Source organism: Uranotaenia lowii, chromosome 3 (genome assembly GCF_029784155.1).
Source record: "Uranotaenia lowii strain MFRU-FL chromosome 3, ASM2978415v1, whole genome shotgun sequence".
Lineage (NCBI taxonomy): Eukaryota > Metazoa > Arthropoda > Insecta > Diptera > Culicidae > Uranotaenia > Uranotaenia lowii.
In genome coordinates this window covers 78391670-78513565 of record NC_073693.1, presented here as the reverse complement: position 1 = coordinate 78513565, position 121896 = coordinate 78391670, and the positions used below count along the sequence as shown (strand labels likewise).

Below are 121896 nucleotides of genomic sequence, written 5' to 3'. Positions count from 1 at the left end.
CTAGAATAAGTTGCAAATCTGTATTTGATTCCATTAAATTCAATATTATTGGATTATAAGAATTGATATCAACTTCACAACTCCTGCGTTTGTAAAATATTGTAACTTTACTTATAGAAGCTCTTAAAGCGTTAATGTAATCATCTTTTGTCAAATCTAAGCTTTCTAAAATTTCTTCAAAACTAAGATTTGATCTTTCTTTACTTGAATATAGAACTTCCATCGTTTCTTTTATTTTCTGTAGATTTCTCTTAACCGCTGCAGTAATTTCGTTCTTGGGCAATGGTTTTAAAATTTTAGTTTCTGATAGAACAAATTTTGGAAAATTAAATCTACATGTGTTTTTATTACTTCGTCCTTTTGAACATGTATCAGTGTGCTTGTGACGCAAATATTTACAAAGTGGATTATCAGCGTCATACTGACATGTGATAAATGTATCTGCAAATTTTTCAAAAGCTTTTATACTATCTTCATCATTTAAATCTAGACAAGGTGCATCTTCAATGAACAGTAACATATGATCGTGGGGAGATCCCCTCATTTGAAATTCGCGCCTTCGGTAAAAGTCTGTTATTTTATACGGTTGGAATGGGCCTGAGCTTTGTTTCATTAGTTTTATTAGCTCAGTAATTTTAAAATCATAGTACAATGCTGAGTAAACAGGATTTTCTTTGATAAGATCGTGTTTTTGTTGTTCCGGAAGGTTAAGAGCTTGCAATAACGAAATTTGTTTCCCTGTAGTCTTCAATACCAAACCTTGTATCAATTCAGGCCATTTATTTTCAACTGCAGACACGGTTAAGAAAAACATAGGTTTTCCGCACTGCCGCAACATCGCAAAGAGATTCTTTTTCTTCGAGCTCCAAAAACTTGGAGAACATCTGATGTGCTTTAAAAAATTCAACCCATCATTATGCTGCCTAAGCTCTGTAATAAACTGGGGATTCAATGCTTCCTCAACTGTAACACCTTTAGCATTAGATTTCTTTTTTAGTGTAAGTGTAGTTGAACTAAGAACTTCTGATTCCAATTTGATTTTGGCCAAATATAAAATTCTGAAAGCCGAAATTTTTACTGTGTGGCAGCGTACTTCCCATTTAATTAAATCAGATCTCGTAATATTTTTGTTAAGTATTTGCCTTTTTTTTCCAGCAAAAATTTTTGGAAAACAAAAACACTCAACATCTGGTTGAATGTGAACTGAAACAGGCCAGTGATTTTGTCCTGGAGCCATAACAATAGTGGCATGTTGTGCCGTTTGTTGATTGAAGTCGAAAAGTAAACATTCATCATCATCATCTACCAAATGTTCATAAAATTCATCATCGACCTCTAAACCGTCAAATTGTAAATTCAGATTCACTTCTTGTTCTAATCCAGAACAGGATTGATTATCCCTAATATTACCTTCGTCGCTTGTAGCAACTTGATTTTCACTGTCATCTAAATTTATGACATTGTTCCGATTGATTTCTTCCGTGAAAATTCTCATTTCATGAGAAGAAACTTGTATGTCATGTTTTTTGTATAAATCAGTATTTTTCAAATAATCAAGAGCTTCTGATACATATGACGCACGGACCAATCCACTAATATATGTGGAAGAGTGACCCATATGTCGTTTGAATTCCACCGGTATAGGTATAACATCAAGATTATTTAGTTGTCTTGGCAAAGACGAAACCATTAGGGGCACACTACTAGGCACATGAATTGCACTCCCTTTCATTCCAAGCTGTGGATTACAAGCACGTTTTGACATGAGAACAACCTTTTGGAAAGCAACATAAGGAGAAACTATTCTTTCTTCAATATCATTAAGTCTTGTAATGCATTCAGGAACCGGCGGTAATTTTAAGCCCCAACTTGTAGCAAGCTTAGGAATTTTACGTTCTTTTACATATTTGATGCAAGTTTTGCACAGATAATTACAAGAATTTTGAAAATAATAATTCAAAGTGCGTGAATCGCAAGTATTTTGAATGTTTTCGTTTTTCATAATTTTATCAATTATCTGTTTAGAAATTTTTTGAACACTCTTAAAGAAAAATGAACCCTCGCAGCTTGCGCATACATAACTGGGCATCTGCTTTCTATTCTCAATGAATTCCCTTATTGATTTCGATTGAATATCATTCGAACGAATTAGAAGGTTGTAGTATCTGTCTCGATGAGCTATGAATTCATCCATTCTTTGCTCCCGTCGTAATAATCTGTTGCGTGCAATTTCATTAACATGATACGTTTCATTGCTTCTCTGTAAACGCATATTCAAGAAATTTGAATGATTCGACGCAGCTTGGACTTTTACGTTTGTTAAACGTTTTTCTGCTAATTTACATGAAAAGTTGTTCTTCTCTCTTGCATAGTATTCCATGTTTTCATTCCTTATCTTACGAATACGAAATCTGTTCATTCTTTTTTCATTTTCGTAATAGCTCATATCTGCTCTTATTTCTCGAATCCTTTTAGCATTTTTTTCTCGATTGATCGAAGATATTTCAATATCTCTTCTTTTCCTCTCAAATAGAAACTGGTTTCTTTGTTGTTTTTGCTCTTTATCTTCCTTAACAATAGGATAAGCATCATCATCAATTGCTTCTGTATGATTCAAGGTTTCTCTCTGTCGACGTTCTTCACTGTAACAATTTTGATTTGTTTGGATATCTTTCAAAATTGTTGCGTTTGGTTTATTAGAAGAACTGACATCTGATTTCATTCTTTGATCATTTATAATGGAAGCGAGTTTTTTAATGTTCTTTTGCTTATCGTATAAACGACGTTTGTCCGCTTTGTATTGCGACGAATATTTTTTGGTGCGAGACATGTTTGAAAGCTGAAATAAAAAATTTGAAAAACTTTCCAATTTAAAATTTGTTCATAAAAATTCAATCATAAATTTAATTAATTAATAAAAAATAAGGTATTCGTAATATATCGATTGTTTCGGAACAAAATTCAGAAATAAAATAAGTTCGAAATTTATACCCTCTTGACTCGAATTGTCAATAGAATTTGTTCATGGCTTGTGATATACATAGCTCAGTTGACAAGTCAGTTGCTTCCTGAGCCGATGTCCGTGTGTCCAAGCCCAAGAGTAAAAATCGATCAGAGTTGTACCGAATAAGTTTTTCAATTACTGTCCGCCAACTGCATCGTTGAAATAAGTCGCGAATGTCATAAAGATGTTAAAACGACTATAATCCAAATAAAACAATTTTTTTTCGATAATACTATTTTAAAATAGAAACCAATTGAGGCGTCAGAATCAGATGAACATCATTTTTATTCGAAAAATTAAATTTTCATAAAGGGTTATAGGTAAAAGAATAAAATTAGGATTTGAAATATACTCCTCAAAATTCATAAGCGTTTTTCTCGTTTCGTGATGAAAGCTCACGCGAGAATGTTGTTTCAAAACAACAATAATAATAGTGTTCATTCATTACGTCCTATGAAACTTCTAGAGAATTCATAAAAAAAAACTGCTGCAACAGTTATCAATAGAACTTTAAGATTTGTATTTTACGTATAGAATATGTTGTCCAGGTTACAAATATTCAAAATGTGAAGGAGTGCGACTATTTTATATCCGTTTTTGTATTTTATCGTTATAAAACTTTTTGTTTACATTTTGTTACATACGACGTAATGAGAGCTCACACGAGATATAATGGTTACATGTTGTAATAAATAATGGTAATAAATAATTTTTAACTAATTTTTTTATAACATCTTATATCTTTTCAGGGTTACAAGTTCGATTTTTACTTTGTTGACGAGAATTGTACTTTAAGAGTCAATGAAATATTTGTCATCCAAAATTATATTTTATGCAGCTTTCAGTACATCTCTGGAGATTTTTGGATGAAAATTTTAGTTTTCCCATACAAATTTCCATTCATAATTAAAATCCGTTGCGCTAATTCAGGACTGAATGGAGCGCTTTCAAAAATTTATTGCTATTTCTGGCAGCGAAAGGTACCAAAACTAGTTATTGGAAGTGTAAACATTTAAGCATTTTAAATTTCCATCAAACATTGCAGCGATTTTAATTGGTCGTCTAATTGGCCCAGTAGCAAATATGCATCATTAGCCCCAACGTATGATACCATTCACATGTGTACTCATAATTAGACAACATGTTGCTTGAGTGATCGCTATACATTGTCAGTTTACCGCCCACAACATTGCCGACTTACGCGAGCATGATATCTGTCCGAAACATTATAAATCCGGACCGCAAAGCTTCTTTACTTGTAATGTAACAAGTGTATTGAAATTTTAAATGAATCTTATTCGAATACACGATTTTGAAATCGAACCCAATCATTTGAATTGGACAAATTGGAATTGGAGTTCTATTGGACAAAAAGGAATAGAAACCTTATCTGTAGTCTGAAATACTCATGACCTTGTAATATATCATTCATAAATTTAGATTCTTATTCTAAATCTGAATCTGGATTAAGATGTCTTAGTTTGAAAATATGAACATTCTGAATCGAGAATCTGAAATTTATGTATATTGTATTAACCTTAAACCTGAAATTGAACCTGAAATTGAATTCCTGAAACCCTGAAATTAAAACCTAAAATTGAATTCATGAATATGAATACCAAATCTAAAATGAGAATTTTTTTAATTCTATTTGATGCAGGATATTGAATCCCAAAATTGAATTGTAAATATGAATCATGAGTTTTATTCTGAATATGAATTCTGTGTTTGGATTCTGAATCCGTATCAATGTACGCAAACATTTGCAGGAAACAAAATCGATACTATTATAAATCTGAGTTTTAAAATAGAATTTTCAATATAAATTTTGATTATAAATTTCGAATTTATATTCCTTGACCTGATACAATGTAATTTTACAAAAAGGTTTCGTCACTGAATAAAGAAACAATTACAATTACAATTACAATTTGAACCGATATTCTGAATGTCGAATCTAAATTCCAAATGAATGTGAAATCTGAATTTAACCTTATGTGAAATCTAGATCTAAATTCAGAATTTCAATTATGAATATAAATCATAAATAAGAATCTAGAGTTTGTCGTCAAGAACCCGCTAGATTACGAGAAAATTGAAATTGAAAATGATACACATCAACTCCACATAGGAGTTAAAATAAAAAGTCGCTGTAAACATCCGTTATTGTCGGAATCGTCTCTTTTTCGCAGTTATTAGATAGATTAAAAGTTATTTTAACATTTTTGAAAAAAAAAAAATGCACAATGTTATTTAAATAATCAGCATTCCCATCTACCCCGTGCCCCTCTTTACCCCGGCGTACCTTAAAAGATGCAGGAAGACGATTGTGATTGATTGAGACTTAATATTTATAAGAGACTAGTTGACCCTGAAAACTTCATTTTACCTTTAAATGGTGTTACAAAGAAAACGCCTTCATTTTCATGTATAAGATGGATGCGTTTTCTTTGTTACACCATCACCTATAAACGAACGGTCGGAATGAAGTGAAATTTGGTATCCGAGGGTTTTTCGGGTCAGAGATGGTTTGTATAATAGTTGAATCTCTCTTTTTCGACTTTCATAAGGACGTTTAAATAAAGGTCAATCCTTTAAACGATTTATTTATTTAAAGGTAAAACGAAGTTTACCGGGTCAGCTAGTTTTTATATATAAGATGTGAAGAAGAGATAATTTTGTAAGGAGACGCCTCAATTTTTATGTATAAGATTCCAATCTACAGGTAGAGCTAACGAGAATATCTACATGGCAATGAATATTATTGCAAATTCTTGATTCTAAGCGATCTTTAATCGATACTCAAGGCTTTCGAACCGCTCAAGGATTTATCGCTATACTCGATAACTCACTGATGTCAAATCACCTTCCAATGCTGTAGCATAAAATATGTTTAAATTATTAACGCCAGTATCGATAGAAAAAATCAGTTCGATATAAAAAAAATCCACGCCGCTGACCAGTTTCTAACACCGTCCTCCTCCACCCCTGATGACAGGGTACAATCGAAGGCACCATCGTTTATGATAAATACATTTTTAGAGGGTGGATATTACATGGCTAAAATATGCGTTTGCACTTACCCCTGTATTGCACTTGTCCCACGGTGTGAATAATCAACAGTGAATATTTTCAACAATAACTTTAAATTTTTCACCAAAATTTCCACTCGAATACAATTTTGAACACTCACCTTTCAACGAAAAAGCGGTTGAAAATGTTTATTCTAGACAAAAAATGCCAAACAAAAACCCACTTCTCACACGCTCATTTTTTAATACCGAAAATTAAGTTTGACCAAAATACAAAACGTTGTTCGATTCTAAGAACTTAAACTTGAGTTATCATTTTCCTCCTTTGTGTTTTTGGACTGAAACCACATAGCGAGTTCATTTTCCGTTCGCTCTGGATAACCTATGGAGTGAAGACAGCGAGAATATAGTATCAAAGATTTTAACATAGAGTCCAAAGATGGGTTAAATACATTTTCAAAATCAATTAGGAACATGAATTTATAATTAATGATTACTATATAAAAAAAAGGTCCCCAACCATATGTTTCAAAAATTCAATGATTGCTCTGGGTAACCTATTGAGTGAAGACGGCGAGAATAGAGTATCAACGATTCCAATATAGAGTCCAAAGATGGGTTAAATATATTTTCAAAATCAATTAGGAATATGAATTTATAATTAAAGATTACTATATAAAAAAAAGGTCCCCAACCATATGTTTCAAATAATTCAACGATTACTCTTGGTAACCAATGGATTGCAGACAGCGAGAATATCAATGATTCTAACATAGAGTCCAATGATGGGTAAAATATATTTTCAAAATCAAAATTAAAGATTACAATATAAAAAAAAGGTCCCCAACCATTCTTTCAAATAACTCAACGTTTACTCTGGGAACAGTCCAATGACCAGTAAAATATATTTTCAAAATCAATTAGGAACATGAATTTATAATTAAAAATTACAATATAAAAAAAGGTCCCCAACCATATGTTTCAAATAGTTCAACGATTGCTCTTGGTAACCTATAGAGTGAAGACAGCAAGAATAGAGTATCAATGATTCTTACATAGAGTCCAATAATGGGTAAAATATATTTTCAAAATCAAAATTAAAGATTCCAATATAAAAAAAAGGTCCCAACCATATGTTTCAAATAATTCAACGATTGCTCTTGGTAACCAATAGATTGCAGACAGCGAGAATATCAATGATTCTAACATAGAGTCCAATGATGGGTAAAATATATTTTCAAAATCAAAGTTAAAGATTACAATATAAAAAAAAGGTCCCCAACCATTCTTTCAAATAACTCAACGTTTACTCTGGGAACAGTCCAATGACCAGTAAAATATATTTTCAAAATCAATTAGGAACATGAATTTATAATTAAAAATTACAATTTAAAAAAAGTTCCCCAACCATATGTTTCAAATAGTTCAACGATTGCTCTTGGTAACCTATAGAGTGAAGACAGCAAGAATAGAGTATCAATGATTCTTACATAGAGTCCAATAATGGGTAAAATATATTTTCAAAATCAAAATTAAAGATTCCAATATAAAAAAACATTTTTCATCATTCCTGGTCCTAATGAGCAATCATACCAAATTTCAGCTCTCTAGCTCTTAAGACGGCTGAGTCTATAGAGGACAAACAAACAAACAAACCCACAGAAATTGCTTTTTATATATAAAGATATATATAGATAGACAATGCCGTTATTAGTTGTATTAGTAGTAACTGTAGAGTAAGGTCAAACATTTTCAAAAATGAGAAATTATGTTTTGCTTTGAAAATCTATTATTCAGAAAGCTACGCATTGAAAAAAATCATCTTCAGTGATTTTATGATAATGAAACAGATTCATGCAATATTGGATGATTGTGCTCAGACAACATTCAATGAGTTAGTATTTAAGAAAAAAGAAAAAACTACCATTTTTCTGAAAGCACGAACAACGTTTAGAAAAAAAAAACAATGAAAATTTACATAATCTGATCTAAGAATTTTCGACGCATCTTTACATTACTAAATATATTCACTATCAAAGAAAAAGATTCATTAGAATGAACGCCTGAACTATTATCTACATTACATTTTTGTTTCACTTGTAGACTAGCAGATATCATTTTAGATTTAGAAGCAGCTATCTCCTACAACCTCTTGGTTTAGAAATTTAAAAAAGAAAGAAAGGTGAAAAAAGGACTTATTCAGCATACTTAATAGTTTGAGCCGTTTCCAACAAACTCATCTAGGAATTCTTAATTTAAATTTTTTAAGACCTATATTACAATGTTGAATGAGGCAAGAGTCATAAATTTTTGATATCGAGTGGTTTCATATTCGGTGTGCCCGAATGGGGCAGGTGGGCAAGTTGGGTGAGCCAGATGAGAGTTTCTGCTGAAGATAGCATGCAATTTGCGTGTGCGGTTGATACGTGTCTTCCGTTGACAAATATGAAACGACATTTCTGGATTCTTGTTCGGCAGAGGTTTGATAGTCCCAATGAGTTTCATTTGCCTCAGCTTCCTGTGAGTTAGTGTTATTTTTCCAGTTTGGTATACCTATGAAAAAAGGGAAAAGGATTCAGTGGCAAAGGCCAAGCGATTTGTTATAGATGGTTCCGACCGAGTCAAACAAGGCCAGGGAATGAATGACCAGAATTTTTTGAAGCTGACACGTTAAATGCCAGAGGTTCTTACCATGTAGAGAAGCACGGATCGCGCGCATCGATGGCGCTGTGGGCCTGTTGCATCTGAGAGCCGAACCACTGAATTTTGTACCGCCTCAGGTTGCTTCTGGTTTAGCGAGCTTTTCCGAAACAATCGCTCATTATGAGGAGTAAGTGACTGGGCTCCGCCTCTAGAATCGGTTAAGTTGGTCTGGGAATCACAACTGTCCCTTCGATCGCGAGGGCTAAAGATGAAATTGAATCCCGTCACGTTCCGGGGAATGGAGGAGTTTCCTTGAAAAAAGGAGATTCCACTGGAGGCACGGAGGCCTGGGTTGATGGTCGTTTTGTCAATGGATTGATCGGTGTCCTTGATCTTGGTGATATCAGCTGCAGCAGGAAGTTTCTTTGAAAATATATATTCCAACTTTGCGAACATTGTATCTGAACCAGCCCAGCACAATGTCGATAAACAAAACTTAACGCGGGATCCAGCGATTTTCTGTCTTCCTTCTCTGGCTAAAGCCTAGTCCACACTAGGAGACGGCTCGTCTCGAGACGGTCTCAGCGTCTCCCATTTGCTTCGGGAGACACTGAGACCGTCTCAGCTTTCCAACAACAACAACAGACAACAAAGTTCGTCTCATAAAAAAATCGCAGTTCATGTTGCCTAGTGTGGACAAGGCTTAAACACGACAGTGACAGCATACCTTGTTTACATTGGAACACGTTTGAGGAGAAATAATCAAATCTTTGATATTGGTTAACCCAATGATGGTGACACGGTGAGGAGACACTACGCATATAGCTATTAATATTTAACATCCAGTAGAATGAGAAATTTAGTATTAATACATTTAATTTCAAGCGTGACTGGTTTATTAGTTTTCCTTTATCGGCGGTAAAAATAGATTATAGCGAGGATTTATTTGAATGACTCAATCTGCAGGATAGTTGTTGCAGGCTAAGCACGCCTTCGAATAAACAAACTTTAATGTTTTTTCAATAAAAGAAAATATTTTTCAAGTTTGACAAAAGCGAAAAACAGAGGGACGGAAAATAACGGATTTATCACCGTGTTACTGATCGTGCGAAGTTATAAAACGCGCCGCTGATTATACGTACTTTATATTTATAGTATTTTAATATAGTTTCAAGATTATGATACGAATAAGTTTTGCGGAATACAAATGTCAGAACAGTGGTAATTTTTTTTCCTTTGGGATTATTGAAAACTTACAAATTTACTAAATAGCTCTATTATTACTTAGAATTCCAGTGGAGCGCGTTTTATTTGCCAGTTTTATGCAAAATTGATCGGTAAAATTGGTCGATTATTATAATTGATTCCACAGTCATTTTTGGTCTTCACACAATAAAAAGATAAAATAAGTTTGAAGTTGAGTCAGAATATTCTATTTAAAAAAAATTCAATTTAACAACGGTTTCAAGGAAATAATTTATGCTCGCAAAAAATTGTTTACTGCAAATTAAATCATTATCTTAAACAAGCCTTCGTTGAAACCCTTTTCAGTCCAGATGGTTGTATAACATACTTTTAATCTTCTCTTCCGAATCTCCTGTAGGTGGGCCTTTTAACACTTATAAGTGTTATAGATGTTTTAATGAAGTTTATATAACTTAACGTTGTTTTATAACAAAGTTGAAAAGTACCCTTCTAGATTATTAAAAATCTAGAAATGTTACTTGGGGAAGATTACCATCTGTTAAAAGGGTTTAACTATTTTATAACAGATTTATTATATTTTCTCATAGTTTAACTACAAATTCTTTTAAATCTTAGAGGTTTTCATAATAATCAGAACAATTTAGGACATATGTCATGCACCAATTTTTAAAAATCAGAACAACTCTAAAGTTTTTAAAAAATAAGAACGGTCTCTCGAAAATCAGGACAAATCCTGATTAATCAGGACACCTGGAACCTCTGAGCACAAGAGAAACAACAACAACAACTGGACAATTGTAATGCACGTCAGAGGTGTCAGGTGTCCTGAATTTTTAGGACTTGTCCTGACTTTCGAGAGGTTGTCCTGATTTTTCTAAAACTTCCGAATTGTCCTGATTTTTGAAAAAAATTTTCAAAATGTACTGAAGTGTTAAAATGTTTTCTCTTCAATAAGCTTCGAAAACGATTTTTTTCACTCCTCGATAAAATGCGTGCTTCTTCAAAATGGCAACGTGCGTGCTCTTCACTTTGAAAATGGCAACGAGTGAAAAAATATCTCAATGTCAACTATTTCAACCTTTTTATATTTTTTACATGAGAACTACCATCATGATTGCAGTTTTTCCAAAAATTTATTCAAAAGCAACAATATTAAATTATTAATTAAGTAACCATATAAAATGGTTAATGAAAATGAGCGTGTGAAGAAATTGATATGGTGTGCTTCGTTCTCCCACACGCGCCCCTTCGTCGTTTTGTCCTTCAAAGCGCAACCTGAAGTATCAATCACTTTCGTACCATGCAGTGTGGGCACGACGTACTCATCAACTACTTCATTTAATTCGGGGTCGTACCCCTTGGTGAAAACCAATTATATGTTTAATAATTCGGAACTTCGGTTCCGAAATTTTTGAAATGGTTCGGTTTCAAACTGAACCATTAAAATGAACAAACTTAACCCTGAGTCGGGAAATTTTGAACTATTGTCTTCCTCCCACTCGGTGTCTGTCACGATGACATCAAACCTGAGTGGGAGTGAAGCCTGTCTGTTCTCCCTTTCACACATCGACAGATCCATTCTTTTATGGATGCGCGTATCTGTGACGTCACATATAATTTGACGTCATAGACACGATAATCTTGATTCTAGTGATTGCTGGTTGTGGCTAGCCAGCCAAATTGACACGTTTTTTGGAGTGATGATTAGATGATAATTACTATGAAAATTTATTTTTCAAACTATTTTGTTTTTTTTTTCTTTCTTTTATACATTGAAGAGGGAAAAAAATCAAATTTTTTAAGACAAAAATCATTTTTATTGTACTTCCCAGTTTCGCAAAAACGTAGTGACAAAGTTTATAAAAAAATCACACCAATACATACAAATACACTGACATCGACAGAACTCGTCGAGCTGATTCGATAGGTACCTATAAAGGTATATCTAAGACCCAAAATTAAGGATCTCCCAAATCGACCGATAACTATACCTTTCTGTAAGAAAGGCAAAAATCGTGAAAATGATGTTTTTTTTACCCGTTAGACCCTGACCCCCCCCCCCCCTAATTATGTTGCCCATTGTACGTGTAACACTGGTGGCCACGCATCTTTTTGTTACTGCACAGAAGAGCCATTTTCTGCTGTTCACTTCCGGCTATGATTTGCTGTTGCTGTATCGTATTCAGCTGTTGTTGGATTTGCGAACCGGGAGGTTGTTGCGGCTGATGACAACCGGTGGCCAAAGTCGAAAACTGCTGTGGTGAAGGTGTCATTATCAAATTCGATTGGTCACTGCTTAAAACTGGACTATGCATTATAGGTAAAACATCGAATATAGGAGTGGTAGGACTCATGGCGGCTAGATACTTAAACTGTTGCTTCCGGAAAGGGGTCCCCAATTCCGCCCCTGCACCACTGCCTGGAGTTTGTTCTACATTTGTTATACTAGATAAATTCTGACTCTGTTGGAGCTGAGGTTGCTGTTGTGAAGCATTCGGTGTATTGATTATATTCTGTATGAGACATTGAGAAATCTTATCTAGTGGAGTAGATAAATGACTACTGCTGAATAACTGTTGATGCTGCTGCTGTTGAAGCTAAATTCCGACGTCCGGGTTAATAATGAAACTGCAACCACCTCCTACTACTCCTCCCCCACCTCCGCCACATCCATTTCCGAACCAAACCACCGATGAGTTTAAGGCCGTTGGCTGACAAGTGGCAAATTTATCGGTGCTCGAAAGCTGAAACACTTCCGTCGGATCCGGTTTCGCTCCACGCTGGCATAGCTCGGCAACGATTGCCACATGAATGGGTTTAACTTCAACGCCCTCCGGCTGGCATCGTTGGCCAGTGCCGCACGTTCAGTCTTTTGGCAGATCCTCGACGACAACTCCAGCGCAAAGCATCCGATATCGCCGAACTCTTTGGTCACTTCGTGCTCAGCTTCTGAGCCAGAAGGAACAGACTTTCCTCGGATTCCGCTGTAGGGGAGAAAGATGTTTGACTTTACTGAAAAATTCACGAAACCAAAACATATTTAAAATACGCACTGTCACTGAACCGATATTATTCAGTCACACAATAATCTCCGTGATACCTGCGTGCTTGATGCACTTTGATCCCTTCTTGTTTTGTAAACAATGTCATAGCATGGCTGAATGGGCTTTTTGACATTTTACACCACCCTAATCTAAAAGCCCTGATGTATAGCGAGCCCAATGGTTTGAGAGCGTGTTTTTACGCACACTTCAAACGAGCAAAAACGTAGCAACCCATGGGCCTAACTGAGCTTTCCTTATGCGAGAACAGTTCTATCGACGTTGCCATTATTTCAGATTCGCTGCGAATAGTTGCTACTTGTCGATTTTTTCGCATTTCACATTTCATCTATTCCGCGTTCTAACTTTTTGGCCAAGTGTCAATTTTTTTGAACCGTATTTTTCTTGTTGTATTTTTTTCTTTTTGCCAATGATTGTTTGTTATATGATTTTAATCGCCGTAATTTGTATGATTATAATTTTAATGGCATGTGCGGCGGAATGAAAACTGTTCTCGCATAAGGAAACCTTCTCGCACATCTTGAGTTACGTTATCGATCGTCACGTGCCAAAACATACTACTGAAAAGAATATACGGACTCCTTGGTTCACGACTGAACTACGACGACTAAAGACGGCAAAGAGATGTGCCCTTAGAAATTTTAACAAATCAAGATCCTCCTATACTAAGGACATTTATCGTAGACTAAATTCTGTTTACAAAAAAGTCAGCAAACGTTGTCACCAAAACTATCTAGCTCGAGTTCAGCGTGATCTCAAGTCCAGACCTAAATCGTTCTGGAAACATGTTAATAGTCAGCGGAACGAACCTGGTCTGCCAAACCAAATGTTTCTGGATGACAATACGGCGAACTCTGATCGTGGAATCTGTGATCTCTTTGCCGATAAATTCTCGTCTATCTATAATACAGCATCGACATCCCCTGAACATCTGGATAGTGCAGTCAGGAATATTGCGCCACTGGGCTTCTCTATAAACAACATTGTGGTTGAGGACGCAGTCATCTCCAAAGCAGCAGCTAAGCTCAAAAATTCTTTCTCCACGGGTCCGGACGGAATACCTGCTACTTTTATCAAACGTTTCATGCCTGTTTTGCTGACTCCTGTTAGGCTTATTTTCCAAGCTTCGCTTGACAGAGCCATCTTCCCATCACTATGGAAGGAGGCTTACATGTTTCCAGTGTATAAAACCCGATTTAATACACTTAACAGTGGATTGGAGCCTTTCTAACAGAGTTTAAATTATATTTGGAAATATATAAAATAATATAGAATATACATGATAGATTCCTTCCCTCTGAATCATATAAGAATGATTTCAGATATTCAAACACGAAAAATTCCAATCTCAATATAAAAAAATGATGACTGGTACGTTTTTTTGGGGAAAAGCGAACTGGTATGTAAGGAGCTCATTTTATGTATGGAAAGAATGGTATTTAAACAGTAGAATTTCCAAGATTTATAACACGCTGAAATGGTGCCGTGGTAGCAACCAGAACTTTCACGCTGCTGGTCACAGTTCGAATCTTACTGTTTTTTTATGCTTTTTTTTTACTGAATAAGTAAAACCAACTACAATATTGATGGATAGCCGTGACGCGTGCCCTAGCATGATACCTTTTTTAGAGCTCAACCATGCATAGAGGAAAAATTCCCACAAAAGGAGGGGAAAGTAATATGACTATTAAATGATTAATCTCATTCTGGAAACTAAATCTGAAATCTTATTCTGATTCTAAAGTTTGAATTTTGAGTTACAACACTTAGTCTAATATTTGAATATATTCAAATTCCAGGTTGATCTTTAATCCGAATTCTTAATCAGAATTCTAAATCTGAATTCTCAATCTGAATTCTGAATTTGAACTCTGAATTTGAATTCTAAATCTGTATTCTGAATCTGAATTCTGAATCTGAATTCTGAATCTGAATTCTGAATCTGAATTCTGAATCTGAATTCTGAATCTGAATTCTGAATCTGAATTCTGAATCTGAATTCTGAATCTGAATTCTGAATCTGAATTCTGAATCTGAATTCTGAATCTGAATTCTGAATCTGAATTCTGAATCTGAATTCTGAATCTGAATTCTGAATCTGAATTCTGAATCTGAATTCTGAATCTGAATTCTGAATCTGAATTCTGAATCTGAATTCTGAATCTGAATTCTGAATCTGAATTCTGAATCTGAATTCTGAATCTGAATTCTGAATCTGAATTCTGAATCTGAATTCTGAATCTGAATTCTGAATCTGAATTCTGAATCTGAATTCTGAATCTGAATTCTGAATCTGAATTCTGAATCTGAATTCTGAATCTGAATTCTGAATCTGAATTCTGAATCTGAATTCTGAATCTGAATTCTGAATCTGAATTCTGAATCTGAATTCTGAATCTGAATTCTGAATCTGAATTCTGAATCTGAATTCTGAATCTGAATTCTGAATCTGAATTCTGAATCTGAATTCTGAATCTGAATTCTGAATCTGAATTCTGAATCTGAATTCTGAATCTGAATTCTGAATCTGAATTCTGAATCTGAATTCTGAATCTGAATTCTGAATCTGAATTCTGAATCTGAATTCTGAATCTGAATTCTGAATCTGAATTCTGAATCTGAATTCTGAATCTGAATTCTGAATCTGAATTCTGAATCTGAATTCTGAATCTGAATTCTGAATCTGAATTCTGAATCTGAATTCTGAATCTGAATTCTGAATCTGAATTCTGAATCTGAATTCTGAATCTGAATTCTGAATCTGAATTCTGAATCTGAATTCTGAATCTGAATTCTGAATCTGAATTCTGAATCTGAATTCTGAATCTGAATTCTGAATCTGAATTCTGAATCTGAATTCTGAATCTGAATTCTGAATCTGAATTCTGAATCTGAATTCTGAATCTGAATTCTGAATCTGAATTCTGAATCTGAATTCTGAATCTGAATTCTGAATCTGAATTCTGAATCTGAATTCTGAATCTGAATTCTGAATCTGAATTCTGAATCTGAATTCTGAATCTGAATTCTGAATCTGAATTCTGAATCTGAATTCTGAATCTGAATTCTGAATCTGAATTCTGAATCTGAATTCTGAATCTGAATTCTGAATCTGAATTCTGAATCTGAATTCTGAATCTGAATTCTGAATCTGAATTCTGAATCTGAATTCTGAATCTGAATTCTGAATCTGAATTCTGAATCTGAATTCTGAATCTAAATTCTGAATCTGAATTCTGAATCTGAATTCTGAATCTAAATTCTGAATCTGAATTCTGAATCTGAATTCTGAATCTGAATTCTGAATCTGAATTCTGAATCGGAATTCTGAATCTGAATTCTGAATCTGAATTCTGAATCTGAATTCTGAATCTGAATTCTGAATCTGAATTCTGAATCTGAATTCTGAATCTGAATTCTGAATTTTGAATCTGAATTCTGAATCTGAATTCTGAATCTGAATTCTGAATCTGAATTCTGAATCTGAATTCTGAATCTGAATTCTGAATCTGAATTCTGAATCTGAATTCTGAATCTGAATTCTGAATCTGAATTCTGAATCTGAATTCTGAATCTGAATTCTGAATCTGAATTCTGAATCTGAATTCTGAATCTGAATTCTGAATCTGAATTCTGAATCTGAATTCTGAATCTGAATTCTGAATCTGAATTCTGAATCTGAATTCTGAATCTGAATTCTGAATCTGAATTCTGAATCTGAATTCTGAATCTGAATTCTGAATCTGAATTCTGAATCTGAATTCTGAATCTGAATTCTGAATCTGAATTCTGAATCTGAATTCTGAATCTGAATTCTGAATCTGAATTCTGAATCTGAATTCTGAATCTGAATTCTGAACCTGAATTCTGAATCTGAATTCTGAATCTGAATTCTGAATCTGAATTCTGAATCTGAATTCTGAATCTGAATTCTTAATCTGAATTCTGAATATGAATTCTGAATCTAAATTCTGAATCTGAATATGAGTTCTGAATCTGAATTTTGAATTCTGAATCCTGAATTCTGATTCCTAAACCTGTATCCTGAATTTGAAAACTGAATCTGAATTCTGCATCTGAAATTGAATCTAAATTATGTATGAGTATGTAGAAATGAAAAAAAAAACATAAATTCATTCTTCAACGCGGGTAAAAAAAACGAGGGTCATAAGATCTTCATATAAATTCCCCCCCAACGCAGTTTTCTGTACGGCTCTGCATTTTGTTGACACCCGGCATGGCTATAGACACTATAATTTCATATATGAAATTATAGTGTCTAATAGGCATGGCGGACTCTGAAGGAAACGCCCATCCGCCATTTGCTGCATTGAAAAGCAAGAAGTGTAAGATATAAACACTGTTGCCGTATTTGCCCCAGCAGACTGAGAAACTGCCCAGACCACGGTGCGTATTAGTAATGCCTTTTACCTATTTGAGTTTGAGCCGCTCTTTATCAAGCGTGCCGATGGTTTATTGGATAGCGCTTGCAACTTTGGATCTGAAGGGTTTCGGTTCAATTCTCGAGTCAGTAAATTTTAATTTTTTATTTTGATTATCTCTAATTTATAAATGATTGCTGGTGCTGCTGCTTCGAGGCGCCACTAGCAACTTTTTTTTATGCCATAATAAGTATGATATGTATTTGGTAAAGAAAACGGTTTCAACTATTTTGTTTTTTTCCCGTTTTTGAAAGGGTTGTGTAGGAAAAAAAATGCATTCTTTTGAGACTAAAATCATTTTAATTGCGCAGCCCAGTTTCGCAAAAACGTTCTTGACATTTTTAAAATGGCACATACAAATCCACGGACATCAACAGAACTCGTCGAGCTGAGTCGATAGGTACCTATAAAGGTATGCCTAAGACCCATAATTAATGATCTCCCCAATCGACCGATAACCAAACCTTTCTGTTAGAAAGGCAAAAAAGGTAACAGGAGAGATGTCAACAACTACCGAGGAATCTCGGCATAATGCGCAGTAGCCAAACTATTCGAATTGGTGGTCTTGGATCAGATTTTCTTGTCCTGTAAGAATATTTTTTCCGACGATCAACACGGATTCTTTCCCAAGCGCTCAACGACAACTAACCTTCTGACGTTTACTTCTTACGTGCATGAAAGTTTTGCAGCGAAGTCTCAAACCGACGCTATTTACACCGATTTGTCTGCGGCATTCGACAAAGTCTACCACGATATTGCCATTGGAAAGCTCGAACGCCTAGGTTTCTGTGGAACTCTTCTTGACTGGTTCCGGAGCTACCTATCAGGACGTAAATTAACAGTTCGCACGGAGGACTCTTTCTCTACACCAGGGATGAGCAACACGCGGCCCGCGGGCCGCATGTGGCCCGCGAGACTCTTTTGTGCGGCCCGCGAAGCTTTTTTCAAATTTTTATGCCTTAACTTTTTTCTACAATGGATTGTTAGGAAAATTTAAATGATATCATCAAAAATGCATTGTCTTGTCTGCATTTGCCACACAATAATTCCTTTTTCAACTTTTTCTCGGCATTTTAAGCATTTATTGTGTTTCGTTCAAGACATAAATGCAATATTTTTATAGGCAAAACGTAATATTGGAGATTGTTTGGGCAGACCATTTCGGATGGTAAAAAAGACTTATTAAAGTTTTTTGCGCCCTGTTTCTCCATATTATTTTTCATATTATTTCACAAATTATGATAAAATGGCAACACTATACGATCAAATATGGTAAAATATCGAAAGGTGTTGAAGAGCTTTCAAAGTTATTTGAATTTAAGGTGATCAATATGTACGAGATTGGTCATTTTTTAGAATTCAGGATTCATTTTTCTAAACTTTTTAACTCTTACCACTTTGAAAAGTAAAATCCATTAAAGTGAAGCGGAAGAGCAGCCAAAAATCATGATTAAAGGAAATTCGATGCCCGTTAGTGAAGTCATTATTTTAGTTTCAAGCAAAAATAAAGTTATTTGATAAAAAATATGCTCAGTAGATATTTTTTTAAAGTTATTCTATCCAATTTGGCAAAAAGGCGTGTTATGTTAGCATTCAAATACTGGCAATATTTTCATACAAAACCTTGTGAAAATTTGTTTATTTCTGAATATTGACGAAAATTACGGAAGTTTAATAATAAAGCCTGAATGAGCGATTTTAGACTTTTTATCCACTTTAATCTGCCGGCATCAAAGTTACCAACAAAAATTATTAGTTTTTGATAAAAAAAATAAATATCTGAAATCCGATCCGAGAGGTCTTTGACACTTATCATTCGCATTCCATAATACCAAAGTCATAATATAGCTTTAAAAATCATATCCCAATGGTATTTAATAAATATTAAAAATTATAAAAAATCTCGATTAAAATTCTGGAATCAAGAATGTATTTTGGAAGATAATTGCCTAAAAACATGTGAAATTGTGCATTTTTCTGTGATTCCGACAACCTCGCTCAACCTCCAAATGCAATGATTCAATACAGAACTTCAATTTAAAGAACGAAGTTTTTACCGTTTGTAGGAGAAAAATTTAAGCTTTGAGAATAAGTTTTAATTTTGGGAAAAAATCAGGGAAAGTCAATTAGCGATTCAGCGTCCATCGCTATGAAGACGGTGATTTCTTTGAATATAAATTTTTCGCACTCTTAGCCATCAATGTGGCAAGCTCCAGATGATTTTTAAATAGAAGTGATTTCGAATAGTACCATCGATTTTAACAAGAAAGTTGTTAGAACGAATGTTCGCCGAAAAAAACTATAAAAAATTGAGAGAATTCAAACATGGCAAAGATTTATTGATGTACCTTTTCAAAATCGGGTACTTAAAAAGACGTGTTCAATTTCTTTTTTTTTAAAACGTGAATTCGTTTTATCTTTCCTTTTCCACATTTGTTTTGTCAAAAATTTACTTTTTATGTACAAATGGTTTTATTAAGGCATTTTACATATAAATTTTCCATGTGCTGGGAGCATTTTTCCTAACATTGGGTTAGTAAGAGGGGGGTCTATAAAATGACGTGAAGCTCTGTTAATTATTGAAAAAAAAGTGCGGCCCGCCGACAAGATTTCAAATTTAAATTGGCCCGTTGGTTCCAAAGGTTGCTCACCCCTGCTCTACACAATTCTCTGCTTCTTCTGGTGTGCCTCAGGGAAGCCATTTAGGGCCGATTATCTTCTTAATCTACTTCAACGATGCGCTCTCACTCTTCGACGGCCCAAAGCTATGCTATGCTGATGACCTAAAACTATTTTACAACATCAACGGCCAGAACGATATTGATTTCCTACAAAATCAATTTAACCTCTTCGCACACTGGTGTGATATAAACTGCCTGCCTTCGAATCGCAGTAAATGTGCAGTTATCAGCTTTTCAAGAAAGCGGCAGCCTTTTTCCGCTGAGTACTTCCTCGGAGATGAGCCAATCGCACGCGTAGAACACATCAATACATCAATGATTTGGGTGTAATTCTAGACCGGAAGCTGGAATTCAGGACACACACAAACTACGTTGTCGACAAAGCCTCGAGAAGTCTTGGATTCTTATTTCGAGTGTCCAAGGACTTCAAGGATGTGTATTGCCTGAAAAGTTTGTATTGCAGTATTGTTCGCTCTATCCTTGAATATGCATCAGCTGTTTGGTGTCCCTACTACCAGAATGGGGCCGAACGGATCGAGGCTATACAGCGGCGCTTCCTGCGATTCGCCCTTAGACACCTGCCTTGGCAAGACCCGTTTCACTTGCCAAGCTATGAACATCGATGCCGTCTCATAGACATTGACACTCTTCAAGCCCGCAGAAACGCAACACGAGCTTCCTTCGTCGCAGATCTCTTAACATCGCGAATTGACTGCCCCACGCTCCTAGAAGCCATTCCTCTAAGTGTGCGACCCCGTGGACTGAGAAATCAAGATCTTCGATTGTATGTTCCCATTCGTTCGAACAATTATGGAGCTAATAGCGCTATCATCGGTGTAATGAAAACATTCAACCGTTTTTCTGAGCACTTCGATTTCGACGTTTCGAGAGATGTTTTCCGTACTAGAGTTTTAAGTGTATTGAGAACCCTGTAATTAGACTTAGTACTTTTTTATATTAATTTTAAGTCATTATTTGGGCCAATATGTGTTCCGTTGATTTGTAATAAATAATAATAAATATTCAAAAAAGCAAATGTTCTGTAGACACTTTAGAGATAAGATGAAAGACAGATGCGTTAGAAAAAAAGTTCCTTTTAAGCCCTTTCGGACCAACGTGCGGTGGAATGCGTCAAAAAACGACGAGTTACTAATTTTTCTCAAACAGATATGATGAAAATAAAAATAGGAGATCAAGTATTTCTATTCTCCTTTATATATAAAAAGCAATATCTGTATGTTTGTTTGTCCTCTGTAGGCTCAGTCGTCTCAGCAAGAGAGCTGAAATTTGGCATGATTGCTTATTAGTACCAGGAATGAAAACTGTTCTCAGATTTTCGGATGACCCCTTCTGAAGAAGGTCATCCATGAAACTCAAATAATGTTTAAGCGATTTTGACGTTAGTATTCATCGAACTGCACATGAATGTTTTGAAAAAAAAAACGAGAAGGTGTCAAACTCAGGTTCAGGAGTCCGCGATAGGGGTCATTTATATTTACTGTTATCTTATTTTGTGATATTGTCTTGATAATGCATTGGATTGAAGTGGAAATTGCACATGAGAGTTTTACAGCACAGATAATTGATTTCAGGTGTCAAGTTTTGACAAAGGACGGCAAAAAGGGTCGTCCATAGTAATTTTACAATGTTTTTTTTTTTCAAGAACTACATTATTTGGCATGACATCGAGTCTAAAACTCAAACACGAGAGTTTAACAGGACGAGAATATGGCTTCTGATTGAAAACTTTCTATCAGACGACAGAAAAAGGGGTCGTAAATATCAACTTGAAAATGTTTTTGAAAAAGTTGCTTTATTATGCATGGGATCCAGACGAGAATTCAAACAAGGCCTGATAATTGATTCCTGGATTAAAATTTTGAACCAGACGACAGAAACAGGGGTCGTTCATGTACATTTTTAGATCTTTGGGAACTATTTTTGTTGTTATAGGGGAGATAAGGACATAACGGCCACCTTAAGAAAAACGCTTTTTTAACCATAGGAAACAGCTATAAAATGTGAATTAAATCATTGATTTGTGTTCGAACAGTACAAAAGCCTATTTTTTAGTTGGCTAAAACTTGAAAAACTAAGTAAAAATGTTTAAAAATGCATTTTAAAATTTTTTGGCAAAAGCTGAAAACCAGTCACTGCAGGGGCATAATGAGAACCCCCTCCCTGGGGCAGTATAAGCACCATTAATTGGGGCACGATGAGCGTTTTCTGCCGGGGAATCTAGCAGCGAATTCAACTCGATGAAGTCAGGTGAGTCGTAGATTCATCAAACAAAGCAATAACAAAATAATCTAGGTCTGTTAGTAGAATACAAACGATTCACACACGTTCATACATGTTTCTTTTGCATTGTTTGACGGATGATGCTAATATCCGTATAATGTAACAATAAAAAAAATCGATCATGAATTGTAAATGAAAAAAAAATCACCTCGAACCGAAATCGAACTCAAGTCTTTTGAAAACCTCTCCGACACCTTAACAGTAGGCCACATCGTCAGATGTAAACAAGTCAAGCTGTAGCTCTGTAATTCAGTTGAGTACATCGAATTGAAATCGCTGCTAGATTATACGGCAGAAAACGCTCATATTGCCCCGATTAATAGTGCTCTGTTCGCTTCCAGCCAACAAACTTAAGTAAAATAATGTTTAAAAATAGATAAAAGTGAAAAATCTAAAATTTTTGATGGTGAAAATTGAGAAACAATGTGTACATCATGTTGCAGTGCGCACATTATAGATTAAGATTATTTAAATCATATGAGCTTATTTCATGATGCTAAAAAATTATAATATTTTCGTCACATAAAAGTCTAGCTGTTTTTTTTTTAAATATCTCTGTTAAGATGATAAGGAGATTAATTTTTTTGTGATAAATTAATGCTATAGAATGCACGAAAAAAATCCTCATGAAATTGATTTAAGAAAATACGTACGTTTGTAGAAAAGAAGAGTTCCCCGGGTGCTCGTTATGCCCTTATCTCCCTTACATCGGAATAATACGAAAATTTTGTACACGGATAATTTTTTAAAGCGGTAAATCTTTTTATTTTTTAATTTTGAATTTCAGTTTGGTAGACAAGTGAAGTGAAGGTTGCTTTCAAATATTTTTTAATATTCGAAGCAATATTGTCGTGAGAATGCGTCCCAATTACCATTAAAACACAAACTTCTCAGCTTAAAAAAAACCGAAACGAAGTTCGTTCGCGATCAAATAGAAATTAATATAAAACCTTTATTCGAGAAGCTGACCAGACTTATCATGACGACGATTGATGAAACGCAGTGCTGTTTTGCAGATTTCGGGAAAATATGAACTAGATCAAATCTCAGCCTGCCCCCCCCCCCCTTCTTCTTAGTCTATTAAAATTTTGATACATAGCTATTTTTTTTTTACTTAACTTTGAACATTTTTTTAAGCAATTAAATTATTTTGATTTTTGCGTCAATCTATTTCCTCTCGATAGAAGGTCAGGTGCTCCCAATATATACCTGATTGGAACTTCTGCTGCGGAGATATGACAATCAAAATCACTTTCAATGCTACGTATCGCGTTTTTCTCGACCTGCCATCTGTAGAACGTAGCTCAATATTTCTTCATATCAATAGAAGTAGAGAGCTAATCCAAATAGCAATCAAAATTATTACCATTCATTGTTCTTTTCCTCCTGTCTGGCGAACGTGACTGGCAAAGTAGAAACAAATCAACAGTTCATTCATCCATTTTTCAACCCCCTAGCCGGATTTGGTAGAAAAATTTTGCCCGTGAAATATGCAAATTCTGATGCCAGTCGGCGTCACCGTCGTCGTTGGCGGAGCGTCGCCGCGCTCAGTTGTCAACAAATATATAAATCGGCCAATGGCGGCGCGGTGCCAATCCAAATACCTACTCATGATGTGTGATGCCCGGGATGCGAGGGACTTTCCTAGCTATAGGTAACATCACTAAGTAGAAACCCGTATCATCATCGGAACGTCGAGCGAGACAAATAAATTGCACATTGTCAGTAGAACCATTTCTCCGTACATGGTAATCTGTTGCGGGGTTTTTGTTTTATTTTATTTTTTTTTCCTGTGGTCCATTTCTGAAGTCACTTCATTGGATTGTGTGCAGCTCATCACTGACTACGAGCGACCTGGCAAAGTCGAAAATGAATCTGCTGCTTCACCTTCTTTTTACGCCTCCGCCACTTGGACTCGGAATCATCAGAGGCAGGCTCACAGATTGTTCCGAGTTTGTGCACAAACCGATGAGTGCAAAACGTATTTGCCAAGAATTATCTCCGGCCATCGACTGACTAGAATGGCACAGACCTACATTGATATTATTGGCCGGAACGAACGCTGTACGCATCATCGCAGAACGAGAACGCCTGAAGAAAGGACAAAAATGCACTCGAGATGCAAATGTCACCGATCGATCTGTCTATTGTGGAAAATCACCAACTACGATGACTACACCGTCGTATTCCGTCGCGTCAAATGACAAATAAACCGAATTTGCCTTGAACCATGCAGGAAGAGAATGATTGAGTGATCTTTGACAGATTTACATATTTACCAACAAAACTACTGAGTACCGACCAAGTGTTATTTCCCTGGCAAGGTGCTTCTCATCAAATGATTGACAGTTAGAATTCGTAGTTGGATGTCAATTCATTACATTGTATACGGTGCAAACAATTTAGTCTACCAAATTCTTTAAAATGAAGTTTAAGCTAATTCTGAAGTTTAAGCTTAAACTCGGAATTCAAGTCAGGTCAGTCAAGTTAAGTATTTTTTCACTGGCAAGGTATTCAGTTTCGTTTTCATTTGATGGCATTTTTGCTTCATTTGAGATCGCATTCTTCCAATGCATAATCACTCACCATCTTCCTCGAACGACTGAAAAATTGCCGTTCTTGACACGACTTGACACTGACCGTTGCAAAGGCTAGTATCATCGACCAACATCAGGCCATTTGCGCGCTTTTGGTTTAAGGACATTTTGGACAACTACTGGACAACCGAAGCATACTTTCCTGGAACATCTCAGATTGTTAAACATGCAGAATGCAGCAGTTGCTCAACTACTGCCCTGAATGGACTGCCCTAGAGTTGTTGTTTCCATCACAGATGAACGGATGTACAAGCTCGAATAAAAAAATCCAGGAACCTGTGTAAAGTTTAAAGCCAAAAAAACACAATATGCAATATCAGGAAAGAGTTACGTGTCTTCAACACCAATTTTCTCGAAACACGTCAAATTGTTATAAGACTCCTTCAAAAATTGACTAGATTTTCTCTCCGATGTCTATGGCGACATCTACTGGCTCAACCAAAAACCATAAAATTGATTCAAAACGGTCGTTGAGACTTTACACAAGTTTGAAGGCTCACCTTATACATCTGATAATCTGTGTTTCAATTTCATATTACATGCGTTGGCATTGTTGGTCACTTCCCAACTGCCAGTAGTGGCCAAAGTTGGGAGGCAGGTTTTATTGCTTCCATAATTAACACCTTTCCGGATGATTTGGAATGGACATGAATGTACAATGTGCCGTGCGTAGATGTACAGACGGAGACATGTTCCATACATTTGCACAGATTCCTCATGTCGAACGCTTGGAGCGGTTTTGTTCGCAAGCAATTAAAAGTTAAATGTTATTGCACTCCGATGGTAATCATGCGCGAAGGGGTTTTGCCAATGTCATATAAACAATATTAATGAAAACTAAAGACTATGAAACAAATTTATTATGATTTTTGTATTTTGGATCGTGAACATTTCATGTCGAGTAGGTAAGATGCAGAGACAAACCTAATCCAATCTGGACACAGACTACCTATGTGAAGTTTATTAGTTCCCAAATTTTGAAAGGGATAATCCACCTACCTTCGGCCATAGACCCACTTCCTTAATCATGATTTTTAAAAAGTCATTATTCATTTCGATCATTATATTTAAAAAAAACTTGTTATGAAAAATTGCACAATGGAGCTTTTTTGACTAGCAATCGATTTCAGGTATAAAACTTTGTGTTAAAAGCCGACAAAAGGGTTGTCTATATTAACTGTTCACTATTTTAGCGATATTTACGTTATTTTACGTTGGTTTGAGATAAAAATTAGACGAAATAAGACACGCAATCGATTTCAGAAATCAAATTTTGAATAAGTAGCTGGCAAAAAGGATCGTTTATATACTGTTTATTTTTTTAGCTGAATTAATGCTATTTTTAATCGCATTGGCATGAATGATTTGCAATGGGTATTTTTCAGTGACTGGTAATCGGCTTCTGCTAACACATTTTGTGTAAAGTGGCGGCAAAAGGGTCATCCATTTTATCAACTCGTTGTTTTGTAATATTGGATTGGGATGAAATATTGCAAAAAATTAAGAGTTGAGGAGCTGAAAAAGGCAATGTTTTGCTTTATTGTCGGAATTGATTGGCGTGGAAATTTGAGGAGAAGGTCAAGCAATCCTGATAAACGTGATAATGATAATACGGAATTGATATTACTCGAATTGGTTTGAAATTCTAATAAGATTTGCTTTGGAGTCTACTACAACTTCTCGGACAAAATTGCTTTGGGCTACTCCAAAATCATCATCAGCAAATTGCCATGAATGTTGAGAATTCTTTCTAAGATACTAATTACAATCTTTTCATATTTACAACATTGTGGTGAACCTACAGTTTCTCACCATTTTCACTTCACATTTCTTCTACAATCGGACTTAATTAAAAAGCACTCAACCACAAGCTAGTTCGCTAAAAGTCGCCAAAAGAATGATCCTTTCGTCGTTTTTTCAATGAGAACCGAACCGACGCATTCACAAACACAAACACGCTCGCGATTCACGAATACACTTCATTGACGAATTATTTTCGTTTAATCATCGCTGTTTAACGAACTTTAACACCCCACTGCTAAAAGGTATACAGTGCTGTCAGCATAAACGATTGATTTCCTTTTGAACAAATACTATATTTATTTATTTATTTTTATTTCATTTCATTAATATGAAACAGACAAGTTCGATTGTTTCTATCATTCCATTTCATATTTATTCTATAACTCCATCTACCACAAACATAACATGATATCTTTAAAGAAACATTATGTAGCTTAAATTTTACATGCGTTAAAAATGGGCACTCCTTTTTATTTAACAATGAAATGGCAGCTCTTTATTGGATTTACTACTGACGGGATCATCTGATAGTATTTTAAGGTCTAAATTCCTCAAGACAAGATGACCCTGGTGGATATCGGTTTCGTATGTTCTTAAATTACGACAGGGTGGCGCGCTTTTCGACACTCTAAATGACATGAACTGGAATTCTTTTCTCAGTATGGTTCTGGAATGCTTGTAGGAATATTAAATTCGTTTTTGTATTCACTGCTATCACTGCTTGAAACTCATTTTCCGCTGAAGTTAAGGAAAACCCGTAAACGTACATATTTCAATAGTTAAATTGAAAAAAAAAAAAAACATTAGCAACAGGGATCTAGCTCATAAATTCTGGAAACAATCTAAATTTACTGATGATTAAACGCTTTTGAAAAGAGTTCGTTATAAAGTAAACACCTTGATGTCTAAAGCTAAAACAAGGCATGATAGAACAAAATTGAATATGAGTTTACCTGTAAAAAATTCTGAGACGATTTGAAATGCTTTGGTCCAAGCAATTTCGAAGAAATCCTCCTGTACCACTGAATTTCCTGCTGCAGATGTTAATCGCTACTTTTGCTCTAATTTCACGAGTCAATAATGAAAAAGCCGTCATTCTCCAAAGTTATGAATTTGAAATTGTTAATGCAGTGGCTTCAATTCAATCTTATGCAACTGGAATCGATAACATTCCAATCAAACCTAGTTTGCAATGATTTTTTTTATCATCTTTTCAATACCATAGACAGAACATCTAAGTTTCCTTACCATCAGTCTTAAAATGCTCTGGTGTTTAGATGTTTGCAGACGATGAATAAATTAAATTCTGAGAAATGGATGCAAATGAATGCTGTTAGCGACAAAATTAATAATGCTTTAAAATTTAAAACAAGGAATAGTCTATTATAAATCTATTACCTATGAACCAGGCAAAAACTAAAGCATTAACAGATTGAACAGATCAAGTAGAAGCAAGCGTGGTCCTAGAGCTCGCGCTTGGATTGATCAAACAGTTTTTCAAAAATCGACATTAAAAATAAACATTGATATCCAGCCTAAAAACTTTCATTTTTAAGAGTGATGTGGGAGGAAGGTGCCTTTTCCTACAATTTGTTCCCAATTATTTAAATTTGAGGTACCTATCTTGAAAAATTTCAAAATTTCTTCGTTTGAACTCGATAATCTATTTTAACTCGATAAAACGTCAATTTGCAAATCTATATTTGTTCAAGTGAGAAAATGTTGATAAAAGGTTGATTTTCGTATTTTGTATACCAGAAAGTTAAAAAAATTGACTGATTAGCTCATTAAGGAATCTTTTATTATTAATATCATACTATATATAAAAAATATACATTTTGATGAATATATAGAAGACATTTCTAAGAAACTTTAAGATTCCTGAGCTTCTTCATGTAAGTGCAAGGATATCACAAAGAAATTATATTGATTCTATTTTTGAAACTATACGTTCGATAAACACATATTTAACATAAGTTTTGTTTATATAATTGCTATGAACATAAAACTGATTTTTAAAATTGCAATTAATTTTTTATTTTTATCATTTTGAAATGTTTTCCAGAAGTTTGATTTGAAAATATCCTTTTTTTTATCGATTCTCAAATTCATTTCCCATTTTAAATTGTTGTTCATAAATTTTATTTCTAAATCTTAACTAAAATCTGGAAAAAATTTGAAAATAATTAGATTTTAAAACTTTTTTCAATCTGAAACGAATGAAATTAAATTTTAATCATTTGTTCAAAACTGTAACGGAGGGCAAAATTTTCCGAATATTTTGAAAAGAGTTTTGAGAAATAATAAAAAAAAACTATGAAATTACGGATCAATTCAATTTTTTTTCAATGACAGTGGTGCAAAAAATTGAATAGCTGATTTCGATCGGTTTGAGAATGTTGAAAAATTTGAGTATTTTTTTGAAAAAACTATAAAGTGTTACACAGCTATTGAAAATAAAGGTTTCATTAACTGATTTATTTTCTCAATGGCTGTGAGTAATTTTGACCTCTGAGAAAAAGAAACATAAGTTTACTTTTTAATTTATTAAACATTTCTACAGAAATAGAGGTATTGGACCAAATTTCAAAGAAATTTTCTATCATAAAGAATCTTAGATATTTTTAATAACAAAACGTTCTGCAGCTTTCTACATAAATGTTAAATAAATTAAAATATTTAATATCAAACATTTAAAACGCCTTTTGTGACGTCAGTAAAAGTTATATATATCATTTTCAATTGAATTTTCAAAAAATTGTCGAATAACATCTTTTCAAAACTGAAACTGACAGATTGTCCTCTTTTATCCGGACTTGCTCAGAAATTTATTTCAAAATTTTAGAACGGACTAACCCTGCACTCAACTCCAAACGAGTAACTATAGGTTTTTATTTTTGTGACCAGACATTAAAATTTTTCAACGAGTTTTGTCAAAATAATAATGGGAGCCTAAAATAAAATTTAAAATCGGCTGATGTATATTGATTCAATTTTTATGTTTCTGTTGATTTTTTTTCTTATTATTTAATCTTTTTAATTTAATGATTAATGGCATTTCGGTGAAGTATACATTCTACTAGGAAGAATTTCAAATGAAAGTAATGAAAACTATAGACGGATAGATTAGATTAAGAAGCATGAAAGGTGTTGAAAATGAACCAATAGCGTGATTTGAGAAAACTCCTTGCCGCACAAGACCATTTGTCCCGCAAAAACATAAGAATACTGGAAATGGAGAGATTTTTCGAAAAACTATCCTTTTGGTCACGTCAAATATCCTTGGTGCATGTGTGTTTCGATTTTAAATAGCTTTTGATAATTATATCTTAAACTTACTACCATTTTGGTTTTTCTTTCTGAAAAAAATCTATGATTGGTAGTATAGAAGTGATATAAAACACGTCTTAAGGTGGGGTTTGGAAAAACGATGAAAAATTAACAAATATGTAAAACGGATGCAACCGAATACTTTAAATTGGGTTATAGTAAGGCAATTTTTGAAAAAAAAAAAACTGTTTTCTAAACGATAAAGTTATTCGTAGGACTAAAGCAACAACACTAAACTTCTGTGTATTTTTCAGCGAAAAACAAATGGGAAATAGAGGTTGAACATTACATTATAGTAACAATTTTAGAAGAAAGATAACAAAAGCTACACTGTCAGTAGAAGTTTTACTTCGTTTGTTTGTTTGTCTGGGATTTTAACACTATCGTGTTATTCCTATTATTTTTCCTGTTAAGGGAAATGTGGCATGTTTCATATTTTTCAAACCAGTACTGGACTCCTATAAACGTAAAACAATGTTGCCAAAATTTATTGGTCTACTTTAAAATTGATTTTAAAATCTATTTCGTCGCTGCTTAGGAATTCATGCTTTTGGGTTACATTGATCAGTCTCCATTTTGACGGTTTTAACGAGTTTTCTTGATCATGAAGGATACAAAACACTTTCATAATTGTTTACAAAGTCTAATTTATCAATTTTACCTTGCGCTTTAAAGTTTTCTTTAACAAACATTTATAATCGAAAAAAACAATGTTGCTGCATGCATCTAGAGGCAAAAATTAAAATAATTGCTAAACAGTTTTAGTTTCAATATACATATGAAATTTTACCTTCACTCATTCCCCCAGGCTCGCCCACAATTTCCATTTTAATTTTTTCTTTAAAGTTAATCATTTGATAGGATTTATATCTATTTTTTACAATAAGGGCTTACAATTCAATTTTACCACGTAAGTCATTTGATATTTTCTTGAATATTTATAATGTTCTCTCGGTTGAATAAAATTTTTGATTTTGACATTTTTTTTAAATTTTGTTTCAGGCCCAGGATGGCGTTTTCCGCGCAAGTCTTGAAAATTATCCTTCTGGAAACAACGGAGCAGCAGTATCAACTGAGTACATCGCATTGGTTTAATTAAAAAAAAATGCCACTGATGTGATGTATGATTAAATAAAAAACATGTGTCTTATTAAAAATAAAAAAAATGGAAAAACAATGCATTTAACTGCTCAAATTAATTTTTATTAACATTTGAATCTACAATATCTGACGTTCATAGGAAGCAGTATTACGGTAAAAACAGCCATACGAATGATGGATTAAAAATTCCTGTTGGATTCTAGAGGCTCGATCGCTAAATCAGCCATTTATCCATTTTTGGAAACGTAAAATCAGATTGTGGCTTGATTTTTTTTTTCGGGTCAGAACCATACAATCATATTTATGTTCCTGTAGACGCGTAATATAGCTGATAGATCTATATATTTTTCTCCATGTAGGGTGAAAATCGCATGTTCTTGTAAAATTAAAAATAACTGGTGTACCAAATAATTTCATTGAAATGATCGTGAACAAGGTATCGTATTCTGTGTAAGAAGCCGCTGAAAAAGGTCGTCCGTGTATAGTGTTCACTATTTTCGCCATATTTACGTCGGATTAAGATTTGAATTCTTGAATTTGAAGTCTGACAATTTTTTTTTATTTGTAAGTAAATTTTTACAGATAATGTACTATAACTCATGTACGTAATATAAGCATTATTTTGTTTAGAGATGATTCCAATTCATTTTCGAGAAAGCAATGAATGTACTCACTTTTCTTCATCATATGATTCTTCAAAAGATTCGAATGTTATCAAATGCATAAAATTTTTATCTTCACAAATTCCAAAAGTTTTATGTTTTCCTTCAATTTCTTTCTCGTTCAAATTTGGTTCCCTTGAGTAAAACCGTTCCACAGTTCGCTTGAACGGTGGACTTTGGTGTTTGCATAACTTTGTTGTCATGTTAAGATAAGACAGACAAGAAAAACCAACTGATAACGTTAGACCGCTAGACAGTAAATTTGGTGAGGAAGTATGTTGAGTTGCTGATAAGCAAACGGCTGGCGCTTACACACTACATTTGGCATCAAGCGAAATTCGGTAGCGTTCTGTTCCATTCCAAATTGGCCAGTGTCTACGAGTTGCTACCAGCTTAATATTTTGGGACTTTGTCATTTCGGTGCCGAGTGGTTTTTAACAAGAACTGCGCCGAATCATTCAAGATTTGTGGGACATTATAATTTCATTTATGTGTTTTCCGATTTAATTTCTTGCGCACCATTGCACCATTATCTCAATGGACCAATTAGCGTTAGTATGTTTTTGATATTGCAATTTTTAGAAGCATGGTAATTGGCGCCTAGAATGATACCTTTCTTGCGTTTCTTGTAGAGAGGTAGTGAAGTATAATGAAAGATTTAAAATTAAGCGGAACATCTCGCCCTGCACTCTGTTTATGTGCGAAGTAACTGACTCATTCGACAATCATGTGTTTATGATTTAATGATCACTCATAAAAAGTGACAATTAAACAGAGCAAAAAAGAGCTCATGATAAGACCAAATGTTCAAAATAAGCAATGCTACAAATCATTCTAGAAAAAATCTTGGAGTTCAATGAGTATCCTTGTATCTCAAACTGCAAAAAAAAGAATCATAAGCCAAAAAAACTGCCACAGACGGCAAAGGATCTCTACAAAGCAAATTGCAATTATTATGCACAACACCACATGGTGCGTATCAAAAGTACCGTATCTGACCCAGTGACAAGAATGAGCCGGCTAACGTTCTGTTCTGTAGTTATATTTTACATGTTGCAGACAACGACGTCCGGTTTCATCGATCGATCGACGATGACCACGTTTTGTAGCCCAAGAAATACGAACCGTCTCAAATTGCTCGTTGACGATTAGAATATTCACTCATCGTAGTTAGGTTCCTATACATGTAGTTTGGGTTTCTACTAGAACCTACGTGTATGAAGTGTATAGGGTTCAAATTCACCATAGGCAGTCAGCAAACAACAATTGCGGCGGCAGTTGTCTCCTATCGGCGGACCTATTTTTCCTATTCTATCGGTTTTTGCATTGCATTGATTGGTTTTATTCCTACTAACTAGAGAGTGACTGTCTGCGCACAGTGGGTTCAGTTTATGCGCACTTGAATGACATTCCGGGAAGTTAATGAGCCGATCAGAGAACTGTGCGTGATTCGATCTTTGTTTTGCATTGTTCAATTTGTAGGCACTGGGAACTGGGAAAAACTTACTGTGAGCTATGATGAACAGCATAATATGTAAATACCTATCAACATAAGATCATGCTTGGGTATACACACATCTTGAGCTTGTTATGTTGGTTTATTTATTCATTGAAAAAATCAATCTTGGACTTAAGATTGATTGTCCTAGAGAGCATTTTTTTCTGTCATCAAACATTGAAAATTTTAAAATCTGAAAAATTAGCTCGATAAATTTTCAATTTGAAAATTAAAAATTTCAGCTGCAAAAAATTCAACAGGTTTCGCGTTTTATCTTAAGATTTATGATTTTTGAGTGAGATTGAACGCGAATCCCACTAAAGTTTTAAGCAGTTCAAATTTTTATTTTCAAATAGAAAATTTATCAACAATTTTTCAAATCGAAAATGTTTCAATAATTTTTCAGATTTTCAGATAAGACAGTTTTATTTCACTTTTCTTGTCGATTGTAAGATAATTCTAAATAGAAACTTACTGATTTCTTCTAAAACGGTAGTAGTATTTTGCTTTTTCTATTTTGACATGGTTTATGAGTGTCAGATGACTTTTTGTCATGCATGTTGGGTGGTAGATTTTTAGGTGACGTAAAAGAGGATTAAGGAATAAATTTTAATATATATACGATGTTTATATATACAAAGTTGACTTCAAAAGGATCGTTTTTAGGGTAAGAGTTTTTTTTTTAAATTTTTTAAAGTTTTCATTTGAGTACAGAAAATTAAAGCTTTGTCCAATTTTAGTTTGATTGAATAATAACGGTGAAATTATCTATTCGTTTTAAAGAAATTGCATAAAAATCTGTTTCCCGCTAAATACAAAGACTTTTTTAATTGTTTTCAACCGATCACATCTATCAATATCTGTGGACTTGTTCTTTCACTACTTTTTTTCTAGCAGTTTGGAAGTACTATATTGGATTTTTTTTTAATATTTGAACCATTTAAAAAAAATACTTTGGATGATAGAACATTTGTTGTTTATGGACGTTTTAGATTTACAGGTGTTCGAAACTTGTGCCAGGATTTTTTTTTGTTTTAAATATCTGTTTAACTTTAAAAAAATACATTGGGTGTTGAAATTAAGTGATCGTTTTGAATTCTTGTTGTTTCTGAGTAATAAATTATGATTAATTGAGAAATAAACAAAAAAATTGAAAAATGAAAAGCTGGTGAAAATTTGATTTAAAAAATGAGTGTTCGGCACAAAAGCACGTATCCGCGAATTGCTTATAAGTCCGTTAACTTTTTATTAGCGGTTTAATTTGGCCGCTAAATTAAGATTGAGCTAGCGAATTAAAAAGTTTCGCTTTTTGTAGGTTCCGTTAATTGAAGACCGCTAGCTTCTACACAAAGGTACATTCAAACCGATAAATTATTACTGATAGAAGTACTGTTTGTCATTTATCAAGTTGAGAAGACATTGGGTATCATTCTGGCTACAATATTCGCTTTTGGCGAAAATTGTCACTTCGAATGGTCTCAGTGGAGGAGTGTGCACTGGAGTCAGACGAGAGGAGTATCCATAGAAGAAAAATCTCCCAATGCTTTTTAAACGATTCTAATTTTATTTTACATACTTTAATCAGCCTTCTGTTTTTAGAGGGTTTGACACGTTCACTTTTCATTATACAGTTACACAAAGTGTATAAAGATCCACGATTCACGTTTGGCAATCTTCTATACTGAATACTTTTTTTTATCAGAACTTAAAACATCTATATACTAATTAAGTACACTCTCCCCTTTCTTTGTTACTTTTTTTTTTCCCTATGAGACTGGTATGAAAAGCGAAGGGTACTGCACGCATCATGTCATATCAACTTAACGGATGATACGAACTTGTTATTTAAAAGAAATGAAGGAATTTCAAAGGATTGTAAGAAGAATCACAAAGAAACTTGGGTATCTATACCAGAGCGAATGGTGATATCATTGCGACTGGTTCGACGAGGAGTGTAGGAGGGTGATGCAAAGAGGCACCCGTCGAAATGTGGAAAATCAACGACAGTGGAAGAGGCAGCGAGTCCGAATTTTCCAGGAGAAAAAGCGCCGCCTGGAGGAGAAGGAGCTCGAGGAGCTGGAGCAGCTGCATTATTCCCAAGAAACACGAAAGTTCTATCAGAAACTCAACGCATCCCGCAAAGGCTTCGTGCTGCAATCCGAAATGTGCCGGGATAAGGACGGAGGCATCCTGACGGACAATCGTGAGGTGATCAAAAGGTGGAAGCAGCACTTCGATGAACACCTGAACGGCGCACATGCAGGAGATCAAGACGGTGCGTGGGGGAAGGTACATCGCCGGCGTAGCCAACGACGTAGAGGAGCCACTCCCAATGATGAGTGAAGTTATGGAAGCCATTCGCCAGCTGAATAGAAACAAGTCGGCTGGGAAGGATGGCATCGCAGCTGAACTCATCAAAATGGGCCTGGACAAGTTGGCCGATTGCCTACACCGGTTGATAGTCCGGATCTGGGACATAGAACAGCTACCGGAGGAGTGGAAGGAGGGGGTAATATGCCCCATCTACAAGAAGGGCGACAAATTGGACTGTGAGAACTACCGAGCGATCACTGTCCTCAATGCCGCCTACAAAGTGCTGTCCCGAATCCTACTCCGCCGCCTAACGCCACAAGCAAACAGATTCGTTGGAAGTCATGGAGGGACGGTCAACGAGTGACCAGATATTCACATTACGGCAAATCTTCCAAAAATGCCGGGAACACCAAATCCCTACGCACCATCTATTCATCGACTTCAAAGCCGCATACGACACGATCGACCGTAACGAGCTATGGAAAATCATGGACGAGAACGGCTTTTCCGGGAAGCTGATCAGACTAATCAAGGCTACGATGGATGGAACGCAGTGCTGTGTGCGGATCTCGGGTGAATTGTCGAGTTCATTCGAATCGCGCAGGAGGCTTCGACAAGGTGATGGTCTATCCTGCATGATGTTCAACGTGGCGCTAGAAGGTGTTATTCGACGAGCGGTGGGCGAAATGCGGGGCACGATTTTCAACAGATCCAGTCAACTTATCTGCTTTGCCGATGACATTGATATAGTCGGCAGATAATCTGCGGCGGTAGAGGAGATCTACCGCAAACTGAAACGCGAAGCAGGAAGGATTGGGTTGATGATTAATACGTCCAAGACGAAGTACATGCTGGCCTGCGGATCAGAGACCGACCGAACCCGCTTGTCCAGTATAACAAGGTCACGATCGACGGCGACGAGCTGGAGATAGTCGAAGACTTTGTCTATCTCGGCTCACTGGTGACCGCAGACAATGACACCAGCCGTGAGATCCGGAGGCGAATTATCAGCGGAAGTCGTGCCTACTATGAACTCCACAAGCAACTGCGGTCGAGAAGACTTAGCCCTCGTACGAAGTGTAACCTGTATATGACGCTCATTAGACCGGTTGTTCTCTACGGACACGAGACATGGATATTGCTCCAGGAGGACCTGCGTACACTCGGAGTATTCGAGCGACGAGTGTTAAGAACCATCTTTGGCGGCGTACAGGAGAACGGAGTGTGGAGGCGAAGGATGAACCACGAGCTCGCGCGACTCTACGGCGAACCCAGTGTCCAGAAGGTGGTGAAGGCTGGCCGAATACGCTGGGCGGGACATGTTGCGAGAATTCCGGAAGACTGTCCTGAAAAACAGGTGTTCGCTACGAATCCGGTAGGAACAAGACGAGCGGGGGCGCAACGAGCGAGGTTGTTAGACCAAGTGGAGCGTGATCTGGCGAACGTGGGGTGCCCGAGGAATTGGAGAACGGTTGCCATGGACCGAATGAATTTTAGGAAGTATGTTCGCCAAGTAATGTCGTGAGACGGAATACTATGTAAATAAAATAAAATAAATAGATAAAATGATATCATTGGATCGATCCCATAATTTCAAGTTATCCTTGAAATCAGGTGGGTCAAAAAACTATGCTCTATCCATTTCAATTTGTATACCTATTTGTTTATTTAGAAAATTTCTTGCTAATCAATACTTTCTGTCAAGTATAATTTCCTATATACATAAAATAACCCTTCCGTTACCTATCTGAAACAGCATATTTATATGTAGGGTCGTACGAGTTTTCTGCACCTAAAAAGTCCTCAATATCAACACTTGAAATGAGTTGTGGAGAATAAGGATACTTGATCCCTGGGGCTACTTGACTCCTCGGCTATATCTCGAAACTGGAATGTTTACATGAATCAAGGTCTAAAAAAATTGCCAAATAGAACAAAACATCAAACCTGTTATCTTAAAAAAATTTAAAATTTTTGTTTGGTTTATTGCAATTGGTTTGAAAAATCCAACAAAATGTGACTAGAAGATGTTCTTTCATCACTTTAAAATATGTAGAGTATAATATGAATACATTTTTTTTCAAAGCAATGGTAAACTCTCAATTGTTTTAAGAAAAAGTTTTCAAAAAGGTTTTTTATGGGTCCACTTGATCCCTCTAGTCCAAAAAGATATGTTTATCAACTGATTGGAAGCTGATCATTGCTAAACATGAAATTATTAATAATTATCCAGTGGCTAATATTTATTCAATAATTTCTTGATAAAAAAGGACTCAAAAAAGTGTTTTTATCTAAAAATGTGAAAATTGCGCCAATAAGTATAAAATGAATATAGAATAGAAGACAAAATTTAGAATTAGTTTTGTCTAACATTTATGAAATGTGAAATGAAATCTAATATGGCCAAAAAAATACAATTGAACTTTTATATTTAGATTCAGCATGATTTTTCCACAGCTTAGAGCACCCTGATTCATGTTTCGTTTAATAAAGGGTCAAGTTTCCTTTAACTTTCAAAATATCAAATTTTTCTAGTCCTACAAAAACGCTTCTCAAGCTCATCTACGGGTTCCTGTATCGATCTTACTTTTTCAGCATATAAACTTGAATATACAGGCTGTCAGAAAATGTAAAAGGCGGTGATCTGCAAAATTTCACCAACGAAAAATGGATCAAGTATCCCATTTCTCCTCTATTGAATCCAAATACTCATTTTGGCTTCTTGTGTTGGGATTGATTATAAGTTGTATCGGGTGTTTCGTCAAATTAAGTATGTGTGTAGTCACCAGATCACTGCAAGCTTTGTATGGAAATTTAAAATTCCTAAATTTGTACACCTCACATAGTTTTTTGGTTGTTTTTTTGCAGCCAAAAATACCAATTCAAATTTTGTAAGCATTTCATGCAGTCCTGAATGAGCGCAACGCGTTTTGTATTTTGTACGGAAATGTGTAAGGGAATACAAAATTTTTCATTTAAAAATCGCCAGAGATGTACTGAAAGGTTAAAAAAACTTGCTATGAAGTTCAGTTCAGTTCATGAGAAACAAAGTACAAACCTTACTTGTTCCCCAGAAAAGATATTCTATGTTATACATTTTTTTATATAACTGCAAAAAACTACTTTGGTAAGCCAGATAATAAAGTGATTTTTGTAACCTAATTTTTTAATAATTACCCTAATTTTTTAATAATAGCTTTTGCTCCATTTAGCAAAGTCTGCCATTTTAAAACACTTTTCAATGGATTTAGATTTTTAATTTTGAAATGGTTATAACTCTTTTCAAGAAATGCATAGCTTGATACACTGATGCTTGATGACCCAAAAAAAAACATATGGGGGCAAAAAGTCGTTTTTGCAGCGGTTTAGTAGTCACCCTATGTTATGTTATACTAGGGCCTAAATTGATTGTTCTTGATACAGTCAAGTGAAATGTTTAAGCATACATATGAAAGATGATAAAATAATCTAAATCGTAAGAGTCGCAACGGAACGTTTGAAAAAAAAAACTTGTAGTCGTACTGCATCTGTGAGCTTTGTCATTAAACGTTTCTACGCAATTCCGAGACCCAACAGAAAAAGGATTTGAGGTCCCAATGGTTGTTTTATTATTGGTTAGGACCAACAAGCGAGTTTTACGCGTTATCTCCGTACTTCGACCAGGGATCTATTCAATATTTTAGGCAAAACTATTTTCCCATTTTATGCAAGTTTGATGATATTTCTGGAAATTCTGGATCAAAAATACAATATGCAAAAAACTGTTTACAGTTTTTGTTCCATCTGCAAAGTGGACCTATTTTCATCAATAATACCAATTTGGAATTTGCTCAACATCTACTTTGTTGTTATCAAGTTTGTATACGTTTGGTGGCATCGTGAAATTTGATATAAATATAAAATTGTTCGATTAAGGGGTTGGTTTCAGAAACCAAGTTTACAAGAAAAATTTCTTCTGAAGTTCTTTACAGCTGGATTTTCACTCTTTGGTCAGTTAGAAGTGCCAACTAAAGTGTAGGGTGATCTTCTGCACCATTTCGCTTATTTTCATTTGTTTCACTATTCAAAGGATACTAAGAAGGAATATGAAGCCAAAAAAGTAACTTTTGTTTTTAGGAACATGTTTTCTTCCAACGCATTGGGCCTAAAACCCATAGGAAAATACTGTGTAATTTTGAAGCAAGCTTTCAGTGAGCATCTCAAGCAGGTTAATCATGAAGAAGAAATGACGAAAAAAAAATTTTATATAAAAGAAGCTGGGTCTAATGTAGGATTATTCGTGTGAGGTATTGAACTGGAATGAAGTTAATATATTAAAAAATCACAGATGGTTTAATGTTTATTGTCCGAAAGTTTGAAAAGAAACGGTCCACTGGAAATTTTTTTACAGTGTTTTTAATAATGCAATTTGATTTAACCCTTAGGTCATTTGAATTCAGAAAAATCTAAATTACCTATTAAAATAACTTTTGAAATTCATCTTAGTTATTTTCGGATTTGAGGGTTTAAGAACTAATCAGATTTTGAATAAATTGGAACAAATTTAAGGTATTTGTACCATAAACTTTTTTATGCCCTCCTTCGGGATTTTCGAAAATTGGCTGGTGACAAAAGAAGAATATGATAGTTGTTCCGATCTAAATGTATTTGATTTTCTGGGATATGGTCCTTTGTGCAAAATTTTTTCTGATTCATGATTCATTTTGACGAAATTTTTCCATTCTTATAATTTTCTTTTTTGAAACTAGGCCAGAACAAATATAAATTTCTTCTTTTGTAAACACCCCGCCTTCGAAATTTACAATAACCCAGTCATTAAACCAATAAATAAAGTTGGAAGTATTTTAAGGAAATTTCGAAAAATTTATCAGATATCCGAAAGATAACAAAATCAAAAAAACAAACTGTGAATGATGGGAGTTTTTTCACCTTTTGTACTCTTGATTTTAATGAATTTTTTCTTTAGGAATTCACTCGATTTATAGGCTTTGTGTATTGCTATAGTATGCAATTTTCTTGCATACAAACTTCTGTGCAATTTATTCCGATTAGTTAGGTTTCTGCATTCCTTTTTTTAATCCCCTCCCTCGTGATTTTCCAACTCCAACTGACAAAAGAAGGATTTAAAATTTGTTCCGGTCTTATTCGTCAACATAATTCATGTACTCAGCATATTTTTTGAGACAAGGAAAAACACTTTACTCCCCGCAGTTCAGAACTTTGAAGGATTTTTTATATGAGCTGCTACAACCAAAAGGAATTGTTGAGATTCTCATGGTTGGAAAAATTTGTTTTAATGTTTTAAACCATATCAGAGTTTAATCGAATCTATGAAAGATAGCCTACATAGAAAAAGTTTTCATAGTTTAGTTGGCAAATATTTGTCAAATAGTTTCGTTATTTGTTCTATGGGAGTACCCAAATTGAAAATTTGAGTTAAAAAGAACCAAATTGAAAATAAATTTTCGTATTCCAAAGCTCGATGTTATGTTTAATTCCATTCCATTCAGCCTAAATATCAGTAATCATCTTATTATCAGTCATACTCGTCGGACACGGATACGTGATATTCTGTTTTAAAATGCCATTGGTCTCATGGACATCAACTGAGAAGGAAAGCAGATTACCAACCTAATTGACAATCCTGGCTTAAGACGGGGTTTACTCAAATACGGATAAAAAACGAATCAAATTTTTAAACTTTGAAAAAACTTTTGTAAAATATTTGAAAAGATGAATGTTTATCAATCCACAATAAAAAAATGTGTTTCACAAATAGATGTCTAATGCTATACGTGAAGGAAGCTTCAGAACTATAAATATCTTGAAAATGCCCTAATTAAAAAAAAAATCAACCAAAACAATAGTATTTATCTCGAATGTTAATGGTTTTAATTCATTATAGATACAAAGCTTCAACAATAACATACAATCTGGGTTGATTTTTGGAAAAAATTGTTGTTCATAATCCATCGAACAAAATTACATTTTGTACATACAAACGATTTTTTGTTGCACATAAATTCTTTCTGATTTCAAAAATAACTTTTTGAATATGTCTTAGTAAAAAAATGGGTTTTGAAGGGTTCAAATTCAGAAGTCACGTAAAACTCTCCTAAATATTAACTCTCTTCTCTATATGTTCAATTGAAACAATGCCTTTATAATATAATTGCTGGACATGGCTGGAAGAAAGCAATTTTGTGATTATGGATTTTTTTATATGATTTTGGTACTCTACATTACTCTCCTCTTCTTTAAATCCAATGATTTTAAATTTTTCTCTTAAAACTTGAATTGTTTTTGAAACTTTAATTGATGAATTGAGTTTTTTTTTCAATTTTGCTAATGTTTATTGCAACAGAAATTTCAAGGTAAATTCTATTTGGAAAGTATTATTGACAGATGGAGAGTAGAAAATATAATGATTTGTTCGATGCGGAAACAATTCCCTTTGCTTGGGTAAGATTGATGCTCTGCCTCGAATTTTCTGGGGATTTTACAGACTCCTGTAGAATTTCAAAAATTCAAACACTACACAGTACAGTGAAATAATTTTCTAACATTTTCCTAATACTTTTTTTCTTGTCTTTAACTTTTTTGAAAGTTTAATCTTTTTCGATAGTCTTATTTTTCCAAAGATAATATTTTTGAAAATATAAATAAAATATGATCGTTGAGATTTTTTTTTAATATTTTATTATGATTCGTCGTATTTTTCTTAAAGGATATTAGCAAAGTATGTTACAAAACCCTGAAATTAATAAAATAATTCCGATAAATAAAATAAAACTATTAAGTTTTTAAACCAACTAAACGGGATCCGGTGAAAAGTAGAAGATCAAAACATGATTTATATTGGGTGTTCACGAAACCCGCCTAAGTTGTCAGGCCGGTATTCCTCAACCTAAACGCAAAAACAGCTCAACATCTACTTTCCGACTAAAAGTCATTGCGTCTAGCTTTTAGCTTGTTTCCATACTTTTTCTTGACGCAAACTCATGCACAGTAACTTTTTAACGCCTCTACAAACCAGCTAAAGCATAATCTGATCGACTTATGAATCATCGCCACTTTTGGTCTGCATCTTCTGCAGCTAGGAAATACTACAAGATGCTGATTCAATGACCTTGATCATGGAAGCTTGAGGTGTCCGTTGTGAATCACTCCTTCACGCCCACTGTTGCCACCTTTTAATGTGGGTAAACCATGCACAATATTCGTCTGAAGCTATAAATTTCGGCATACGGTTCGGCTGAGACTGGCATAGTTTTGAATGAAAACCGTTGCAACCATTTGTCATCGTTTAGGTGGGTTTGAATTTCATTGTGACTTAACTATTGAATTTGGTTTCTAAACGACCTCTCGTTTGTCCATTTGGTTTTTTTTAAAGACTGTTACTTTGAGATCTTTTAAAAATACAGTACCTCATTTCAGCAAAAGATAGAAGTTTTGACGTCAAATGTTTTCACTTTAATCTTTCTGATAAGATAAAAGTGCATCAACATCATCACTCATTTCTTACAAATACCCTCTCTACGCAATCAGGCCAAATCCTTAACAAACCGAACGGGATGTAACAGATTGCACTGAACCACGTTGTTTTCTTTATTTTTTTGTTTTCGGGTTCATCAATATAAGGAACCTTCCTTCCCGGAACGAACAAATGCAAGCCACTTGTGAATATATGCTTCTAATTTATGCTGCACTTCAGGGAATTGTGTTCTGTGTGTTTTTTTTTTGTTATTGTTGCCCGATGCCAAGAAAGCTGTCATTCATTGACCTACAGCAGCAGCAGCAGCATTATCACATGTGCGTGAAGTGAGAATGTTATCTTAGCAGTTCCGGGATTGGAGGTTTGACTTTTCGAGTGACTGTGTAGGGAAATCGTTTATGTTAATGAATTGATTTTGAAAGAGCATAATAATCAGTTGTTGTAAACTATTTAGTGTATGTTGGAATGAATGATTCATGAAGGAATGAGTTTTTGCATAAGTGACCAATTATTTCAATTATTCATAAACATTGTAGAAAATATGACCAAACCGAACCCAAAAACCAAATACAGTAGACAAAATAGCTAAAAAAATGATTTGACCAGTTTTATATTGAGTAACAGCAACATACATATCTTTTGTCGCTATATTTTTTTTTTATCGATAAGGATTTCTGATTTTTCCTGTTGCGGAAAACTTCACTTTAACCCTCTTCATTTTTGTTACTTCAACAAATGAGCTACACTGCACAACCGGAATATTTTCAATTTGAAAAATAAGCTCGAAAAGGTAAGGAGCCTCTATAGTAAACGAAAATGTTACTAAAACTTTAACGGAACCTTGTCCCTACTTCGATACTATTCTAGAAACTTTACCTACTCCAGCCGGTATTTCAAAACAAAATTTGATAAGTATCCTCGTCCCTAAGTCTGAATCTAAGTGTGTTTCGAGTCTCGGGTTTCAGTACTGCTGCTGAATTAGGATCCTAAAACCTGAAGTTGCATCCAGAACCTGTTAATGATTCATGAAACTGGGTCATCATTCTGAAACAAGGAATCCACCAAATCCTTTTACCCAATGATTGAAAATCCTGATTTTGGATCTTCATTCAGGATTACAATTTTTGTCCTAGTCGCTGCTCTTAGACCCTGATCGCGAATCCTGATCCTGATCGTGAGTCCTAAAACTAGATCCTTATTTTGAACTTTGCTTGTGGATAATGACCCTGATACTGGGTTCTGATTCTGAACACTAATCTCAGATCCTGCATTTAGATGCAGATTTAGATTCTGATCATGAATCCTGATCCCAGATTCTGATTCTGAATCTGTTCACTGGACTTTGTTTTCGATTCTAATTTAAAGTGGCATGCTCTGCGGAATGAAAACCAGAGAGCATTTTTATTTTTATAAATAGAAACTAGCTGACTCGGTATACTTTGCTACACCTCTCGAAAATTTGTAAATAAAATTTTCTAAAAATTAATAATATTTTTATTGTTTTGTGAGCATTATTTTAATTCAATTAACAACATATATCAAAAGCATCCAATATAGAATTGAAGATGCAGCTGAAGTCTCTAAAAGCAATACAAAGAAGACTTAAACTAATTATCTTAATTTGATATTTTAATTTGATTCCAAGATTTGATATTTAAAATCTATGTTTATGTGCTTCAGAAGTTCTTTAATTTATTAATTAAATGATAAAAAAATTCCCCACCATCTCCCCCTTCCAATGTGATAAGGGCTCATGGACTTATACCATAGAAACATTTTGAGTACCTCTCTGAAAAATGTCACATGCCACTTTTGGCTCCATTTGTTTGATAAGAGTATTCTTTGTTTCTGATTCCATCCTGAAAAAAAGAAGTGTCTCAAATTATTTATACACAAACAATCTTTCTTATAAAAAATGGCCCCATTGCTGGATATGTTCTCGATTTATGCAAAAACAGCTAGTAAAGGAGCCCTCCTCTCCTTCCCATGATCCATTGCTGAAAGTCGGGTTCTCTAATAATGATACCCATTTTTATCGTACCCAAAAACCCTCTCATATAAAATTCAATCATATTGGTTGAAAGTTTTAAGATTTACAACTAAAATTTATATAGAACTCCTTCCATTCCTACCCTCTATACACTGCAAGGCCTACGGATCTATAACAATCGTAGAAACATATTTCGTACACAAATACCTTTCCATGCCATTCTTGATTCCATTTACTAGTTTGTCAACATTAATTGAGAACTTATGCTGACAAAATTGTATTGGGTCATCCGCCCTTCTTCTTATGTTGCTTCTCACTTGAAGAAGGGTGGTGTCTCAAATAATCATAGAACGATATCAAAATAATTTCCCATGTTAAATCTTATCCATTTGTTAGAGAAATTCTCGGATCATGAAGAAATATTGGTATGGAAGCCCTCCTCCCCCTTCCAATAACGTCAGTCCTATGCTCCAACTGCAAGAAAAGAATGTTTCAAATAATTATAGAAATATTTCTCGTGAAATACCATCCCATGCCAAATTTGGTTCCGTTTGTTCGATAAGTTCTCGAGTTATGTATAAAAATATTATCTAAGCTCGACCCCCCTTTCCTTCCTCCCCGCTGGAAGAGAAGAGGTGTCTCAAATTACTATAGAAACATATCTCGTAATCTAATACCCCTACATGCCAAAGTTCCTACATGCCAAGGTTCCATTTGCATGATTAGTTCTCGAGCTATGCTCAAATTTGTAAGAGACCCAGCTAACATAAAATCGTAATAGAAATAATACAAATCGAATATTAAGACATTTTCAATAACCATCGTAAACATTTTGGTATTGAGTGATTTTCTATCATTCATATATGACAAGCTTTGCCCGAAAAAAAGTTGAATCGGATAGCAGTTAAATCAAGTCGGAAATAAGCCTCAAAAAAAATTTTTTTTTGTTTTTTGTTTCAATTATAGTCGTTTTAACATTTTTCTGTCATTCGCGACTTATATCAACGATGACTAGTCATTGAAAAATTTATCCGGTACCAATGTGTTCGATATTTACTCTTGGGCTCGAACTCACGGACATCCTCTCAGAAAGCAACTGACTTCCCAACTGAGCTATATCACAAGCCTTCTCCAAAATGTTGAGAATATGCTAATTCGACATTTACGATTTGGCGGTCCATCAATTGACACTCTATCCGTTCTCCCTTTCTTCCTTTGACCGGTTCGTAAAAGGAAAATCTCACCTATAAAGCTATAGCATGGATTATAACAACCAATGAGTTAGCATCGTGTTAAGATATCGGACAGCCAACTCGAAGGACTGGAGTTCAAATCTCGGTTGAGGAAACTTTTTTTTTTCGTTTTACTCAAAATAATAAAAATCGTTTATGTTGCTTTTTGTGGGGAAATCGGATCGTTGGATTCTGGTCATTGTATACATATATCCACTTTTGTAGCTTTATGCTATTTTGGTAAGTTTAAAACAATCTTTTTATCTGGTATACTTGTTTGAATAATTCTGTTGTTCCTGCTGTTCCACCATAGAAAAATTTCTCGTTTCGAAATACTCTCCCTTGCTAAATTTGTTTAGATTTGCTTGATCAGTTCTTGAATTATGAACACTTGTTACTTTTATATGAGAGACCACCTCCCCCCTTCCATGGAAAGGGATTTGTGCCAAACAATTATAGAAACTTTCCCCGGCCTGAGAACAAACAGACAGACAGAGAGAAATTTATTTTTATATTTATAGATATGAAAGAAAGGTGGATATACAGGCATTAGTGCGCCAATAGGAGAGAGCTTGATAGGTGTTAAAATATAAGGCTACAGGGCATGTTGATGAAAAGCTCCCATGATCCACACAGAACTCCCATGTAAAGCGTGCCCAGTGGCGAAGAGGATAGCCTTCCAATATTCTAAACCAACGGTCATGAGATCGAATCCCGGTCACGGTATACATAGTGCCTGTCTGTGGTATGGTGGTTTTAGTATTTCTAAGATGCTAGCCATCATATTTTTGGAAGATATAGGTAAGCTTAGAATTAAGTAAAAGGAATGTTTTAGAAGAAACACCAAGTTTCAGATTCTGTAAAGGCGAACCCGAAATTTTTGCGACACCGTCAATGTCATGCAAATTTTCTTATAATGATTAGAATCAAACCAAAATTTCAGGGTAGTTTTATACATACATTTACTTCAAAAATCAAAAGAAAAGTCATCGATGGAGCCTTGAGTGCAAAATTGAACGCATTTTCGCTCGATGTCCTCCATCAAAGTCTTTACAGTGTCATCCGGTACCAGTTTTTCAGTTTTTTTTTCCCATTTTCTTAACATGTTCTTCTATTCTTTGAATGTCTTCTTGCTCTTCCAAAGTTCCCGCTATACTATTGCCCAGTACTGCTCCTCCGGGCACGGTTTCGGACGGTTTGACAGGTTCATCTTATCTGGCCAAAATAGCGGAACTTCGTTGTGCTGCTGCAAGAACGGAAAAATGTGCTTTAGAGGCACTCAGATTTATAGATCTCGCCATTTACTTTGCCCTTTGTCACGAAAGGCTCACTCCTCAGTTCGCAAGAGCAGATGGCCTGCCAAACGAGATATTTGGAAGTGAACTTCGACATTTTCTTCTTCTTAAATTTGTCGTCCAAATCGAACTTGCTCTTGCCAGTGAAAAACTCCAACCCCGGAACTTGCTTAAAATAGCCTTTTATATACGTTTCGTCGTCCATCACACAGCAGCCATATTTTGTTAGCATCTTCTTGTAGAGTTTCCGTGCCAGAGTTTTAGCCTTCGATTGTTACCACTCATCGCGATTTAAGAAGTTCTCTACCTTGTGTGTATGTAGTCCAGCTCTCTTTTATGCATTCTGGACGTAGCTCTGCAACATGCCGATTTTTTTTATCCAAATTACGGCTTGAGACATTGGGATTTGCTTCAATCATCCGCTTCACCTTTCCCTCCGTCTTTTTGTTCTCCGGTCCCGGATTTCTTCCAAATCCTTTGCCGTAGTTCAACGTCAACTGCTCCTGGAACCGCTTCAACACTCTGGAGATGGTTGAATGGTGAATGTTCAATATCTTTCCCAACTGCCGGTGCGACCGGTCAGAAAATTCTAGGTTTTTGGAAAGAATTTGTTTTCTCGACTTGCGTTGGTTCACCTCCATTTTCGTTGAATTGAAAAACACAACTTCGAGTTTGACAGCATGTAAACAATACACATCAATGAGAAAGTGTGCAGAATTTGGTAGATTTTTACCCAATGGTAAAAAAGTTATGCTCAGTTTAATGAGTCGCAATAATTTCGTGTTCGCCCTTTATGTGGTTGGGTTCGTTCTTTTTCTAAAATCCTTGCTGATCCGGAGCTCTGAATACAAAACCTTAAGTTCTGATGATGGTCTTGACACTTCAGTTCCGATTTAAAATTCCCAATCCTGTATATTAGTCCCGGACTCTGATGCTGATTATTATCTCAGATACTCATTTTAAGCCTTCGTTCTAGATATTTGATTCTGGATCTAGGACTCAGATCCTGATCTTGATCCTTGGTCCCGGATACTATAACTGCAGTGCACAGGAGAATACCTTGATCCTGAATCTGGAATCATGATCCTGGATTCCGTTTCCAGATCTTGATTTGAGATTCAGATCCTGGTTTCTGATGGGTCAATTTGTTGGGTCAATATTACACTAGACTGAGTCGATTTGAGGTCATTTTCGAATTTCTCAAACCCTGGGATCTTAAAAGCTTCGTTTTGGTTCAAAACTCATCCATGTTTTTTTGCAGAATTTTTGAGTAACTTTTACATGAGTAAATTTGAACTTTTAGGTTTGTATGGGAAAATTGAATATTTTGTACTGAAAAATCGACATCATTTTTGTTTCTTCTGTGGAACCGAGCCTGCTAATGGTTTGTGTGCCAATTTATAAATTCTTGAAAGGATATTTTCCGCTGAACAACTTTGTTGAATATCATAACTTCGTATCTTTTTATACAAAAAAGTTATTAACTGTTTTACAAGTGCATGTCTTTTGGTATGGATAAACAATAAATTCAATTGACACCACTTCTGGGTACCTTGCGAGATCCTGTGTGAACAATTATAATGCAATACTTCGCGGGGCACAAGCAGTGGTGTCAATTTAATTAATTGTTTATCCATGCCAAAAGACATGAACTTGTAAAACAGTCAATAACTTTTTTGTATAAAAAGATACGAAGTTATGGAATTCGACAAAGTTGTTCAGCGGAAAATTTCCTTTCAAGAATTTATAAATTGGCACACAAACCATTAACAAGCTCGGTTCGACAGAAGAAACAAAAATGATGTCGATTTTTCAGTACAAAATATTCAATTTTCCCATGCAAACCTAAAAGTTCAAATTTACTCATGTAAACGTTACTCAAAAATTCTGCAAATAATCATGGATGAGTTTTGGACCAAAACGAAGCTTTTAAGATCCCAGGGTTTGAGAAATTCGAAAATGACCTCAAATCGACTTAGTCTAATATTACACATTATTAAGAGCTTGTCAAAATTTCAACCGTTTTGTGTGGGACTTGGAATCCGCATAAATAATCAAATAATTAAGCGGAATTCATATTCATCGTAATTTTCGGAAAGGGATCTGCAGAATCGAGCCGAAGAGGCTTGGAAATATTCAATTTTGGCGGTCGCTTATCTAGAGTAACTAAAATATTGTCAAATGATGAAAAGTTTGAACCCTTTCCGGACGCCCGAAAGAAAAGAAAAGGAAAATTAGTGACATTATGTTTATTTAAAGTAAAAGCTTAAAAAAGTGAATCACGTTTGAAAAGTTTGTGAAAATTTGTCTTTCATCCAATTTTTCTCCCTTGCATGCAATATTCCTTTCCACAAGTAACTGCTCACATATCCACCGATGAGGCAAGCGTTGGAAATAATGTGTAAATTTGACCCGACCTCAAAAGAAAAGCCTGTGTGTGTACCCTAAAAAGGATACAAGGTATGTATTCTGTGCGTCACGTGACGTTCATCCTCATTTTTTTTTTCAAACACAAAATAAAGTTGTTTTCGTTCTATTGTGTTGGGAGCCTACTTGGTTGAATGATTCAACTGAATCAAAGCAATCGAAAGATTCCTTTTAATTCAACCACGGTAAATAAAAAGTTCATATACCGGTATTTCGATAGCAACATACGATCTTCTTCGGTGAGCATTTTGATTGATGAATGTGTATCGTTTCCCTTCCTTATATTATCCGAGTTAGGTAAGCTACTGATAGGGCAAAAACCTCCGAAGGAAGTTGTGCCGTTGTTAAGAAAAAATGGGATTAGCGTTAGTTCCCAGTTCGAACTCCGTTTTGAACCATCGCAAGGAGGAAAAATGAAACTCAACTTCCGTTCATAGAACCGAACTGTGTTTTAACCACTTTCAAAATAGCACTTCAGTAGCTCGACTTTGAATTTGACTGAGCGATCGCCAAATTAAGTTCTGACAGGCATTCTCAAAACAAATTTCGACAACCCATCTCCAATTTGAAGTTGTGTATGCCATTATTCGTAGCTACCTAAAATGCAGTTTGGCAAAAATAGCCCAAATAATAAATTATAGATTGAATCGAACTTTGTCAAACTTAATTTTTGGTCATACGAACTTTGTCAAACTTAGTTTTTGGTCTAACTTAATTTTTGGTCTAACTTAATTTTTGGTCTAACTTAATTTTGAGTACCAAAAAAGGAGCGTGTTCCTTTATTTAACCTCAACTTGCGCTTTAGGAAATAAAACACAAGTTTGTATGAACTTCAATGGCTGATCACATTTCTTCCGATCTAATATTTCAAATCTGGAATGATTACCCAAATCGATGAAATTTTGTAATTTACGTCATGTGCCTCACAGAAAAAGTATCAGAAACCGGGAAATTACGAGTTTAGCGATTTATCTTACTGACTATTTATGTATAGAACTTTTCAAACAGTTCGGATAAATTCAGCAGTTCTGCTTAGATTACTAGTTGATTGGTTAATATAAACAGAGGTTAGGTATAAAGTTACCGAACGTTCGGAAATTTAAAAAAAAAACTTCGAATTTGTCACTTTATACAGATTGGAAACACATGCGTTGCCTTATTTAAGACGTATTCCTACATTAAACATTGGAAAGGCAGTGTTTAAAAATTCAAGCTTTCAAATATTTTACAGCAGCAAAAAATGACGTATCTTTAAATTGGGTCTTGAATTTATTAGATTATGTTCTGATGTAAATATTTACATTGAGGAAAATACACAAAATTATTCTATTCGAGATGGTTAACTATTTGGGTTTGAATATTTGTACATTTTTTTAATATGCGTTAAAAAAATCGTAGATTTACGTTTGGTTCCGCAAATTATTTCAAAATTCTGATTTTTAAGTTGAGTCCAATGGTATGTCCTTCATAAACAATGAACACCAATGCCGTAAATTCCATCTGACACATTCCAATCATATCGAGTCAGGCACATTCCTACGGGTTTGTTTTCCTTGATTAGCACCAAATTAAAGCCCATAGAAAATGCTAAGCTTTGATTATCGTATTGTTATAACGGTAGCCCTATAAGCCCTACCACCTGTTGCGTCGTTCCAGACGTTGCTGTTGATATCCAGTTGCTTCCAAAAGCAGTTAAAACATTAATCTGTGAAATTTCTTCGTCTCTGATCCATGCCGCAGTGCATCAAAGAGTGACCCATAGAGCGGCTTCTGATGTGTCCGAAAATTAGTCAATCCGATTGGATTATGGTTTTTTTTTTATGTTGTGTTTCGAAGATCTTTGGGTTTCGGGTTTCATTGCATAGGTCCAGCATTGCGATCCGGGATAAAAGGGAACGTTGTGAAACACGCAGTCAAAAGCGTCGCGCCACTTGAGGAGCCACTTTTATACGGTTCAAGTGGGAAAAATCACCAGGCGGCGACATTCTGTTGACGCCTAATCTGGGGGATGCAGTAGAAGTAGATTCTAAAAGCAAAGATTCCGCAGTCAATCGGGAAGGAATCTCATTAATGCAGCAACGCCGTTCGGTTATTAGTGGGCCGATAATTGTGAGAAAATCACTGATGGATTCCATCGAGTCTCGGTTTATTCTGGCGTGGAAGCTTCGGAATTCCCAACCATCAGTGATTAACTCACTGTATCTCGCGAAGCGCCAGTCACGTTTGCAATTGCTACTAGAGGCTTTAGACTTGACCGGGCACCCAATTGCCTAGCACATTTATCGTGGTAATCATGCTTGAAGCCAGCTGAGCACATATCGGTCAGTCCAAAAAGCTCATTTAGACGCACGATTAAACGTTAAATTACGTATAGTTGAGAATCTGGTTCAAATCGAGTGACAAGTGGACGTTTATTTGCGTTGCGTCAAGATGTTGTTCAAAAGGGCTTGCCAGAACTGTGCCGCCAAAGTTGATGTCACAACAATGCGACCGATTGTGTGCTTCTTTTTGCCAACTAAAGCGTGTTTGTTTTGCAAATATTTAAACATTCTCACCGGTACGATAAGATAAACCTAAATCGAATATTGGTTAATTTTAAAAACCTTTAAGAGAATCATGTTTCAATTTTTCAAATGTTTTTTGAAAACATTTGAGATCATCTATTTTAAAAAGTTGAATTATGTTTAAAACATTATGGTACTTCAAGAATGAGATGGAAAGTTAAAACAATCTTTAAAAAATCAAACATCATCCAGCAGAAGGAAATGTGTTGAGGATAATTAATTAAGATTTACGATCTCCAATCTGTCGAAACGTGCCCCTCTAGTGTCCATATAAGAAGCATAAAACGTGACAATTTAATGGCAGCTCAACGCTTCAAACATTATAAAAAAGTCCCTCCTCCAAATAATGATGCGCCGTATTTGGAAATATCAAACTATAAATGAGACTTTGTCTGCATTTGTTTGGCCCGAGAAGGTTGAAGTTTTCTCTCGCCCCGACTGAAATCAAAACAGAACGACGAAAATAAAAACTATAGCTATGTATCAAAAGTGAAAGATGACAGTTATTTTGAATTGCGTTTAATGGCACTGCCACCGGAAAGTGCGAATTTCAGCGTTGACAGCGAATGAAATTAAAATTTTCTTCCATCTCATTCAGATGTCTTTGGAAAGAGCCCTTTTTTTAAAAATAAACGTGACAATTTTCGACCTGTTGCTCAATTCATGATCATCGATTTTCAGATTTCTAAATTCCAGAAAATAAAAGACGGAATCAAATTAATAATGACAAAAATGCAAAAAACGAACGCCTTTCAATAAGATTCAATTTCATTTCAATAAGTTTTTTTCCGATTCTGTAAGTTCTCCGATTTTTTTTTTTAATTTTTCCTGCAACCATGATGGTTGATGCATATGTTTGCGTTATTGAGATTTTTATTCTCTAATTATAGACACTTTACCACGTTTGTGGCCTTCGTGTCTTGTAACTTTATATTATTGAGATATCATCTGGTGAAATTAATATCAAAAATACCTATATTTTCATCATGTTATGAGAATCTTTTCTACTGCCAGGTAAGAGTTTAGGTAAATAGGGAATCAAATAGTATCTTAGGGTAAATGCGCCTCAGCAAATCTGATGTTCCATCATTAATGAATTGATGGATAAAAGGCCTGAAACATAATTTCAAATACTGAACATTGTGAATCTATCAACATGGCGTTATTTTGTGCCCTTCGAATTAAACCAACATGGCGTTAGTCAATTCAATGCTATATCTTTTTTAAGGTCCGACAAATGGCCAATTTGTTTTAAAATGGTTTGAAAAAAGCCATATATTCTCGCAAGCCAACCAATTACACGCTAAGGATGAGTTCCTTATTTCTGAGTTGTTAATCATTAGAACCGTAAATGAGGACAGACTTTTTAAATGTAAAGGGATTGGTGTTGAATGACCCGTGGATGAAACAATAAATTGAATGCGAATTTCGTTGTCTGACGCCATCTTGAAATGGCCGTTTCCATGAAACCTCCACAACTCGGGTATTGAATGAAAGGACTAAACGAGCAGAAGTAAAACAATAAACAATAAACAAGAATGCGGAAAACAAATAAATTGGAATAAATTGCACGAAAGCTTGTATGCAACCAAATTGCTCATATATTATTGCATAAAACTTATAAATCATGTTTTTTATCGATAAATTCAATAAAATCTAGAATACAAAATGTGAATTAACTTCCATCTTCCAAAATTTGGTTCTTGGTCTTGTAATCTTTCGGATATTATTTGAATTTTTATTTGAAATTTGCCTAAAATACTTCAAACTTTATTTATTCCCCTCTTAGGGATTTTGGAAATTTTCAAGGGGTGGGGGGGGGGTGTGACAAAAGAAGAAATTGATATTTGTTCCAGCCTTATTGTTGAAAATACGTAAGAAGATTAATTGCAAGATGAAATTAGGAAATTTATTTAGTTGAAAGAAGATGAACATGACAATGGAGGCTTCCGTTAACTTCTAAATGCTAATTTTCTCTATAAATTTTTCTATTTGATTATTTTTAATGTCTTTAATATTGTTTGTTTTTGGCAACTTCTGACTTTAGCACATGTGCCAAAATCGAACGGTTTTTAGAAACAACCTTATAGTTCTCGCTATAACATGACCAATAATGTTTAGACATACACCATGTATATATTTTCACGTTCTTTAACGGTGAATAAATACTAAAATGACAAAAAGATGAAAATTACATAACAATAAAAAAAACCAACAAAAGACTAAAAACGACAAAAAAATAACTAAAAAATTATGAAGCATGACAAAAACAGCAAATTAGACGAAAAACAAATATTATAAATGAAACAAGAAAGGTAACTACTAAATGCACGAAAATATGATAAAAAATAAAAAAATGGTTTAAAATAGTCGGAAGCTGACTTTCGATTACTTTGATGATATTATTATTATTACGTTATTTTTAGTCAGTTTCCAACAATTTTTAAGCATTAAAAAAAAATTTATCATGTACTAGCTAATTTTACCCGGCCTTGCTCGGGTTCACATAAAGTATAAATCGAAGTGAGGCGTTTGACTTCTCGAAATTTTGAAAGCTTTTTGTTCATCATCATAAGGAATTGGACTATGTTTGGCCATGTAAGCTTTGTAATTTTTGTTAGTCTTCTTAAAGTTTTAATAGGGATTATTAGCAAAGTTAATCGTTTTCATATAAGGCCGGAACAAATTTCAAATCCTTCTTTTGTCACTCGGAGTTGGAACATCGCGAGGGGAGGGGGGAGGACAGTAAAAAATAATGCGAAAAACAAATAAATTTTAATAAATTGCACGGAAGCTTGTATGCAACAAAATTGCACACTATATCGTTGCAGATATCCTATAAATCATGTAATTTTTTATCAAATAATTCAATCAAATGAAGAAAACAATAGGTTAAATAACTCCCATCTTCTTAAATTTGTTTTTTGGTCTTGTAATCATTCAGATTTAGTAATTTTTAACTGAAATTTACATAAATAACCAATTTAGCTTTTTCCCCCTTCGGGTTTTTTGGAAATTTCCAAGGGGTAGGGGGGTGGTTGACAAAAGAAGAAATTGATATTTGTTCCAGCCTTATTGAATAACTAATAGTTTTTAGGTTTGCTAATAAAAATTTGAAATAATTTCCCTTGAATGCTTATCCATTCTATCCCGAAAAACAATTTAATCTAAGGTTGCCAGGTTGCCCGAATTTACCCGGATTTGCTAGAACATTTGAATCAAATTTGAAGTATGTCCGGTCTGGCCCATTTTCTCGGATTTTGTTGCAAAAAGACCGGATTTTGCCTGGATTTATTCACATCAAGGTAACATAATCTGAGATTTTTTCATTATTATAATTTTTCATTTTTACATTCAAAAAGAAAATTTAAATGGCATGTTTTAGAAATAATCATGACTCTTGTTTGGAAGTTTGATATACAATTTAAAATCTGCTGATGTGGTTTGTTGAAAAAAAAAATATTGCAAGTATATTTTTCGTTATTTTTACTGAATAATTCTGCGGTTTTGACCAAATTTGCCCGGATATTGCCAGGATATCGGTTTGAACATTTTGAAATCAAATGTTGGATTTTGCCAGGCTTTTCGATAAACTTTGCTAGATTTGTCCGGTCCCGATACGGCAATTCTGGCAACCTTATTTTACACCCACCATTTTTAAGAAGCTTGAATTGAATTACCATTTTTTTATCAAATGATAACATTTGATAACTAGATAACTAGATAACCATGAGTTATCTAGTGAAAATCCCATGTATTAAGCTTGTAAACAAATGTTAACGACCTCTTTTCAAGACCTCTCTGTAGAATAGAATACCCATTTAAGTTTTATTTTGTACTTCCGCTGAAACCTTAAAAAAATTCCTCTGCATGTTTTTAATGTACTTTTTAAGTTTTCTTATAATTGAATGGTAGAATTGAACACATCGATGATCATAATAACTTAAAATTTAAAAATTTACAAATGAGATTAAATTGTACAAAACTAAAAAACTTCAGATTAAATAACTAAAAGTCTCGTGCGTTTGATTTGGTTTAAGTTTTTTGCATAAAATTAACGTTTAATTGTCTAATTCCTATAGTAAATTAAATTCCTACATGACAATCAAAGTGTTGAGATTGCAGCCTTGAACTTACTAACGTTTTATTAATTGTTCCGAAAATATGAAAATATAATAGTGCTGGGAATAATATAAAATATAGTTTTGGAAAAAATATATTATTTATGTAATTGAAAAAATTCTAGAAAACCTAGAGAAATAAATCAAGTAGACGAAAACAACGCAAAGCTGTAAATAATCATTCAATGCTGACGAGCTTATAATAATTTCAAGCTTTTGAAACTAGCGCTTATAAACGTTTGCATAGGATTGCAAAAAACACGATTACAGCTAGTTTATATGCAACGTGAAATTCGATTAATGAAAAAAAAAGAAAAAGGAAACAAGTTTAACAAAACACTGTTTCAGTGTGTCCGACATTCCCCAGCAAACATTTTTGTAGGTATATTTCTCTACAACTTTGTTATACGTCTCATATACATTATGAAATGGTCGTTTGAAACTCGAAAAAAACAGCATTTACCTACCTAAGTTAAGGTTGCCAGAATTTTTTCCACTCCCATCCGGGCCTAGCAATTCCGGGCATTTTTTCAAAAAAACCTGGCAAAATCCGGGCATGGATTTAAATTTTTCAAATCCAAAAACCGGGCAAAAACCGGGCACAATTTAAGTGTTATTATATATAAAAGCAAAGAAAAAATGAAAAAAAAATGAAATTAATATTTTATTAATGTAATTCCAGACTTCCAAAAAGTTTTTGGAACACTTAAATATTTAAAAGTTTATAAAAGTAAATCAGCGAAATTATTTGAAACAACCGTTGAAAATTTCCATACCGTTAATCGATTTTGCTGAAACTTACTCAAAAACTTTGATTTTTTTTGGATTCTTTGTTAAAATTGTGAAAAAATCCGGGCAATATCCGGACTTTTTTCACGATATCCGGGCAACCGGGCCGGACCGGACTTTCTTGAAATTTTGCATCAAATATCCGGGCAAACCCGGATAAATCCGGGCAATCTGGCAAGCTTAACCTAAGTGGAGGCAATATACATACATATTTTCAACTTCTGGCTTAAGCGTCTCATATACATTATGAAATGGTCGTATGAAACTCGAAAAAACAGCATTTACCTACCTAAGTGGAGGCAATATATGTATCTGGGGAATCTAGGAATATTTCAAAATTCTGTGTTTCACGACTAAGATTCTGTGATATAAATTTGCTCAATATTCTGTGAAATAACAGATTTTTCTGTGATCTCGGCAACCTTGCTCTAAACAACTCATTCAGCTAAGCTTAGTTGACTACTCATATCCACCTTAAATCATTGAACTTGAAGAGCTCAGATATGACCATTCATTTAAAGCTTCAGATTACATATTTGATTAGACTGTGTTCAACTTACGCACTTCAAATTCCATGATAGCTGGCGTAGCTAGTTCTACCTCGCCAATGATTGATACTCCGTGGTTGTTCGAGGCCATCAGTTTTGTACAAGGGCCAAAAAAATGGTGCTTGGAACTAGTAGTTCATTCACATTGCACAAAACTCATGCTCTCCCTTTGAAAATGATCAATAACGGCGCTGACCACGTCCAAGTAGTCAATGCGGAACAAAGGAAGGATTGTTAGTAGGATACTTCATAGGATCAATCAAAAACCTTTTGTCCCTTTATATTCCACAGGTTAAAATTGAAAAATTTAAAGACGTAGGTAAGTCAACTATAGAAAGTGTCTGTACGTGTGCGAATCAATATTTAAATATTCAAGGAAAGGGTTGTGTTAGTAGGGGATAGGTTATAGATCAGCGTTTCTCTAAACAACTCATTCAAAGAATTAAGTCTTTAATAAATTCTAGTTTCTATTTTCTAGTCTCTATCTCACTGTGTAGAACTAGAGGAATTTTTGATAAAAAATAATTTGATATTTTGTTTATTAGTTCGTTTTCAATTGGAATTTCAACATCAAGAACAACCTCTATAAATGAAAGTTGCTTCTTAAAGTTCGAATAGTATTGACAATGAAGATTGATTCTTGTTCTGAGGTAATGACTGTTTAAGCTTCATTGGTTCTCGAATTATGCCAAAGAATGCCTCCTCCTTCCCATCGTCCATCTCAAAGAAGGAATCAAAAAACATTTCTTGTACCCAAAAAAAAGTAAATTTTTATGTGCCTGGTTTGGTACGCTGTGACACCTATTAAAGGAAATTTTGTTTCCATTTGAACTTCATTTTACATCTTTTATGTCCCTAAAGCTGATATAATTAGAAAAATACAAAGGTGCTGCATACATCCAGGGGTAAAAACTGCGTGTGAGATATGATTTGATTGATTTTACACAGTTTTTCTTACATGACTTCGATTTACACGGTTTTTGGCCATATGTACTGTTATTTTCTACGGTTCTCTACAATTAACACGTTATTTGAGAGAAATTATTTCCAGTCGTACATGAAAACGGCGGATTCGATGCCGTGAAAAAAAACTTTTGTGTAATTTGTTTAAAAATTAGTTTTTTTGGTAATTTGTGGTGGTGTATAATATAACGCAATTTAACTAAGATTCCGTCGCAAAAGTAAATTTCTTTAATTCTATAATCTTTAATTATTTGGAGGCAACTTAAACAATATTTTCTTCAAACATTGGTTGAACGTGCCCCAAAAACACTTAACTGAATCAGAATCTTACTTTAGAGTAAAGTGGGGCAAGATTGCGCACTTAGTTGTGTACTTATTGTATCTCTTCAAAAAAAAAGTGTCGATCATAGTAATTAAACCAAATTAAAAAAATGCTCTTCACCTTGATTGTGTGACGCAAAAAGTTATGATTATGTTTGTAAACATTGATAAAATATCATATTTTTCAAAAATTACCAAAGCGTACTCTAACCCCACCAGTGGGGCAAGAGTACGCATAAAATAAGCTCATTGTATTCCATTCTGGTCCGGTGAAAGTGAGGTCTTGAATCATTATAATCGTTTATTAAACAAAACAAAACCTTTGTTTCTAAACAATAGTTAAAATAAAACAGTGAATTCATATTCCATGGGTTAAAAACTTAAAATTATAAGGATTCTCTTATAAAATCATATCGAAGAAAAAAAAACCAACAGAGGTAAAAGAGCTTTAGGCTGGCTTTGCTGAGGAGTAAAATGAATCGTCCATGGCTTTCAGCACTGAATTCCTGGTCGAGAAAAATGATTGTTATTCACAATTCAATACAAAAATATGTTCTGTTGATTACCTTTTTAAGGCGTTTACGCAAGGTTGATTTCGAAATCCCGAGGCTTTCAGCAATCCGGCGCTTCGTTTCTCCGTCCTTCAACCGCTACCTGGCGTTTTCCAGCATCTCCGGAGAGCAAATCTTCCGGATGGTTTTCCTTTTGTACGTTCTGATTATTTAAAACTTGATTATTCTTTGGGTTAGCTTTCAAAATGCTATCAAAAAGACAAAGGAAACCAACGCGTACTCTTGCCCAAGCTAGTAGTTCCACTTAAGATCAAAGATGGATTCACTCAAGATCATATTTTTCTTTTAAAACTATGCAATTCATTGATATTTTGATAGAAAACTTGTTGCAAAAACCCGAATCATGCTTTTTTATGAGTTTTTCTACCATTTTATGCATCACTTTATAACGATCAAGGGTTACATAAATTGACGTTCAAAGTCAGCATAGATGGGTGATAATTGCAGCAGAAATGCGAATATATTTAAAGCTTCCAAAAACATTATTATTATTTCATTTTAGAAATTTTTGCAAAAATGACAAAGCTTGTATTAAAAGATCATAAAAAAGTATTTTTTCAACATTCCGATAAGATTCAGAAAGAATCATTGCCTAGATCTTAAGTGAAGTAAATGATTCCGCTCATGATCAGATTTCGACTAGTTCCGTTCAAGATCATTTACCCTAATATTCGGTTAAGAAAATAAAAATGGAAGCCGCCATCTTGGATACATAATGGCGTCAAGCAACAATTTTTTTTTCAACTAGTTTAGCCTTTTCACTCAAAACTCATCTTGTTGAGATATTCGCATCTCCAGTGATTTGAAGTTTTTCAAAGATTTTTATATATTTTTTTTTTATTTAACTCAAAAACAATACACATAACATATAAAAAATGTGTAAAAAATGGGATTCCAATTCAAATATGTGCAATCTAAGCAGAGCGTGTCCTGTTTTGATATCTTGATCGAAAACTGTCATTAAGTCTATTGGTGATTTCAGAATCAAGCCCTGAGTGCTATTTCAAATCATGCAAAAGAAAACTATTAGCAAACTTCAAAGCTTGTGTTTTATTGTAGTTTCAACAAAGCATTCATCACTCTTTCAAAGCAACTTAAACAGTATATTTTGTTGAAGATTCATTAGAGTTTTCAAAACTACCTGAAAACAAATAGTCGAAACAAGAATATAAGCATTTTTCATGACTGCAATAAAACCGTCATTAAACGAGGTGCACAAAAAATGCCATAATAAAACCATAATAAAATTTCCAAATGCTATTTGGCATAATCTGTGTCATTTGTGTAGCCATATTTTTCCTAAAATATCTATCTAAATATATAAATCTTTACATCAACGTAACACTTCCAGTTAATTGACGTTCTCAAGAAAAACAAGGCAGTTAGTTGTGTTGTGTGATTAGAGGTGTCGTTATTTTATACTGATAAATCTTGTATAATCAGTGAAACCCTGATACGGTCAGTATAGGTACTTGTAAAAACTAATGTTTCAAGTGAATTTTCAGCAAACTCGCCCTCTTTTGCGCCGCCCGGATCAATTTGAGCTATTGTGTATAGTTTTAGTTGCACTTGAGTCGTCGGCTTGCTTAATTTTAGTTGCGGACCGACTAACCTGTCAACTTGCCAGAGCTGATTACAAGGCACCCGAGAGCAATTTGTTCGCTGGTCAGTTAGTATTTGTCGAGCGATCATTAGAACCGCGCTCAAATCCAGCCAAACAAACCCATGTAGCTACATATATGCTAACAAGCAGCAAAAAACGGGGGTAATTGATCCCTCTCTCGGTTCAGCGGAAATTGGCGATTAATTCATTGCACCGTACGATTTGCGTAAATTCTGTAGGTCCGGGTCCGGGTTGAAGCAATCGGATCTTGTCGCACGATTTCTGGGTTGGGACGGGACAGAGGGTGTTTAGTCGATGGCCAGGCGACTTGTATTGAATAGTGTGATAATAACGTGCCTCCTTGCACTGTAATGACAATCGAGAAGTTTAATTTGCGGTTACTTCAATGGCCAATTGCTCAATGTGTTTTTAAAAGCCCAAATTATGCTTAGGAACAACTTTGTATCGAACCCTTCAGTAGACAAACGTCATTTATTGTAATTAACAAATTTTCAACTCAAATTTAGGCTAGTTATAAAAAATATTTGTAATCAATCGATCATTCGATAAAAAACCTCCCTCATTGGTTCAAAAATGCTTGTTCATGCATATCAGAAAAGGAAACCGAAAGCAAAAAAAAAAAAACACAACAAGAACTATTCTGTCCGAGGGACCGATATTAATATTCCTTTCGCTTTGCCCCGACGAGTGTGATAAAGGCGGAATAAATTGAATGTTTTACATAAAAACCGAAAGAAGAAAAAAACGCATTCGGTTGCAGTTCAACAAGTCACGTGATCTGGTTTCTTGATGACGACAAAACAAAACAAAAACTCAACAAAACGAAAGGAAGGAAGAAAAAATGTTGAAGCAAACACTTCACCATCGAGCTGACAGAATGACTGCTGGTGGGCCCTTACTCCTACTTATTTGGCTTCTGCGCTTGCTGACGGATGTTGACTTTTGTTTTATTATTATGGCAAACGCATATGGACCGAACATTATGTGGAACAATTGTGTGTTGTTTTTTTTTAAATTTCGGGTCCACTTTGTATGGTGGTCATAGTTAGAAGAACAATTTTAGAGCTAGACCTGGTTCTGGTTTGCTAAGTAGGGTAGGCTCTCTCCTGAAAGTGTAAACACTTGTCCAAACTTCTGGAGCGCTTGTTTATGATTTCATCAACAGCTTTGCATCAGAATAAAGAGCTTGTGAAGCAATGTCCAGCTTGTTTTGGTTAAAGTTTGCTAATTTTAATTGGAGTTTATTATTATAAATAAAACTATTAAGGTGCCACGTCATTTTAATTAAGACATGTATTAACTTTTAGATTGACCATCAGAGTTGGTCAATTTATTAATACAGTATGAGACCCGTATAAAAATTCTAGTAGGTATGACTTTAAGTTTCAGTTGGTTTTACGATAATGTTTTTTATAATTCGAGTGACGAGTACGAGTAAAAATTCTCTGTGCAGATAATTGAAGGTGATGGTTTCTCTGATTAGTATTTCGGGTGTTTGCGAAGGGTAATAAAAGGGCACTTTTCTTTAGCAGTCCAATCTGTATTAGTGATTATGGTTTGTTTTGAAAGATATCGGATATCACTTACGTATGATAGAATTAGATCAAGCTAGGATTGGTTCTTGGGCAATGTCATGTGACTTACAAGTTCAGAGCTTAATCCCTAAGCTAAACAAGTTAGTTATTGATAGGATAAAATTTAAAAAAAACTTATTTTTATTTTTATTTACATAGTATTCCGTCTCTAGACATAACTTGACGAACATAATTCCTAAAATTCACTCGGTCTATGGCAACCGTTCTCCAATTTCTCAGACACCCCACGTTCGCCAGATCACGCTCCACTTGGTCTAACCACCGCGTTCGTTGCGCCCCCGCTCGTCTGGTTCCTACCGGATTCGTAGCGAACACTTGTTTTGCAGGGCAGTCGTTCGGCATTCTCGCAACATGTCCCGCCCAGCGTATCCGGTCAGCCTTCACTACCTTCTGGATACTGGGTTCGCCGTAGAGGCGCGCGAGCTCATGGTTCACCCTTCGCCTCCACACTCCGTCCTCCTGTACGCCGCCAAAAATGGTTCTTAATACTCGTCGCTCGAATACTCCGAGTGTACGCAGGTCCTCCTCGAGCAATATCCATGTCTCGTGCCCGTAGAGAACAACCGGTCTAATGAGCGTCATATACAGGTTACACTTCGTGCGAGGGCTAAGTCTTCTCGACCGCAGTTGCTTGTGGAGTCCATAGTAGGCACGACTTCCACTGATAATTCGCCGCCGGATCTCACGGCTGGTGTCATTGTCTGCCGTAACCAATGAGCCGAGATAGACAAAGTCTTCGACTATCTCCAGCTCGTCGCCGTCGATCTTGACCTTGTTATAACTGGACAAGCGGGTTCGGTCGGCCTCGGATCCGCAGGCCAGCATGTACTTTGTCTTGGATGTATTAATCATCAGCCCAATCCTTCCTGCTTAGCTTTTCAGTTTGCGGTAGATCTCCTCCACCGCCGCAGATAATCTGCCGACTATATCAACGTCATCGGCAAAGCAGATAAGTTGACTGGGTCTGTTGAAAATCGTGCCTCTCATTTCGCCCACCGCTCGTCAAATAACACCTTCTAGCGCCACGTTGAACATCATGCAGGATAGACCATCATCTTGTCGAAGCCCCCTGCGCGATTCGAATAAACTCGACAATTCACCCGAAATCCGCACACAGCACTGCGTTCCATCCATCGTCGCCTTGATCAGTCTGATCAGCTTCCCGGCGTCCATGACTTTCCATAGCTCGTTACGGTCGATTGTGTCGTTGCCTATTGCTAGTTTCAATCCGAATACCACTTATCGAACTTGATGAAATCGTTTGAATTGTGAATACTTGGATTTTTTATTCTACGAAGTCCGAACCACACTACGGTGTTCTAACTTCTATCGAATGACAGTATATTTCCCCTTTTCATTTCACGATTTCTAATAGCGAAGATTTATTTCCTTGCTATAATGAAGAGATCCAAATTTTTTAAAAATTAAAGATTGAACGCAGATTTCAGTGGTGGAATAGAGCTATCTCTATTCACATTTCGACTATCACGTCCTACCTTAGCTTCATAATATATAAGCGATTTCTTATTCGTCACCATTCTTTACTCGCTTTCCCTTACCGGGAAAGTGTTAATTTTTCACTGTGTATAGGGTGTCCCATTATGTCTAAGCAAGATTTTGATACGACCCTACTTATTCCAGATGACGTTTCAACAGCTAATTTTTGCCAGGTGCTGTTGTGTACAGGTGAACTTAGAAATCTTTGTATCGTGAGCACTACTTTTCATAATGTTCTTAAAAAGGAAAAGCATTTCTCCGGTAAAGCGCTGAAATATCGTGCACAAATGGTATAATGTCCCCAACATTTCACTGAATTACCTTGAGAAAATGAAAGAAGTTAGCATTGGAGCGGTTGATTGGAAATTCGTTTCGGAAGTATGAATAGGAAAGCAGCTCCATGGAAAAAAAAATCTGGGCTGACACCGGATCTGGTGGACAAAACTTTGTACCGGAAAGTCATGCGTGCTTACGCCAGTAGGAAGACTTCCTGTACGGTATGTGGCCAAAAAAGTGGGATGCCTCGCCGCACCGTCCATCGTGCCAATGCAGAAGAAGCCGAAGCCGATTCAAAATCAAGCTGCTCCCATCAAACCAATAGCTCGTAAGTTCTATGATCAACTGCTTTGTGGAAAATTGATGTGCGTTACCATCGACGCCGAAACCTATTTTTAGTTTGGTTACAAAACACCTACGGGTGACCAGTGATTTACTGTTCGGGATGGCCAAAGTGTTGACGAGACGGAGACATCAATTTTTAACCGGTAAAAACGCAATGGTTTGGCAAATCATTTGTGAGTGTTGCATGCTCTCCGAACCGTTTGTGATTACCGACAAAATGAATACAGCTGTTTACGTCCGAGAGTACCCGAAGCGTCGCCTGCTCTCAGTGATCCTAAAGCATGATTACCCTGTACTGTTTTGGCCTGACTTTCCGTCAGTTTCCTACTCAAGGGACACTTTGTACCAATCCAACAAAGTCCAGATTGTAAGGGAGAGTGGGTTAACGTGGGTCACTTTGAATATCTCGGATGTGTGTTGAGATAACAATCTCAATCCGACAGTCGCTTTGCGTAAGCATATTTTTCCATATGTTGTTTACTTGTGCTGATGGTCATAGTTTTGATTTGCTCTTTCACATGAAAAAGGAATTCTCCAGTCACTCAAACGCAACAAATTTGCAACTCATAGCTTGTGGGGAATCATGGGCCACATAACGTGGGGTATCTTGAGTCACCTATGTTTTGGTGTTTTTATACACATTCATGTAAATATTTTTTATGTCAAATTAAGAGTTATGACAAATATTTTGCCAATTTTATTGAATGCGATAAAGGCGAAGAAAAATCCTTTACAAGGAATTTTGCAAAACACGTTCACGAGCCAGGTTTCGAACATACACAACATTTTTTTTATTTCCTCAACTGAAATTGCTTTAAAATTGCTTAGCGAATTATAAAATAAGAGTTTTGAGTAAGTTCATAAGCTTTGCATGTTTTTTTTTTTTTTCATTTTGAATTTTGTGGCGCACGGTTCCCTACAGTTTTTTTTTAAATCCAACAAATTATTACTTTTTTTGAAACAGTCAGAACTCGAAAATTGTATAATGGTACGTTGGAAATGTACGAAACCATCACATTTGTCTTTTTCATTTTATATTTATGAATAAAAAAAGTTATGGAGCATAGAAAAAAGTAGCCCACGATTCCCTACTCTTCCCTACATATTGAGATGAGTCCGCTAAGTTGCACTCAAGCAAGACCGATTGATTTTTTTGCCTCATACACGCAGAAAAATATATTTTGAAAATAATAAAATTTCGTCCAAAAATAATAAAAATTTTGGTTGAGAAAAGGCACAAATATATTTTTGATACCACTGACAAATCAACATCAATTTGATTTAAACTTATCGTTTGATTGAAACTAAAATACACATTTTTTAAAGACAAATCGAATTTCTGCCAAAACAAAAAAAAATTGGTTGAGAATTACAAAATGTTTATCGTTGCAAAAATGAATCCATGAAACGTTCAAAATAATAGTACTTTGTGCTGAAATTATGTTTTAAGTTTCAATTTAAAAGATATATATTTGATCTAGGATCTATTGATATAATATAGAATATCAGTGTTTTTGAACAAGTTATAGATAAAACAATTACACACTATTTCATGTAAGTAGCTTTCTGATTGAACAACAACAACCAAAGCTCTTGAAAATTTTGACGTGAATTCTCTAAGTTTCATTAAATCAGGGTTTTGGACTGAATTCACGTAACGGAATTTCAAGTTATTCTTCTATCTTCATAGATTTCAAATTTTGTATACATTTTTAAAAAACATAAAAAAATTTTATGCACTTTCCTTATTTTGACTTGTACCAACATTAAAAAAAATATGGAGGAATATACGTTATTATTACCACTGATTTTCACAATCAATATTTGAATATTGAACCAAAAAAAATCAAAAATTTGGTTCACGTTTTTTTCAAAATAACTTACCAAATTGTTTGCCATTTGAAGCATCAATAAAGCATTCAGAGCATAGGTATTTCCCTTATAATTTACTACAAAAAAACAAATTTTGTGACGAGAATTCATTCGTTTGGGATGTTGTTACTAATTTTTTTTATTTACAATTTGTTTATTTGTAACTAGGTTGGAGTTCAACCGATTTCTTCTAAACTTAATAATTCGCAAAATTCCAAAGTTTCCCTTTTTTTGTTACGTGAATTCATTCGTTTGTTTTTAATCAATAATAATAATAATAATAATAATAATAATAATAATAATTAAAACAACTGTTTATATTCAAACTCTTTTTCTACACTTTGTTGGCTGCAAACAGTATTATACCGTCAATCGGGGCATCATGCAACAACAGGGTTAGATGCAACATAGATATAACACCACTGAATCAATTTATAATTTAATGTGTTGTAATAAAGATATCTTTTAATGATTTCAAAATGATGATGACATAGATAATATTACCTATGATGGCTAGATAATATTACCTAAAAACGTTGTACTGGATTCTTCATGGTATACCAACACTTTGAGGTAAACATATTTTTCGAACAATCATCCATTTTTTAAAACAAATATTTTTATAATTCAGTTTGGTGTCTGGGGTAAAAGACAACAAAATGCATATACAAAAATACCTTGTAGATCTCGTTTCCATGTGCTGGAATATGATTGTTTTGCATTACGCGTTTGTAAACATTGAATTTTCATTCATCCAAACATTTATTTTTATGATTTCAGCTTGTAGAATTTTTCGTAGTTTTATTTAACCCCTAAATGTATGCAGCATATTTATTTTCAGAAAAAAAAATGTGAAAACTAGTTTTTACAGACCAAAAAATTACTGCAATTGGTGTTTTCATGCGTAATGGTCTTTGAAGCATCGCAAATATATTAAAAACTATTAATTTTCATACGTGTTCATAAGATTTTTCATTGAAAACAAAGTTTGTTGCAAATTAATTTTTGTAGCTTTTTTAGAATAACATGGTATTGATTTGCATCGTAATGTGCCATATACGAAGCATAAAGTGATTTGATAGAGGATACTTACGTGATACAAATCTACGAATTTATCTGAAGTCATTTACGATTTCGATACCGAAGTAATTTGAGTACGAATAATATGCGTCTTAATAAATCTTATGCGATTGTTATAAGATTTCATTTCGCACCGATCGCATTAAAAACAACTTCAATCAGAGACGCAAGAGCCAAAGGCTGAAAGTCTCTCTAATAAAGACAAAAAAAAAACGATTTAATCCAATGTATAGCAATCAAATTGCGTTACATTTGGTTTAAACATCTTCTACGATATATGATGTCGAATGTTAAGTGTACACATTTACGTTTCCGATTTGAGTTGCACTCATAAGCGAATTTTATGATGATATCTTTTAGGATTCGATGCATTTTATTTTATTTGAATGTTCGAGGTGTTTCTTCTCCATAGAGGGTGTTCAAGGATCAAAAGTCAAGGTCAAACTTTATTGCGTGTTAATCGAAATTGGCGAGCCTTCCGTTTGACGTCTTCCATTAGAATAAAAATCCTAGCCTACCATTAGATTTTGTTCAGTCACTTTATCCACTTTCTTCGCCGCAGAACACCAGTTTGCTTTGAACTGCTTCTCGCCTCTAACAGATTTTTTATGGGTCTTCTCAAGGTTCTGTTTTACTATCGCCGAATATTTTTCGCTTGGGCGAAGTTCTGGTATGTTGAGAAGGATCTTATCCTTGGGCACAACCTAAAACTTGTTAGTGGGAAACCACTGTGTGGCTTTTTTCCATAATGGCAGAATGCCAAATCTAGCCAAAACAGCACAGACAAGTCATGTTTCTCCAGGAAATACAGCAAACGCTTTTGAGGACACCCTTTTACGATAATTTCCTGGTTGATGGTCCCGGTTGCAACGAAAATGTCTGTCACCTTTCCAAAAATGTCGAAAACAGCTTCCGAGATCTTGTTTTTGCCTTAAGTTTTTGCTTATCGTTGCGATTTGGAGTCACTACCTTCTTATAAGTCGTTAGTCCGGGTAGTTTATCAGCTTCATGCACGGTTGTAGACGATATTCCCAACTTATTTGCGACATCTTGAACGAAGAGGTTGGGCTGGCGCTTGAAAGCGCTAGCCACTTGTCTGTTTGACACTACGGCTCCCGGTTTTCGATTTCTCCCTGATCTAGGCTTCCTAGTTGTCGACAAACGTTCTCCGAACACTTTTATTACTTTGGCGACGGTGGATTTGGCTTAATTCTACGATTTTGCTATTTCTGCATGCGTTGTAACGGACCACCCTAAATCCGATAGGAGAAATAAGAAGAAAAGACAGGAAAGAAGAAAAGGAGACGAAGAGGAGAGGCAGTCAAATTTGAACCGGGTAAGTGAACGGAAGCACTCGATCATCAAAACAGAAGTTCTTGAAATATTCGGGATATTCGGCGGAGTTTAGTTTTTTTTTCTGAGTTGGAGTTTTGTTGACGGGAAGTACCGTATTTTAGTCGCCGGAATAGGATGAAGGGTCACAGCGTGTAGTTTGGATTTGCACGAAGCAGGTACAAAATGTTGATTCGTAGCTCCTCTTGCTTGGATGCCATTTTGATAACTAAAGATCTAAAGTCAAAATACAATTAGAAATATCATTCTACACACACACAAACCTACAAAATTAGGGCTGTTCAGATTTTTTCTATGAAGGATTTGAGAAAATACGGTAAAATTAGGTTGACCACTTTTTGATCCAAACATCTTATACTATTTCGGGCAAGCTTGCGACTCCGTTCTCTTGATTGCCGCATCCAGCAATCTTCACCATAACTTCGAGATGACCGTCCAACGAAGGTGGCTACTATAAATGCGTGCAACAAATAAACCAACAAACGAATCACAACGCTGATAACTGAAAGCTATTTTTTTAAAATACCGTCAACTGGGGTAGCATTCAACACCTTTCATCTTCAATGGTTTCTAAAAAACTCACGTCTACAGATAATCTTACTCTTTATGCATCAAAAGTTTTGAGGTTAGTGGGAAATCAAACTGACATAGTCAGAAAAAATATTGGCTTCTTCATTAATTTTTTATTTTTTAAAAACATGCGATTTTCATTTTACTTTATTTAGAAAAACGGATAACTAACAACAAACTGTGATTTTAATGAAAAATCTAACGAAAACGTTTGTATGTAAATTTACAGTGTTTGATAAATTTTATATGCCATAAAAGCCATTACGCATAAAAACACCAATTGCAGGAATTTCTGGTTCTGTTGAAACTTGTTTTTACATTTTTTCTGATCATAAGGATATTGCATACATTTAGGGGTAAAACCATTCTACAAAAAAATCTACTAGCTGAAATCATAAAAATAAATCTATGGATGAATAAAAATTCAATGTTGACAAATGTCAAGGCTGACTTCAGGCAAATCCCATTCGGTTCTGGACTTCAGGTCAAAAATTTTCTTGGCAACGGCTCGGTTGGATGTTTCAGCCAAACTGAAATTTGTTTTTGTCGACAAATTTGCACGATAATTTATGATTTGGCAGTGCATTTGCAGCTGTTGCAAAAAAAACGAAATTCTTCGTTACAAACAAGACAATGACGTGGAATTTAACCAAAAAAGTGTCTTCGAAACGAATTTTGCCGTTCATTCGATCCCACGACCATCCTGTAATATTTTGTCCAGATTTTGCAAGCTGTCATTACAGCAAAGTCGTTCAAGAATGGTATGCAAAGAAAAGAGTCCAGTTTGTTCCGAAAATTCTTAACTCACACAACTGCCCCCAGTTCCGCCTTATTGAGAAATAATAGGCAATCATGACGAGGAGACTCACTCAAGGCAAACGGAAAGGTTGTCAAAGACATCAATCAGATGAAGACCTGGACGAAGCCTAATCACGAATCATAATATCCGTTTTTTTTAAGTATGAAGAAAACGCAACATTTGTAAAAAAAAAAGATCTTGAATTCAATAATAAATAAGTGAAATAAAGGCAACTGTTTTTGTTCCCATTCTATCTGAAGCAAGCTTTACAGACAGTTCCTTTGAACAAAAACGCATGAACCTAGGAAAAGTTATTCGAAATGCATATAATTTGGCCAAAGAAAAAAATTATGGTGTTTGTGTTGGGATCGTTTACTTTTGTGGGTTGAATTCATGCTTGAATTGCTTATTATTGACTTCAAAACATATCACTTTAATTTCCTGTTCCCTCTGTGAAAATGGAATATCAGTGTTTTCAAACAAGTTGTAGACAAAACAATAACCAATTAATTACTATTTCATTCAAGTAGCTCTCTGTTTAAACAACAACTAAATTTCTTTCTAAACATACCGACACTTTGATTATGCCTATATAACAGCGGGGGTCAAATGACCCCTAACGCTTTTCCGCAAAATCTCTCTTGTTTCTCAACCGATTTAAAAAAAAAAATTATAAACAAATTTGGAATGCTTGTAAATAATGTGACTCAAATATGATTATAGGCAATATTTAGTGACAATCATTTATTTTCAAGTTATTCAAAGTAGAATTTTTTTTTTTTAAACCATGCTTGGGGAAAACGACTGTAAGTCCGTTATTAGGTATTTCAAAAAAATCATTTACAGTCTGAGAAATTTGAAGCTATACATATGTTTCACATATTAAAATGTTTTTTTAAAAATTCCATAAGATCGTGTCCACAAAAAACGTAAAAAAAGACTTGTAAAAACCGTACTTTTTAATGAATCAAACGTCAAACTGTTACAGTCACAGTAGAAATTATTTGAAAAGTTAATTGGAAACACAAAATTTTTGATGACTTTTCAAAGGTAGCTGTTTTTCGAATTTTATTTATCAATTTGTATTTCCTCAGACAATTCTTCTAAGCTACAAAATTCGACTTTGCATTGGATTATCAGTATGCTAAAGCAAGGTTATTGCGATAAAACTAAAAAACCTTTTTTTCGTCTTTTCTAAATATAAAGAAGTCGAAATGTCACAAATGATGTCAACTTTCCAATTAATTTTTCAAAAATTTTCTATTGAGACTGTTAGATTTGGCGGTTTATTCATTAAATAGTACGGTTTTACTCCACTTTTTTTTTAATTTTGTGGCCAGGATCTTGAAAAAATTACAAAAATATTTCTCAAGCTGCCATTAATTTGTACTTTTATTTTCGTACTTTGATCCTTAATCACAGGAGAAAGACTGTTGGTAAGTTTGTTTCATCAAAATGTTCAATTGAATACTTCACTTAAGTTTATACCTTTTTTTATTTCAATTTCAATTCAGTGATCATAACTCTTGTCAATTGAAAGAGGAGCTTTCAAAATTTAATATTATGCAACAAACATGATTATTGATTTTCCTTTATTCGCGCTAGCTTGGGAAAAATAAGGCATTGACAAGCGATGGAACGCTCCCCCTTCAAGCGATTCCAGACCGAAAAGTTCCCTTTACGCAGCAGATCCGATTACGCTTGAGCGATAATTAAAAATTCACGCACACTGTCAGCGAGCATAGTTTTCTCGATACGCACCGTCAAGCCGAAACTTTTGAAGTTCGAAATTTACTGCCAACATTAAATTCGTACGGTTTCAATCCGTTATGATAGTGTGGCTGCTGGCTGCTACCAGGAACAACGATTCGGTCCTCTCAACGCCGGAGCATATTTTTCGGCAGTCAGAGGTAAGATTTATGCTACAAGCATAGGGTGCCCTCGGATGGGAATTATGTTTTCCATCCAAGTGGCAGCAAAACAAAAAAAAACTAGAAACTTCTTTTTATGTGGCGCGGAAAGAAAACCGATCCATCGATCTTGTTTGTTTTTGCCTTCCGCGGAAAAGCAAACAACATCCAGAACAAGCTCAGTCAATTTGAGAGTAGAGGAACTAGGTGTAGGGATATGGACCATGATGCAAGATGATAGTTAGAGCTTGCTGCTGGGAGGGGTAGACAAATTCCGAACATCTTTCAGCTGGAGGCGCTTCTTGACGTAGTCGTACTGTGTTTTATTGCTCACTTTCCAGTTTGTATTTTTATGCCTCGGAAACTAATCCCACCAGATAAGATTAAAAAAAGCCGAGAGGAGAGCTTCTTGGCACAGGTTGAAGGTGATCTTTACGCATCAGATTCCGAGCAAGACGGCAGCGGCGGCGTCATCGGCTTACAGTCATGATGGTGGCCAGAAGCTGACAGTGGCATCGTCTTTTTGGATTTTGCTTTTTCCACCATTCCAGATTTGGCGCTTGTCGCATACGATGCACTCCAAGATTTTGAAATTTATTCAAATCCGATTGCAGCTACGCGTTTTTACCCGTAAAATAGGAAATGTCGAAACATGTTTTTCTTCGAAACCAAACATAAATAAAGGGGATTTTTTTTTATTATCTGACGGGTTTGCGCCGGGGGTCTTCAGATTTTCCCCAAAATTGAAAATTTGGTTCATTTTTGCGACTTAAAAACACATGTATTTTTTCAGATTTCCAACACTTTTATTTTTTGAGTTAGCTTCGGTTAGATTTTTTTGTAAATAAAAAATAACCATTTTTCAAAGCTACATAACTCTGTTGTTTCTCAACGGAAATTATAAAATAGCACATCAAAATGCTTTGAAATTTTATCAGCTTTCCAAATAGAATAGTTGAAAAAAATTAAATAATGACCTTCAACATGAAAAGTTGTAAATAAACTTTAAATGGCGTCTAAAAGTACCGTCTGCACCACCGAATATTTTGCAAAAAATACCATTGTGTAGCTCTATTTATGATGCAACTTTCATCTGAAGACACCAAAGTGGGCCATTAATACCTTGAAGAGTTATGAAAGAAATAATGACAATAAATCTCTTTTTTTGCATCGAAAACAAACAATGGTCGAACAACTGCACTCACATATGGAGATAGCAAGCACTTCTAACAACATGGAAACAAAAGAACTTATCAAAGCTGGTAAAAAACACAATTTTTTCGTCCTTTTCAGACTGCCTCTACTTGCATAACAGTCCCATATGAATTTTCGTCATTTTAGGTCAACCTAAGGCTTCAACATAAAAGACTAAAAAAGAGGTTTTGTTCTAGAAATTTCGGAAAAAATATCAATTCGTGGCTGTCCTATATGAAATATGCCTGAATAACAGTCCCATATGTGAAATACTACGGATTTGGTTACTTTTCAATGTTTCTTTCGGCGAAATAGTCTTTGGTTTATTGCTTTGAATCATTTAAACATTTTTTTAACTCACTTGATGTCGAATGATGCACACTAGTTTTCGAAGGCAGGTCTGACTTTCTTAGAAATGACTTCCTGAGCGAAAAACTATCGGATGCAATCAAAAATCGTAAAAAGATTCAACTTACAATGTGGAATTCATGATACTTTTTTGCAAAAGTATGTTTCTTTTTCTGACAATTGCATTTAGAAGTTCAAAAATGATCAAATTTAAGTCTTAGAAAGTAGCTTGGTGAGAAAAATATATTTTGTATGGAACTGTTACGCTAGTAGATTCGAAAAACGTTTCAAATATGGTCGATTAACAGTCCCATAATGAATAAAAATGGTGCTGTCGACCTTACCAATAACCTAATTTGAAAATTTCAGGCCTAACGATTTATTATGACAAGCTAGAAACGATTTTCGTTTATGCTGAAAGTGGTGGTCACAATTTAAAAATATATTCCAAAACAGAAAAAGCTGATTGTCTCGCTTGCTTATTTTTGTATATGGGACTGTTATGAAAGAAGGGGCGGTAGATTGTTGCAGCTTAACTGACTTCATGTTATATCCAAAAATTTAATAACGTATTCGTTTATACTCAGTTTTGCACCAGGTCACAACAAGTTATGCACATTTTACTGTCATTTTTAGAAGTTTATGCGCTAAGTTTTGCATCCGTAATTCCCCAGATTCGATTTAAAATGGACGGTGGAACACTGAAGATTCATGTGTGAGCGATCGAGGTAGCAAAACACTTACGACGAATTATGTTCGTTCTAGTATGGTAAACCTCAAAACTGGGCGAATGTAGAAAACGAATACGATAAAAGTATCATATTTTCTTCATTTTACAGCCTGGGCTGGCCATACCGAGCTCTTTGATTATTTATACAACATTTGTGCCACTTTCTCATACTTTTTTGATCAATGGGAAAGGATTTTGGTGTCCAGTGCTTAGCTCCCGATATAAAAACTATGTAAAGCACGTCTATATTTCATTTTTTTTAATCACATTTTTGTGATCCCAAACACAGGGACTGAACCTTCTACTATTGGCATTGATTATGCTTCACAATGATCTTTGATCGAAACATTAATAAGTTATATAGTATATGACCAGGTTGTAAAAGCAACATCCCCATTATTAGTTATATCACTTAAACAATACGATACTCAGAATTTTAATTAAAATTTAAAGTCAGTTTTGCTGCAAACACTCTACAAAGCACTAAAAAGTAGTGTTTTTTACCTGCCCTGGTAAGTTCTTTTGTTTCCATGTTGTTAGAAGTGCGCGCTACCTTCATATGTGAGTGCAGTAGTTCGATCATTGTTTGTTTTCGATGCAAAAAAAGAGATTTATTGTCATTATTTCTTTCACAACTCTTCAAGGTGTTAATGGCCCATTTTGGTGTATTCAGATGAAAGTTGCATCATGAATCGAGCTATACAATGGTATTTTTTGCAAAATATTCGGTGGTGCAGACGGTACTTTTAGACGCCATTTTAAGTTTATTTACAACTTTTCATGTTGAAGGTCATTATTTAATTTTTTTTTCAACTATTCTATTTGGAAAGCTGATAAAATTTCAAAGCATTTTGATGTGCTATTTTATAATTTCCGTTGAGAAACAACAGAGTTATGTAACTTTGAAAAATGGTTATTTTTTATTTACAAAAAAATCTAACCGAAGCAAACTTAAAAAATAAAAATGTTAGAAATCTGAAAAAATACATGTGTTTTTAAGTCGCAAAAATGAACCAAATTTTCAATTTTGGGGAAAATCTGAAGACCCCCGGCGCAAATTGTCAGATAATAAAAAAAATCCCCTAAACTTTTACTGTATGTTTTCAGTTTATATGTTGAATCTTTCAATTGGACTGCATACAAACAAACATGATTAATGTTCTTTTCGGCTTACAGTCTTGTTTTTAGCAAAAATGATGTATTGATTTACGTTTTCAACGTTTCGATCCTTACTGGATCTTCTCCAGGGACCTAAAAAAGTGTATATGAAATTCGCCGAAAAGATACCGTTTTCTTGTGAGAGTTGATTCGGTAAGTCGTGTATAAATCCATTTGTTAGTCCCTGAAGAAGATCCAATAAGGATCGAAACGTTGGAAACGTAAATTAATATGTCGTTTTTGCTAAAAACAAGACTTCAAGCCGGAAAAACTCCCCGAAAAAGTATATTTCCAGTCAAATTTTCACCATAAACCTATTACAGGTTTAAAAAAAAAATATTTGTTTTGCCCAGCCCATAAATCAAAGTAAATAATTCAGAACTCAATCTCTTACGAGTTGTTTTGATTTCTTATTTCAAAATATACACGTAGCACTGCCTAGCTTCCTCGTAGCCTATGTTGATGAGATGCATCAGTGGTAGTCTCCGGTAGTCCAAGAACAGGTGGGATGAATCCATGGAATTGGGTTACTGATGCGATGCTCCCTTTCATTCCCGATGCGACGAAACACTTCGATGGCGGCAACTTTTACGGCTTTGGAGATTTTTCATCGCCCTTGCCCGGTGAGATCTAGCCGGCTCTCCCCCCGACTGAGATGAATAATCTGGGGAAATATTTCTTCTCTAGGCTCATATTTTATCGCATTTTCGGCTGTTTTGAGAAACTTCGAAGCAGTTAATGCGCTTCTTGCATACTCAAATAGGTTGTTAAATGAAATGGATATATGGGGGTATTTTTACAAGGTGCTAATAATGTTTAATGTGATCAATTGATTTACGAGTTGTCTTGCTATTTTTTTTAGCTGCATTGTTTACATTGGCTTCTTCTTCACTGGTTTTCAATGGACTTTTGATACATTTAGGCACTTCTCTTACTCTGACGTGGACTTTAAAAAATTAACCCACATTGGAACTCATGAAAATATTTTGTGACGGTTGCCATTCAAAAATAATTTTATTTTCCTCCGGTCGTTACCGGAAGTTGCTTTTTTTTCTGTTCCAAATTTCATTTTTTCCGATTTTCTTAAAATGTGTTATGACGATTTTATAGTTCGCTTTGGGCCATAAAGACCCGAACGGCGTAGGGAGGTTATTTCCCCCGAGTTCTGACTGTTTAAAAAATACATTTTTTTTTTATTTTGAAAAATTGTGGGGAATTAAAGGCCATCAAATCCAAGTTGACTAGATAACGAGCAAAATTCATTATTCATTTTGTACTTTTAAAGCCATTCCAGATGAGGAAATAAAAAAAAATGTATGATCGAATAGTTCGAAAAACCTGGCTTTGCAAGCGTTTCGGCAAAATTCCTTATATACACAGCACATTTTATTTTGCTGGAAACCAGCAAAATTTTGCTGGATTTTGTCCCGCTGGCTGTTCAGCAAAATTTCCAGTTATTTTGTTTGTTGGAAAATCCAGCAAATTAAATTACTGGTAATCCAGCTATATCAAAAGCTGGATATCAGCATTATTTTTTTCCGAATTTGTTAGATTCTTAATTAGATTTTAAATTTAAACCCCCATGGTAGTCCTATTTATAAAAAGAAATTTGTTTATTAATTATTTTTGAGCGATTTATTCAAATTTTTGTAACAAAATTAAATATCTGCTAGTAGGTTGGCCACTTTTCGCCTAGAATGCGGACTTTCCACCTAAAATATATTAAAAAAATATATTAGTTTCTTTAACAAAATACTTTATGTTTTTCTTCAAAAAACAACAATGGTTTACATGCTCCATCGCTGGAATATGGAGTCAAACGAGTCAAAAACTTTTCGCGCGCAACGAAAAACAATGAGCAAAAATAAAAACAATTTCGATTTTGACAGTTTGATTGCTGGTTTTTCAGCAATGAAGATCAAGTGCTGGAAAAATCAGCAGGACGGAGAATGTTTGCTGGTTTCAGCAAGAAATTGGATTGCTGGACTTTTACAGCATTTTTTTTTTTGCTGGAAAACGGGGCAATAGCTTATGTTTTGGACAATGGACAAAAATGGACATAATATTTTCCATAACTCGTCATTAAACATAAGAAAACTTTACAAATAGGAAAAATGTATTTATTTATTTATTTATTTATTTATTGTCTTCGAGAACAAATGTTTTGCACAGACTAATTATAATGATAGTTGCCTTAATCTATTTTTGTACACCTGTTTTGAGATTCCAAAATCCAAGATGCTAGCACATTGATTGAAGTAGCGGTTGCACGTATCCAAAGGGTTGTAGAAACCATAAGTAGTCCGATGACCGGGAATCCAGAGGAACTGCTGATGCCGGAGTGACCGTGTAGGGGCGGACAAATTAACATTTTGTAGGAGTTCGCTATTGTCGATGTTCCCGCTCAATATGTCGAATGTGAACAAACACTGTAAAAATTTTCTTCTCCGGGCAAGCGTATCCAAATGTATAAGGTTGCAGCGAAGTTCGTATGGAGTAGTGATATCAGGATTCCATCTAAGTTTCCGAAGAGCGAAGCGGATAAAGGCTCGTTGAACACCTTCAATGGATTGACTTAGTGTCGATTGGTACGGGGCCCAAACAGGAGCTGCGTACTCCAGAATGCTTCTGACAATCGAGCAATACAGCGTTTTGTGGGTGTACACATCGTTGAAATGAGTTGTATTTCGACGAAGGAAACCAAGCATTGCATAAGCCTTTGCAGTTATGGTAGTAATGTGCGTGCACTGACCGAAATCTGGCTATAAGCTTTATCAGATTTTTTAGTGATTTTGTACTAAAGGAAAATCCAATACTTTTTACGAATGTATACACAACTTGAAATGTATAGATTTTTGTTCTGATTATCTTTAGCGGAAATTCCAATGGATGTAATAGTTTGTCAATTTGATTTAATTTACAGTTCAATGCAGTGAAATAAATGTTTTTGTTTTTTTTCGGATTTCGTTTAAATGATACATCGTGATTTAAGTTTAGATTGTTTTTATTGATAAATTATGTACATATACCTGTAGGTCTGGCTGACGTATGTATGGTTCAAACTTCTGAAGTGGTCGATGTTCCGTTTTCCTGCTGCTAATCCACCGTTGCGATTAAAATTGCCACTTGATGCCACACTAGCATCGTTCCAGAAGTCAATCACACTTGCCGGGAAATAGATTTGGGGATTCAGGGGCCTTCCGAGTGCAGAAATCTATTACCTTAAATAAAAATAAAAGAAATATTTCTACTGAATAAATTTGTTGAATATGATTTATAAAGACAAATTTTCAATATTCTTACCTGAGGGTCTACTAGAATCTTGTTCAAATAATTTGAATATCCAGGTCAGGTGAAGTTCTCTCCGGAAGAACATCTCCTCGTTCATTAGAATAGGGCGCTTCTTTTACACCATCGAATTATTTGTTTTCCTGTGGGGAAAGCGATACGAAGGATTAATTTTGATAATTGAAAAAATAATGAGACATTTAGCTTACTTACCTGTTTTACAATCCAATATTCGCCATTTTCCGTGTTTTTCCTATCCATCATTATAATGATTGTAAACATAGAACAATTTTAACGAACATCGGTTTTTTTATCATTTCACAGCCTGAACCGAAAATTATTTGTTCTGAATTCAAACCACACCTACTAAAAACTATATCGAATCATATTTATGAAATTTATTAGATTTTCAGATACAATTAATATAGTGTAGTATTACAGAACGAATGTATAAAATTTATTGGATTTTTGATTAGTCTATACTATGTACATCGTAGACAAAAATTAATTGTACAATTTATAGGATTTTAGCATTACATTTATTGGATTTTCTAGTACTTTATATCCACCTTCCTTAAAATAAAAGCTATTAAAACGATTTAGTGAATTTTATTGCCTGAATTGGTTCAGTGTGTGGAATCTCAACCGACTATCAAATGTAACTCCCAGGTCCTTGATTGTTTCAATCCTTTCGAGGGAATGGTTGCTCATAGAGTATTCATAACGAATTAAGTTGCGTGATCTTGAAAAACTCACTATTTTACATTTTTCAACATTCACCAGCATACCGTTTGTCATGCACCATCTCGTAACAGCGTTCAGATCATTCTGTAGTAAAATATAGTCTAGCGGTGACGTAATTGACCGAAAAAGTTTCAAATCATCTGCGTAGAATAGTTTGTATGAAGTCATTCGATCGCACAAATCGTTCACGAAAAGAATAAATAGTAACGGTCCAAGATGACTGCCTTGTGGTACACCAGACGGTATTTCGAAATTCGAAGAGCAGTAGGAGTTCACTCTGACATAAGCTGTGCGGGAGTTCAAGTACGACGAAAACCAAGTTGTAATCCATTCAGGTAGTCCCAAGCGTCGGAGTTTCTCTATAAGTAACCTATGAGACACTCGATCAAAGGCTTTAGAGAAATCAATGTATACAACATCTACCTGCTGACGTTTCTCGAGTTTTGGCATCAAAAAATTAGTAAATGTTATCAGGTTCGAGGTAGTTGATCTTTTTTTTCATGAAACCGTGCTGGGCGTCACTAATTAATTGTTTCACGGACGGGTAAACAGCATCGTATACTAAGGTCTCGAACACTTTCGCCAAACAGTTAAGAATAGAAATAGGACGATAATTTTCGACACTATGAGTGCTTCCGTTCTTATAAACCGGCGTAATCGACGCCGTTTTCCACACTTGTGGAAACATTCCAGAGGACAGAGACAAGTTAAAAATTTTTGTAAGAGGAATCGCTATGGCGACTGCGCAGTTTTTTACAAACAACGGAGGCAGATTGTCAGGTCCAGGTCCTTTTGAAGCGTTCACTGCGATCAATGCATCATAGACTTCAGTGACAGATAGTCTAAGACTAGGAATATTTACGTTATATGACGGTGAAAATGCAGAGGGTTCATCCGAGGGTAATTCGTTTTCATTTTGGAAGACTGATTGGAAAAAGTCGGCGAACAGATTAGCACAATCCTCAAATGATTCCGCAGTTCTGCCAGAGTAAGCAACATCAGCTGGGATCCTACTCGAATTTTTTCGGCCTCGAACAAACGACCAAAAAGCGGCGGGATTGGATTTCAATTCGTTTTGAGTGCGACTTATATACTCACAAAAATGGAATTCCTGGGCACGCTCGTATTCCTTTTCCACGTCCAAAAGGATGGATTTGTGCACGCTAGATTTCGTATGGAAGAAACGTTTACGTGCTTTCCGTAGGCGGTTACGTAGAAGTCTAAGATTCGCATTCCACCAGGGCTTCCTGTTCGTTGAGTTCGATTTTAACGTTCTTCTGGCAACCATAACGTCCAAGGTAGCATATATACTGTCGTAGAAAAGGGAAATAGAATCGTCGATATTCGAACAAGTTTGCAGTGTCGTCCAGTCTATTGTTTCTAGAGCAGTGGTTAAAGCATCGAAATCACAATGACGGAAGTCATATTGTTGTGGTTCAACATATTCCGATGAGCTGAATGCATAGCCATTGTCAAATTTTAAAATAAACGGTGTGTGGTGCGAGTCAATTTTTAAAAGAGCTGATGGTGGATTAAAGACGTCGAACGAGCATATGTCACTGACGAAAGCGAGATCAAGTAGTTTGCCATTAGCGTTACAGTTGTCGTTCAATTGCATTAATCCAGAACCGATAATTTGTTCAGCTAGAACGCATTCGGATTCAGTTGATGCGTTGTTCGGGATGAGAGCGTCTACATCTTCATCAAAGGTCCATATGAGGTTCGGTAGATTGTAGTCACCCAATATCAGAATGGAATCCTCACTTGAAGCTTTATCGAGTATTTGTTGAATGGCTTTGGCGTGTAGATCGTAGAGGACAGAATCATTTATTTAATGTTCTGAATGTGTATTAGAACGCCAAAATATAGGTGGCCCAAGATACTCCACAAAATGTGGCTCACGATTATGCTTACCAGAATAAAATTTCAGGAAGTAGAACCTTTTGCTCAGAATACAATGAAAAGTAGGACGTTTTTCAATCTGCAGTAGGACGAAAAGTAGGACGCTTTATTTTGTGATTTGTATTTAAAAAAAAAGATTTTACATATTTTTTTAATAAGAATAGATGATGTCACAGCAAATTAAGATCAAAAACGTTTTTTCACATTTTTATGTAATTTTGTTTTTTAAATTCAATATTTCATCGGTATTATTTATTTTTATAAAAAATGGAAGTTAATTTTGTTCAGGAGCATACTTCTCTGAAGTGCCGATATTTTCTAGCAACTCTTCCTTTTTTAACAAATCGAAATGGATCTTTGAACACAAACGTAATTTTGAAATGCTTATATGAAGTAACAGAAATTCAGTTCATCGCTTGAGTTAGTGTTAACAGTTTATCACCGCTGGTTTATGATTTTTAATTTAATGATTAATGGCATTTCGGTGAATTATACATTCTGATAGGAAGAATTTCAAATGAAAGTAATGAAAATTATAGACGGATAGATTAGATTAGGAAGCATGAAAGGTGTTGAAAATGAGCCAAGAGCGTGATTTGAGAAAACTTCTTGCCGCACAAGACCATTTGTCCCACATCGTATTACTGTCTAGAAGAAGCAAAGTCGATAGGCTGACTTTGCATTGATCTATACAATGATACATGGATGGATCGAAGCACGTGTTTTTCGTACCCCGATCGTACCCCGATCGGGGTACGAAAAACACGTGCTTCGATCCATCCATGTATCATTGTATAGATCAATGCAAAGTCAGCCTATCGACTTTGCTTCTTCTAGACAGTAATACGATGTGGGACAAATGGTCTTGTGCGGCAAGAAGTTTTCTCAAATCACGCTCTTGGCTCATTTTCAACACCTTTCATGCTTCCTAATCTAATCTATCCGTCTATAATTTTCATTACTTTCATTTGAAATTCTTCCTATCAGAATGTATAATTCACCGAAATGCCATTAATCATTAAATTAAAAATCATCGCTTGAGTTAGGAAAATGATGTTCATTTTTTAATCCAACATGGAAAATGAAACTTTGTTCAGTAATAAGAAAAAACTTTGCAAAATGAAGCACTGCCTTCAAACATGGCTGTATTTGATGAAAATGTTGGAATGTGAAAGCGGATGTATGAAAATTTTACTTGATTTGTTGCCTTCTTATTTGGACTAAACATGAAATCTGCTGTTGGGTTAAGCTGAAAATGCATTTCGCCATATTTTTTTTGCATAAGTAATACAAAGGACACCTGAGTTTTCACTGTTAGACCAATTCAAGTTTTTTTAGGAGAATCTTGCTGTGAAAACAAAAATACCATTGAGCCTTGAAACTGAAAACCTATTTTTTAATTAGGGGAGATGGGGGCATACTGGCCACCTTAAGGAAAACGCTTATTTAATTATAGAGAACAGCTGTAATATGTGAATTACATCATTGTTTCGTGTTCAGACACTCAAATAGTCTATTGCCTAATTGGATGAAACTTGAAAAAGTAGATAAAAACGTTTAAAAATGCATTTTAAACATTTTTGCCGAAAGCTGAAAACCAGTCACTGTAGAGGCATAATGAGAAACCTCCCGAGGCAGTATGAGCACCATCAATGAAGGCATAATGAGCGATTTCTGTCGGGCAATCTAGCAACGAATTCGAATCGATGAAGTCAACTGAATAATAGAGCTACAGCTTGACTGACGATTTGGCCTATTGGTTAGATGTCGGAGAGGTAATCAGTAGGCTCGAGTTCGATTCCTGGTCGAGGTGATTTTTTTTTATTTATCATTCATGATCATGATTGCACTAAACGGTGAGGCGTAGATTCATCAAACAAAGCAATAACAAAATAATCTAGGTCTGTTTGTAGAATTCAAAGGATTAACACATGCTCATACATTATGTTTCTGGTGTTTTGTTTGACGGATGATGTTTTGATGCTATTAGCCGTATAATGTAACAATAAAAAAAATCAATCATGAATGGTTGTGCAAAAAATATCCCCTAGAACAGGAATCAAACTCGAGTCTACTGATTACCTCTCCGACACCTTACCAATAGGCCAAATCGACAGACAAAACAAGCTAAGCTGTAGCTCTATTATTCAGTTGACTTCATCGTGTTGAATTCGCTGCTAGATTCCTCGGCAGAAAATGCTCATTATGCCTTCATTGATAGTGCTCTGTTCGCCTCTAGTGAACAAATTAAAGTAAAAAAGCGTTTAAAAATTGATTAAAGTGAAAAATAAATTTTTTTTATGATGTTGAAAATTGAGAAACAATGTGTAGATCATGTTGCAGTGCGTACATTTCAGATCAAGATGATTTAAATGTCATAAAAGCTTATTTGGTGGTGCTCAAAAATTAAAATATTCTCGTCTCTTGAGAACCTGGCTGGTTATTATTAAATATTTCTGTAAAAGTGAAAAGCATATTTTTTTTTGGTGAAAAATTAATACTATGGGTAGTACGAAACATTTCTATATGCAAATTTGTTTCAGAAAATACGTACTTATGTAGAAAAACGGAGTGCTCATTATGCCCTGGGTGCTCGTTATGCCCTCATCTCCCCTACCTGTAAGTAAACTAGCCCACCTGATTGACTCGTTCTTCCAAAAATAAAGCTACATCAACACTATACATTCACTCCATAACAGTTCATACGAAGCCATGGGGTCCGGGTATGGTGTACGCGTTGCATTGAAGATTTGTCGAACCTAATAATCTAAGAATACATGTGATCACATACTTAGGCTGAAACTGCGGTGAATCCGTGTACCCATGGTGGATATCCAACATACATACATGTAAAATGGAGGCGATTTATTTGCGTAAATTCATTCAAAAATTAAATTTTAATGTGATAATCATAAAAAATTCACGATCATAAGTGTAAACTTCTATAAAACCAATAATTTCAGGTAAATTTTTTCTGGTTAATATTTTAAAATATAATTTTTGAATAAATTTATGAAAAAAACAATAAATCTTAAGCTTCCAAATTGACGCAGATCTGCAATATGATGTTAGATGAGAAAGATATAAATGAGATAAATTTGCATGTTTTTTTAAAAAAAGAATCCAAAACTTTTGGTCGATACATCATACTAAGGGGTAATCCCAAACTTCGGATAACTTGAGTGTCTATTCTTCTTCTTCTTCTTCTTCTTCTTCTTCTTCTTCTTCTTCTTCTTCTTCGGACATCAACATGGCCAAAACTTGTATGCATCCTGGAAAATGAAAAACTTGCGTTCCTCATTTTTCTTTTCAACATAGTATCTGATACATAGAACATGCATTGCAGATACTACTACGGCCAGGCCAACCATGTGATGATAAATGCAAAAGATACAGGAACAAGGGAGGAATGAAGCGTGGAGTTCCCTGCCAAACGCTTCATATGATTGTATACGGCTTTGGTTATAAATTTTCAATAGAATATGAATAAACAAACAGAATAAAAATAATACAGAACGGGCTCACCAAATCAAAGGGACACTATAATTACAGATGATTCAGGACACAAAAATAGCTTCAACTACGGCAAAAAATTCTGGAAACTCGGCTTGACTGGATCAGGAGGTGTTGGGAAAACTGCTAACTTTGCTTCTTCGCAGGAACCGAGGCTAACTAGTAGGTCTTCATTTGGGTGGGCCTCTATTCCAGAGTCCGGACGGTTCCATTTCTTGGACTTTAGCCACCAAATAGATTCCGATTCTGAATATTTTACATATATCACAAATTGCAGCAAATTTTCCTGTCAAAAAATAAACTCGTCCGCTTTCTTCGCCCACAGCCTTCTTCTCTTTGGATAACTTGAGTGTCTATTTTATCAATTAAAAGTACATTCTTAAATATTTGCACATAGTTTTTTTAATGTGTTTTGAGAAGTAAAGAATAAGGATTCTAATGCAACTGAAATTTAGAAATTTGGTCCACCCTATCCCGAGATGATCGATGATTTTTGAAAATGTTCTAACTTTAGGTTAAGTTTAAGGTACAAAACTGAAACAATATTTCTGGGCAAAATACCTCCGAAATAGCTGTTGCTCATTATCTTTCAAATAAGATCAGGAGATTAACAATATGCCCTAAGACGGCTGACATAAGAACAATCAAAATTTGCATGATTTTAAGCGGGTGATCCCAAACTTTTGGCCGGCAGTGTATAAATGTGTGTTCAGAGTGATTCAAGGCCAAGGATGATTTGTGTAATTCTTTGAGGAGGAGGGCTCTCATAGAAAAAAACACGCATATAATATGACAAAACTCGACAAAAATGACATAAGAAGTTGATTAATAATACAGAGTGACCCATCTCAATTTTGAAGCGGGAAGTTTCATGCAAAATTGATAAAAAAACGGCACATCTCATGCAATTCATATTTGATTAGCTGACCCAGTGTGCCTTGCTACAGCTTTTTAAATAAATGAAACATGAAAAAAATATTTTAATTTCGATTTTTTTGTAGGCATTATTTTTAATCAATTTTTGTTTTCTTTAACCAGAACTAAAGCTGAAGTTTTTAATTGCAATACAAAGAAAAAATCATCTTAATCAGTAAAACTTGATTTTTTAAATTTTACCGTGTTTTTAAAACTATCATGAGTTTTTTGTTATAAGGCCTAAATATATGTTTATTTGATATGAATTTTTCACCCTTTCCGTCTTCCAAAACAAGAAGAGCTCACAAACTACCATAAAACATTGTAAGTACCTATCTTAATTTCGTCATATACCTCATTTGGCACCATTGGTTTGATAAGTTTTCGAGTGAATCAAAATAAAATCCAAATTACCCGATTTAAAAAAATGAGAAAGTTTTGAAAAATTATCCTCAAATTTGGTATTGCAAAATGATTTAAAAAACGACAAAACTTCAAAAAATATTGAACATTTTATTAATAATTTGATTTGGCAAGATGATTGAATGTAATATTGAATATATTTTTTACAGTTTTTGAACGAAGGAGTTCAAGTAAAAGTTGTTTAAAAATACAACACATGGCGAACATTGAAATATACGGAACCCACTACGTATATTTATTATTACACAAAAATACAAATGTAGCGTTAACTCGAATAGCTCTATAAAACTGATAGTTGAACTTTTAATTTTTTTTTTTTGGTTATTATGTCAATTGCTCAAAATAGGTCTAAAACGCTAGAGATACCAAATGTAATCTTTTTTGAGTATTTGCACTATTTCTCGTAAGAATAATCGATATTCTTAGAAAAAACATTGAAGTTGAAAATGTTTTTTGTTGTACAATAATCGGTTTAAGATAGCCATTGATTTAATCTTATTTTAATCCTTTGAACTCTTTTCAGAAATAACATAATTGTACTCTTTGTTAGTGTTTTGTTCCTCCTCCTTAGTAAGCAAAACTGTGTTATCGAATTATTTAATTAAATTTCATTAAAAATTGAAAAAAAGAATTGATAAAAAATAGTTTAGAAAACATGCACCATTGACCTTTCTACTTGGTTGCTTTTCGACAACGCAAATGGTATGTACATTCTCAAACAAGTCATCCATCAGTGTTCAACAGCAAGTGTAGGCTATTTTTATCTTCTTAAATGAAGAATAAAATACCTAAGAAAATGAGCCACGAAAAAACTTTGATTCAAACCTTCTCCCTCCCACATCTCTTTCTCACAGAAATCGTTTAAAACCATTTTTCAAAGTGTACGATTTCAGCCGGTTGAGACAAAAAACATGATAGGAAAAACGGAAATCGAAATTGAGAGTTAAATATCTCTCTCGTTCAATGCTAAACAAAAATATCTGGCCCTAACCTTCTTTTTGATATAAGTTCTGTTTGCGACCCGTTTGAAAAAAAAACTTCTCTCTGTTTACTTGAGCGGTTTAAACTGCTCCCTTCAGTCGTAAGAAATTAACTGTAAAATGGAAATGCAAATTATTTGGTTTTTTAACAATAATGAATGATCACCGAAATGGAATGGGTGGGCCGTGGTGGAAAAGTGGATGTACCGCCAGTTAATTAATGGTGTGTTTATTTTGTCTGCCAAGGGTTTAACAGTCACTGTTTTTCGTTTCGGTTCATGAGAAGCATTTTGAGAGCTTTGTCGTGTGCTCGTAGCGAAGAGCGTCAAATTTGAAGGAAGGTTTCAGGGTGTGTTTAGATGACAACGATGTGGTTGAAGAATTAGTGAAACAAGTGAAAGTTTAGGTTTTGATTCTTCTCGTTATTAGTAAACTGGGTCAAAATTTATAAGGTTCTTTTTTTTAAAGCCTGATTTGTTAAAACCTGGAAACTTAAAACAGCTTTTATGGGAGGGTTTTTTTTAACAAACACACACGCACGTAGGATCTCAGTGAAATGTAATTTTTTTTTGTTTTTAAAGAAATCCTATTCTCTTTAGATTTAAATTATCATTGGCTTCGAGACTTGAACGCTATCCCAAAAGCCACGATCGATGGGATTTTCAATTTCAGTAATTTGATAAAACACGCATACGAAGCCGAAAGTTCGAAAGAAATCATTTTTAAAGTTTTGATATTTAAAAAAAATTAAAATATGAATGAACTGATACAAATCTGACAGAAGACAATAAATTATTTATTGTCTTCTTTCAGAATTTTTTAGTTTCAGAAAAAAACCTTAAAAACAACAACAGAATTCCACATATTTATGATATACCTACAAAACATGTAGTGTCTTGTATATTTCATCTATATGTGTATGTCTTTTCTTTCAATCTATCTTTGAACCAAACCCCATCCAATGAATTGCAAACTAGAATGTCTCGGTCATGGCTAAAGCAAAAGTAGAGACTGATCTATCAAGATGAAGTTCAACCACCTATATTTGCCTGTGAGGTTGCAAACACGCTATCGCAAAATTTGACCATCGCACGCAGTTTACCGCTTAATTAAGGGAACATCGGAACGCAAGACATGCGAAATGACTCTATTAAATTTTAACACCAAGTTATATTTTTAAGGTTGGAGGAGAGGCGACTAGCAAATAACATCAAGCTTCAGTATAATTCAATAAATTGAAAACTTGGAGTTTTGATGAAACAAGGAACCTGACTTGATTTTTCTTCGCAGTAATTTATTATGAGGTTTTGTCAGTGACACTTTACCATCTTCGTGGCATTCGTGTCATTCTTCTCAGTTATGTTTATTACAAATATCTGCGGTACTTTTCTGATTGTCGAATTGAATCATTTGCATAAAAGGTTCAACATATTAAAATGGATCGTGAAAGTCAGGAAGTGTAACACCATCTATGGAAGAAGGTGGTGCAATTCTTAATGGCTGCAATTTCATAAAACGGAGAGTTGACGAGTAGCGCCAACCGAAGTTTTAGGCGACTGTTTATGCGAATGCGAATGCGAATGCGAACATATTCAAATGGATCGTGAATTCGGTATGATTATATTAAAATCTCCCCTACTAGTAGTAAAGGAGCTAGGGAAGGAGATTGCCAAGGATGTTGCCGAGGAAGCAGGGAGAAGCCCGACCGCAGAAATGTCGTCTAAGAACATCAGTTTTTCCCAGCAAGAGGTAGTTCAGTAGTTTTCAGTGATAGAAAAAGTGCTTCAAGGGGCATCAAAATTGTGCCCTTTGGAGGCAGCTGGCATGGTCGACAAGATGCAGGAGTTTGTGCGAAATATTAACAACTTGCAAACGCACATCAAGACCTAGGTTCCGAAATTGATGGTGCTTCTGCATCGTGCCGTCAAGGAAACAAGGAGATCAAGCTGAGAAGAACCGTAAAATGAGATCGCGATCCGAAAAAGGAGGGGTACGGACAACGAAGATGCCGACGGAGAAAGTCCGCTAGAGGCTGGCGAGTGGTTAGTAATAGAAAGGAGAACAGAAAAAGAAAGGTCGTCATGAAACCAGAACCACGTCCAGAACTTAACCCTCACCGGGTGATGTCTAGGGGTGAATCGTGGAAGCAAAAGAAGGCACAAAGTATTCGGACTTTTTCCGGAAGCTACGTGCTGAGCCGAAGTTATCTGCTCTTGCCGAGAGCGTCACCAAAGAGAGACGCATCCTAAAAGGTGAATTGCTCTTCGAGTAAATAAAAAATAGACCCTATGCTAAAGAGCGCAGACTTCAGAGAGCTTGTTGAAAGCACCCTAGGCGAGAAAGCTTCTGGTCGCATCTACTGAATGCAAGGCATGGATCGAAAAAGCAATCTCCAGCATACCTGGCATGATCGACGAATCAGTAGCTATAAGACTAAGAAAGGCGTACGGTGGAATACAGATTGCAACTATTCGTCTCTCAGTAACAGTGGCTAACACTCTACTGACGGTAGGGAATGTAAGAGTTGGGTAGTCAGTGGGGCACTTTAGAACCACGCCTAGAATACCTAAACAAATGCAACGCTGCTTTAACAGCTGAGACTTTGGTCACCAATACCGAAGCTGCAACGGACCCGACCGGTCACTGTAGCCTAAGATGTAGTTATTTAAAAAAGACACTTCGCTAGAGATTGCAAAAATCAACCGAAATGCATGCTGTGTAGGCAGGATGCGGCAACGCCCACGAAACAAGTGACTTGGACTCCCTGGCATACAAAAAGGTAATGGTGAGCCAGTGAATCCTGTAAACCTGAACCGTAGCGAGATGTAGGTGAAAAGTAAAGAAATGTAGTGCTATTGTGGGAACCATATAGTATTCCGTCTGGAAATGGTGGCGTAGTTGCTGTCTAAGTCACGGGGCGTTTTCCCATTCAGGGATAGTGACAGATTCTCGGAACGGATTCGTGATTACAAAAATTGACGGCATCTTCTTCTGCAGCTCCAATGCTCCACCAAGGTGGACGATCGGGGAGTTCAACACAATGCTGGATGAACTCGCTCACGAATTGACAGGAAAGGCCCCTGTAGTGATAGGAGGAGATTTTAATGCTTGGGCGGTTAGCTGTAGTAGCAGGTGCAATGACCCTAGAGGCCAAAGCTCACTAGAGACATTGGCGAGACTGGAGGTTGAGCTGTGTGATACTGGAGCTACCAGCACCTATCGCAAGCATGGCATCAGGGATTGATGTCACATTCATGAGCCCATCTCTTAAAAATAATATGAACCAGAGAGTGTGTTAAGACTACACCCACAGCGATCACCTAGCGATACGCTATAGCGTAGGAGGCCGGAATCCTGTGGTTTTGAGGCAATCGCCGGTCCAAGAGCGAAGATAGAAAACAGAAGTTTTTGATCAGGAAGTCTGCGTCAAAGCTCTGAACATGCAGAGAGCATCGCAAGTGCAAAACGCTGAACAGCTTACGAAATTGGTAGTAGTGGCGTGCAACATGACTATGTTCAGAAGAAGTAAACCTAAGTGATGATGACGACCGGCTTACTAGTTGACCTCAGAAATTGCTGCTATACGTGCTATCTGCCTTAAAGCTATTTAAACGGCGAGCTCAACTGGCGAGAAACGATGTCGACAGAGAATCGACAGGTGCCGTTTATCAAGCAGCCAGGGTACCACTCAAGCGAGCTATCTGGACGAGCAAATAGAACTGCTACAGAGCACTGTGCCAAAGCGTAGACGACAGCCCATGGGATCAAGCCTATAAAGTTGCACTAGTGAGATTCGGTGACCCAAGGTCACCAAGCGAAAAGTGTCGAGAAAAATAAAAGGAGATCGTTGCGCATCTTTTACCGCAGCATGGCCCGAAGCGGTGGTCACTAGCTTCAACACGGATGTCTACGACATCGAGCCAGTAACGAATGAGGAACTTGTTGCCATCGCTAAGAAACTTTTGATACGTAAGCCCCGGACTGAATCCCGAATTCAGTGGTGAAGGTGAAGGTACAGACAATACCAGATACTTTAGAATGTTTCCAGTTATCTTTCCCCAACCTAAGAAAAACTGCGAAGCTGGTGTTACTACCGAAACCAGGAAAAATCTTAGGGCATCCGGCATCGTACAGACTTATTTGTCTGTTGGATATCCTTTTTGAACTACCAGAGAACGAGGATAATCTTCAGCAGACTAATTGTCGGACTGTCAAACAGACAGTTCGGTTTTCGGGAAGGGAGATCCACAGTGGACGCCATCTGAATGGTGACAGAGTAGGTACTCGAAATCGCATATCAGAAGAAGAGGGCAGGTGTTCGTCATTGCACCAGTGTGACGATCGACGATAAAAATGCCTTAAACAACGCTAGCTGGAAGCTATTACCAAAGCGCTTAACAGGATGCGTGTTCCCATTACCCTCTGCAGGATAAAAGGAAACTTTTGTGAAAACGGGGTCTTGACCTACGAAACCACTGGGTTACGATCTGCTGCCCTAGCAGGAAGTGTTTCACAGGGTTCCATACTTGGAGATGTGCTCTGGAATGCCATGTTTAATGAGGTTTGACGCTGAAAATACCTGCAACCGCGCTTATAGTCGGATTTGCAGACGATCAAGAGTACCATCGAGGAGGTTAAAGACTTTGCAACGGTGCAACCCAAGCTACATAAAACTGAAGAACCACCATAAAACTAAAGAACTACTTGTGACAAACAAAAGAGTTGTGCCGCACATGAAGATAACTCTTGGAGAACACACGACATCTTCGAAACAGCAGCTGAAATACCTCGGAGTGATGGTCGACAATCGCTTAAGTATTGGTGCGCATGTCAATTACTGTGAAGATTGTACATCGGAAGTATCGACTCATTGGCCTAGATTATGCTGAACTGCCATGGTCCAAAGAGTAGCAAGAGACGGCTCTTTGTGAGGCACTATCTTTTCTAGAAGTGGAGCGCAACAGATCCAAATTACGGAGTACACATCGACTGACAGCCATGCGAGTTTGCAGTGCATACAGGACCATCTCAACAGATGCAGCTTCTGTCATCGCGGGCATTATTCCATTCGACATCACTCTGGAGGAGGATAAAAAGTGTTACATAATAAGAGGAGTGCGGAATGCTAAACGAGCAACGTCAATGCTCAAGTGGTAGGAGCAATGGGGTTCCATCGAGCAACTCAAGAGTGACGCGTAGGCTAATCCTGTGATTTTCAGACGAGGTAAATCGGAAGTATGAAGAGGTCAACTTTTACATGATGCAGTTCCTTTCGGGTCATGAATGCATTGGAATTACCTTCTTCGGTTTAAGCTTATCAGCTCGCCATATTGCCCGGAATGCATAAATACGGAGGAATCGGTAGAACATGCAATATTTTTCTGACCCAGGTTCATGTCGAATTGTAGCAACTTTAAACCGTGATCGCTGAGAATGTTGGGAATGAACTATACATGACGAACTATAAACGACAAAATCTCACAGATGAAGTTTGATCTAAAATGGATCATTGAATAAGGGAAAGGAAGGCCTTGGGCATCGTATGACACCACCAATCAAAAGCAACACGATCCTTGGGCTTGGTATAACCCAAATCTTAACTCATACGTGTAGTGAGGCTTAAAAAGTATCACGCACTTATCTCCGGTCTTCCCTGCCGCAAGAGAAAGTGCAGAATTAATCCGGGGGTGGTCGGGTCGTGATTATAGCTTGGTAAAATCCCATTCGCCAATGCCTTGATGAAAAAGGAAGAAAAAAGAGAAGGTGGAAAAAGAAAGAGGAGGAAAAAGGAAAAAGACGAAAAATTAGAAAAAAACATAAAGTAAAAAGGGTGAGACTTCGAACGACATGCTGTTTGCCTGCAAGAATCAAGTTCGCTAGTAAATGAACAAGATAAACTAATTGTTGCGGGGACTACAATTTATCGAATTTGAGATTGCAATTTGATGCAGATGTATGCGCTTACTTACCCGTGAATGCTTCTGGTGAGCTAGAGCTTATTCTGGTCAAATCTGTGCTGTCGGTAGGATTACAACAAATTATTCATATCTCGAATAACAACATGAGAACGCTCGATCTGGCCCGATCGAGGCCTCTACTCGATGTCGACTTTCATCCTCCTCCTGCTTTTGTGATGTAAATGTTAGAAGATGAATTGCCACCACCAATGCTGAACGAATTGGTTTTCGATTTCAAACGATGCAATTTCGACTCTCTGAATGAGTCTTTAGCTGCTATCGATTGGCCAAGTATTTAATATGGTTCAATCTATCACGTGGTAGAAGCTTTTCATAGAATGAAGTATTCCGAGATATTGTTCCTGTTAAAAAACGGTGTTCATGTATTGGAATAAGTCAACCTTGGCTAAACCCTGAACTTCGTAACCTTCGAAATCGTCTGAGGAATGCGAGAAAAAGGTTCCGCAACGGCCATGATATGACCGAGTTTCTTGATGTACCCACGCAACTTAGAGAGCGCCTACAACACATTACACGTGACAAGTTTCTGTGACTACATCAATCGTATTAAGGATAACTCTCTTTCCTTATCTTTTTGGTCAAAAAAAGGGTACTCAGAGTATACCTCAAGTGACAACATACAACGATACAACTGCCGAAACGCCAAATACTGCAAATGCACCACCTTAATGCGAATCATACCTAAGTAGCTTGCCGAATTGTGACTTCAACCTTCATCTGCTGAATTTCTCCTGGAATGACGTCTTCCGGAAGCTGTCTACATTAGCTGAATCAAAAGGACCTGAAGCAGATGGTATTCCTCCAATTCTGGTTCGATTATTTTTAACGAATCGTTAACGGAATCTACTTTTCCCATCGCATGTTAAATCGCATCGATCACTCCAATACCCAAAACCGGCGACTTACATCGAGTGGAAAACTACCGAGGGATTTTGATTCTAAGCTGTTTTCCTAAGGTTTTCGAGAGCCTCATTTATGACGTGATTTATCAATCAGTGCATCACTGTATTTCGGAAGACCAACATGGATTCATGAAACGTAAATCTACAACCACCAACCTCATGACGTACGTTTAGATGTTGGTTACTAGGCTGGACAAACGTCAACAAGTTGATGCAGTTTATGTAAACTTGAGCAAGGTTTTTTATAGAGTACCGCAAAAATTTGGCATCAAATAAAATGCGCTGGATAGGACTATCTGATTAGCTTTGCAAACTGATCAACTCTTATCTCATAGACCGAACTACTTACGTACGACTGAACAACGTGAACTCAACACTTTTTGGAATTACTTCCGGAGTTCCACAAGGAAGTCATCTGGGACCTTTGAACTTAGTTCTTTTATCAACGATCTATGCGCTAATATTGAATCGAAGAAGCTGTTGTACGCCGACGATCTCAACTTTTTTCGTACCATAGTTTCACCAGTTGACTGCTGTGCTCTTCAAGAAGACATCGATTCAATTCTAACGTGGTGTCATCAGAATATTTCGACTACAACAGCAAAGGGTTTTGCGGTTATCTAATGAATGAACTGCCTCCATAGTATGGCAACCTCAACTTTTGTTTTATTCCATAAAATTGTAATAAACATAGATTTAAAAAAAAACTAAAACTTTGTAAGATCAACTAGGACGCAAGAATTCCTCAGACTTACTACTAGACGAACCCGATAAATAGTTAGTAACTTTTTTTCTAAGGCTGTGATCAAAAGTAGAATAAGATAGTATCTTTTTGTTATGTGTTAAAATCTCCAAATATCTGCAAAGATTAAAATAAAAAAATAAAATCGTAAATTTGAGATGTGTGAGTGCATGAGCACAGCCTACTGCTTAGTGTAGTATCATAGGGTGAAACCAACTCACGACAGCAAACAGCCGGCTGTTAAGGTTTGAAGTCAAATTTCTTCCATCTTGTAAAAAAAATTACAAATATTTGGGAACAAAATGCTTCTTCCCAATTATTGGAACATTGGTTTACTACCTGTCTTTAAAAGTAGTTGAATTACATCTTTGGTTCCTCCCAACTAAACAGAACTTTCTGACATTCAAATCCCAGGCACGTGTTTCCGTCCATTTTCTACCAACAACAATCCACCCATTATCGTTTTCTGCAGTTACTTGTCTGTCAAGTTGGTAGACGAAGAAATTTAAAATAGCCATCCCAAAGAGCAACTTATAAAAAATGTCCAAACAACCCAGGAAAGGAAAGAAAGACCAACTAACCGGCAGCTATTTCTTGAAATGTCTTTCATGAGCAGTGCACCTTTTTATTTTTTTTTCAACAAAAATAACTCATCATTCAGACGATTATCATCATCATCAACAGTAGAGGCAACAACAACAACAACACCAACTGCATCTATATGTTTGTATCATTTATGGACAATCGGTCCAACTAACAAACAGGGCATAATTAAATACTCACCTTTCTCTGACAGCGGCAGAGCGTTTTCTCTCCTGTAGGGCTTTTCGGATGTTTGCAGTGAATTGGATTAGTGGCGTAATTTCAACTGTTCAGTTTTTGGCATCTTTCGCCGTGACTGCTTTTTTAGTGTTAGCTCATGACTCGCGTGATGTCATTAACCTGAGGGTTACACAAGGTGCATGTTTTCCAACTATTTTTTTAAATTTTTTCATTCAATCTAATTAAAAAATTTTTGTTTCGAATATTTTAATAAAACTATACATGTAGAAAATAGATGTCTAAAATATCTCTTCAAAATTTTAAAATCTAATTACTGTTCTGAATTCGTTCTACCCGAAAAAAAAACTACTTCTACTGTATCAAGTTATGGTTCAAAACCGCACCATATTCAACCAAGTACATTCGCTGATTTGTTGCTTTTTTCGTACCCCTCAGCGGGAGAAATCCCCAGTCAGTGATATCCAAAACTTTGGTTTGTGGTTTGGCAATTCATTCTTCCTGGTTGAGAAGAAATATACAAGTAAATAGACATGAGATACGCCAAAAAAAGAACTATCAACCACAAAAGACAGGTAACATTAGAGGTTTCGGTGGAATCATTCGATGACGCCAGACCCGTTGTCGTTTGCGCTGTTCTTTGGATCCGTTCCGACTTTTTTTCTTCCTTTTTCGATGACCTATGGTCAAATTCAAATGTGGCACCATACATTATTTGACAATCGAACCTTTTTACCGAATGATTAAACCGAACGCTAAGCGATATGGACAGGAAGGGAATAATGTTTTGACTGAAATTTGTGCTAAACCACATGAAACATAATTGCCGCTGGATTAGGAAACAGTTGTTACTTGTTTTGTAAATTGATAGAGAGCTGATGATAAATTAATACATTAGGTATGACATTAGGTTGTAGAAATTAACACTTTCAATTTAAAAAAAAATGTTTTGACCAATTGGTCACATACATTTTTTCCAGTTTTTTTTTTTGGAAAAGATACAGATATAGAATTAGAGCAGGTTAAATATTATTCAATATTTTTGTTACGAATAAAGTCGTTCGCGAATTTAATTGTATTTTAGGCTTCTTAAGAACGTTTAATTATTATTATATCATAATAATTTATTAGAGACCTTTAAAGCACCCGGGTCATTCGGGTCTGTAATAACTTTTAATGATTATGCAAAACTTGATCGAAAAAATTGTGATGGAGGCTGAATCAAAGCAATCGAAAGACTCCTTTTAAATCAACCACGGTACCGTGGTTGAATTAAAAGGAATCTTTCGATTGCTTCGATTCAGTTTGAATCATTCAACCAAGTAGGCTCACAACACAACAGAGCAAATTTACCAATTTTTACACCTCCTATAACTTTTCTTGGTTGTTTTTAAACATTTCATGTCAGCACACTACAAACCTTATTTGCACTCCAAAAAACATGTTCGATGTACAAATTTCTTTTTGCATACATAACTAGTTAGGTATGAATCCGTTGCACCTATTTAGGAATCAACCAGATCACCTCAAATTTTACGCTCCCATCACTACCAAAAAAGAGTTTTTTTTTAACAAATATCACTCGTTATGTAAATGTTATTAAGAACAAAACTCGTAATTGGTAAGTTTTGATAAATTAGAAAAACCGTGGTTGAATTAAAGGGAATCATTCGATTGCTTTGATTGAGTAAATAGAATTTTTCAACCAAGTGGACTTACATCAGGACCGTAGTAGGAAGAACACCTCATGGAGGGGATGGGGTTTGATGACAAATTTTTTCTATACCAATTTAGCTTGAAAAAATGCATAGATACATTACGAATAGTTTCAAAAAAGGGATACTGAGAGAATCTCATAATTTAGGTATAAGTTCTTTCATATTAAAAGTTATTCATTTAAAATCATTACTTTAAAAAAAAAATTATTACTTTAAAAAAAAGCTTAAAAATTATCATTAATCATTTATTTAATTAAAATCCTTTGAAAAAATATTGAAAATTAAAACTAAGATTTTTCTTAGAACGCAATTTTGAAATTCAGTTCAGATCTTATTTTATCATAGTGGTTTTCACCTGTTTTGTGTTTTGTTTTGGACAATTTTCAATTTTAAATCCAATCTTGAATTCTGCATTTTAAAACCTGAATAAAAATTTTTAATTTATAATTTAAAATCGAATTCAGAATCTAAATTCTTAACAAACTTCCCAATAATTATTTACAGAACAGACAGAATCCTTAACCAGAAATCTCTTGCTTGAATTTAGAATCTTTGATTTTCTATATGAATTTTTCCATCAATTATTTATTCGTAACTCTGATTTTTTAATTCTGAATCACCATCATGGAAATTTTTAAGTTTCAAATTTGCATTAGAATCCCAATCCAAATCCAAATCTTAAAAACGGTTCGTGATTTTAAATATTTTCTTTTAACACGTTCGTCGCCAAGTGTGGCTGACGCAAAATTGGTACGTCCAAATTTGAAAATTCGAATAACCAAATTAGGGATAAATGTCTTAATTAAAATTATCCCGTATTATAAACATATTCATCTTTGTTCTCTAGCCAAAATTTGAAGCCAAAACTATATTTCCTGTCGATGTTTTGGCTTTTAAAAGTTGGACATTTAGCGACGAACGTGTTAATATTCCGGAATGGTGAGTTTCGATCAAGAAAAATGAATCTAATCTCAGTTTTAAATGCATCTAATTTCAGTTTTAAATGCAATTTGAATCAACATTTTGTCACAATGATGAACCGAACTGAAAATGAAGAAAAATAAACTGGATACATATTCCACAATCTGGTCACAGGCAATAAATTTAGATTTTCTTTAATGAAAATTGGAACCAGAACATCGTAAATAATCCAAACTCATTATATATTTTTCCGCACTTTACCGGACAGAGCAAATCCAGTTTTTTTTTAAATAAAAACTAAGCAAAATCGGGGCATGCGATTTCAAAGTTAACAACCAAAAATCTGTACACTCCTGGCACATAAATACTTTATAAGTAAAATGCCTGAATCAAACCATTTGATAATAATAAGAAACACCCAAAATGTTGGCCATTTCCAGGCAAATTAAGCAATTCTTAAATTAAAATCAAGAAGAAAAAACTCGAAAAGTTTTTTTTCATCGGAACACATCAGCCAGTTTATTTGGATAAAATTAAAAAAAAAAAAAAGTCTTGGAAGTACAATGCATAATTTTTATCATGGAATTTAATACTTACTTCGATTTTGCAAATAAATTGAACACAATAGGCAAAATTCGGACAATCAGGTAACTTAAATGATTCTTATAGAAAATTCGGGATTCGAGACTAAGGCCTGTACCCAGAATACACGCACCAACTTCTAGCCTGTGGGGAAATTCAAAATGAAAGGGGGCACTCATAAACACAATGTTTTACATCACTCGAGAACTTTTTCAGCAAATGGAACCAAATTTCGCTCGATAGGGTACGATAGGGTACGATAGGGTACGAGGAATGTTTCTGAGGATATTTGGTACTACTGCCTCCTTCCAGTAGGGTTATAGGAAGTAGAGAGAGGGACTCCGTTACAATTTTTCGTTTAACTCGAGAACTAATTGAGCAAACGGAACCAAATGTTGCATGGGAGGGCATTTGGATACGATAAACAGATAAAGATACTTTTTTGAGACTTTTTTCTAATTCAATTTGGGATATAGTTAGGGAAGAAGAGAGCTCCATAAAATTGTTTTGTATAAACCAAGAACTTATCAAACAAATGGAACCAAATATGACATTGGAACTCATTTGGGTTCGAGAAATGGTTCTTTGAGTATTATATGAAATCTTTTTCCAGTGATTACATAGGAAATAAGGAGGGGTTCCAATACAATTTTCTTTGTATAGAAGTAATCAAGCAAAAAAAAAATCAAATTTGAAATGGAAAGATATTTGAAAACGAGATATGATTCCATGGAATGTTAGAGACCCTTCTGCCTTGCAGTGTGGAGAGGAGAAGGACGGAGGGGGTTGCATTTAAATATTGATGTAGGGGAAGAGGGGGCATAATGCCCACGTTAAGAAGAAAGCCTTGCTTTATAGTATATTTATTAAGATTAATTTTAATTTCCGGTTGTGTTTGGAAGCTTGGTTTATTTACTGTCTAAATCCAATAGTTAGAATAACTAAAAGGTCAAAAAAGGCCACAAATTTAATTAAGTTTGAAGAGTAGGTTGAAAATGGGAATTCAGATTCAGTAGGGGCATAATGCGCATATGTGTATACCTAAGCTTGCCAGATTGCCCGGTTTTATCCGGGTTTGCCCGGATATTCGATGCAAAATTTCGATAAAGTCCGGTCCGGCCCGGTTGCCCGGATATCGTGAAAAAAGTCCGGATATGGCCCGGATTTTTTCACAAGGGAACCAAAAAAATCAAAGTTTTTGAGTAAGTTTCAGCAAAATCGATTAACGGTATGGAAATTTTCAACGGTTGTTTCAAACAATTTCGCTGATTTACATTTATAAACCTTTAAATATTTAAATGTTCCAAAAAGTTTTTGGAAGTCTGCAATTGCAATAATAAAATATTTATTTTATTTTATTTTTTGCATTTTTTCTTTGCTTTTATGTATAAATACACCTAAATTTTGCCCGGTTTTTGTCCGGTTTTTGGATTTGAAAAATTGAAATCCATGCCCGGATTTTGCCAGGTTTTTTTGAAAAAATGCCCGGAATTGCTAGGCCCGGATGGGAGTGGAAAAAATTCTGGCAACCTTATGTATACCCAATCGCGCCGTTTAACGTTTAATAATTGTTTATTGATTCAAGTGCCTCCGAAAGTGTTTGCCAGGTAAAATCACTTATATTCTACTTCACAGATGGAAAAATGTATTGCTACGCACAGTGATGCCAGATATACTCAAATTCTTGTGAATAGTTAATTAAATCTATATTAAATTCAGGAATTTTAAATATATTCGTTTCTATTCAAGTTATGTTTTTCAATACAACATATAAATATCTTTAATATTGTTGAGATGAAACTGCATAAACATTTAAACAAATATGAAATATGCTTAAAGATAAACGGACATGGCGCGTTTTGCCCCACCTAGACATGTTTATTAAAAATCGTTTAAAACAACTGGAAAAATAATTGAATAAGGAAATTTTTCGTTTTGTGATGATTTTCAAGACCAATGTTCATCATTGTAACAGATGTCAGGTTTTTTTTGCTTACTGATGCCGTAATTCCTTGCGAATGTTAAGGCACAAATTGCAAGGAATATGGCTTGAAAAATATTTTTGACCCATTCCAGCGTGACGTCACAACGTTTGCAAAACAATTTTTTGGTATACTGTATGTAAGTTTTACAGGTCATATCGCACATTGTTAAAAATTGTACATTATAAGGTCAAAATTTAATTCTCTACAATTTGAAACCTAAAGTATTTGTATAAAATAAATAGTTAACCAAATATAAGCAAAAGGAATCGTGACGTCACAACGCACCTCTTTTCCCACTTTCAGTTTTTTTCACAACGCCACAATTTTCTGCTCTTCTATTTGATCAAATTTTATGAAAATTTCAGGAAAGTATCAATTCATTACAACCAACAAAACGCTGTTTTTGATTTTTTTTTCAAATTTTGATTTCAATTTATTTTAGAGCGATTCAGTTTCGTGACGTCACAACGCACCATTTTTTTAAGCAGGGTTTTGCAAAGCGTTTTGACGTCACGAAATTGTATGGTTAGCTACATGAAATAAATCAAAGTATAATCTTAAAATGAATGCTTAATTTACTTAAAATGCTTAAAAACTTAATAAATAATGTGATTCGGTGATGAAATCGATCCATTTATTCCCAAAAATTAAAAGGAATTAAATCTCAAAGGCCCATATAAGCAGATAAGGTTCGCAATACTGCTCACATCAATTTTATTCGAAGTTTTTTTGTACGATCATGTGAATAATATATAGGACAAAATAAAAACTAGGAAATATTTATTCGCAAAAGCGTTGAAATGTGTTTCTCAAACTTTTTAATCTTTAATTGCAAAGGAAAGGAAAAATAAATGATAATTTCAATCATTTCAATCAATCTTTTCGAAGATAGTTAATCGACACTAGAGTGCCTAAATCTGCCATCTAATGAAAATCTTATGAGTTGCAAGCTTAAATAGATCCTAGGCATAACACAAAGTCCAGTGCCAAATTTGGGGATTGGCCCACGGAAATAGAGGGCACAATGAGCCTGAAATTTGTATGGAATTATGAGAAATTGGGTTTGGAAGGACATTAAATCCAAGTTATGCATCAATTTCTGAAGTCCCTATCGGCTGATTTGTTTTAATTATAGTCATTCACAAAAGTTTCATTATGACAATTAGTTTATCTCAAGATCCTATTTCGACAATGATTTAGTTAAAAAGGTTTTTGAGTTTCAAAAATTAGCTTCTGATGGGTCAAATACAAAAAATACCTGAATGATCGTTAATCGACGCTAATTTTGAACGTTATAGCTGTTTTATGATAACTCAAATCGCAACGCGTTCCTCAGATAAAATATTGTCAAAATAAAAGCTCTTAAATACTCAAATTAAAAGAAAAATTGGTTGATAAAGACCTAAATTATAGACGAAAAATTTTTTTTATCATGCCGAACAAAATCTACATAATTCCATACAAACTTCAGGTACGTTGCGCAACCCCTTCCCTTAGAATAATCTGATCCAAATTTGGCATGAGACCTTGTGCTAGTACATATTTGAACTTATTTAATTTTGTAATTCAGTTCAAAGTCTCTTTTGTGAGATTTTATGTGAACACGGGGTTCGATTTGAATTTTCTAGTGATATTCTTTAAGGCGGAAATTTCAATAAGGGCAGGTTTCTATTAAAATAATTTAATTACTTTTATTAATTAATTTTCTATGAAAATCTTATGAATTTTTTAATTAAAAAAATTAATCCATTAAGTTTACTATGTTCAAAGATTTTTAGAATCTCATTACATTTATTTCATGGAACTTATTTTGTTTCAACAAATAGAAAGAAATAGAAGCTACTAGCGGTGTTTTTCATTTTAACATAGATATATGAAGAACTTGATCTATTGCAAGATTTTTATTCGAATCACAGATAACTACCTGCTTTATGATTCACAAATATTCTTTTACAAAATCGATGAGGATTTCATTTGTTTGATAGTTTGTTTATTCTTGAATCAAGCTGTTTTATATGTTTTATTAGAAATTTTCAAAAACAACTAAGTTGATGAAAAAAAAATTAGTTTCTTTGAAAACTTGATTACAGAATTCGATTATTGAAGCACATTGTTGTGTTGAATTTCTATTGAAGAAATACTATCATAGTGTTGAAGTAAAAAGTCTTGAACGTTTTCGAAAAAAAGTAAATAAATTTTCGTGACGTCACAACGCATTCTTTACCAGGGTGCAACTCACAACCTGCTAAACCGATTTTCAATCAAAAAATTGCATTAAATTCTACTCAAAAAGTTTGAAGAGACCTCCAATTTTCGACGATATGTGAAATTTCAGAAAATCATAAATTTAAAAACAGTAGAATTTTCGTGACGTCACAACGCTCTTAAAAATAGATACCTTTATCAACGATTCTAGAGCGTAAACTTGTAGTAACTGTTATTTATCTTATATCATGCTTAAAAGATGGCTTTTCTTCCATCATTTTGCAGTATTTTTTTTTTTTTTGACATAGCTAGATTTTTGACAAGTTATGTTATAAATAAAGAATATTTGCAAAAATCCATTTAATTTCATGCTAAAATTTTTAAATTTCAACGTTAACATACTCAATTCTAAAAAAATGTAGCTGAAAATCTTTCAATGGAAAATGACACTCAAGAAATAACCTTTCTAACGCTATGTAATTTATTTTTGGATAATGAATTTTTGCAGTAATTTATCGCATATTTGATGCTAAAGTTTTGTACAAGAGGTTTCTACTGTTAACTAGAAGGGAATAACGTACAGAATTCTGAAAATAAGTGTATATTTAGCTAGATACCGCAGTGGTGCGTTTTGCCCACACTGGGCATTATACCCCCAGTTCCCCTAGTGCTTAAAACTGATCAACTAATATAACAAAATTCGATATGAGAGAGTTTTTGATTACGGAAAAATGGGATGCCTACCTCCTTCCAGCATTTGCGGAAGGGAAGGGGAAAAGTCCGCTTCCATATAAGGTTTTTTGGCAGGAATAAACAAAATTTAAATAATTTCTTAAAATTTCATTTATTTTTGGAAGGTGTTGCAAAGTACACCGGGTCAGATAGTAACCAAATAAAAATTAAAAAAAAAATGGCGTGACAAAATATAAAACCACTTAAAATTGCGCTTTGATAAACTTTCACAATCAATCATTTTTATGGTTTATTTATGGCCAAAAACTGATAACTCTTTGCATACTGTCCATTTGGTTCAGGAGGTGTTTGAGAGAAAAGGGTGACCATGTAGACCCCAACGTAGTAAAATTCTACTTTTTTGTTCACAAAAGTTAATTTCGTTCATCTTGTTATCAATAACCGACCACAAAGTGTCGAAAAGATTCAAGACTAGACTTTGGTATACTTCTACCGTTGGTTTGGATCATTTCAATCGAAAAATATAGATTTTTTTCTTTATTGAATGCTTAGGGTCAATATTTCGATGGACCCTTTGTTGCCCTTCAGTATTCATTTTAGCATCGATTCTTAAAACTTATGATAATAATGTTGATATAACCGTCAGCAACCGTTATACCAAAGACTTAAAATAAAATTCCTACCCCCGCCCATAATAAAGACCCCTATTCATTGTAGTGTATCATATCCAAAAAAGGATACCAGTCCCGGAGGTATGGAGGGGGCCCTTCCACCTCACCAAAAGTCACTTTCTCTTATAAAACAGCTCGATCCTGCACTTATTCTTTAAGTTTAATCTGTTTGAGAAGAGAAAGTGACTTTTAATTCGCCGATAGGGCCCCTAAAATAGGTATTAAAGCTTGATTCGATTTTGATGAGAAGTGATCTTAAAGTTTTGTCCGACACTGTATACAAAAATGAATATTTGTCTGTCTGTCTGGTCCCTAGAGACTCGAAAACTACTGAACTGATCAACGTGAAATTTGGTATGAAAGAGCTTTTAGGGGTCGGAGATGGTTGTTGGAATACTTTCAAACGGCTCCGACTTAAAGGAAAGGGGGCTCCCATTCAAAATGATAAAAACATTACATTATTAAAACAAATTTCGATAACTACTGAACCAATCAACATGAAATTTTGAATAGAGTTTTTTGTAGCCGTTTTGAATGCAGCCGGTTTTGGAAACTTCTAAGCCAATCAACGAGAAATTTGGTGTCTAGACGTTTTCAAGACCAAGAATGTTTTGTATAGTAATTTAAAATCCCTTGGAATTCTTAAAGGGGCGGGGGAGTGTTAGCACAATACACATAAATTTCATACAATTCAAAGAATTTGTGGAAATTAATAAATCGATCAACTTGAAATTTGGTGTGTAGCTATTTTCAAGACCGGAAATGGTTTCTTCAATACTTTCATAGTCCTCCGAATCCAAAAAGGGGCGTGGAGCTCCCATACAAAATTAGTAAAAAATTTACTACATTTCAACAATTCCCAAAGAATTTTCTGTTAAAAAATTACAAACGTAAGCATTTTGACTTAATGTGAAAATTAATTGAATTAACAAATAAGTATAACCAAATTCGACGATATGAAGAATCTCACATTCAATAAATGTTATGAACATATAATTAATATAACCAATGTCTCAAATGTCAAACTTGTCTGTATTTAAATATTCCTCCCGCTACAAAAAGGAGCGAGTTTTTTAGGTTTTATTTATTGTAGGCATTGAAGATCCCTCTTATTTTTCCTAAAGGATGGTGAAACTCAAGTCAATCTAGAAGCTCAGATGCCATGAATAATAATTTGCTTCTGAAAAATGGTAAAATTTTTTTAGGGGAGAGAAGGGTATCGTGGGTCATGGAGAAACGTGGGCCACTTTTAATATCTCAGATGTGTGTTGAGAGAAAAATCTCGAGCCAACTGTCATCGTCGTTGCTTTGCGTAAGCATATATTTCTAAATGTTGTTGACTTAAATACGCCTCATATGCTTCTTTTTTTTGGAAAAATTGGAAAAATTTACTTTCATAATTAAAAATTCTCCCGCTATTTGCATCGATGGGGAACCTAAAGTTCATAACAAAAATATGCTCATACGCTTATGATCTTAGTTTAGACATGATCTTCCACGTGGAAAGGGATTTTTTGATGAAACATCAATAATTCACACAAACGCAACCAATTTGCAAACCATAGTTCGTGGGGAAATGTGGGCCACACATCTTGAACCACCTATATTTTTATGTTTTTATACACATTCAGAACTTAAAATTCGTTATAACTATATGTTAAGTTTTCTTATGCCAAATGAAGAGTTATGAAAAATATTTTGTCCATCCTATATAAGGAATTTTGATAAAACGTTCGCAAGCCAGGTTTTGGAATCTAAAAAAAAACATTAAAATAATAGAAAACATAAATAGGCCGGGCCCACTGTGGAGCAGAGAACGCAGAGACGTCAGGACCAAAAAAAAAGAGAAGAAGCGTGGACCACCAGTACCATACGCTCCGAGGGGCAATGCGTTGGAAGCACGCTAGAATGTGCTCCTTGTTGATAAAAACGAAGTGTGGCTCTGATCATTCTTCAGCGGCTGTAAATGAGTTATTTTGTAAACAGAAATCACAAAACATAAGGATCAAATTATGTTTGGGAATCTGACATCATAAGCGTGGAAATTCTGAAATTTCTAACTTTAAATACAATTTTCAAATTTTAATTTTTACAATTTTGGATTTTTGTGAGTTCATTACCTATCAAGGGCATATTAAAAAATGTCTTATCTGTTACCAAATTTAAACGTGTCCCTACAAAAGTGTTAATTTGTTTTCCCAAAAACACACGTGGACACCGAAAGTCTGATTCTTGATTTAAGTTTTTGTACTTCCAATAATTTACTGTCTTGCATTATTCCATTTTTGTCCGCAACTGCTTCAAAATGGCGCAAAAATAGTTCAAATCGTTTATCGCGGAATTAGCTCTTCTTCCTGTGCCGGTCCAAGGTCACTTATACACACAGCAGCAGCAAATTACTTATAAGAAAATAGACTTCATATCCCTCTCTGAATACCTTCTTCCCATATTCTTCCGCAACTTACCTACCGTAGCGAGCAAACGAAGGAATGAAGTGACATAAAACATGGCAGCCGAAAGTCGTTTTGCAGTAAAAAAAGGCACCAGAGCAAAACACAAGGTTGATGGACCATTTGTTGACAAAATGATAATAATTTATAATAATAGTAATGACAGAATTTCAGAGCAATTCAACATCGTCAATTTTAATAAGAAGAATGTTAGCAACAATCCAATAAATGGAACATCTACCCAGCCGACAACTGAAATATAAATTGAAACAACGACGAGCAACAGTTTGTTTCAAGTTCACTTTTATTTTCCTTTTGCAAGCGCGTATCTACTCACAGAAACGGGGAGGGGAACACTTGTTGAAATATTCCGACCGATGCGAGCGACCGGGAATGAACTCTCGTTTCGCCAACAACCTTCCGGATTTTTCTTCAGCAGACCATTAATAGGGAGCTATCAAGTTTTTTTCTTCTGATTATTTTATTCAGAGTAACTTGAAATGATTTGTGTTACGTCCGTTGGCTATCGCATAAGTCGTGTATGTGGATTGGATGTCACATTTGGTTGAATGATATCTGACGTATGGATTTTCTCGACGGTTTGTTTTTCAATCGAAGGTGCAACATTGTAAATCAAAAATTTAGAATCGGAATAAAAATCGAAGCATTATTTTTGCTCCATACACGTTAAGTACAGCTTTTCTTACTTTCCTACATAATAATAGAAAGTTCCTATACAACGATTGAATTCATTGCTGTGCTCAGTTTTTAATATTTGATTTACATTTAAAAGCGTTTAACACTGTTATGGAAAGCAACAGTTGGAAAAAATTTCACATCTGAACTAGGAACACGTGTTCCCCCTTTCATTTCATGATATGAAGACATGTTCTCTGCGGAAACCAGGCTTGCTACTCTTCCCCAATAAAACCATTGAAAAGGCCGGCCGGTTTTAAAGAGAGTCGCTCTCTCGAAAGAGCTCACCGATTCTGGGAAACGATGATCAAAATCCTCTCTGTTTACTTCACCCGCTGGTAGAAAATGCTGTGAACGTACTCTTACTGCTTACCCAAGATTCGAGCATCTACCACCTACTGCTGGAAACTTTTCCTGAGACTTACAAAAATGTGCTTTTATTGAAGCTTAAGAGTGATGGTTTGCCTTTGAAAGCTTTTCGTGAGTTAAAAGCTTGAACTTTCCAAGGAGATGTTTCCTCAAAGTATCAAAGAAACGAAACAGAGATTTTTGCTATAAGAAAGCTTTTTTCCTATCAATCATTTGAAGATTTTTTTTGGAAAAATATCAAGCAGCGCAACAGTTTTAACCAAAGAATTATTGGATATGAATGGTCGACCAAAAAAATTTCTAAAAAACGTGTTCTTTAAAGACGTTTGTTATTTAAACGAAGGCATGAAGAAATTTTCTTATGTTGTTTAAATTAGCAGAGATGAAGACTTTTGAAAATTCTTTACATAACTTGTCTAACTGGGTTCGAATTGGTAATGAGGCCCAGAAAGCCGATCATCAGGGCCGGATAAGCCTTCGAGGGGCCCGGAGAAATTTGTTTCGGGAACCTAATAATTCGATTTTATTTTCATATGCCATCCCAGAGAATACATCATATTTTAAAGGTGCAAAGGAACAGCGTGGAAGGTAATTACTGGTATCCTCAAATAAAAATTTTTCATCACGTTGCATTTCGGAAGAGTTGTATGTATGTATGTAGGTAATCCACCATGGGTGCACGGATTCACCGCAGTTTTACCAAAGTATGAACATCTCTGCATCCCTTAGATCAAAAGTATCGGCGTATCTCCAATGCAGAGTGTGACATACCCGGCACCATGGCTTCGTGTTTTTTGTTGTGGATGTATGTATATCGTGTTTCTGTTTGTATATTCTGGACAAATATTTCAATCATCTGCCCAACCAGTTCAAAATTTATGAAATTTTTAATTTCATATATTTGCACAGGTATTCCGGCATCCGTGTATATACCTGGCCAGTTAGCAGATGATTGAGAATTCTTTTATATAGTCATATAATTACTGAAAAATGTAATAATGAATAATCTTACCTTACTGCTGGTTTGTAACCAAACTTACCTGATGTAATCAGCTTTGAGCTTCCTTTTTGGTATAACTCTACAGGGCTAACCTGAGACGGTGTTTTTTTATTTCTCTTTGCATTTGATGATTCACTTTTTTAACTTTCCCATATTTCCCAATCGCCTCAAATGCCTGGTTTCACTGGCACAACCACGTTTGCTCTCCTTAGTTATAAACTTCTGACTTCTTCCTCTCTCTTTCACCAACACCAATTTTAAACTCTCTTTTCACCACTGAGGCCTTCCGTGTGCAATTAAATTCACCACTTCCCACCTTCTCCTCTGCCGACTCTCCCAGGGCGAGATTTCTCCTGCTTCTCCACTTTTCACGTACTTCTCTCAAAACCACTACCACTTTGAGCGCTGCTATTCTCCGCTTCCAATTTTTTTCACTCGGGGAACTAGCGCTTTTTGCAAATGCAAATATGCTGATTTTAACACACGTAGGCCCACAACACTTCCCAACTCGCTTTCTTTTTTACTTCCAAAATCGACTTTCACTCCACTTTAAGAGAAACCAGACCAGAACCGCATCTGCCTTCAAAACGGTGCGTTTCACACCTTTGCTCACCTACCAAACACCTATTTTCACTTTCCCAAAAACGGCCGAAATGGTGCACAAGTGCTAATTTCAACCACAACCCACGCACTTAGGACACCTTTTCCAGGATCAAAACACCCGAAAACGCAACCGCCCCGACTTAATACCGCTTGGAACTTCAGTAGCCAGCGAAAAAAACTAAATGCGCCAATGAAAAAAACTGTGGCCAATGAAAAAAACTGCAACAACTTCCGCGTGATCCAATCCAACCGCACTCTCTCGCCGACGAACTGAGAATGACGTTGCATTTCGGAAGAGTTTAGCAATTTATCGAAAATAAGATTTCAGACTAAGAGTGCAAAATTAAGAAATTCAAAACAAAAGAATTAAATTCAAATTCCATGCTACAGATAAAAGGTTTCAATATTCCAAACAATTCAGTGTTTAAAATTAAAATCATGATTTCCAGTCGATCCCCAAACATAAAAAAAGATTTCCAATAAAGTTTTTATAAACACATCACAAATGCAATTTCAATACAAAATTGAAAATCAAAGTTACAATAGGAACCAGAGCAGGATGTGCTTAATTTATAATCCATAATCAAAATGTTTATTTCTATGTTATATCTTCAAAACACATAAAATTGTTTTTAAGTAATGTTTTATAAATTTTAAAATTAAAAGCAGATTAGAATTTCAAATGAAGAATATAATTCTAAATAGATAAAAAAAGAAAATAAATTTCAAATGCTTCTTCTAAAGCTAATTTCCCCCCAGACCCTTAGGTATAAGTGCAATAAGATCATCATTGAAAATTAAATGTTTAAAACACAGAATGAGTAATCATTGGAAAAAAAATCAGATAAAAAATCCTTATGAGATTATTACCTCAAACAAAGATCTCAAGTTCTCAAAAGGCAGAAACCCCATGAAACTCAAAAAAAGACTTAAAAATTTCAATTAATTGAAACTTAAAAAAGATAAGATAACAAACATAGAAACACCCATATTAAAAATCACTCATTAAAAAAGCAATTCGACTTTGAGTTTTTTTTTTATAAAACTACTTTGAGAATGATCAATTGAAAAATGATATGCTGAAATACCGATGTTTATTCCTCTGGAGAATAGTTGTTTAACAGAAATACCTACCCCAATCAGTAGAGAAAAAAATCGAATTTCAAATCTATGACTGGAACTGGAATGGTAATTCAAAAGAAAAACTCTGCATTGTCGATTGATCTAATTTAAGCAACTACATTTTTGACGTAGAATTACGTCTTACGGGAACATTATAGGGGTACAAATTGAAATTCGCGAACGAATCTCGCGTCACGAAAACGTTCCAATTAAAGGACATCTTTTCCGAAGAATAATTCGAATCGGTTGTGTGTTGGTACACCAATACTAATAAAGCGCAAATACAAATTGGTGCGCAAAACACCCGAGCGAAAAAACCTCGATCGTCGACCCAAACAGCACTAGATCCGAAGTTATAAAAGGGCAAAGATTGCGCCTCCACGATTTCATTTGGTTTTGGGCATTCTCCCGTGTGGTCGGAGAGGCATTATTTCCTAGAGTAGTTGATGTACCTACACTGCCGGCCAAAAGTTTGGAAACAATTTTTGGATGCCATATCTCAGCAAATTTATGGCACATTGCATATCTTTTCTTTGTATGTATTTGGCAATAACTGTATACTAAGCCTTACAGATTCGCATAACTCGTAAGATGACAGAGCTTTAGGTGATAAAAACTCCAGGCTTTTTTAGAGTTGGTAAAAATTATCGAGAATTAATCAATCTTTTCTTGAAGTTTTCATGAAGCACAAATTTATTTTAACAAATTTCCAACAAGTAAGTTTAATAGATTAGCGATACGTTGTTTGATATCAGGGATAAAGATGATATAAAGTTGCATATTTTTGAAGACCGATAACAAACTTTTGACCGATTCACCATACTTCGGGGTGATTCCAAACTTTTGATCGATAACTTACGCTGATGGACAAAAGTTTTCGACACATGCTAACTCATCGCATCTTACTACATTAATTCAGAAAAGTTGGTGATGTGAATAGATTCTGGGAAATGTTCTCTATATAAGGGCATAAAATTTTCTATACTCAACTTTTCTTCCATAAGAAGGATAGACTATGCTAAAAGGACGAACATTTCAACAAAACACTAAAAGTGTCGAATGTTTATGTGCATCAGTCTAAGTAGCTATTTTGATAATTGAAGTACAAGGCTATCTATTGCTCAAAGTTTAACGATGTGCTTTGATAAGTATGTATGGTTTCATGGTTTTTGGCCGGCAGTGTACTTTAAATTGATCCGGAAGAAAACCCAATGGATCAAAGCAAGCTTTTGTGCGTCGATACTCGCATTCAACCCTTTTTCGTTATTATGCTTTGAACTTTACCTTCATTTTGCGTGCGCTAAGATATTTTCGGAATATAAAATAAAAATTTGAGCGAATTAGATTAGTTGCTCGGCAACTTTTGAACTAAACACTTGCAAGTTCAACAAGGGCTTGGCTCTATCGCTTTTGCGATAGTGTTGCAATGCTTAGGAAGTCGGCGGTGGAGCTGGTGCTTATTTGTTTTACATGTTGCTGTGGGGTGAGGGCTGACTTGAAACGGCACTATTGATAACAAGAAAAAATATAAAAGTCAAAATTTATCGAATGCTACATATTTGTTATAACTAATTAAATAAATTTTTGTGAAATGGAAAAAAATATGTCGTAATTCTACGCAAACTTTGTGGTTGTGTCTGATATACAACCTCTTAAACTTTTTATTTATATTTTTATATTAAAAAAAAGAGAGGAAAGGTTTGAACAACTAAAACCTTAAAATTTGTGAAAGCTGCGTAATGATGATTAAAAAGCGAATACTTTAACATTTACGCCATTAACCCGGATATTGCCCGGGTTGCATATTGAAATAATCATTATAAAGTCTTCTAGTTAAATTCAGAAACGTGAATCCATTCATACATTGCATGTTGAAGAAAATCCTCACACAAAATGTAAAAGTTCAAGTTACCATATTAAACCTTGTAACTGTACAAGACGTTTCTATTTAATGATTTAATGAAGGGTGTTTTTCTTTATTCCACTTTTTCTGTACTGGAATCTTCTTTCAAAATCTGGTAGTTGTGCAACTTCATCTGTCAAGAGGAAATCACCCAACACGCGAGCACAGAGCACACAACATACTTCGCCAACTGATGGCTAACGAATGCGGCAACGTCGCTAGCATGTTCAGTAGAGAACTAGAATCGGGTTGAACTCCGACAACGGCGACACACTGAACAGCGGCTGAGACAGTATGCGTGTGGCTTATAGATCGGCCCTGCACAGTAGTTAATGTTATTATTCCAAATTTTGACGTTAAATTATTTAAAATATTGATATTATTTCATAATCAAGACCTAATGTTTGATTCGTAGGGACTTCCTTAACACTAAACGTACCGGAGGCGGTCAAATGACGGTTTTTAAACTTTGAAGGATGATTACGCCTTATATAATTTTTTTTTCGCCAAATTAACGACAGGACTATTTTTATTTTCAAAATGCAAGTATTTTTGCGTTTTTAAATTTTTTCTAAGTGTTGTGGTTTTCGAATAACGCATGTGGTATACCTATTCATACCGCGAGCGGTCAAATGACGGTTTACACTGTTTTCGCTAAAACATTCTTGTTTCTCAACCGATTTCTTTAAAATTTATAGTTTTGAAAAGCCTATAACGTGATTCAAATATGTTTCTCAGACAACTTTCAGCTACAATCAATTATTTCAAAGTTATTTTAAGTCCAAGAAATTTTTTATGAAAAAACATGCTTCAGAAAAATTGCTATAAATCAGTTATTTAGTGCTCGAAAAAATTTTCACTTAGTGCCTGAAAAAGCTGAAGTTAGAAGCTATATGCTGCATGTACGGAAATTTTTATCAAAATTTTTTTAAGGTCATGCCCAAAAAAAATGTAAAAAAGTTGTGTAAAACCCGTACTTTTCAATCAATCAACCGGAAAAGCTGTTCCTGTTACAGTAGAAAATTTCAAAAAATGAATTAGAAAGTTGACGTAGTTTGTCACATTTTGGCATCTTTAGATTTTGTAAAATACGAAATACATAATATATGACGAATTTTCAAAGGTAGCTGTTTTTCGTACTTTTTATCAATTTGGATTTTCTGAGACAATTCCTACACCTAAGCTCAGCTTTGCACTGGATTTTGAGTATGTTAACGTAAGTTTTAGGCAATAAAACTATATGCAAAAGAAAGCTTATTTCATACCGGTTCTAGTGGTGTAACTGCATTGGCGGTGCAATGCTTAGCAAAAATATGATAAATAAAACAGTGAAGTAGTTTCTGAATTTGGAGAAGTCAGTACAAATTCTTGCTTGGCAGACGGGTAGAATAGCTTTGAGATATTACCACCCACTGGGTAATATCACAAAGCTATTTTGCACACGAAGACGGGTGAAAGGAAACGAAAAAACAAACGAGCATTCGCTCAAATTTTCTGGTTTTACTTTCAGAAATATATTTATTATATTTTTGTCAAGCATCACACCGCCAATGTAGTTACGTCACTAGAATCGGTATAAAATTTTCTTTCTTTTGCATATAATTTTTTGCCTAAACCTTACGATAACATACTCAAAATCCAGTGCAAAGCTGAATTTAGATATAGCAATTGTATCAAAAATCCGAATTGATGAAATGTTCGAAAAACAGCTACCTTTTAAAATTCGTCATATATTATGTATTTCGTATTTTACAAAATCTAAAGATGCCAAAATGTGACAAATTACGTCAACTTTTCAATTCTTTTTTTTAAATTTTTCTACTGTAACAGGAACAGCTTTGGCGGTTGATTGATTGAAAAGTACGGGTTTTACACAACTTTTTTACATTTTTTTTGGGCATGACCTTAAAAAAAATTTGTTAAAAATTTCCGTATGTGCAGCATATAGCTTCTAACTTCAGCTTTTTCAGGCACTTAGTGAAAATTTTTTCGAGCACTAAATAACTGATTTAAAGCAATTTTCCTGAAGCATGTTTTTTCATAAAAAATTTCTTGGACTTAAAATAACTTTGAAATAATTGATTGTAGCTGAAAGTTGTCTGAGGAACATATTTGAGTCACATTATAGGTTTTTCAAAACTATAAATTCTAAAGAAATCGGTTGAGAAACAAGTTTTAGCGCAAACAGTGTAAACCGTCATTTGACCGCTCGCGGTATGAATAGGTATATACAAAGTGTCGGTATGTATAGTGTGAATTATATTCTTCATTGTATAATATTTATTTATTTATTTAGTCAAACTATGTAGACTACAATACTATCGGAAATAAACAGAAAGCGATGTATTATTTATTGTAGGGTAAGCACTCCAAATTATCGAATTTTTTCGAAATTCCCCGGGCTTTCAAAAAAGTGGACAAATGGCCCCAGTCTGGCTTAGTTGCCAAAATATTGCTATGTACGTATTTTGTTGGATTAATTCATACAGAATATCCTCATTGGGTTTAGTTTTTCGAGCTAGCTTTATCTTTTTTTTTTGGGTTTTAAAATTTACCTGAATCATCCTGACGTGTTTCGATTAATACATGATTATTTGAGATATTTTCCTACATTTTTTTTTATAATCACTTAATTCCGCTTAAATTTGTCCTGATTTTGTGTTGAAAAATTTGAAGTCGGCATTTGACAGGTTTTGCGTTTTTTGTTATTGAATTTTTCAACCCACAAAATGCGGGAAAATTCAAATTGTGCTTACTCGACAGGGCCCCTTCACTTATAATTATATAGGAGATAAATTATTCGAAATATTTTCACGGGGCCCGCTTTTATATTTGGAGTATTCATTCCTATTTTCTAGTTTTGATTTCTTCTCCTTGATTTCTAGAACTTGATGCAGTAGAAGAACTGGGTCCAAAATGCGCAGAGCGGGCAAGATGCGCCACCTTCAGAATTTCACTAATCCATTTGTTCTAATGATAAACATGGGTCTTAACATTCATCAAAAAACAAAATTTTCCTAATTTAATAATTCTTTATATTATTTTAGCGATTTTAAATAAAAATGTCGAAGCGGGGAAAAGCGTGCCATGTCCGCTTATCTTTAAATATGTTTCATATTTGTTTAATTTTATATTCAATTTTTATTACATTACTTTAAAGAAATTTGTAAGTTAAATTTGAAAACATAACTTTAATATAAACGGAAATATTTGAAATTCCTGAATTTCATAAAGATTTAATTAACTTTTCACAAGAATATTAGTATATCTGGCAACACTGCGCGTGGCAATACATTTTTCAATTTGTGAAATAAAATACAAGTGTTTAAAACTGTCAACCACTTTCGGGGCCACTTCAACCAATGCATACACGTAATTAACGTTTAGTGGCGCGATTTCGTACACGGATATGCGCATTATGCCCCTACTAAATCTGAAACCAAATTTCAACCTACTCTTCAAACTTTATTAAATTTGTGGCCTTTTTTTACCTTCCAATTAATTCAACTATCAGATTTAGACAAAAAATAAACCAAACTTCCAAACACAATCTTTTCAAATTTACTCTGAAACAAGGCTTTCTTCTTAACGTGGGCATTATGCCCCTTCTTCCCCTACGATTAAAGTAATGTTGAGACTTTTTTCTCCTCGTGTTGGGGGGGGGGGGGGTAGATTGACCTGAGTTAGGGGTAATTGCCCCTCTCTCCTTAATAAAGCCTTGCTGATCATAAAATATTTGCAAGCATAACATGGCATAGACCAAGAGTAAGCAATATTTTATTTCGCGGGTTTATCATCCAGAATTGGAGAGGATGCAAAATATTTTGCTATTGATGGAAAGAAAAATCGTTTTAACCCTCTAGTGTCCAACTCCGCATCTAGTCGGGGTTTACAAAAACCGTCATAAAACCAGAAAAAATCAATTTTTGTTTCATTTTTGGCCAAAATCTTTCAAACTAACTATCCATACTAATGTAAACTGTTTGACAAGTAGTTGTCAAAAGCAACAGCTAAGAGAAGCTTCAAAACATGAGAAACTGTAAATAAACCTATTTAAAAAAAAAAAAGAAAAGATAAATGGTCTCAGAAGTCCTTGGTAAATGTGCTATTCGAACTTAAAAAAAAATGGCAGTAAGTTCAAAGAGATACCACCTCTCTGAATAAATATTTGAGAAATTAAATCCTGAGTTAGGTAGGAGAGATGAAACATTAACTCCGTCTATAGAAAGCACAACAATTCTAAAAATATGTACAAAATTTACTTTTCATAGAGTTTGAAATATCTTAGTTTTTTGTGGAAGAATTTAAGCAAAAATAAAATAAAAGTAAAGATGTGGGTCAGTGTTAAGATGTTTCAAAATTGATAAAAAAATGGTTGAAGGTTTTAAAAGCTACAACCAAAAAAGTACTGAAAGTCACAATTCTTAATCCCTGTGGTTATACAAGTTTTGGAAAAAATGTCAAAAAAAAATTCACATCAATAAAAATTTCGAAAAACAAAAGTTGTTTGTTATCATAGATTTTCAGCATTTTTCTGATCTTTTACCCTAAGTTTTCGGAGGTATTATATATCTCTAATGGCTCTAGAGATAAAATATGATACCTCCGAAAACTTAGGGTAAAAGATCAGAAAAATCATCTCCCGTATGCTTCTCTCATGCATAAACACCGTAGACTCGATCGAAACGCATAAAGATTTTAGTTTTATAAACAACAATTGTTAGATCTGGGATTTGAAATACAGGGTGAATAATCAGAAACAAGCTTTATTTTAGAAAAGACATCCAAATGTTATGATACAAAGTAGAAATTTTTCGTAAGGTTTGTTATATTAAATTTTATCTGAATAGACATTTTGGAAATTTTATTGAAACTAAGTAAATGTTTTAACGAGAAAGGGTATGAAACTGACAGGTTGGACAGGTCAAAGCTAGAGCGCCTTGGGTAAAAGAAACGATTAGATGATGAAAGAATGTGAGATAGAGCTTTGTGTTATCGACAGCTTTTAAACTGCTTTGAAAATTAAACTAAATTTCAAAAAAAATTGCCAAAACTCCAATTCAGATTGAAATTTATATGATTTCAGTGGCGATTAAAATTCGATTACTTAGTTTGTTATCTAAATCCTTTGAAAAAAAATTTAAAAAAGAATTAAAGTTGAAATACACACCCGAATGAACAAAAAAACGCAATATAAAATTTCAGCTACACAATTAAAATCATTATGAAAAAATAAGGATAAGAGTTTCTCCTTGTTTTCTTCTCCCGAGGGGCCAATCGGAATATAAAATTAAAATCTCGAAATTTAAAGAAAGGAAAAGATATTCAGAATCGTAGTACAAAATAAGTGAACCAAATTTTTATTCTTAAGTTAAATCAAGAGCGACAATTTAAAACAAAGGTCTGATTCAAAGTTCTAAAGGTTGCGAAGGTTGAATTTTGGTTGTGAGTATTAGCTAAGAAACATTTCCATGGAAACCGATGTCTACTAAGCATCGAAAATTGAAACAGGTGTTAAACATATGCGAACGATATTATTCTGCTTAAGATGCTGTTTCTAAAATATTAATTTGCACTGAAAGTACTGAATTTAACCATACCGATTTGGAAAAGATCGATTTTTTATTTTTTTTTTATTTACATAGTATTCCGTCTCACGACATAACTTGACGAACATAATTCCTAAAATTCACTTAGTCCATGGCAACCGTTCTCCAATTTCTCGGGCACCCCACGTTCGCCAGATCACGCTCCACTTGGTCTAACCACTTGATATTTATATTAAAAATTCGCTTTCTAATTACTGCTGAATCATCTCGATAAAACTATTTAAAGCTAGTACAGAATATCCCGATTAGGTATCAAAATGAAGACAAGAATCTCATAATTTATAATAGTTTTCAATGAGGTTAGGAAAAAAAGACCGTTCAGTATTGACACAGTACAATATCAACAACTCTACACGGTACCCAAAGTATCTTTAACCTGTATAAAAATCCACACAGTTCCAAGAAACCTGTAGGGGAGAATGAGGATACTTGATCCCTGGGGATATTTGATTCCTTCGCTATATCTCGAAACCGGATTGTCTAATAAACATCAAATGTTCTAGAAAAATGTGCCAAATAGAACAAAACAACAATGCTACTGTCTCAATTTAAAAAAAAAAATTAGCTTTTAAGTCATTGAACTATGTTTGAAAAAAATATCAAAATGTGATTTGAAGATCTTTTTTAATCACTTTAAAATCTTCCTCACATGAAAAAATTATACTATATATATAAAAATGGATTTCTGTCTGTCAGTCTGTCTATTTTCTATAGACTCGGAAACTACAGAACCGATTTACGTGAAATTTGGCAAGTGGGGGTATTAGAGGCCGGGGAAGGTTCCTATTATGGTTTGGAACCCCTCCTCTAGACAGGAAGGGAGGAGGGGCCTCCCAAACGAAAGACAATGTTTTGCGTAACTCGAGAACCAATCAAGCAAATGGTATCAAATTTGGCATGGGGTGGTATTTGGGAACGGGGAATATTTATATAAATATAAGGTACCCCTCCCTCTTCTCAGTGGAGCGAAAAGAAGGGGAGAGGGGGGCTACCTTACAATTTTTCATATAATTCGAAAACTTATCAAGATATTGGCACCAATTTTAGCATGGGAAGGTATTTTAATACGAAAAATATTTCAATAATTACACTAGTTTACAGCATTTTTGAACTCAGTAAACTGAAGGTCATTTCCAATGTAAAATCGGGCGCTGAATCCGAAAATGAAGTTAAAAAAAATCTCAGTATTTATTTATTTGTGTAAAAACATCAACGGATCACATGTTGATCCTAATGATAGCCTAATAAAATAATAAATTAAAAACTACTTAAAACTACAAAGTTCTCGAAACCATTAAAATTTTTCTTCGGAAAGTAGCTCTTGAAACGTCGAAGTCAAAGTACTCAGCGAAGCGGTTGAAAGTTCTCAAAATTCCAATTAGAGCGCTGTTGGCTCCGTAGTTATTCAACCGGATGGGAACATAGAGCTGCAGATTTTGGTTCCTTAATCCTCGGGGCCGCACACTGAGGGGAATAGCCTCCAGCAGCGTAGGAGAGTCGATCCTTGACGCAAGGAGATCTGCTACGATTAAAGCACGTGCAGCGTTTCGACGATTTTGAAGCGTGTCTAAATCAATTAGGCGACAACGGTTTTCGTAACTGGGTAAACGAAACGGATCTAACCAGTTCAAGTGTCGCAGGGCATACCGTATGAAGCGCCGCTGGATAGCCTCTATTCGTTCAGCTCCGTTCTGGTAAAATGGGCACCAAACTGCAGATGCATATTCGAGAGTTGAGCGGACTATGCTGCAATACAGGCTTTTCAGGCAGTACACATCTTTAAACTCCTTTGTTACGCGAAATAAGAAGCCAAGACTTCTAGATGCTTTATCAACGATGTAATTCGTATGAGTCTTAAACTCCAGCCGATGGTCTAGGATAACTCCCAAATCGTTGATGTGTTCCACCCGGGCAATGGTTTCGTTCCCGAGAGTGTACTCTGCGCAAAGAGGGTTCCGCTTGCGAGAAAATGAAATGTCCGCACATTTGCTGTGGTTCAGAGGCAAGCAGTTGGTGTCACACCAGTGAGCGAAGGTGTTGAACTGCCTTTGCAAGAGATCGATATCGTCTTGGCCATCGATGGTGTGGAAAAGTTTGAGGTCGTCGGCATACGCAAGTTTTGGACCGTCCAAGAGAGTGAGTACATCGTTAAAATAGATGACAAAAATTATCGGTCCCAAGTGGCTTCCCTGAGGCACACCTGAGCAAGCGTAGAACTGTCTTGAAAAGTAATTTCCAGTTTGCACTGATAACTTTCGTCCTGTTAAATAGCTCCGAAACCAGTCCAGGAGGGATCCACCGAATCCTAAGCGTTCGAGTTTTGCGATTGCAAAATCGCGATTTACTTTGTCGAAAGCAGCAGACAGATCAGTATAGATGGCGTCAGTTTGGGACTTCATGGCAAAGCTATCTTGCACGAATGATGTGAATGTCAGCAAATTTGTTGTCGTGGATCGTAACTATATATATATATATATAGTATTTATAGTATTTTTCGTTCCTTCCGGGCAAAATACCTCAAAATTTTTTTCACGTTTGAGACTTAAGCAACCCCTTCCTATGGTCAGATCTTCCTGAAACTTGGCATGTGACCTTCTGGTGAGCTAATAAATAATTTTGATTTGGAGCATGTTCTAATGATTGTTTGAGACCCTTCGTTCTTCCAGCGGAGAAAAAAGAAAAAGGGAGGGAAGTTTCATACAATTTTTATTGCATAACTCAAGAGCTACAATAGCAAATGGAACCAAATTTGACATGGAACGATATTTGTGTACGATTCTATGATTTTTAAAGACCCTTACGCTTTACAGTGTAGGGATGAGAAGAAAGGAGAGGGTTCCATATAAATTTTTTTGTAAA

General features: G+C 35.0%; 2 protein-coding genes across 2 annotated transcripts; both read right to left on the bottom strand.

The window, feature by feature from the left end:
* Positions 1-8058: 8058 nt before the first annotated feature.
* Positions 8059-9173, bottom strand: LOC129750584 (uncharacterized). The gene is made up of 2 exons (XM_055745549.1): positions 8728-9173; positions 8059-8589 (listed from the first exon to the last, which is right to left on the bottom strand). Exons 1-2 carry the CDS (start codon positions 9133-9135, stop codon positions 8308-8310), a joined length of 690 nt encoding a protein of 229 aa, XP_055601524.1. The 5' UTR covers positions 9136-9173; the 3' UTR covers positions 8059-8307.
* Positions 9174-11986: 2813 nt separating this feature from the next.
* LOC129752316 (cell division cycle protein 27 homolog) lies at positions 11987-116845 on the bottom strand. Its single transcript, XM_055748104.1, has 3 exons — positions 116768-116845; positions 109841-109887; positions 11987-12869 (listed from the first exon to the last, which is right to left on the bottom strand). Exons 1-3 carry the CDS (start codon positions 116843-116845, stop codon positions 12584-12586), a joined length of 411 nt encoding a protein of 136 aa, XP_055604079.1. The 3' UTR covers positions 11987-12583.
* Between the last annotated feature and the right edge of the window lie 5051 nt (positions 116846-121896).

Excerpts from the sequence above, each read along its gene's own strand:
- LOC129750584 (XM_055745549.1), bottom strand. The coding sequence starts at position 9,135 with ATGTTCGCAAAGTTGGAATATATATTTTCAAAGAAACTTCCTGCTGCA. Across the intron at positions 8,590-8,727 it reads GATCCGTGCTTCTCTACATG|GTATACCAAACTGGAAAAAT; the intron begins GTAAGAACCTCT and ends CTTTTTTCATAG.
- LOC129752316 (XM_055748104.1), bottom strand. The coding sequence starts at position 116,845 with ATGCGCATATCCGTGTACGAAATCGCGCCACTAAACGTTAATTACGTG. Across the intron at positions 109,888-116,767 it reads TTGAAGTGGCCCCGAAAGTG|CCCTGTAGAGTTATACCAAA; the intron begins GTTGACAGTTTT and ends GTCTCAGGTTAG. Across the intron at positions 12,870-109,840 it reads CTCAAAGCTGATTACATCAG|CGGAATCCGAGGAAAGTCTG; the intron begins GTAAGTTTGGTT and ends TCTCCCCTACAG.